The 134,977-nt window shown below is 39.3% G+C and overlaps 4 protein-coding genes and 3 long non-coding RNA genes across 13 annotated transcripts; 3 read left to right on the top strand and 4 right to left on the bottom strand.

Annotated features, from left to right (window-relative positions):
- Positions 1-16,718: 16,718 nt before the first annotated feature.
- On the bottom strand, positions 16,719-30,616 carry MS4A1 (membrane spanning 4-domains A1). 3 transcript variants are annotated; one of them, XM_008524061.2, is made up of 7 exons: positions 30,320-30,616; positions 23,722-23,896; positions 23,169-23,288; positions 22,380-22,436; positions 20,560-20,796; positions 19,693-19,794; positions 16,719-18,571 (listed from the first exon to the last, which is right to left on the bottom strand). In XM_008524061.2, exons 2-7 carry the CDS (start codon positions 23,878-23,880, stop codon positions 18,314-18,316), a joined length of 933 nt encoding a protein of 310 aa, XP_008522283.1. In that variant the 5' UTR covers positions 23,881-23,896; positions 30,320-30,616; the 3' UTR covers positions 16,719-18,313. The 3 variants fall into 3 exon arrangements, with proteins under 3 accessions (XP_008522283.1, XP_008522284.1, XP_008522285.1); XM_008524062.2 differs by having other exon boundaries at positions 19,693-19,755; positions 30,320-30,495; XM_008524063.2 differs by lacking the exon at positions 23,722-23,896 and having other exon boundaries at positions 30,320-30,452.
- LOC139074368 (uncharacterized) lies at positions 30,444-38,578 on the top strand. The gene is made up of 3 exons (XR_011523916.1): positions 30,444-30,650; positions 36,114-36,317; positions 37,716-38,578. It is a non-coding gene; the product is annotated as an uncharacterized lncRNA (long non-coding RNA).
- Positions 36,084-51,688, bottom strand: MS4A5 (membrane spanning 4-domains A5). Its single transcript, XM_008524064.2, has 5 exons — positions 51,397-51,688; positions 47,769-47,897; positions 45,310-45,366; positions 44,156-44,308; positions 36,084-36,230 (listed from the first exon to the last, which is right to left on the bottom strand). The coding sequence occupies exons 1-5, from the start codon at positions 51,547-51,549 to the stop codon at positions 36,126-36,128; spliced, it is 597 nt and encodes a 198-aa protein (XP_008522286.1). The 5' UTR covers positions 51,550-51,688; the 3' UTR covers positions 36,084-36,125.
- A 4,185-nt stretch (positions 51,689-55,873) lies between these two features.
- LOC139074367 (uncharacterized) lies at positions 55,874-68,423 on the top strand. 2 transcript variants are annotated; one of them, XR_011523911.1, is made up of 4 exons: positions 55,874-62,819; positions 66,008-66,149; positions 66,797-66,908; positions 67,797-68,423. It is a non-coding gene; the product is annotated as an uncharacterized lncRNA (long non-coding RNA). The 2 variants fall into 2 exon arrangements; XR_011523912.1 differs by having other exon boundaries at positions 57,334-57,375.
- A 2,479-nt stretch (positions 68,424-70,902) lies between these two features.
- Positions 70,903-95,590, bottom strand: MS4A14 (membrane spanning 4-domains A14). Its single transcript, XM_008524065.2, has 6 exons — positions 95,137-95,590; positions 93,611-93,739; positions 91,139-91,189; positions 88,559-88,708; positions 85,868-85,966; positions 70,903-73,171 (listed from the first exon to the last, which is right to left on the bottom strand). Exons 1-6 carry the CDS (start codon positions 95,272-95,274, stop codon positions 71,093-71,095), a joined length of 2,646 nt encoding a protein of 881 aa, XP_008522287.1. The 5' UTR covers positions 95,275-95,590; the 3' UTR covers positions 70,903-71,092.
- A 2,892-nt stretch (positions 95,591-98,482) lies between these two features.
- MS4A7 (membrane spanning 4-domains A7) lies at positions 98,483-116,948 on the bottom strand. 4 transcript variants are annotated; one of them, XM_070564027.1, is made up of 7 exons: positions 116,718-116,883; positions 111,952-112,111; positions 107,701-107,835; positions 107,021-107,077; positions 105,029-105,235; positions 102,279-102,380; positions 98,483-99,466 (listed from the first exon to the last, which is right to left on the bottom strand). In XM_070564027.1, the coding sequence occupies exons 2-7, from the start codon at positions 112,096-112,098 to the stop codon at positions 99,407-99,409; spliced, it is 708 nt and encodes a 235-aa protein (XP_070420128.1). In that variant the 5' UTR covers positions 112,099-112,111; positions 116,718-116,883; the 3' UTR covers positions 98,483-99,406. The 4 variants fall into 4 exon arrangements, with proteins under 4 accessions (XP_070420128.1, XP_070420129.1, XP_008522288.1 ...); XM_070564028.1 differs by having other exon boundaries at positions 116,767-116,862; XM_008524066.2 differs by lacking the exon at positions 98,483-99,466 and adding an exon at positions 99,969-101,494 and having other exon boundaries at positions 116,718-116,948.
- A 3,340-nt stretch (positions 116,949-120,288) lies between these two features.
- On the top strand, positions 120,289-129,401 carry LOC139074366 (uncharacterized). The gene is made up of 4 exons (XR_011523909.1): positions 120,289-120,951; positions 126,587-126,929; positions 128,338-128,411; positions 129,261-129,401. It is a non-coding gene; the product is annotated as an uncharacterized lncRNA (long non-coding RNA).
- Positions 129,402-134,977: the final 5,576 nt, after the last annotated feature.

The following is a 134,977-nucleotide window of genomic DNA, read 5'->3' as shown; positions in this document are numbered from 1 at the left end:
AACAGGGAGTTCATTAGTCAGAATTGAGAGTTCTGAAACAGGGGCTCTCAGGGTCTTTAAGTGTTCTAGAGAATGCGTTCCATACCCACTGAGAGAAAGTAGCTGAGAGAAAGTTATATCAGCGGTATCCTGCGGGGTTGAAATTATAAGGTTTATGACTGAAAGGACCCCCAGGGAAAGCATGGGAATTATATCAGTAGATAATGAATTTCTAACTGAACAAGGGGTATTTAATAATAGTTGCTATTATTATTATGATAATGTGACTAACAATTACTAAAAACTTATACTTTGACATGCTAGTTCTAAGCCTTTTTCATAGATTAACTTTCTAAATGGAGCCACAGAGAGGTTGAGTAACTTGCCCAGGGTCACAGAGCTAGTAAATGCTGAAGACTAAGGCCCCACTGTACCACTTTTACATATATTGTAACACCTAACTTTCAAAGCTTAATTAGGAAATTGGGCTGCTTTCTGACTAGAGTAGTTTCTGTAGCAAAGCAAGCATCAACCCTTTAAGCATGCAAATAGTTTCCTTTCAACATTTTTTGGTGGAATTCTCTCAGTGGGTTCCCTACCTTATTAAACAGGGTAACTACATCATAATCCAAATTTCTTTTCTGTGATCACATTCCTTTGTTTCATAGAAGGAAAATAAGATGCTTATGCATGAATTGCTGTTTTATTTTGTTAATATTAATTCTTGAATTTAAGACTCACATGCTTTTTTTAGAGTTACTTCCCTTTTACCAACAAGACGATACCCCTGCTGCCTCTCTATGAATTTTCAGCAGGATTTCAATTATTATCGTGTCATTTACATCAACTATACTAATTTCTTGGTAACTCAAAGTACTTCCTTGCTCTATTTCTCTAAAAAGTGGACAGTGTTGCATTTAACTTTTCTTGCAGAATCGCTGTTGCAAATACATAGCCCCTCTTATTGGCTTTATGTTGTCACTGAATTATCATTTTAGAAGTACCTTAATCCATGCCTACTTGATTTCTCACTACCAGATCCATCACTACAATTTAAATACAATGAACATACTTCTCTAGTTAGCTTTTCTAATAAGTAAATCATTATTTTAGAAAGTTTCAGGTCTGGGGAAATCAGCCTAATTATGGAGCTGGATTCCTAAGAAATGAATCAACAGTACAGATATCGGGTAAGATCTAGAGAGGTGTGGTCCACAAGCTTCGTTTCTGCAGGTGTGAGGCCACAGCATGGTTCTGCATGTGAGGTCGAGTCACAGGAGCTCTGGCCTAACCCTCTAGCTCATGCTTCACAAAATATCTGTGAAGAAAGACTATTTAAAAAAATTTCCAATCCATTGTGGACCAACACTTTTGTAAGATAAAAATGACTTACTGGGAAAAATGAAAGCAAAAAGACAATAATTCAAGCCAAATTGTTTTGTTAGAATCAGTAGGCTTAAAATTATGTTCTAATAAATATAATCTAAACAACCATAACATGGGAAAGTGGAAAACAATCACAAATCTGAAAACATTGTTTGATCAAGGCAGTTAATATAATCATGTTACACATAACTTTTTGTTCTTTCACAATTGTAGCTGAACAAAAAGTTACAAAGGAAACAGAGTTCCTTTGTTAAAAGTCTACACTCATGCTTGGAAGCAACATTTGTGTATGTGCCTATTTAAAGTTCCACATTTGAATGAGCTTGTTCCTTGTTTATCAATTTGTTTACTCTAAATTGGATTGATAGCAGTGCTATTTGCAGAGGATAATGCATTTGTAAACTATTTCTACGTTTTGTTTCAATAATATACAGAGTAGAGAGAAATTAATCTCAAAGGGGTTTGTTGACATGAACAAGAGAGAGTTTAAAATGACTTCAGCAACTATAGGATATTGATTTTAAAATTTTATCTAAAATAAGATGTGATGATATATTTTCAAAATACATCTTCAGTGCATCGGTAGTCAGTTCCAACAATTTATCCTGTAAAGTTATAGAATAACTTTTTTCTTTTGATTACAAAAATGGATTCTGGAAAGATTAATTTTTAATTTATGGATCTTCTTTGATGGAATATAAAATTCGTAAGGTGATTGGCAATAACTTTTTGCAGATGTGTGATATCAAAATCATCAAGCATTTCCTTGCTAGTTAGTGTTAAATTGGGCCACATGCCATCACTATCTGTAAATATTCTGTTTTTCTAACCTTCTAGCATTTTTTTTTAAAGATTTTATTTTTTCCTTTTTCTCCCCAAAGCCCCCCGGTACATAGTTGTATATTCTTCGTTGTCGGTCCTTCTACTTGTGGCATGTGGGACGCTGCCTCAGCGTGGTTTGATGAGCAGTGCCATGTCCGCACCCAGGATTCGAACCAATGAAACACTGGGCCGCCTGCAAAACTTAACCGCTCGGCCACGGGCCCAGCCCCTAACCTTCTAGCATTTTTTTCGTAAAAATGCAGTAAAACATTCTGCAGGCCTTGTTTGCATGGAATTATTATGATCATCCAAATGTTGAAGATATCAAGCAAATAAGCGAGTCTGGTCACAATACCACCTTTGGAAAGTTGAGACCAAGCTGGCTTCTTACCTTGAAACACAAACAGTTCACTTCCTGTTTCATATATACTCAACAGAACTTTTCTCATTAAATAATAAGTTACAAAAATGCTTACCTTTCTTAAATTTTCACATTTTTTGGGAGTTACAGTTGACACACCAACCTCAACATATCACATGTATTGTGGACTGTAGGGCATGACCAACATGAAGCTCAAACCACAGGCAACTTGCTCACAAGTTTGACAATGGCCAGAATGGTCCATAACTCTATTCAGTGAAGTGAAAATCACTAAATGCTTTACTCTTGTTTTTTTTTTTTTTTTTTTTGATGCACATGATCATACTGTCTTTTTTTTTTAAATTGAGTTATTGATAGGTTACAATCTTGTGAAATTTCAATTGTACATTAATGTTTGTCAGTCATGTTGTAGGTGCACCACTTCACCCTTTGTGCCCACCCCCCACCCCACCTTTCCCCTGGTATCCACTAAACTGTTCTTAGTCCATAATTTTAAATCCTCATATGAGTGGAGTCATACACAGATTATCTTTCTCTCGCTGGCTTATTTCACTTAACATAATTCTCTCAAGGTCCATCCATGTTATTGCAAATGGAATGATTTTGTTCTGTTTTGCAGCTGAGTAGTATTCCGTTGTATATATGTACCACATCTTCTTTATCCATTCGTGTGTTGCTGGACACTTAGGTTGCTTCCACGTCTTGGCTATTGTAAATAATGCTGCAATAAACATTGGGGTGCATAGGACTTTTTGGATTGCTGACTTCAAGCTCTTTGGATAAATACCCAGTAGTGGGATGGCTGGATCGTATGGTAGTTCTATTTTTAATTTTTTGAGGAATCTCCATACTGTTTTCCATAGTGGCTGCACCAGTTTGCATTCCCACCAGCAGTGTATGAGGGTTCCTTTTTCTCCGCAACCTCTCCAACATTTGTTGCTATTAGTTTTAGATATTTTTGTCATTCTAACGGGTGTAAGGTGATATCTTAGTGTAGTTTTGATTTGCATTTCCATGATGATCAGCGATGATGAGCATCTTTTCATGTGCCTATTGGCCATCAGTATATCTTCTTTGGAGAAATGTCTGTTCATGTCTCCAGCCCATTTTTTGATTGGGTTGTTTGATGTTTTGTTGTTGAGTTGCGAGAGTTCTTTATATACTATGGATATTAAGCCTTTGTCAGATATATGACTTGCTAATATTTTTTCCCAGTTAGTGGGTTGTTTTTTTGTTTCAATCCTGTTTTCATTTGCCTTGAAGAAGCTCTTTAATCTGATGAAGTCCCATTTGTTTATTCTTTCTATTGTTTCCCTTCTCTGAGAAAGCATGGTGTCCGAAAAGATCCTTTTAATACTGATGTCAAAGAGTGTACTGCCTACGTTTTCTTCCAGAAGCCTTATGGTTTCAGGTCTCACCTTTAGGTCTTTAATCCATTTTGAGTTTATTTTGGTGAATGGTGAAAAAGAATGGTCAATTTTCATTCTTTTACATGTGGCTTTCCAGTTTTCCCAGCACCATTTGTTGAAAAGACTTTCTTTTCTCCATTGTATGCCCTCAGCTCCTTTGTCAAAGATAAGCTGTCCATGGATGTGTGGTTTTATTTCTGGGCTTTCAATTCTGTTCCATTGATCTGTGCACCTGTTTTTGTACCAGTACCATGCTGTTTTGATTACTGTAGCTTTGTAGTATGTTTTGAAGTCAGGGATTGTGATGCCTCCCATTTTGTTCTTTTTTCTCAGGATTGCTTTAGCAATTCGGGGTCTTTTGTTGCCCCATATGAATTTTAGGATTCTTTGTTCTAATTCTGTAAAGAATGTCATTGGGATTCTGATTGGGATGGCGTTGAATCTGTAGATTGCTTTAGGTAGAACAGAGATTTTAACTATGTTTATTCTTCCAATCCATGTACATGGAATGTCTTTCCATCTCCTTATGTCGTTATCCAATTCTCTCAGAAAGGCCTTGTAATTTTCATTATATAGGTCCTTCGCTTCCTTAGTTAAGTTTACCCCAAGGTATTTTATTCTTTTTGTTGCAATTGTGAATGGTATTGTATTCTTGAGTTCTTTTTCTGTTGGTTCATTACTGGAATATAGAAATGCTACTGATGTATGCAAATTGATTTTATACCCTGCAACTTTGCTGTAGTTGTTGATTACTTCTAACAGTTTTCCAATGGATGCTTTGGGGTTTTCTATATATAAGATCATGTCGTCTGCAAACAGCGAGAGTTTCACTTCTTCCCTCCCTATTTGGATTCCTTTTATTCCTTTTTCTTGCCTGATTGCTCTGGCCAGGACCTCCAGCACTATGTTAAATAAGAGTGGTGATAGAGGGCATCCTTGTCTCGTTCCTGTTTTCAGGGGGATGGGGTTCAGTTTTTGCCCATTGAGTATGATGTTGGCTATGGGTTTGTTGTATATGGCCTTTATTATGTTGAGGTAGTTTCCTTCTATGCCCATTTTGTTCAGAGTTTTTATCATAAATGGCTGTTGGATCTTGTCAAATGCCTTCTCTGCATCTATTGAGATGATCATGTGGTTTTTATTCCCCAGTTTGTTGATGTGGTGTATCACGTTGATTGATTTGCAGATGTTGAACCATCCCTGTGTCCCTGGTATGAATCCCACCTGATCCTGATGTATGATTCTTTTGATGAATTGCTGAATTCTGGTTGCCAAAATTTCGTTTAGAATTTTTGCATCTATGTTCATCAGTGATATTGGCCTGTAGTTCTCTTTCTTCGTAGTGTCCTTATCAGGTTTTGGTATCAGCGTGATGTTGGCCTCATAGAATGTGTTAGGAAGTGTTCCATCTTCCCTAATTTTTTGGAATAGCTTGAAAAGGATAGGTATTAAATCCTCTCTGAAAGTTTGGTAGAATTCCCCAGGAAAGCCATCTGGTCCTGGGGTTTTATTCTTTGGGATGTTTTTGATTGCTGTTTCAATCTCTTTCCTTGTGATTGGTCTGTTCGAATTGTCTGCCTCTTCTTGAGTGAGCTTTGGGAGATTGTAGGAGTCCAAGAATTTATCCATTTCCTCTAAGTTATCCATTCTGTTGGCATATAGTTTTTTGTAGTATTCTCTTATAATCTGTTGTATTTCTGCAGAGTCTGTTGTTATTTCTCCTCGCTCATTTCTGATTTTATTTATTTGAGCTTTCTCCCTTTTTTTCTTTGTAAGTCTGGCTAGTGGTTTGTCAATTTTATTTATCTTCTCAAAAAACCAGCTCTTTGTCTCATTGATCCTTTCTACTGCCTTTTTCATTTCAATAGTATTTATTTCTGCTCTGATTTTTATTTTTTCTCTCCTTCTGCTGATTTTGGGCTTCATTTGTTCTTTTTTCTCTAGTTCAGTTAGGTGTGCTTTAAGGTTGCTTATTTGGGATTTTTCTTGTTTGTTAAGATGTGCCTGTATTGTGATGAATTTTCCTCTTAATACAGCTTTTGCTGTATCCCATATGAGTTGGTATGGCATGCTATCATTTTCATTTGTTTCCAGGTATTTTTTTTTATTTCTTCTTTCACTCTTGTTTTTTGTATTTATATTTTCATGGATTAGTTAAAAAAAAAAAGAGTGTTTCAGCATTGGTCTGTGGTCCACAATTTGAGGAGCACCAGCCTATATCAAGCATTATGGCTCCATGTTTCCCAGACAGGCTCTGTCCTGCTTCTAGAGGTATAGGGAGCCAGATCCAGTTTTCTGGGAATGGGAATAGTGAAGGATAGGTTCCTCAGGGCTCAGTAAAGAAACCAAGGCCCAGTCATATAAACTGGATCAGAATAAAGACAGGAGGAGAAGAGCCAGAATGCTTAGGGCTTCTAGAAAGTCCATGGAAATAAGACAGATTCTAAACCTCAATCACTGTTGGTCAAAGGATGGTAGTATATTCAATATCAGTTTAGGATTGGTTTAGAAATAATGCCACATGCCATTTATTGGGCACCACTTGGCTTTATATTAATCTCCTTTATTTAGTTCTGACAAAAACCCTGTAATAGATTTAACTGTCATTTTATACATGGGGAAACTGAGTTTTAGCATGAAGAGCAGTCTGATTAAGATCATACAATTAGGAAATGGCAGAGGGTCTATGTTCAGGTGTGTCTGAGTTCAAACCCTGCACTGAAGTGGGGCACCTGCAGGAAACTGGGTCTAACTGAGTTTGTAGGTCAGTGTGAGCCAGCCAGGCAGTGGAGTTGACAGAGGCAGAGTGCTCATGAACAATTGCATGGGGCTTCCATGGTGCAAGTTTTCATAAGGCTCGTAACTGTGTGTGTAGTGTCTGGGCCTGAGTAGCAGCCTGGAATGGCAACTGTGGTGCAGAGAAGTAATTGTGACATGATGATGACAGATATCACCACCAGATGTCCTTCATGGTCAATCTTTGCTTCGTGTTTTTTTTTTTTTCCTAATTTCTTTCATGTTTTGGGCAATTACACTTTTACTCTTTTCCTGAAATACAAGGAAATGACCTTGGAATCTTGGAGAAGCAAGAAAACACGTCCCTCTACTTCTCCCTTGACACTGTGCAACCCTAGAAAGTGACAAATGGTTGGGACTCATAACAATGCTTCTACAGTATGGCTATTTGGGTCAAGTATCTTGAACGTAAAGAAAGTATTTATCTTCTGAATGCTGAGGTGAGTAAAAAGTGGTTTTTACATATGACCCAGCCATCCCACTCCTGGGTGGGTATCCAAAGAACTTGAAATCAGCAATTCCAAAAGTCCCATGCACCCCTATGTTCTTTGCAGCCTTGTTTACAATAGCCAGGATGTGGAAGCAACCTAAGTGCCCATCAACTGATGAATGGATAAAGAAGATATGGTGTATCTATATACAATGGAATACTAAGTCATAAAAAAAGGATAAAATCGTCCCATTCACACCAACATGGATGGACCTTGAGGGTGTTATGTTAAGTGAAATAAGCCAGATAGAGAAAGACAATCTCTGCATGAGTCCACTCATATGTGGAAGTTAAACATGTAGACAAAGAGAACAGATTAGTGGCTACCAGGGGAAAGGCGGGTGGGGGGTGAGAACAAAGGGTGAAGGGGTGCACCTACAACATGAATGAAAAACAATAATGTACAACTGAAATTCCACAAGGTTGTAAACTATGATAATCTTGATAAAATAAAAAAAAAACTGAAGGGAAAAAAAGTGGTTTTTACCTTCAAAAAGCTCGTATCCTCATGAGAGAGTCAGTGAATGAAAGTCAATGAAGTAGGCAGTCACTATGAAATCCAATCAGCCCATAAGATAAGAGTTTAAAGTGCTTGGTGGGGAAAGGCTTCACAGGGGGTCATTGTTGAATCTGCCTTAGAGAGGGACACCCTCTGAGATGAGAGGGTCTGTGGGGTCCCCGGGGCTGAGAAGCAATCTTTGGTTTAAAAGTAGCAGCATGAGAATTTAATTTTGGCCAATACGATGGGCCACTAGTGGCCTCTTTATCCCCACTCTGACTCTTCCCCAGGTCTGAGTCACCCCTATTAAAAAGGATGAGCACCCTGGTCCTGTTTGGCAGTCATCTTTCATATTCTCCCCTAGGGTTGCGAGTGGGAGAAATGGAGGCCCACCCCATCCCCATGTTAGGAAACAGAGGTGGGGGAGTGGGGAACAGAGGGCTGGCCAGCCCCTATCACCATCGCCAGATGGACATCCTGTTCACTTCCTCTTCCTCCTACGAGTTCTTGCTTTCTGGAGTAAGAGGTGAAGGAGGCGTGGTGTGGGCCTCATCTCTTGGGGCCCTGAGTTTTCTCCTCCCTGATCCTTCTCTGATTTTACAGGATACCCCCAAACACACCTCAGCTTTGCGTTATTAATGAAAAGTTCTTTTTGTGGGTGCTGTCTGTAATAAAGTGTTCATGTTTTTCAGACAAGAAAAGCAAAAGAGCTCCTGTAGAAAATGATTTTTGCCGAGTGTTAGAAGGTAGACTATTTCAGAGAAGAGCCATCATTTTAATGTAAAGAACGTACAGCTAAACAAGGAACCCACCTCTTGGAAAAGTTCTATTCCAGATGCCTGCCGTCCATCTAAGAGCGAATTTCCAAATCTAAACTACTTTATGCACCATTATTTTATGTAACACTAAGAAAGGGAAATACTGCCACTCAACCTATGACACCATGAGATTTCAAAGATGTTATAACGTGAAAAAAAAGTGAATTATAGAATTGATACAGATGGTGTAACTTTAGATGGAAGACAGGAATTTTCCTCTTTAGTCTTAAGAGAGACAGTAGGAGAAAGGATGAGGAATTTGTGGTTAGGCTGAAGTTTGAGTCCCGGCTCCCCTCTTACTCGCTGTGTGACCTTGGGAAGTGACATTTCTTTAAACTCCATTTCTTCATCTATAAAATGGATTCACACTCACCTCAACTGGGTTGAGATGAGGAATAACTAATTTACTGGATATAGTGTTTCTGCCCTAATGCCTGCCACATGGTGTCTATTTAACAAAAGGGAGTTTCTCTTCCCCTTATTTAAACCAGTATATTTCTTGTATTAAATTAAATCAATTTCCTCTTGTTTCAGTCCTTTGATCTGTAGGCATGGTTCTACACTGAGAGACGCCTTGTAAAGAAGAGTCTTAGTTGGAGCAGAGCACTGCTCTTTCTTACCATCACTGTCTTCTTCCTCTTTGTCGTTGTTCCTGCCCTGCTGGTTGAAATGTAGACTTCAGTGACTCGTCACCTGGACTGCTTTCCATTTAGACGTAAGCAGGATGGGGTCATTTGCCTCTGGGTTTCTCATCCAGTCCTTGGTTTTACCTTCTTTTGTAAGAAGATTACCCTTTTTTCTTCCATCTTACCCTCTGATTGCCCGTAAAATCTCTTGTCTGTCCTCTTATTCTCTACTTGTTTGAATATCCATATATGATCATGGAAAGGGCCATTCTCATTTCTCCTATTGTGAAAAGTAGCTTGGCTCAGCAAGGTTATTCCCCCTATTCAGTGCCTTTCTCTTAGATAATACTATAAAATGTTGTTAAATATTGCCTCTTCATTTTCTTGGGTAACATTCTAATCATATCCTCTTTAACGCATTGTATCTTCTCTGTCACCAACTCTTCTCTTCTTATTAAGTTATCTCTTCAAAGGGATTCACTTTATTTCATTTCTTCAGGAATTATATCATTCACCTTCTTTAAAGGTGTCCCCTCAAAAAAAAAAAAGAATAAAAATAAAGAAAGAAAAGAAGGAAGGAAAGAAGAAAAAGAGAGAGAGGGAGGGAGGAATGGAGACAACTTTATTTCACACTGAGTTTTGTGGTTTGGTATGTCTTACATTTCCACTATGTTTTGAATATTTTATATCATTAATTTAGTAAAAGCATAAACAAAGGTAAATTGCACTTTAGTGGACAGAAGACCGGAATAGAAAATAAAAAGAAGAAATTCAATTAATATGTTACAATGCTATTCCATTTCATTAGCAATAAGAAATTTTCTGCTTAAATGAATAAAAGGGTATGAAAAAGAGAGTGATAATTTATTAAAATTATTCTAAATTTAGTGAACAAGGTACATCTATTTTGTGGGGGAACTATACCTTTTTAACTATAAACTATGTAGAAAAAATTGTCACACATAAAAACAACTAAAATATTGAAATCTCTTTGATTCAATATTTCAGTGACTTCTAATGTAACTCCTTTAATAAAGGAATAAAAGAATAAAACTCCCTGCTCATGTTTTAATAGATAAATGAAAAAGACAGATAGGTAGATAGCTAGGTAGATATATAGTCATTGTCAACTTTACGGTTCACCAACAGGGTAAATGGGTAAAATAATTTTGACATTTCTAGTGGTGGACCATTATACAACCATAAAAATGAAAATATGGAAAGATAAAAATATATACATGAAACGCAATAAATGTTAGATAGAGAAAAGAATATGCCTATTGACTAATATAAAAACAAGTAACCATAAGAAGTGATTTTCAACCATCATCATTCAATAAATCTTGGTTGGGGACCTGCTGTGGGCCACACGCTTTTAGGTGCCAGAGTTTTAGTGGTAAACACAATAGACAGGTCCCGGCTCTCAGGAACTTCTGTTCTACGAAGGAGAAACAAACAAATGATAGAAACATCAGATTGTGACAAGTGAGTGCCAGGCAGAGAATTAAGATGAAGTGTAAAGGAGTGTCTAGAGGACAAGGTGAAATTGGATGGTCGGAAAAGGCCTGTTTGATGAAGTTTTATGTTGTTGTTTTCCCTGTTATTTCTTCAAAAGTTTTGAAATATTTTCTTTACTAGTTACCCAAATTACTTTATCTTAATAATTTGGATCTATAGAAGAAATTTACAATAGTGGTCCTCAAACTGATCCACATTGGAATCACATGAGAGTTTTGAAAAATCCTGATGCCAAAGCTGAGTCCAGATCAATTGTTAGACTCTCCGGGCTGGCACTCAGGCATCAGGAGTCTTAAAAAACTCCCAGGGTGATTTCAACGTCCAGCTATAGCTGAAAATCAGTGGTTTAAAAAATGTCAGACATCTAGCTTCTTTTAATGCTAAAATGCCTGCATGAAACTCAGTTCAGCTTAAATCTACTCCTTTTTTACCCTCCATTCAATGATACCCTTTTAAAAATGTCTTTCTCAGAGCTTTCCTAATAATACAATTTTCAAGAGGGCTCAGGAAAGAGAAAGTGTTTAAAAGAATCTCTTGCCATGCTACATTGACAAACAAAAGGTCTGTAAATCATACATCCTGGACACAGCTCAGCTTGTTATTTTGACAAGCACCTAATTCCAGTGAACACATTTATGTGTCTGCTTCATTTAATAAGTTTGAATAGAGTTCTCTACCATCTTGTGACTTGGATTCTTCCTGTCATAAACTTAGATTCATTGCAGCTGTTTCCTGCAAAATGCAAAAGCATAACAAGTTTCATTTCCTATACAGATAAAAGCACAGAGAGTTGTGGGAAGATCTCTGGCCAGCTCTTTTACTGAAGAAGCTGATGGAAAATGGTGCCAGAGTAATTTACACAATGAGAGCTTTTTCATGCTTAGGACCAGCAACTTCTCTCTTCCTTGAGTTCACCTGGTTTGTGGAGTAATATTGCTCTTGTCATTGATGCTGCAGCCCACAAATTTGTTCCTACTGTATTGGTTGTTGTAATAGAAAATATTTATTTGAAGATCAAGAAGATTGTGAAAGCTGCTCACAATTGTAAGATGTTAGAATGTCGGTAAATTGGAAGTGATACAACTGAACTCTAGCACTTAAGTGAACAGAAGGTCCGAACTTCACAACGTCTACTTGACCACTTACGGGTGTCAGCAGATTAATGCATCTGAATGATATAAACTCCACAGAGGCAGGAATTTTTGTCTATTTTGTTCACTGCTTGTATCCTCATCAGTTCCAATGGTACCATGCACATGGTAGGTGCTCAATAACTATTTGAATTTGTTAAATGAATTTAGCCTTGTTCTAATCTGTGCCTGCAGGTTTTAGACCACCCACCATTCTGGGTAATTCCTTCCTCAGTTTGTCACTCAAACCACTGGATCATCTTTCTCCGTCCTTTTAATGACCAGACATCCCCAAAGTAGAGGCTGCTCTCATGGTTTAAATGTTTTCGTGTTGTATCCATTTTTCAGTGAATTGCAGTCTGTCTTCTCTCCTTAGTACTTTTCTAAAATGCTTTCTCCTAATGCTGCCTGGGACCTCCTAACCACTGAATGCAGTGGCCTCTACTCACTCTACGTTCTTTAGGATTTCTCAGCAACACCGCTCTGCTGCCTCCTTGCCCTTTGAGACACTGTCCTTCCTTAGCTTCCGAGACAGAACACTCTGTTCAGTCCCTCTCCTACTCTCTTCGACACCTGCAATTTCATCTTCACTAGTTTGACTTTCTCTGACAGCTAAATGTGGGCATTCCTTGCAAAGTGCTACCCTCCCCTGGGAATTCATAGCTTACTAGTTTTAGGTGAACACTTCATGCAATTCCATTTCCAATTCCATTCTCTCCTCTGATTTTCAAACTTGCATTTCCAGGTATTTGCAATACGTATCACAATGAATCTTCAATCTACAGTGTAAAATTATAGAACTGGTCCAATCTGAGCTCATAATCCAATCCCCATGTTTCTCCTTTCTCAGCTTCCATGTCTCACCATTAGCATCATCACCATCTGATGCCCTTCCTGCCTTCCTGTTATCCAAACTCAAAGCTGAGAGACGTCTTTGATTTCTTCCTCCTTTTCTTTATATCTAATAAAGCCCTTCACCTCCATTAAGTCCTGTCTACCCCCAAATATCCCTAAAATATACCCCTTTTCTCTAGTGTTTAATTTAGTTCTAGTTTCTTGTTTACTCCTGCTGTCTCACTTATTTTCTAAACTATTAATTGTAATTTCTTACTTCTCTATTCAAACACCTCCAGTGATTCCCTAATGCTTATGGATTAAAGTCCAGGGGCCGTGGGCATTTAAGACCCTGCATAGTGTGGTCCCAGCCTTTACCTACTGCCTTAAGTCTAATTACATCCTGATTTGACTGTTGCCCATCTAGGTTGTTCTGTTATTGCCCCTGAACACAACTGGAAGGTTTCTGCATCCATCCTGTATAGATATTGCTCCCTCTGCCTTGAATATTCTTTTCTTTTTCTCTTACTATACAATTTCTACCTATCCTTAAGATTTAATTCAAATCCCTCCTATTCCATGAGATTTTCTTGTGATACTGTAGCTTTCATTGAGCTCACTCCTATCCTGTAATGTTATTGAGCAATTATTTTGTGCTGGTCACTAGGGCATTTTACTGTTCTTTAGTCCTTCCTGGCTGTCTTATACCACTGGTTATCTCTTTTTAGATTATTTTTATTGGAATATAATTCACACACCATAAAATGTATTCTATATTCTCAAAGTGGTGCTACTGTGGATCACCACTATATAATTCCAGAATATTTTCATCACCCCCAAACGAAACCTGAATTAATTAGCCATCACTCTCCATTCTCTCCCCCTCACCCTCCCAGCCTCTGGAGACCGTGAATCTACTTTCTTTATGGATTTGCCTTCCATAGGCATTTCTTATCAATGGAATCATACAATATATGGCTTCTTGTTTCTGGCTTCTTGTTCTTAACATGATATTTTCAAGGTTCATCCATACTGTGGCAGGTACTAGTACATCATTCCTTTTGATGGCTGAATAATGTTTCATTATATGGATATGCCATATTTTATTTATCTCTTCATCAGTTTATAGACACTTGGGTTGTTTCTACTTTTTGGCTATTGTAAGTAATGCTCCTATGAACATTTGTATGCAGTTTTCTGTGTGATCATACATTTTTAATTCTCTTGGGCATATACCTATTAGTAGGCTACTGGGTTTTATAGTAACTTTACATTTAGCTTTTTGAGGAACTGCCAAATAATTTTTTCAAGCAGCTACACCATTTTATATTGCCACTAGCAATGTATGAGGGTTTCAATTTCCCCAAATCCTCATCAACACTCGTTACTTTCTTTTTGATTCTAGCCATCCCTGTGGGTATGATGTAGTATCTCATTGTGGTTTTGATTTGCATCTCCCTAGTGACTAATGACGTTGAGCATCTTTTCATGTGCTTATCGACAATTTGTATATTTTCCCTGGAGAAACATGTATTCAAATCCTTTGCCAATTTTTAGAATTGGGTTATTTGTCTTTGTATTGTTGAATGTAAACTTTGTTTATACATTCTGTCTACTAGACCCTTATCCAACATGTGATTTGCAATATTTTCTCTCCTTCTGTGGGTTGTGTCTTCACTTTCTTTATAGTACCCTTGGAGGACAAAAGTTTTTAATTTTGATGATGTCCAATTTATTTTTTTCTTTGCTTGCTTGTGGTTTTGGTGTCACTGCTAAGAAACTGTTGTATAATCCAAGGTTACACAGTTTACACTTACACTTTGTTCTAAGAATTTTATAGTTTTAGCTCTTACATTTAGGCTTCTGATCCATTTTGAGTTAATTTTTGTATATAGTGTGAAGTAATTGTCCAATTTTGTGCTTTTGTGTGTGGCTATCCAGTTTTCTCACCACAGTTTATTGAAAAGATTATTCTTTCCCATTGAATTTTCTTGGACCCCTACTGGTTATCTTTTAATACATCTGTTTTTTGTCATCTCCAATTAGGCACTAAGATTTTTGAGGACAGGGGGCTTCTCTTATCTTTAGGTAAATCCCTGTGTACTTAACAGCCTTACCCATGGTAGGTCCCTGATGGATACTTTACTGTCTCTCTCTACAACCAGATAGCAAGCTCTAAGAGGAGGGGACTCTCTTAGTTTTGCTCACCAGTAGGGGATCAATGAATACTTTTGGATGAACGAATTAATGATTTCCCAGTGATTAGTTTGTGTCTTACTTTAGGATTTTGGTTTTCTCTTGCAGCAGAAAGCTTACTAGGTGAGACTAACTTACTTACAGCAAGTCACCAAGGGAAGACGTGAGTGAGGGGCAAATGTGACTCCATAGGATAACCCTAAATTAGCTTTGATTTTGCTGCCATACAGTTCCACTGTATTCATTTTATATTGCTTGGTCCTCTTTAGCCCAGAATACACAACCAGGTTTTGAATTAAAGGAAACCCCTTTAAGGATTGCAGACTCAATTTAGGAAAATTTCTGATTTGAACCCTCTCCATCAGTGTTTTAGTTTGTGTACCAAGGATTTAAATAAATCAGATCCATAAATAAACCCATGCTAAATCAATCTGCAGCTGCTATTTCTGTGTATTCGATCTTTGACTATTCTGTTGTCAAAGTATGATAAAAATTAATTTCTTGGTTCTTAATAGGTGCCATTACTTTCTACTGACAGACTTAGATAAAGCTTGAAGTGTGAAGCCACATTTTAAATAAGGAGAAGAGGAAATATGTGTCTTGCTCGTGGTTTCAGGAGCTTCAAAAGTGATTTGAAAACAAACAAAAAAAATTTGGAAATACCCTAAGTACCCAATTATAGAGAAATGGCGAATTATTCTATACTGATTCAGTGAAGTGCTAAGTTGCAGCTAAAAATAATACTTATGAAAATTGTATATCAATAAGGAAAAATATTTATGGTATAGTGTTAAGTATAAAAAGCAGATTATATTATGCAGTGATTGCAACTGGGTACAATTATGCAAATTACTGTGAACTAGGCCGATCAAGCATCCTGGTTTGTCACTGGCTCTCTGGGTTTTAGCACTGAACGTCCCCCATCTTGGGAAATCCCTCATTCCTGGGCAAACTGGGGGGGGGGGGGTCAGTCACCCTACCATGAACAGACTGCCAAAGGGGTAGTTGGGGAGGAAGGTGTAGCCAGGATTATCATGCTTCTTTAACAGTAGACGTTAGCAGCGTCACATGTTGGAAGGAGTTATGTGAGGTCAGTAAAAATGAATTATTTGAGATCATATAAGTGAATAAAAGAAAATAAAATTCTTAAGAAAACCATGGGTTTGGAGAGGGCTCCTCATATGTATTTCAAAAGTGGAGAAAATAAGATAGAAATAAGATCTTGTCTTTTTTTTTTTTTTTTTTTTGAGGAAGATCAGCCCTGTGCTAACATCCACCACCAATCCTCCTCTTTTTGCTGGGGAAGACTGGCACTGAGCTAACATCTGTGCCCATCTTCCTCTACTTTATATGTGGGATGGCTGCCACAGCATGGCTTGACAAGCAGTGCATAGGTCTACACCCAGGATCCAAACTGGCTAAGCCGGGGCCGCTGAGGTGGAACTTGTGAACTTAACTGCTGTGCCACCTGGCTGGCCCCAGGATCTTGTCTTTTTAAAAAATTTTCTCATTAAAATTTTTTATTGAGTCTACTATTGCCACACTTCTTCCCTTTCCTCTAGTTCAAGGCAGGAGAGCCTGCTACATATTTGAGTCACTTTCTGGAGTGCTGAGAGGGAGAGATACATTATTAATGACCTATTCTACAAAAATGTTCCTTGGGAATGTGTGTCTGTAAGAATATACTGACATGAATCTTCGAGGTCCTACGTTTCACAGTTCAAACCCAGATTGGAGTTATGTGAATATGCGCTTAGGGCTATAGGAACCTCCCTTGGTCTGACATTACATGAGGAAAGAAGACTAAGAAAACACCATGTTGGAAAACAGCCGTTGCAGACAAGAACGCAAATATAGTTTTATTCATTTAAAGCTAATTTTGAGGACTTTACATAGACAGAGAAATGTCCTACCTCCTTTTTTCTAATCTCAGGAAATATCTTCCATTGGTAGTCCCTAACAAAGTAGAATTATCACAGGCAGTAGAAAGTACATTGTCTGTACACCTGCTAGAATCTGGTAGCACTCAACATGTAGAAAAGGCTCAAATGTAATTATTAGATTAAAGTGGCATCTTTGTAGGTTAACATTCTTTCCATGTAGGTACTAGTATCTCTGCCATGAACAGGAATCGAGGCGTAGAGTAGCTGTTGCCTGAGATTTGATGTTGTAACTAATTATTTTCAAGCATGGTCTTCTTTCTAAGAATGTCTATAGCATTCAGTGTTTGCATTATATAGCCTAATAGCTAATTATATATTAATGATGTAAGTAGTTTTCCAAATGTTGTGAATGTCTAACCTGATTTCTGACTCTTTTGTGTCTCTCTCAACACCTGTTTTGTGCTGATCAGAGAGTAGAGGCTCGGTAAAACCTGTTGACTTGGCTCTAGTAGCTTACACAGGCATTGGACAAGCAATATGGTTATTTCGAACATTACTGATTTTCAAACAGTGAGAAGATCTGAGTCTGAAACAAGGCTCTCAAAATTACTAGCTGTGACCATTGAAAAATTTGTTTTATTTATTTACAATTTACTTAACCTCTTTGAATCATTTGTAAAATAGAGATAGGGATTTTTTTTCCTGATCATGGAAGATCGAAGGCAATTATTTGATAAAATACTTTGTGAACTGAAAAATATTCTATAAATACAAGTCTTGATTATTATTTGAGATCTGGGGACTCATTGCGGCATTTTGCTTTCATTCTTTCTTCTCTTGCCTAAAGGTTCAAAGTAGGTAGACAACGCAACCAAGAGCCTAGAGCAGGAGTTGGGGAAAGTTAAGACAGATAAAGACATCTCCATGGATAAGCTGTGCTGTTTGTACAATGAAAGGGTTGAGTGTTGGCCACTCAGAGCTTCCCTGATGGGGTGTGGAGGCTCTAAGAATGTGCCACAGTGTCAGGCCCATGGAAAGATAGATGGAATAGGTTCGTTATTACACCCATTATTATTACTTTTTACTTTCCTGAAGATAATGGTGCAAAAGGGACTCCACCAAAAATTAAGATGTGGAAGGCATTAAAGATAGTTTAGGGATGGCATGAAGCAGTCATTTATCTTTTTCATCAGTACAGAGTCTCCCTGTTGCCGAGGGAAGAAATGAAAAAACTACTACTATTACTATTCCTACAAAGCCTTCTCTAAGGAAAAGGCTCGTGAGAAATCACATTCTGTGGCATTTATTCTGCCTTTTTCAATGTAAAAAAGGTGCCCCAAACAACAAACATGAGGACACAGTCTGCTAAAGTGGCTATAATTGTCTGAACGAGAGAGAGGGAGCTGGCCACTCCACGCAAAGACCAGAGAGAGATGTGGAGGATACAAGCAGAGTGCCTCAAGAAGTGGGCTTAAATGTATCTCTCAGAAGCTATAAACACTAATGCTTAATAAAAGAAAGGAAAGAGAAAACAGAAAAGCTAGTTTAAGGGATGCTATCATTTTCTATTGGTGAGGATTCCTCCTCTTGAGGAGGTTCTGGAAAGTTTGTTTCTGCTGCTGCTGCTGCTTCTTCTTCTTCTTTTTCTTCTTCTTCTTCTTCTTCTTCTTCTTCTTGGACTGGAATAATTTCGATGTCTTCTTCATTCTTTGGTTGGGATGATACTTCAGTCAGCTCAACCACTTCTTCTTTTATTTCAATTGTCTGTTCCTTTTTTTCTTCAGCTGACAAGAGAACTACATTCTAGAACACAAAATTAAACAAGCTTTTCTCAAACTTTACCATTGGCACATTTCTCAACAATCCCTATGAATATTTGTCAAATATCTCCTAGTTTTTATGCTACTCATGTTATTTCCCATATGCCTCCAGATACCAGGATTTATTTCCCATGTGCACAAATTCTTTTCAAATCACTTACCAGAACTCATCTTCAAAGCCAGCAGATACTTGCCAATTTGCCTAGAATCATCATGCAGTATTTGGGAAAGAACACTGCAGTAATAGAGGAATTTAGATTCTAGTTTTGATTTGTCTTTATTGGAAATAATTGGGAAAGTAATTTTCTCTCTAATACTGTTTTCCTCATTGGCAAAACAAAGGACTTAGTGCTGGTTTCTAAATCTAACATTCTATGGTTCTGAAGCAGTTGATAATAGATATATTCCTGAGATATTCATATCTCCCAATTGTGGAGCCTCTGTGAACCTATTGCTTTGGAGGAGGGATTAGATGAAAAGGTGAGATGGGGGTGGAACACTGAGAAACGAAGTGGAAGACCTGGTGGCTTTAATCAGCCTTCAACCTTCAGCCATCCTGCTTTCACACATTAAGAATGGAATCATGAAGTCAAGTTGGATGCCTGAAGTCAAGCAGAACTCGAGGTGAGTAAGAGGATGCACATATTATAAAACTGTGTCCTCTATTTAGCCTTTAGACTTGTTTCAAATTTCAAGACATTTTTCGTCATTACTGGTATTTTACCTTTCCAGAAATATGCCAAGACTGTTTTTTTTTATTTTTTTTAAAGATTTTTTTTTTTTCCTTTTTCTCCCCAAAGCCCCCTAGTACATAGTTGTGTATTCTTCGTTGTGGGTCCTTCTAGTTGTGGCATGTGGGACGCTGCCTCAGCGTGGTTTGATGAGCAGTGCCATGTCCGCGCCCAGGATTCGAACCAACGAAACACTGGGCCGCCTGCAGCGGAGCGCGCGAACTTAACCACTCGGCCACGGGGCCAGCCCCCCAAGACTGTTTTTCATGAAGCTCCCAGTCTCAGAGTCTTATCAGATTACATTCTCCATAAGCGATCTTTTGTAGATGTGATTTTTCTAGAGGGAGGTGTGGACAGAGTGGCTACTACTTACAGCTTTGGGCCTGGAGCACAGTTTTTTCCATTCGTTCTCAACAGTGCCAGCTGCCACAAGTTTCTGGAAGAAGGCAAAGATCAGCATCACTGCAAAAATGCTCTGAAGAACAACAGAAAAATGAGGGTGAAAATGTAATAATGGCTCAAAGAATGTGGTTGATGTTCAGTAAATGACTGTTGGCTAAAATTAAATGATTAAAAGATCAATTCTTCCAGTGAGTAATGACTAACTAAGAATTACTAGTATCTCTATAACCCGAACACTTAGCACAACTCCTGGCACACAACAGTAGTTAATGCTTGCTGCTGATGGAAAGTAAGGAAATAGTAATTAGTTGAAGAATCAATTCTATGTAGGAAAAAGTATGTTGCATCCACCTTTAGGTGGTATGCTATCACAACCAAGAAAGCCTCTCCACATTTGGGAGATGCGTTTTTTTCCTTCAAATTCTACACTAAAAGCTCCTTGAGGCAAAAGATTTTCATAACAACTTAGGTATTTCTTCACTGTTCATCTTAACAATAAAAAATATTAATACCATCAATAGTAATCATAATAATTAATAATATTTAATAATAACTAATGTTCAAGCAAACACTTATGTATCACTTTCTATGTACTGGACACCATTCTAAGTGTTTTGCATTTATTAATTCATTTATCCCTCAAAACAGCCTTATGACAGAAGTACCGTTACCTTCTCCATTTTAAAGTTAAAGAAATTGAGGCAGAGTGAGGTTAAAATTCTCGCCCAAAGCCATATAGGCAACAAGTAGCAGATGCAGACAGTCTAGATCCAGAGTTGATGATCATAATAAAAATGCCATACCTCCTCCCTGAAAAGAAACCCGACTTTCCACTTACCAAGAACACAGACCGTATGCTCTTACAATATTGAATAGACAGAGTGTTTCTCTCAGCAGGGTTTGCCGATTCACAGTTGTATATGTTAACATATGGCTCAGAAGGTTTATCATCTTTCAGACCTTCCCATTTAAAAAAATGGGAAATTGTAATATTAAATATGTCCATGATCAAAAAAATTATTCCAGAAATGGCACCAAAGAGACTCAATGAGTTCATTATCATTTTCCCTTTGACCTGAAACGGAGACATAAAGATTTATTAATTGGGTTTGATTTCCATTTGGAGAATATAAGCTAGGAAGGGATTTCAGACCCCATTTCCCTTACTCACAAAAGTCCTATACCTAAACATGCTAAAGTTCTTCTCTCAGTTATTTTTATTCTCTTTGTTACCATGCAATGTAAACCTGCATCTCCCAGTCCTGTTCCTTTCTCAGGCTTCCCCATCTCATTTTATACCACCACTATCCAATCAGTTGATCAAGAACAAATTCTAGGAGTGATCCCTCACTCTATATCTTGTATCCTTGCACTTCCTTTCACTGCCACTGCCAGCATCCTAGTAGGTGTTCAATAAATATTTGTTGAGTAAATGAAGATAAATGGTATTCAGATTATATCCGTCTGCATGGGAAGTTAGAGAGGAGAAAGAAGGGAGGTCTTCGATCACAATGAGGCAGGATGGCATTATGGGTATAGGAAGGGAAAGAGCAGATAGAACCATCTAGGTCTGTACCATCAAGCAGAAACAGCAGCAAAAACAAAACAACACCTACTCCCTATTGACATAGGTTACAATTAGCCCCAGGGAACCATCTTTCAAAATGCAATTAGAGCTGATGTCTCTGGGTAGCATAGGTAAGATGATGTCAGTGTGAATGTTCTACCTTGCAGGGATGATAAAAGATTGAAACAGGAAAAATATATGTGACGAGTACCATAATGGTATGAGATTCTTGACAATTATTTTAAGACACACATATTTTTATCCCTGGCTTTATGACCTATAGATGGCAAGTCAGTAGGAATGGCTGTATTTGGAGAATAAAACAACTTAATCTTCATGAACAGTGTTTTCCCCCAAAACTGAGTTTGTCAGACCACCCCTAGAAAGGAGCCATCTCAATCCACTCAGGTCCTCACTGATTTTGGAAGTGTCTCAAATTAGTAAGAGCTTAGTAAGTATAAAAAAGTTAGGGGGAAACTTGCTGGTAAGCTCTTGATCCATGGAGAATTGGCAGCTCTTTCTGAGTATGAATGTCTCCCTAGGGGTTATATGAACAGGCCCACTCTAGCTCTGTATAGCCTCTGAAGCCCACTTTCATGTGCACTACTCTATTTCATCCTCTTGGACATTTCATATGGTAGCAAGGGCCGTTATCTCCATTTATAGGTGGAACTCAGAGGTACATAGAGGTAAACTGACTCACTCAAGGTTACAGCTCAAGGTCAACGAGGACTTGAGTCAATCACAGCATTGATTGGACAGTTTTCCTAAATAGTGGTCTGAGAGAAATGACACAGTTTTCAAAGAGATCTATCAGTCTCACATGACCTTTAATATTCATAAGACCAGAAGCCTGCTTTTCATTGATCTGCCTTTAATGCTGTTTCCGTGGACATTTTTTCAGGTAGATCTCATTTCCAAGTTTTTTATGAATAAAAACACAACAGTATTGTAGAGGATCTTTTGCTTTTTAGGGTTGAGAGAGAACTCAATGCTACTGTGATTCCAAAGGTCTTTAAGGGTCCCTGTTTTCAACTGAAAAAATAGATATTTCTCTGATGTTTGGGAAAGAAGAACATACGATTACTTGCCAAGCTCTTCCTGGGGCTTTTCTCCGCTGCTGCCAGGAGTGATCCAGAAATGATATACTGTAAAAAGAGAGGTGATGGGTGAGGAAGGGTGTGGGAGAGATGGGAGAAGCAGCAGAGAAGGAGAGAAGCAGAGAGGGAGATCGCTTTTTAACATTGAGAACTGGTTGTAAAAAAGCCATCCACAATCCATCTCTCCTTGTTCTGAAAATTTCAATCCTGGACTTATCTTTGTCTTAGCAACTATGAAAGTATAATGGCGATGTAAACATCACTGCCCCATACCAGACCCGGATGGGGTCATAAGCTTGGAAACATGGACATGAAACGGCCATCAGGAGTGCTGCTCTGCTGATAAGCAAGAGGATGTTTATTTGGGATGGGACTGATTTCACCACGTGTGATAGTAACTAAACAGAATTGTAGGGAAGATGGACCAGGTGGGAGCAAGCGGGATGTTTCTTTTCCCTCTTGTTTTCTAAAATGCCATGCTGTACAGTCCAAATGTCTTGTGCCCCTCTACCCTTGCCCAAATTGACTTTGGAGAGATCCTGCTTTGAACAGTGTTCCTTCCCTGTGTAGATCCATGTACGGCATCTTTCTCTGAATTCACAGGAAGCATGACCACCCACTCTCAACCATGAGATTCATGCTCAATTTAGTCAACCACTTTCCATGACATTACTTTAACCTGATAACTTATTTCCTACCCACATAGGTTCCTCAACACAGAAATAAGCTGGTATATTTCTGTGGAGCTTTTTAGTGTTTTTAGGCTTATTTTTTACTCACCATAATGCCTCCCCAGAGAGGGTACCACAAAGTTACAGAGATGGGTGCATAGACGTTCTTGTGGATCATCAGAAGGCCACCTAGGGCAATGTGGAAGAGCCCATTCATAATCTGGACAGCCTGGGGAGAGAATAGGGCACTGATGGATGAACTGGAATCATCATCAAGTCAGAAAGCCAAGATAGGACCCTGGCCCCTGACCTGGGACTGTGTAAAATACCCAAAGGAAGTGGTGGAGGTGCCAAGACCTTTGCCTTGTTCGGATCCATTTCCCCACCACCTGGGGCATTTCCTAGGCAGATATGCCTGGGATGCTGGCAATGAACTAAGATGAGAAACCCCTAAATATGCAAACCTCAAAATGAAAAGGAGGCAGAAGATCACCGTGATAACTTCTCTGATACATCCTTGATTTGGCCCACTGTGTCAGACATAAAGGATACCTCAGGTTGGATCAAATACTTTCAGGTTGGATTGAATTTTGTGACATACAGCGGCTGCTTCCATAGGCCAGAAAACCCCTGGGATATGAAATGGAGGGCAACTGACTTACCCCCAAGGCCTTAGATTCCCTCATGAAGAAGCTTTGTGTGGGGCCCACCACTGAAGGCATCCTCCTGGACATTCCTTTTTGAATAGGATGTGTGGCAATAGGGCCTTTCCTAGTCTCTGCTGGGAAAGCCCCACTCATTGAATTTCTGGGTGTTGTCATTTCACTCTCAAAACTCCTAAAAATAAAACAAATAATAAAATGAGGAGAGAGAGGACAGGATTTTTGGCATTCTTGTATCTTGTGCCATGCATCTGAATACTTTTCTCTGTATTCTCTCCATGGGTGTCATTGAGAGTAGACATGGCCTCCTCCTAGTGGCTTTGGCTCTAAGGCCAGGCCCACTGCCATGTTCTGAGACAGGATCCAGAGGGGCCATCTCAGGCGAGAACATATGGGCCCAGGGGTCCCTGCGAGTATTCTTGGCAGCCATGTTTGGGGAATGCTTCATCTTTGTAGAGAACACCATGCTCATGTATCCGCATGTGCTGCTTGTCTCTCATCCCTGGATGCTTTTCTTGTGCTTTAATACTGGAAAATATATTTTGTATTGACTTGTCCTTGTCCCATTGCTTATCTGCTTTTGTCCATTGTGATGGGCGAGAGGCCTCATGACAGATTATTATGAGGACCGTCCTCAGAATCAGGAAAGTCTAATTCTAGTCCTTCTTCTACCTCTAACTCCGTGACCTTGAGTAAATCCCTTCAAGGAGGCTCTCTAAGGTTGTGTATAAGACCACGGCCTCCTGAGTCAAACTGCCCACTTTTGTATCATGATTCTTGTATTCTCTGTGAAACTTTGGGCAAGTTCTTTAAATTCTCTGGGCCTCAAGTTCTTCATTTGTAAAATGGGAATAGTAATATTTCTTGTCTCATAGGGTTGTTATAAGACTTAAATGGGGTGATGGTTTGTGCCTGGCTGGTGTCTTTTCATTCAGGTGTAGCTCAAATGTCAGCTCCTCAGAGAAGCCTTCACTGAACCCTCAACTCACAGCGCATCCTCCAAATTACTCTCTCCCGCAACACCCCATTTATTTGCCTCGTGGCACTTATCGCTGTGGGAAATCACCTTGATTATTTGCCTGCTGGTTTATTGTCTCTCTCCCCACTAGAATGTAAATTCCATCAAAGCAGAGACCTTCTTCTCTCTTGTTCAGTATCTAAAATCATGCCTGAATTTAGTAGTTTAATAAATATTATTGAAGAAATAAATGTATGTAAAGTACCCATATCTGAATAATTATTACCTGTTTTGTTGCTACTCTTTTTTTTTACTCATAGTTCTTTTTTCTTTTTCTTTATTGAGGTCACATTGGTTTATAACATTTCATAAATTTCAGGTGTACATCCTTATATTTTGACCTCTGTATAGACCACATCATGTTCACCACTAAGTGTCTAATTGCCATCCCTCACCGTACAAATGTGCCCCTTAACCCCTTTCACTCTCCCCCTACTTCCCTTCTGGTAACCACCTGTCTGTTCTCTGTATTCATGTGTTTGTTGTTGTTGTTTTGTCTTCTACATATGAGTGAAATCATACATTGTCTTTCTACATCTGACTTATTTTGCTTAGCATAATACCCTCAAGGTCCATGCATGTTGTCACAAATGACAAGTTTCATCTTTTTTATGGCTGAGTAGTATTCCATTGTATATATAGATACCACATCTTCTTTAGCTATTCATCCGTCAGTGGGCACTTAGGTTGGTTCCAGGTCTTGTCTATTGTGAATAATGCTGCAGTGAACATAGGGGTGCATACATCTTGTTGAATTATTGTTTTCCTGTTCCCTGGATAAACACCCAGAGGTGGAATAGTTGGATCATATGGTAGTTTTAGTTTCAACTTTTTTTGAGGAATCACCATACTGTTTGTTGCTATTCTCATTCTTAGTATTATTACCTTTATGAACATTAGTTTCTGTCTTTTCCCATCTGAAAAATGAGAACAATACCCCTTTCACAGACATGCTATGTGAGAAATAAGTTAACAAATGAAAGCAACTAGTACCTAGGAAGAAAGTAGTAAATGCTGTTTATTCTTAGAATTCATGGTTTATTAATTTCTGCAGTTAGTGATTATTACCAAGCTCCTTTCCAGCTCTAACATTTAAAGACTGTCAACGTTCTTCATCTCGTGCTTCCTTTTGGTATTCATGTGTTTATGTCAGTTACTTCCATGAATTCTATTGGGTCTTTCCTGGGCCCTGGAAATCTCTCTGTAGGGACACATCTTTGATCTTGTCTTTATTGACTGTAAGTCATTCATGTAAGGGGCCTTGGAGACCGGGACTGTCTGTCCAGCTCACTTATCTTAGTGAAGTCACGCAGAGCTGGGCACCTGCAGGGATGCTGTAAGACAGGTGCCTGGGAGTCTCCTTGGTCTCACATTTGTACTCACTTCATAGTTACAAAGAGATTTCACATCTGGCATCTCATTGGAGCCTCACAGAATAGACAAGAGATGAATCATTGGCCCTATTTTGTAGAAAAGGTAACAAGGGCACAGAAAAGTTAGGTAACTTATTCAAAGTTACGCAACTTTTAGAGATTTAAGCTGAGGATTTGGGCCTATATAATGAGGTAATCTATGGTACTAGGCTGCTTTGTCCCGTGCGGGGACTAGGAATTCAGCCTTTTACTTACGAAGCTCTCCCTTCTCCTTCAAATAGAGGTGCTATTTGGATGACTGTAAATCAGTTGCAAATGGAGTATCTGTCGGGGCCACAGGCTGAAATGAAGCGGGGAGCTTTGACTGGGTGCTTCCCATTTGATTTTGCCCGAGCTCTAGATTATCAGATGTCGTGTGGTCTTGGGGATCTGCCTTGCACCACAAACTGCCCCACAAGACCACCAACAAAAGGGAATATATTAATACAGCCCACTAAGGAGTTTACAGATGGATTCTGGTCACCAGGCAGAAGTTTTAGAGCTAGTCAGAACCTCAGAAACCATTCTCTTCATCTGACGGATGAAACTGCAGCCCAGGGAAGGGACATGCTTGTTAAAGCCCTCACAGTTAGTGACAGAGCCAAACTAGAAGGTAGTCGCTAGCCTGGTGCTCTTTCTGCTGCACCCCAGGCTAGACCAGATGGTGACAGGTGTTTACTGAGTACCTACTGTGGGCCGGGATATTGCGTACCTAGTTCCAACTCTTCCAACACCTTCCTTAAGTAGGCATTTGGTCATTTGTGCAGACGTAGAAATGGAGGTTCAGGGAGGTTAATTAATTTCCCCATTGTAAGTATGGAGTGAGCTGGGAGTCACCACACTGCTCTCCAGAGGGGTGGTTTTAGTAGAACACTCACTAAAGAGCAAAGGTCTTCAGTAAGCCAGCCAGAAGGAGATGATTGGACTACCCTTGTTTTAATTTCTCCTTCTTCATCAACTGCTTAAGGCTATATCTGTATTGTTGGTGAGATAAACCTTTTACATAAGCAAGTTCTACTCAGGCTGTGTCTGCAATGGCTGATGGCAGTAATGACCATATTTTACTCCTCTGGTAAAATGTCGTCTCGCTTCGGAAACGACATTTCTACAAAGCCTTCAACAAATATTACTGTAAACACGAACACACCTGTTTCTATTCTCTACTTTCAATTTTTTATGGGAGTAATCTCTCTAAAATATTTATTTCAATGCCAGGGCATTGTAGACAGACTGGGCAATGAAAAATTTCATTCTATGGGAATATATAAAACTAGACCACATACTCCTAAGGATATTGTAGATTCCTGCATCTTTACTTATCATTAAAAAAAAATGTTCACAATGACTTAAGCATTGCCCAACAAACAATTATGCTCAAAGACTTTTTGGTACCTTAGTAGGCATACTGACCACATTGGGCAAAATGTGATAGTAATAGGATTTTATTTCCACTAAACTATATTAAAATCAGGACTCACTTTATCAGGCACTGCCCCATTTTATTACAGCAACTTCTGCAAATCTTTTTTTGATTTTTAAAATGTACTACGGTTTCTGTGTCCATCCACTGAAGAAGAGCTCACAGCTTTATGGGTTTTGGGTTGAGTAATGGCTTTTAGGTCCAATAATTCCATCTTTTACTGAGAAGTTCAAAGCTACCTAGCTTTTATTTCCTCACATTCCTCCTTTGCCCTCAAAATGGGTTTTCATTTTTATCCTTTCTGGCCCCCTGCACACTTATCTCTGAGGAGGAGTGTTCTTACTTCCTTTCCCTCTGCTTGTATTCTTCAACCCATCTCCTTCCTCTAAGATGTCAGTCCTTCAAAGAAATTGGTTCTCACCTCTCTATTCGTGGTGGTATGGAGCAGAAAGAGCTAGTCCCAGCTCTGTTACTGGCCGTTTTTGTGATTTATCTATTCAAAGTATTGTTTTGATAACATGAAATAATTTGCAGTTCATAAAGAACTAAATACTCAAAGAACAATAGTTATTACTGGACTTTTTTTTTTTTTTTTTTTGAGGAAGAGTAGCCCTTAGCTAACATCTGCTGCCAATCTTCCTCTTTTTGCTGAGGAAGCCTGGCCCTGAGCTAACATCTGTGCCCATCTTCCTCTACTTTATATGTGGGGCGCCTGCCACAGCATGGCTTGACAAGCAGTGCATAGGTCCGCACCGGAGATCTGAACCCGCAAACCCCAGGTTACCTAAGTGGAACGTGCAAACATAACCCTCGCACCACCAGGCCGGCCCCTAGACCATTTTTTATGATTAAAGTGTGCTGCAGTGTTCCCCAATCCCAAAGCCCCTTCCTTTAATCTAGCGACATCCCAGCCACTGCCCACTCTCCCCTCTCCTTTACCCACAGCTTCTTAAAAGCTGATGGTTCCAGTCTCTTCCTCTACTTCCTGACCACCCACCCACCCACTCAACGCTTCACAACCCATTTCTGCCAGAGTCACTCAACTGAAACTCCTCTCTTCAAGGACCGTGCTGCAGAGTCACTGGCATTTCCCCAGGCCTCATCCCTCAGACTGCTCTATTTTTGTTTCCCCTCTCACCCAATCTGAAAACGGAGCAACGTTTCACTCAGCTCCTTTATCTCCCATATTCCATCACTGGCCAAGTCATCTCATTTCTTTGGAACATACCTCATCTTGCATGTGCACGTTTTTTCTACTTTCAGTGTCACCCCATGAGTTTGACTCTCATTTCCTCTCCTGGTTTAAGCCCAAAAATGGTGCTTTTCTGCCTTGAGTCTTTCTCTTTTCTAATCCATCCTCCATAAGGCTGCTAGGTCAGACTCCCTAAATCACTGACTTAAGTCATGCTCTTCCTGAGTCTGAACTTTCTCTGATCTGTCCTTGCCTTTTGGAGAAACCCTTCACCTGGCTCCTCCTGCCCTTCGCAGGTCAGCTCTACATAACTTCTGAAGCTCGTATCCCACTGTTCCCCACCAGGGCCCTGGTCTGGACATGCCTCCTGCTCTCTTCTCTGAACCCCCTCCGTTGAAATGCTCTTCCTCCCACCTCTTCACTTTCAAACTCCCTGTTAGATATTCACATCACCTGAGGCTGTTCCTGTTCTCCTCACCTGATGGCAGGACTTCTTCAAAGCCCAAGGCTCTTTGCATTCCTTACTTGTCACCAGCTGTTTTCTTTCTATGTCATATTGTAACTACTTCTCTAATGGGCTGTAAATTCCCAAAGGGAATGTTTTACCAGGATTACACAGGGCACCTGTGTTCTACATACTTTGAGCTCAAAAAACATTAAACTGAGCTGCCTCCTCCGGGCAGGTGTACAAATGCTCAGGATGTCAGACCAAAAGGGGACAATTTCACCTCACCTGAGGATCAGTGAGATCATCTTATGGGAAATGATCTCATTTTGTGGGATCATTTTAAGGGAAACAAGGAAAGGGAATCACATTATATACTACTTTCAGGAAACAATTGTAACAGGGTTAAAATTCACCTTTGTTCTCTGTTATTGAAGCCTCCTCGTCTCCAGTGCCCCCTCTCACTCTAGGTTTCTGTGATAGAGTTGAGGCAAGATTTTGTGCTCAATTTGGTGTCCACTAATCCCCACCAGAAAATGTGAGCAGCCTGTGAGTCTTAACAACATCTAGGGGTATTTCCATTTAGTGGGGTGTCTTTGAAAACAAAAGCAGTTAAAGGAAGAGGCATGGAGTTATTTTCACTATAGCCGTGACTGATTATTTCTTATTTGGTACCAGGTGGTTCTAAGAGCTTTGGGATTTGAGCTCATTTAATCTTCCTAGTGCCATGGCTATTACCACTGTCCCCCTTTTATAGATGAGGAAGCTGAGGAACATAGAGGTTTAGTAACTTGTGGAAGGTTATATGGCTTGTGAGTGATGGAGCCCAGCAGCTTAGTAACCATGCTTTAATCTACATGCGGTAATCTGCTACCTTTGTAGAATGACTCACAGTTGATTGGCCAGGGTCATTCCTGAGAGAGAGTGGTTAAGGGGTGGGTGGGCAGCAAGCCTTGGTATCATCCCTCCTCAGATCATCACACTATCAGAAAACCTGACCAGAGAAGCTGTGGAATCACAGCCCAGAATCTCCAGTTTTCAAAACCATCCCATGCCTTATCCATCCATCACTCCCTTTTAGTCATTTAAACAAAGCAAATTGATTCCTTACCTGAGTCTCCAAGGCCTTGGGGCTCAAGGGTTGTTTTGGACGCCTGCTGCTGTGTTCACTTCTGCTGCTTGTTTCTCAAGTACACAGGGGGTGAGTGAGATGGGCCGGGCCTGGGATCTCTGATAGATACCAGGTGACAGGAAATCAGCGGCTTCTGCTGCCTTGGGCTTTGCCCCAATTACTTGGGTTTAAAACACACTCATCAGAGCTGAAGGATATACAAAAAAGTTTCTGCCTTACCAGGAGGTTTCACTTCTTGAAAAAGACCCCAGGGGACTGCCTGGCGTACTTCACACTACCTTAATTAGAAGAATTTTGCAGCCCCCACCCGGTAAGCAGGTGTTGATGGTGGGTCCCCAAGGGCACGTAGGGCTCTAGAAATTCTCCAAAGATGGGCTGTTAGGACTTTTACCTTTTTACTTCACTTTTACGAGAGGGTAGGTGGGAAGGAGGCGTCTATGCAGAGAGACTGAAGGATCATTAAGCCCATCCACCTGGGAGTGTTGTATGTATCAGTCTCCAGATATTGTCCTCATTTGTGCACACTAGGGTTCTAGTGGGACCATGTATATTTTGTGTCAGATTTAGTAGAAATCGCCTTAAAATATACTTTGATGCTGTAGAACACATGCCCAGAAGCTTGAGGTGAGAATTCCATATTTTGGGATATAAATTAAAGTAGCACTTTTACCTACAAACCCACCTTTTCCTACCATCTTTCTCGTTCCCTTGTATCCTCTCTTTTCAGTCTGGTCTGGAGCTGTGTGACCATCAAGTGCAATGTAGATCAAGTGAGCAAATGGAGGAAGCTGGTGGCCAGGGATGTGTAAACACTTGGGAGATGAATCAAAGTTTTGCCCAAAGAGATTATACCTCCTGCCCCCACCATATGAAAGCTTTATGTTCATATTTTGGGTTTTTCCTTACTTTTTAATTTCCTTGTCCATTCCTGTATTTCATCAGAGATCCAGGGCTGTAGTTAGGTAATTATTTGTTTGCCTAATTTATAAAGATTTTATTTTTCCTTTTTCTCACAAATCCCCATTGTACATAGCTGTGTATTTTTTTTTTTAGTTGTGGGTCCTTCTAGTTGTGGCATGTGGGACACTGCCTCAGCATGGCCTGACGAGTGGCGCCATGTCGGCACCCAGGATTCGAACTGGCGAAACCTTGGGCCGCCGAAGCAGAGCTGGTGAACTTAACCACTCAGCCACAGGGCCGGCCCCTGTTTGCCTAATCTAAAGGACTGACATATGGCAGCTCTATTGATGAATCTGAGATTAATTCATATCTTCTCTCTCTCTCTCCCCCTCCCCCCTCACTCTCTCTCTCTCTTCTCTTCTCTTCTCTTCTCTGTTTCTCCCTCTGCCTCTTTTTTCCTTAAGATGGTTTGGAATCATAGGGTTAGAACCAATGGGTAGAAGCAGTTCTGGAGACACTGATTTTGGTGTAATATAAAAAGACGCTGTCTCCCACCACTAGAGCACTTCATTAGTGGAACAGGCTACCATTTGAATAGAGAACTTGCTGCCATCAAGAATGTGCAAGTGAAAACTGTGCAGTCACCTCTCATCGATGCTATAGGGAGGAGAGGAGTGGAAACATAAGCTCCACCAACCATTTAAGATTCTGGTTGTGGGTTTATGAGTATGAGTATGCTAAAGGGCTTGAGTGGTTGGTGACAGGAAGGCCAATTACTTGGGGTCTGAGTTGTGGATGATTGTGAGGCCTGAGGTTTGAGTCCAGGAGGACGGCTGGTTAGAGGTGTGTGTCTTCATTTTAGTGAGTGTGGGAGCAGGGTCAGGACTTGGCAAATGTATGGCATTGTTGAGGCTTGGATTGAAATCGCACAACCTGATTTTTCGTATCCTTTTCTGGCATGTAGGCCCTGTTTTTCCCAAGTCTGTCTGGGGTGGTTTGCTACTCTGATTTTTGTGGCCGGCGCGATCACTTAGGTGGCTCTCTGTGTGATTTCTCCTGAATAAACTTGAATTTGAATGTATATAAATAAATAAACTTTCATTTTGTCTTTGCTGGTTTGGATCAATTGACCTTTCAGCTGTTGAGTGTGTTGAAATCTTACTACAATTTGCATTTGTCAGTAGCACTTTCTTTGTTCTATTATTATTTTTTTCTCTGTAATGTTTGAGGGCATTTTATCAGATCTATTACGTGTTTAAAATTTCTCTCTCTGAATTAAACTTCTTGTCTTTGTCTAGTGGCCTTCTTGCTCCCAAATGATGATCTCTTTCTTCAAGTCTACATAAAAGCTTAGTAACTCAACTTTTAATTACTTAATATTTGCCTGATAGGAATTTTTATTTTTTTATTTCTACTTCCTAGCACTCTGATTTTATTTTTTCTGCTTAAAGCATTTTGCCCCTCTTACAAAAACTACATTCTAGATCATAATTACTTGTGTGTTTGCCCTATACTGCCATTGGTCTATATGTCCCTTGAAAGCAGGGCTGGTTTTTCTGATTGCTGGGTTCTCCACAGTGCTGTGAGAAATAATGGTTCTGCTTTGGTTTTTTTACCCGTCCAGATGGTTATCACAATGCTGTCCAGTATCAGGAAGTAATGTTAGGGTGTGCTCCCAGTTGCTCAGCAAGGCATTGGCACCCAGAATTATCTGGTGTTGGAAGGTGTTGGTTTCACAGAATTGGTAAGGTGATGCGGGGTCCCTCAGAGGTGAAATTAAAGTTGCTATTGCAAATAGAACTTGGTTACAAGCTGGAAAATCCCCATGTTGTCCTTAATAAATAATTAATACTAAGGAAAATATAAATTTGAGTACTTAGCTTTGTAGTTTATGAGGTCTTCTTTCTTTTCTGAGGGACTACCTTACATTCTTTTTTATTTTAAGGAAGCTCACTTTTTTTTTTTTAAAGATTGGTACCTGAGCTAACATCTGTTGCCAATCTTCTCTTTTTTTTTTTTTTTGTTCTCCCCAAAGTCCCCCAGTACATAGTTGTATATTCTAGTTGTGGGTCCTTCTGATTGTGCTGTGTGGGATGGCTCCTCAGCATGGCCTGATGAGCGCTGCCATGTTCGTGCCCAGGATCCAACTGGTGAAACCCTGGGCTGCTGAAGCGGAGCACATGAACTTAACCACTCGGCCACGGGGCCAGCCCTACCTGACATTCTTAACAGTTAGGAAAGTAACATTAGTTGAATACCTACTTATATGCCAAGCACTGTCCAGTTAACACCTTTAATATTAAATCTATTTTATAATTGTGGAAACTAAAGTGCAGGAAATGGGGAAACTGGCCCAAAGTAACATAGTAAGTGATAGAATGTGATGTTTAGGAAGCAGGAAAACCTCAATTATAAGTTTAAAAGAAAACCTACCATTTACTAAGTGATTTTTAAGTTCCAGGCACTGATAGATCAGTTCACGTGTTTTACTTAAGGCTCACGCTAAGCCCATTAGATAGGTCTGATTATTGCATCTTTGGGAATTTAAAGCTCACAAAGGTTAAATCATTTATTCAAGTCACTCAGCTTTAAATGGCAAAACTGACATTTAAACCCACTTTAAAGCCCCTGCCGGGTGACGGGGCCTCAAGTCACTCAGCTATAAATGGCAAAACTGACATTTAAACCTAGGTGTGACTTTAAAGCCCCTGCTGGTAGGTGACAGGTCCTCTCACCCTTAAATAGATCTCAAACCGCACACGTCTGAACCTCACTCAGTCGCCAACTATTTTTTCATCAGAACCTCACTCCACTGGAAATAAATATTTAAAAATAAATAAAACATTTTTCATCAGAACCTCTCTCTCCATCTTCTGCCCCCACACATACACCTATCGGCCTTTCTCCTTCCAGCTTCTGGAAGAAATGAAAGCCTGATAGTTTATTTCTTGGAGTATGCTAAGTTTTCCTATGCCAAAAGAAGCAGAGGATAATGGGATTCGGAGTGAGGAATCTTCATTCAAATCCTGGTTCTAAATCATAGTCACTTTCTGTGACTCCCATATGTGGTCACAGAAAAGTTAAGCAGTTTGAGCTTCAGTTTTCCTATCTGTGGCATAAGCTAGTTATACCCATCTCAGAGGGCAATCAATGAGATGGTAGAAGTAAGATCTCTAAAACTCAGCAAGTATTGTCAGTGGAATGCAATATAATATAAGGCAGCTGTTATCCAAGCAAGGTCTGGGAATCTCCTGGAGTCCTTGAGACCCTTTTAGGGGTCTGTGACCTGAAAACAATTTTCATAATAATACTAAGACCTTATTTCTCCTTTCCATGAGTTTACAGTGCTATTCTGTCCAAGCTACAGAATGTGAGATATCACAAAGATTGAATGCAAGAGCAGTTGAGAGAATCCAGTTGTCTTCCATTAAGCTGGAGACAAACAGTGGTTTCCTAACTTTGCTCTGCATTGGGAAAACCTGGAAATCTTTTAAAAAAATATCAAGGCCAAGCTCTCACCTCATTCTGATTTAAATTGGTGTATGGTGGTATGTGGTGGGCTAGGGAAGGGGACAGGTTTATAAAAGTTTTTCAGGTGATTTGAATGTGTAGTAAAGTTAAGTGGAGATTTGTTTTTCAATGGATATAAAGTTTTTGTTATGCAAGATGACTAAGTTCGAGAGATCTGCCGTAAAAAAGTACTTACAGTTAATATGGTATTGTGCACTTTAGAATATGTTAAGAGGATAGGTCTCATGTTAAGTGTTCTTACCAAAAAACAGAAACAAAACCCCACAAAAGAACACAAGGAAATCTTTGGAGGTGATGGATATGCTTAGTACCTCGGTTATGGTGATGGTATCAGGGGCGTATGCCTAAATTAAGTGTGTGCAATTCTTTTGTATGTAAACTATAACTCGATAAAGCTAATAAAAAGAAAGTTAAGTAACCTAAAAAAAGAAATTTGCAAAAATATATATCAGTGCGACTGTCTGTACTAAGTTTTTTATTTGGAAAATATAGTGGTTTTAATAAAAATGTCATTTATATTAATGTGTAATCAGTCTTCAATAATATTTAAGAGTATAAAGGAGTTCTGAGACCTAAAGTTTAAGGGACCTTGGTATGTTGCTTATGGGAATTAAGACCTTGGGCTCTGGAGCCAGACAGTCTGCTGATATCATGGCTCTGCCAATGCGAAATTTGCGATCTCGGGCACATTACTTACTCTCTCTGTGCTTCAGCTTCTTTGTCTGTAAAATGAGCATAATAATACAATTTACCTCCTAGAAGTTTTGTGAGATTAAATGAGTAACACAAATAAGATTCTTAGCATGGTGTCTGGAACATTGTAGTGGCTTTCATCAATATTTGCCCCCATTGTTGTTCACTATTGTAGTAGTTGTAAGTGGCTAACATTGATGATCTCTCAGGATCGATGTAAAATTTGTGGGCCAAGCCATTATTTCAACCAAGCTATCTTTCCACACGACAATGGAGTAGGAGCCAATAGGTGGTGTCTCTTGGAGAAATCATCAGGGGATGTCATGGACCTGGTCACTCCACCCCTTGGGCTTTGATTCATTTCTCTGTACAGTGGCAACACTGCATTGCTGTCCTTTAGTTCAGTGAATGCATGACTAAGAGAGGAAGTGACACGTAGGTGACCATGTGATTTGGTGAGAGGAGGAGACCACATTGCAGAGAGGCATGATGTGTTTCATCAGCCAAATGTTCCCAGACCCCATTCCCTTGAGTTGCTCCCTTTTGCTTCCAAGAGTTGCCAGCCTTAAGATTCTGTGTTCCTTTTGGCTTTTCCTCACAAGCATAATTCATCTCTCAATAATATTATAACACATCTTTATTCTCACAGAGCTATTTAACATCATGCCTCAGAATCACAACAGTCAAGGTTGCTCTTCGAAATTGAGAAAGACAGAGCAATGAGTAATTCCATAATGCTGAAGGCCATCAACATAGTCAAAATTCCCTGTAACAGAAGAAGAAAAAAAAATGAAGAGTTATACTATTAGCACGATAATGGATTTTCTGATGACAATGAGGTAGCAATGCCCAGGTAAGAAAAGCTCTCCCACATGTCTCAGGTGTAGCTGATGCTTAGGAAGCAAATTAGGAGAGGATCATGAGAATATATAGCTTTTGTGTGTGCATGTGTGTGTGAGGAAGATTGGCCCTGAGCTAACATCTCTGCCAATCTTCCTCTATTTTTTCGTATGTGGGATATCGCCGTAGCATGGCCCAATGAATGGTGTATAGGTCTGTACCCAGGATCCGAACCCGTGAACCCAGGGACCCTGAAGCAGAGCGTGTGAACCAAACCAGTATGGCTCTGGGCCAGCCCCCTGTACGGCTATTTTAGCATAGCACAGCACAGTACAGCACGGCATGGCACAGCACAGCACGTAATGGCACAGCATAGCGTATTATTTTCTTAGAGAATGTCATACAAAAATAATCCACTTTCTAAATTATGTTTAGGAAATACTCCATTTCCTAAATACATAAAATACAAAGAAATAATATTAAAAAAGTAGTCTGTTGAAGGAGAAAGAAAGTTAAGCGTCAGGAAATAGAAGCAAAAATATAAAAGAAAATAAAAAGGAAGAAAAAATTACAGGCCCAGAAAAAGAGGAACATGCAGAAGAAGACACATAGAAAGAAGCATAGGCTAATAGTACCATCTTGTGTTCTTTTTATCACCGCTAAAGACCTTCAGATGTTTTGTATCTTGGCAAGTGAGAGCATAAATCGGGATACGCACTTTGTTTGTAGCCCAGAGGCTGGGCGCACCACTGTTTTGCTGGTGAAGGTTTGGAGAGATTAATATGTTAACATTCTGTTCTACAACCAATTTGTCTACATGCTTTGACTATAGGTTGAAAAACTGTTTATTTTAGAGTCACATGGTTTTTAATGGCATCATCAAATCTCATGGCCTCATTGCCATAATTTGTTTATTCTTTAGTGACAGGAAATAATTTTCTTCTTTTCTTTTCTCTCTTTTTCTTTTTGATCACTCTGAACAATGCTTCAGTAAGCATCCTTATACACATAGCCTTATATGTAGGTGGTTTAATGACTGTGGGGCTAGCTACCTGCGTTAAATTATGCCTATCTTTCATATAAGTAAATGTCTCCTTGCTTTCCAAAATGTTAGTAACATTTCACATTTCTACCCCTGATAGACAAGAGCATCCTTTTCACCATTTCTCTGCCAATGATAATTTTTTATCATTAAAAAGTTTTTAATTTATCATTAAAACTCTTTAATTTTTGCCATTCTAATGATAAACCTTAGTCCATTGTTAATTTAATTGGAATTTCCCTGACTTCTGGTGAATTTGAGCATCACTCTATGAGTATATTTGGCCACTAGATTTGCATTTTTGTATATTCCTTCCTCATAATCTTTGTCTATTTTTTTTATTGTGTTCTTGACCTTTTTTTTTTTCAGGAAGATTGGCCCTGAGCTAACATCTGTGCCCATCCTTCTCTATTTTATATGTGGGACACCTGCCCCAGCATGGCTTGATAAATGGTGCACAGGTCCGTGCCCAGGATCTGAACTGGCGAAACCCAGGCCACTGAAACAGAGTGTGTGAACTTAACTGCTATGCCACCAGGCCGGCCCCAATGTGTTCTTGACTTTTTGTCAGTTATGTTTGCTCTTTTGTATATAAAATCATTAAAACTTTGCTGTTATCTGCTTTAAAAATATTTTTCCAATCCTTTTACCATTCTGGAGTTTATACGAATGTATATATATATATATTTTACCTTTTTACTTTCCAGATCAAGATATACTGTATGTATCCATCACCCCAGTAAGTTCTCTTCTGTGCCGTCCCAGTCACTCCCCCTACTCCATCCACAGGCAACCACTATTCTGATGTCTAACACCATTTATTAAATTTGCCTGTTCCTTTTTGTATTTGAATTCAGTGTTTTAATTTAGGGATTGAAATTTGTCCGTGTCGTTGCATGTATCAGTAGGTTGTTCCATTTTTATTGCTAAAGAGTATTCTGTTGCTTGAATAATCACAGTTTGCTTAGCTACTCTGTTATTGATAGGCACTTGAATTGTTTCTCGTTTTTAACAATTATGAATAAATTTGATATGCACCTTCTTGTATGTATTGCTGAGATATATAATAGGTCTATGCTTAATTTTGTTAAAAACTGCCAAATAGTTTCACAAGATGGTTGAACCATTTACACTCCAGCCAAAAATGTATAAGGATTCCAGTTGCTTCACATTCCTGTCAACACTTGGTTTTGCCAGTCCTTTTAATTAAAGTCATTCTGGTGTGCACGCAGTAGTATCTTGTTGTGATTTTAATTTGCATTTCTCTAGTAACTAATAATGTTGAGCACATTTTTTACATGCTCACTAGCCATTCGTATATCTTTGTGAAGTGCTTGTTCAAGTCTGACTCATTTTTAAAAATCTTTTTATTATTGACTTTTGGGAGTGCTTAATATATTCTGTATATGGGTCCTCTGTTAGATATATGTATTGAGGAGATTTTCTCCCATCTTGTGCCTTGTCTTTTCACTTACTTTTTAAAAAAATTGATATAATTGACATATAACATTGTGTAAGTTTAAGGTGAACAACTTGTTGATATGATACATTTATATTGCAATATGATTACTACTCTACAATGTTCATTAGCTAACACCTTCATTGTCACATAACTGCCATTTTTTTTTGTAGTGAGAACATTTAGGATCTAATCTCTTAGCAACATTTAAGTGTAAGTAATATAGGATTATTAACTATAATAAGAATGCTGTGCATTAGATCTCCAAAATTTATTCATCTTCTAACTGAAAGTTTATGCCTTTGACCAACATCTCCTCAAATCCCCCACCCACTAGCCTCTGGTAACTGCCATTCTACTCTGTTTCTACGAATCTGGCTTTTCTTAGATTCCACGTGTAAGTGATATTGGATAGTATTTGTCTTTCTCCATCTGACTTGTCTCGCTTAGCATAATGTCCTCAAGGTCCATCCGTGTTTTTGCAAATGGCAGGATTTCATTCTTTCTCATGGTTGACTAATATTCCATTGTATATATATACCACATTTTCTTTATCCATTCACCCATCAATGGAAACTTATGTTGTTTCCATGGCTTGACTATTGTAAATAATGCTGTAATGACCATGAAGGTACACATATCTTTTCGAGTTAATGTTTTTGTTTCCTTCACATAAATACCCAGAAGTGGAATTGTTGGATCATATGGTAGTCCTATTTTTTATTTTTTGAGGAACCGCCATACTGTTTTCCATAGCAGTTGCACCAATTTACATTCCCACCAACAGTGTACAAGAGTTCCCTTTTCTCCACATCCTCAACAACCCTTGTTATTTTTTGTCTTTTTGATAATAGCCATTCTAAGAGATGTGAAATGATCTCATTGTGGTTTTAATTTGTGTTTTCCTGATGATTCATGATGTTGAACATCTTTTAATGTACCTGTTGATCACCTGTATGTCTTCTTTAGGAAAATGTCTATTCAGATCCTCTGCCCATTTTTAATTGGATTGGTTTTTTGCATTGAGTTGTGTAAGTTCTTTATACATTTTATATGTTAACTTTTTTCAGATATTTGATTTGCAAAATCTTTTCCCAATCCATAGATTGCCTTTTCATTTTGCTGATGTTTCCTTTCCTGTGCAGAAGGTTTTTAGTTTGGTGTAGTCCCACTTATTTTTGGTTCTGTTGCATTTGCTTTTGATGTCAAATGCAAAAAATCATTGCCATGACCTGTGTCAAGGAGCTTACCACCTATGTTGTCCTCCAGGAGTTTTATGATTTCAAGTTTTAAGTTCAAGTTTTTAATCCATTTTGAGTTGATTTTTGTGTCTGGTGTAAGATGCTGAGCCAGTTTCATTCTGTTGCATGTGGCTGTCAAGTTTTCCCAATACCACTTATTGAAGAGACATTCTAGGTCCATGGATCAGACGACTTAGTATGCTAAGATATCAGTACTCCTCATAACTGGTCTATAGGCTCAATGTAATCCCTATAAAGATCCCAGATGGCTTTTTTCCCCCAGAAATTGTCTGGATGAGCCTAAAATTCATATGGATATGCAAGAACCCATAACAGCCAAAACAATCCTGAAAAAGAACAAATTTGGGGAACTTGAAGTCCCCATTTCCAAAACTTACTACAAAGCTAGAGTAATCAGACAGAGTGGTTCTGGCACCAAGATAGACATATAGATTAATAGAATAGAATTGAGAGTCTAGAATAAATCCTTACATTTATGCTCAATTGATTTTCATCAAGTGTGCCATGGAAATAAAATAGGTTAAAAAATAATCTTTTCAACAAATGGTGCTTGGATAGCATGCAAAATAATGAAGTTGTACCCTTTCCTCACAGCATATACAAAAATTAACTCAAAACGGATCATATAGCTAAATATAAGGCTTGAAACAATAAAACTCTTAGAAGAAAACATAGGAATACATCTTCATGACCTTGAGTTAAGCAGTGGTTTCTTAGATACAACACCAAAAGCACAAGCAAGAAAAGAGAAAATAGATAAACTTGACTTCATCTAAATTAAGAACTTTTGCTTTACAAAGAGTGAACTTTAATGCATGCAAATTAAAAAAAAAAAAACTTTAGATGATCCAGGAACCGCAGAGTGTAAAGCAGACTGTGACAAAATAATCTAATAGTATTACAAATATATGAAATAAGCTCACTGAAGAGGATTAGGGGTGGGGGAAGCTGCTTATTGAAGTTACTTTGAAAGGAATGGAATCTGTAAGAGTAAATGCAAAAGGAACTGTTCATAAGCACTGTTTTCCATGGAGTTATCAGTTAAATATAATGGATATATTTACTATTCATAAGTTGTTTCCCACAGAGGTATCAGTTAACAATTCTGACACTACTGTACGTGTATGAACTGTAATTGAGACACTAAGTAAATGGATGGAGGATGGTGGGTGTCAGACTCCTCCTCACTGTTGGAGGGGAAGGTTTCAGATAACCAATGAGGCAGGCTAAAATGATCCATATAGTAATGGACTAGAGTTGTAGACATCATTATGAAACTCATGCCCAGACTAATGTAGATAGTGATGGATACATAAAGAAGTATTTATAGCTATGTGTATGTACATGGGTTAGGAGACACATATATTTCCTTGCTCTATCAGCTGAGAGGGTCTAAGAAACAGTGGCATTCCAGTAGCAACAAGTACACCTAGTCCCCATTTCTTGGTTTCTAATACCGCTCTCCAACAAAAGGAACTAGGGCTCCTTGGAGAAATGGCCTATCTTAGGCCTAGGGCAGGAGAGATACAAGAGGAATCTGGAGTATCTTGTAGTGCTAGAAAGTGAGGAAATGCAAAGACAGACAAACGACCCCACCTCCACACACACAATATAGGGATATGTCAGAGGATTACAGGAGCCAACTGAAAGAGGTCCCAATGGCTAAAATTGAATAATTTGCACTACAAAATAAATAATGCTTTTAGATTGTAATCCAAAGTATAAAATAAATACCCATAAATTTGTATGATTGAGTCAATAAGTTATAGAGGAAGAATAGGCAAATCTCCCATTTAGAAGAATTTCAAATAATTTACTTACACTCTATCCTGAAGGAGTTGGAGCCTAACTCCCTCTAACTGTTGGTTGTACATAGTGACCTCACTCCGAAGACTAGTATGTACAGAAAGGGGGAAAAACAACTTGATACACAGATGAATTCAGTATATGAAAATTCATCAAGCTACGTACTTATTCTTAAATTTTAAAAAGTTGTAAAAATATGTCAAACACATCAACATTATATCTGTCTTTTCCTGTAGAAGTCCTCATACAAAGGCTTCCAGGAAAAGCTATTGATCATATGAACTAATTCAAAAAATTTTCTTAGGTTTAATTCTCAGTAGTATTTCAAAAAGATGAATATAGAGAAGGGCATATATAAAGGTTCAAGGGATAAAGTTAGTCAAAGGGTGATCTAGGTAGGGATTGGTCAGATTTTGTAAACTAAAACAGCAACCTTATCTTTGAAATACATTTGAAGAATTATATGGGTCAAGATTAGAAAATGTCAAAAGAGTTTGAGCCTAGAAAGTTTATTTTGAACATAAGGATAGACCAACACCCGGAGTCCCCATCATACTTCCTTCCAGTTATTATTTCTCCCAAGGTAACCTGTATTCTAATGGCCTATTTCTTGAAGATAATCTGCCTCTTTTCACTAGTTGCTTTGAAATTTTCTCTGTCTTTTTTTTTCTGCATTTTCTGTGTAATGGGTCTAGGTGTTTGGGATTCAGTTGACTTAGCATATGTGGGCTAATGCTTTTCATTGATCTAAAAATCTATTGTCATTTTCTCTTTCTCATTTTCTGTCTGTCTATAATTCTACCCAAGTTTATGTTAGACTTTTCCACTGTATATTTCATATCTCTTACCCTCTCTTCTGGATCCCCTTTCTCCATGAAATAGGATCCATTCTCATCTATCTAGTGTGCAGTATCAAACACGATACCAAATTCAGTAGGAGTTTTGTGAGACTATTGGGTGTTTCCCCCCCGCCCCCCCGAGAGCCTTTGGTTTTGCTTTAGTCAGGTGCTAGGGCACCAAATACCAAGACCAAATTCATGTCTTGAGCATTCTTGGCTCACCCAGTTTGTGTCTACCAAGGTTAAAACTCCAGTGGGAGTGATGGGTGGAGGAGGTTGTCAGGAAGTCTGTCAGGTCTGTCATGTGGCCACAATTTCTCAAGGACTTCTATCTTTATCTTTTCACTCCGTTCAGTTATTTGTCTCTGCTATTATGGGCCAGAGTACTTTGTATGTCTTTTTGCCCTTAACTGAAGAATGTAGTAGTCTGTCAAGGACCTAGTTCAATGTGGAGAAAATATCTTCTAAGTCTTCCCACTTTGAGTGGATTCTGGGCTTTAGCTTCTATCTCCTTCATTAAACTTAGGCTGGAAATCAGATTCCAAATGGACAACACTGGCAAATGGACTGGAGGTATAAGCAGCTTTGTTGGTCTTCGGCGTTCCATTGAGAGATTTCAGGTTAGGCTTTCATCTAAAAGTTGATCTAGGAATTCCAATTGACTTTTCAGCTCTTCAATGCTTTTAAGGTGTTTTAAAAATTTTTTTAATGTAGCTTTTTCTTTGTTTTCAAAGGAGAGTTGAACCAAATAGCCCAATTCACTACTACCAAAAACAATCTATTTTTTCTCTTCTCCCCTGCCTTCTGTGGTCCTAGTACATCCAATGCTCAATATTTCTTAGATTCTGCCTGACGAAATATTTTGCTTCTATTAGGACTCCTTTTTCCTTAGGTGCTTAGTTTTCAGCTGTCTCAGTGGTTTTTTGACGGGTCTTGTTGACTTTTTTTCTCTTCTTGTAGATTCATGTCTTTACATTTCTTTACACTAATTTTAGTGGTGTTTTGGAAATAGAAATAAATGCCTGTTTTCAATCTACTATGTTTTATTGGAAGTCCAATCTAAATATTAAAAACAAAAACAAAACCACAAAAAGACTCCACTCATGATTCTAATGTAATCTAAGACTATGAGCTACCACCATAATTCTATACCTGTAGTTTTCTTTTAGTATATCACTTTGTCTTTTATATTATGCTCATTAGTGTAGATGTTTTATCTCCTCTACTCATCTATGAATTCCTAAAGGTGGGGGTTATAATGTGTTTATTTTTCTATTCCACAATGCCTGGTATAACGTCCATCAGATGCTGATTTCTGTAAATGTTTGTGAATAAAAGAAAATACATGTGTCCACAACATTATTTGGATGGTGCTGATTGGACACTAATACATCTATATGATTAAACCCATCACTCCTCACCCTAAAAATGGAGCATACTTACAATGAATAGGGTGGTAACAGGTTGACATTGACTCACTTCTTCAGAATAGCCACAAAAGTAGTGTTGATCTAGAATGAAGCCAAATGTGAGGAGAATGATTCCAGCAGTTGCTGCCAGGGCACTAAGAAAATTCATTATTCGGCTCCTTGCCACCTGAAAGAAAATGAGAACATAACACAATGACTCAGGCCCAGCCTGAGTTTGTAGACAAAGCAATGGATGGGGAGACTGGAGAGCAGGGCTGTTGTCAAAGCATTGCAACGCCTCAAAGCATCTGTGTGATCTTATGTGTCGCTTCACCTCTTTGGGCTTCAGGCCCTTATCCACAGGATAAGGGAATCTAGTGAAGTTTTAATAACCCTTCCATACCCCACAATTTGTGCTTAAGTTAACTCTCATTCAATTGGAGGGAGGGATGCACACTGGACAAAAGACGTACTTAGAGGTAGCCACACTGTGTTGCATTTTGATGCTCTAGTAGAAGTCATGACCTATTTACATTTTTGTTTTATGACTCTGTTTAGCTAAACATTGTATTTCTTTGCAATTTTTATTTCTTCCTACAACTACAAAACTAAGGAGATGGCCTTTGCTGAAAATAATTTATTGGCTTATTAATTAATATCTCATATCTTTGATTCCTTAAGAAAAGTAAAAATATTCTACTTATAATTCATCTGCAAGGTAAAAATTTGCATTTGTTAACGCCGTATTATTTATTTTGAGATTCTGTTTATAAGGTTTAATTAGGTTGTCTATACAGTGTGCCTAACATATGAATCAAACTGGTGCCTTTTGAAATGTCGGGCATGTAGTAAGCACCAAAAATACTTAACAGAAAGAATGAATGAATGAGTTCTTGGAATACGGAGACCCACTCTGCCATTTGACTGAGGAACTGGGACAAATCAGTTATCCTATGCCTCAGTGTCTTCATATATAAACTAAGAATTAAACTGGATGACCTAGAAAACTCTCTTTTGGCACTAATGTTGTACGATTCTATGAAAAAAGAAGCAAATGCCATTGATTGGTATCCATACTTGACAGTTTGTGCAATATGGTGGCTTAATGATTTTCCAAATTCATTTCCAAGGCTATAAAGAATTATAATAAAGTTATAAATTTTTTAATAAAGGGGAAATATAACTCACCAGAGTTTCTGTGGGTTTTCTTTCCAATGCAATTAGGAAGGCTCCAGAATTAATGAACTGTTAAAAAGAATAAATGGCTTAGTGATGGACATCTTTAGCTGATATTAAAGTGTGGTCACAGAATAGACCTCTAAATATTCCTTTTACATACCCTCCTTCCTAGTTCACACAATCGTTAGGGCAGTGAGAAGGGTGAGACGCCTTTAATGATTGTCCACAAATGAATAGTGGACAAAATACTGGACTAGAAACTTGCTTTAGCCTTAACTATTTGAACATGAGAATTTTTTTTAACCTTACTGGGTTTGCGTTTTCTCATCCATCTTCCTTTTATAGCTACTGTGGACTCCCTGTTGATATCACAACACAAACGTCAAATCAGTTTACAACCAATAGGATCAGATTCCACCATTCTTATAAGAAACATCTTTCATACCTATTTGCAATCTAGTGTCTTCTCTTGGATGGGAACATAGGTGGAGTTGCAGCTAATATGGTAGAAATTCTGAAAAAATCCCTAGAATTTTCATGGAAGTAAGTCATCTGTGGTAGCATCATTGTCTAGGAGAAATTTCAAATCTGATTTACAGCACATCCACTTTTAAATTTCTAGTCCTATTGCCTGATATTTCCTCAGCCTCATCCCTCCACTCTCACTCTCTGTGCTGAACTCTGACAATTCTCAGAATAAACAATGTTCTCTCATCCCTTGAGCCTTTTACTCATGTTTTTCCCTGGCCAGATATCCCTACCTTTTACACCCAATATCCCCCACCCCTTCCTCCATAGGTATCCTCACCTGATTCATCCTCTAAAACTAGTCAAGCTGTAAATGTCTCTCAGCAGCCTACCCTCCATTGCATAGGTGCCTTTCCTTTGAGGCAGCTTCTGTGTCCTCTGTCACCACTCATCACACCATATGACTGTAATTGTCTGAGTCTCCACTCAACCTGGATCTTGAAATGAGGGATTGCCTTTTCTCAGAATCCCCACACATTGCCCATTCTTTGCACTAAATTAGTTGCCAAAATAATGTTTATTGAATGTGATTAAATGCGATTAAATAGGTGCCTCTGTGCAGCTTGAAGGTACATCTATTTCATTTTTCTAAAGAGTAAATTGATCCTTCATCTCTGCTTATATACACACTTTCTACACCTCTGTGATTATCATTTGTCACGTTTCCTTGAAATGACCTGTTTACATGTTTTCTTTCTTGCTAGACTGAGAGCACTTTGAAGGAAGGGCCCAAAGTATTATTATTTTTGTTTGTTTTTTGCTTTTCCCCCCCAGTTTTATTGAGATACAACTGACATACAGCATTGTATAAATTTAGGATGTACATAATGATTTGACTTAAATATATTGTGAAATGATTATCACAATAAGCTTAGTTAACAGCCATCATCTCATATAGATACACACACAAAAAAAACAAAAACAAAAAAAGGAAAAAGAAGAAAAAATATATTTTTTTCTTGTGATGGGAACTTTTAGGATCTACTCTTGTAAACATTTTTTTATATATCATACAGCAGTATTAACTATAGTCATCACATTGTACGTGCATTCCTAGAACTTATGTATCTTATAATTGGAAGTTTGTGCCTTCTGACAATCTTTATCCAATATTCCCTTCCTCCACTCCCCACCTTTGGTAACCACAATCTGATCTCTTTTTCCATGTGTGGTTTTTTTTTTCAGACTCCACATATAAGTGAGATCATACAGTATTTGTCTTTTTGTGTCTGGCTTATTTAACTTAGCTTAATGCGCTCAAGTTTCATCTATGTTGTCACAAGTGGCAGGATTTCCTTTTTTTTTTTGTAGTGGAATAATATTCCATTGTATATATGTATGTATGTATGTACGTATATATATGTGTATCTCACAACTTTTTTATCCATTTGTCTGTCGATGGACACCTGGGTTGTTGCCATGTCTTGCCTATTGTAAATAATGCTGCTATGAACATGGGGGTAGATATCTCTTTGACATAGTGTCTTCATTTCCTTTGGATATATTCCCAGAAATAGAATTGCTGAATCATATTGTAGTGCTGTTTTTAATTTTTTTAATTAAAAATTTAATTTAAAATTTTGAATTTTCAAACAGCCACCATACTGTTTTCCATAGTGAGAGCCCACATATTATTGACCTTTGGATCCTCATTTTATCTCTATGTATCTGGCTTATAAGAGAGAATAATTAATTTTAAATGAATAAATGGACAAATAACATCAAGACCCCCCAAAATATTCCCAAAGGAACTTCAAGACCCAATGATAGAATATTAGTAACTCTGATGAATTAATGGAGAAATAATTTCAACAAGGTGGATTTTTATTTTAACTTTTCAATGTATATCATACAACTGAATGCAGCTCATTTCATAAGTAAGAATTCCTTAATATCGCTGTTGGCATGGCTTCAAATTGAAGTTGATTGACTATACTCACCAAAAGGGTGCTCCAGAATGGATATCCTGAAACAAATATAAAGGGGAATCTTGGGTACGGGTTTTCAAAGGTGAAAAGGAAAACAACTCCAAAAGAAAAGTTCATCAGTCCAAGCACAATCTGGATAGTCTGTAAAAAGAGGAAAAAGTCATGGTGAGGAAAAGGCAAAATGGTGAGTTCCCTTTCTGAAAAATGTAGAAGATCTCCTTTGGGTTAAAAAGATTTGGCAATTATCCTCTTTTATAGATAAGGGAAGGATAGTAGAAGCCCATGTATGATGTTCCCAGGTATTTTCTTGAAATCTTTTATCTGGTCTTTGGTAATAGGTAAAATGATCTAAATTAATGCTCCTGAAAATGTAGTCCATGGATTGGCAACATTAGGATCATCTGGGAATCAGAAATGCAAATTATCAGACCCTATCCTAAACTTCCTGGATAGAATCTCCAGGTGAGGCTGAGAAGTCTGTGTTGTCATAAACTCTCCAAGCATCAGGGAAACGTAAATGAGAACCACAAAGAGAGATTACCCAATATCTGTTAGAATGGCTATCATCAAATAGACAAGATAGCAAATGGTGGCGAAGATGTGGAGAAAAGAGAACCCAGATGGGAATGTATCACTACGGAAAACAGTATGGAGATTCCTCAAAAAATTAAAAATAGAACTACCATGTGATCCAGCAATCCCAATTCTGTATATATATATCCAAAGGAAATACAATTACTGTCTTGAAGAGCTATCTGTGCTTTCATGTTCATTGCAGCGTTATTCACAATGGGCAAGTCATGGAAACAACCTAAGTGTTCATTGACAGATGAATGAATAAAGAAGATATTTTATATATATATTATATATATAATGAAATATTATTCAGCCATAAAAGAAGGGAATCCTGCAATTTTCAACAACATGAATGAAACTTGATGGCATTTGCTAAATGGAATGAGTCAGACAGAGAAAGACAAATACTGTATGATCTTGTTCATAGTTAGAATCTAAAAACATCACCAGGAGCTGAGGGGTGGGGGAAATGGGAAGATGTTGGTCAAAGGGTACAAATTTCCAGTTATAAGTTCCGGGGATCTAAGGTACAGCATGGTGACATAGTTAACATACTATGTCAAAACTATAACAATACTATATTGTATAACTGAAAGCTGCTATGAGAGTAGAGCTTTAATGTTCTCATCATAACAGCAACAACAAAACAGTAATTATGTGAGGTGAAGGATGTGATAACTAACCTTATTGTGGTAAACATTTTGCAAGATATATGTTTCAAATCATCATATTGTACATCTTAAAGTTACACAATGTTGGATGTCGATTACATCTCAATAAAGCTGGAAAAAAAAACCACTCCAAGTCTTTAGCATATAAATGCTAAAGTTTGAGAAGCACTGAATTCTAAATCGCCATACCAGCCTGGCCTCAAGCAGAAATGGACTGTCAGAAAACCTTTCTGCTGATGACCAGTCCTCTGAGCCTGTGGGGGTATTGCCACATCCTCAGACACAGAGCGCTTCCCATCCTTTGTCTTTATTTTTTTCTCCCCATGCTACATTGTGATGCACTACAACACCAAACAGTGGATTGATTAATGCTAAGGAAGATTGATGAGAACGAGGTGAAGGATGGAAGGTGGACAATGTATGAGTGTTTGTCCTTTGTCCTCTGCCCTCTTTTACACTCAATCCTCCTTCTCGGTCTGAGTAATCTCATTCACTCTCAAACAACTATCACGGGTTAGTGGATCAGCTGTAAACAGTTTCATTTTCTTCAGCTCCAGACCCACATTTTTGGCTCTTGTCAAACATCCCTACTTGAATGTCCCACTACCACCTTATATTCAATATGTCCAAAAACAAGTTTCACTTTTCTCTCTTTAAACCTTGTTCTTTCTGCCTTCTCTGTGCTTTTTTTTTTTAAAGATTGGAACTTGAGCTAACAACTGTTGCCAATCTTCATTTTTTTTCTTTTTCCGCTTTTTCTCCCCAAATCCCCCCCGTACATAGTTGTAATTTTAGTTGTGGGTCCTTCTAGTTGTGGCATGTGGGATGCCGCCTCAGTGTGGCCTGACGAGCAGTGCCATGTGCGCGCCCAGGATCCAAATCAGCGAAACCTTGGGCCGCCAAAGGGCAGCACGCGAACTTAACCACTGGGCCACAGGGCCGGCCCCTCTGTCTGTATTTTGAGCACCATCTTTTTCTTAGGCTTTAAGTCTTAAGATGATCTTCTGTTCTCCTAATGTCGCTTGATCTTCAACAATCAAAAAGTAGCCAAGCTTTCCTCTTCTCCGTACTTGCAAAATCGCAAATATTTGACTTTTTTTTCCTTTCATTTATTCTGTTCTGACCGTACACCCTAAGTCCTTCCAATACGTAGATGCATATGTACAAATATTCCTTGCCTTTCTCCATCTACAGTTGGTAAGTTTCAAAGAAGAAGTTGGGTAATGAGAACCCAGCCCTTTTCTTGAAAGTGAACTCTCACAGGGAGCAAACATTCTCTTCTGTTTCTCAATGCCCTAAATTTTCTAGGGGCAAATACTGCTCTTACAATGGGAAAGCCTGATATTGGGGAGTAAATTCAAGTCAGTAGCTACTACTCACTCATGTAAACTATTAAAATTGTTTTCTAACTGGCCTTCTGCAGAATCTCGTTTTCTTCTTTGTCCAATGACATGCTCCTCATTTTCATCTGAGACCTCATCAGAATGGCCTTTGCTATCTGTATTTCTACCATTATTCTGTTCCTGATTACTTATGTATCCTCTAAAAAGATGGAGGCTTTCTCTACAGCTCTCCTCTTTTCTTTCTGAGCCCTCACTGAAATTGCCTTTAAAAATTCCTTCATGAAGCCGGCCTGGTGGCATAGTGGTTAAATTTGCCTGCTCCACTGCAGTGGCCCAGGGTTCGCAGGTTCAGATCTCAGGCACAGACCTAGCACTACTTGTCAAGCCATGTTGTGGTGCCATCCCACATAAAGTAGAGGAAGATTGGCGTAGATGCTGGTTTGGTGACAGTCTTCCTCAAGCAAAAAGAGGAAGATTGGCAACAGATGTTAGCTCAGGGACAATCTTACACACACATACAAATCCCTTCATGACAGTCTCAGCTTCTTCTAACATGGCCTCAAAACTCTTCTAACTTCTACCCAGTTCCAAAGCTGCGGCTACATTTTTAGGTGTTTGATACAGCAGCACACACTTCTTGGTACCAATTTCTGTCTTAGTAGTTTTGTGCTGCTATAACAAAGTACCATAGACTGGGGGGTCTTATAAACAACAGAAATGTACTTCTCACAATTCTGGAGGCTGAAAGTCTGAGGTCAGGGGCTAGCATGGTCAGTTTCTGGTGAAGACCCTCTTCGGGGTTGCAGACTGCTGACTTTTCTGTTGTATCCTCACATGAAGGAGAGAGAGCTCACTGGCTCTCTGACCACTTTTTATAAGGGCACTAATCCCATTCATGAAGGATCCACCATCATAAACTACCTCCCAAAGGCCCCACCTCCGAATATCACCACATTCAGATTATGGTTTCAAATATGAATTTTGGGAAACACAAACATTAATTCTATAACACACCCTCAGTAGAGTTTACATTGAGGCAAACTCACTTACCCCTAAGACTTTCATTTTTGCAGCAAGTAATTTTGGAAAGGGACTGCTAGACTCATAGGTCGTAGCTGTAAAGTCCGTTGACTGAAATTCAGGAATGGCGATCTCTGGAGGAAATACCAGAAACACAGGATTGCGTGGAGGATTTGAATCCATGATGGTGTAGTTGATATTTTGAAGTGAAAAAATGCTTTAGTTGCTACTCCAGTTTAGACCATGTTCTTCTCCTGTACCAAGGCTGTCTGGAGCACTGGCGTTGTTATACTTTGTCTTGGAATTATGGAACCATAGTGTCACAGAGTCACGGAATCTCAGGACTGGTCGAGATCTCAAGAAGGTTAGCGAGCAAAAGGCCCAGGAGTGGGGGTTGGAGGACCTGACTGACAGTCTGGGTTCAGTCAGGAACTAATTGTGACTTAGGCAAGTCACATTCCCCTCTCTTGGCTTCAGATTTCTTATATGTACATTGATCAGCTTGGACTAGATGATCTATAGACATTTCAATTCCCAAATCAATGAGTATTATGAACACTTATTCTAGTTGTCTATCTTCAGATGGTAGAAGACGAAACCTCTCAGGCCACAGAATTAATTAGCCACTTCTGGAAGTAGACATAGTGTCTATTTAGCCTGTCAAAAGTTTGTTTTTTGCCGCCTGATTTTATTAGCTTTAGCTATGAACAAATCACTCTAAAACTTAGTGGCTCCAAACAACCACCATTTGATCTTGCTCACAATTCTATGAGTTGTGGGTGGTTCTGCTGGTCTGGTCTGGCTCAGCTCTTTTCTGTCAGGTTTTCTCATGCATCTGTGGTCAACTGGTGGAGCGACCAGAGCTAGATGATTTAATATGGTCTCAGTCACATTTCTGGCAGTTGGCAGATTCTTGATTCTCCTCTGATTCACAAATGTTTTTCAAACCTCTGCCAATTCATGTGTGCTGATGTTCCATTGACCTAAGCAAATTGTATATGCAACCCAGACTCGAGGAGTTAAGTAAATAGACTCCATACCTTCATGGGAAGATCCGCACTGTCATATTGCAAGGACGTGGATGAAGGGAGGTGGTGTGTTCATTTATACACTCTACTTTGTCATCTTCTGATGTTCCTAATAAGATCAGATCTTCCTAAATTGAAATCCTGATGTGATAGCCTCTAGGCACTTGCCAGTAAGAACATGTTAAAGGACCACCCCCCTTACAATTTCTCTTCTCTCAATTTATCTGCTCTCATTCAGTTTTCCACTAGAGAATCCTAATGGTGATAATCCTTTACGAAAATCCTCTGATGTTGGGTTAGTGTTCTCTGAGTTAAGCAAACTGGATTCCAATATCCTTTATAATATACCATTTTATCCTATTGCTCATGTTTCAGCTTTCCTCTGGACCTTTTCCAGTTTCACTCTCTCTCTTTTTGTTTTCCTCTAAGCATGATGTCTAGAACAATGTTGTAATAACTATCTGACAAATGGTAGAAAGATAACTTTAACTTTTTGTTATTTTTGAATTCATGCAAGCCAATTCTGGAGATACAGTTGAAGACTCAATCCACAGAGCATAAAAACCTAGAATTAACTCTAAGTCCTTTTATTTGCTAGTTATGGGGTCTTGGCTAAGTGATTTATTAACTTACATGTTTATATTAGGTTGCATATTTATTAAAACATTGCATTTCTTATCCTAAAATGGGAATGAGAATTGTTATCTTGTATGGTTATTGCAAGTAAATTATAAAGCATCTGGCATATAATGGATGCTAAATAAATTGTAATAATAAAAGTAATAGTAATAAGTATTATTTCTATTATTATTACCGTTTTGATCATGGTGGCCAGATGCTTTGTTTGCTTTGTGTTTGCATTATTTCCAAAGTTTATTTCGGTTGGTTCTTTATCAGCTAAATATCCTATGGATTTCTATAAGCTTAGCTATAAGAACCTTGGAAATGTCACACTGAGTTAGTCCAGAGGTTGTTTTACCTCATTTCTCTGCTTCAAAGCGGCTGTGGAACTCCATAGCCTCCTGCTAATAAATCCCCTACGCCCATTGATACATGGATGGTATGCATTTGTACCCTCCTTTTCTTTCTTCCCATATCCTTAGATTTCTTGTTATTTTCTGATCTGGCAAAACCTACTCTTTCCATGAGAATTACTCTAGCCTTAAGATGGTTTGTGGGATAATGTATAATATCCCTGTGTTCCTCAATGTTTCCAAATCAAGGTTTTATTTCAAGCTTCTTGTTGCTAGTCTTCCAGGGAAGTTACCATGCTCCAAGTGACCAGAGTCCTCTGATTCATAGTCCATGGATTAATCCTCTCCTTTTCACAGCTTCTCTTCTGATTCCTTTGCTAGATAGTTCCAAGAAAGAAAGGCTCTCTGTGCTCTCTTATTCTCTTCCTGCAGCTGAAGCTCCATTTTGTTTTTAAGTTTGTCATCTTTCTTTCTTTTGCAAAGATCTCTCCTTTTTTAAAGATCCACGTTGATACTCTGGAGAGTACAATGGTAGCAGTCAACCAGTGTGATCAGATGTCACCTGCTTAGGGCTCCCAAATCCTTTAGTTTTCTCTTGCTCTTTAAGTTAGAAATAATAACGGCTCTAGATCCTACCCTATGAGTGATGATAAAACCCAATGTTCCTCCCAGATATATCTTGCTAGGGGCGAGTGGATATGAGGGAAGAGGAGCATCTAGGGCTTCTCTTTTCCCTAGTGGTCTCAGTCTCTTGTATTCCTGCTTCTACTGAATTCTTAGTTTTCACTGTATGTCTGAGTGTCTATGTATTATGACTGTTTTCCTCATTGCGTTTTTCTTCTGGTTACCATCCTGATTTTCACTCCCCTAACTTAGTGTGAACACAATATTGCATATATAACATACTTTAAAAAGTAATCATAGCAAGCACTTCTACAGTATCTATACAGGCAGGCACTGAGGAGTTCCTGCTGGCTGTATCTTCTGACATAAACTCTCTAATTACTATTCTTTGCCCTATGTATGGATATTACAGCTTCCGTTTGTGACTATCCAGGGTTTGTATTCTCAAAGAAACAAAGATTCCTTGTTTCATGTGGTCAGATGAGCTTTTTATCCCCTCACTCCCCTCCTCATCTTCCAAGGAAAAACAGGGTATGTATTAGTCTGCTAGGCCTACCATAATAAAATACCATAGACTGGGTGATTTAAACAGCATAAATTTATTTCTCATAGTTCTGGAGCCTGGGAAGTCTAAGATCAAGGTGCTGGCTGATTCAGTTCCTGGTGAGGGTTCTCTTCTTGTCTTGTAGATGGCTGCCTCCTTGCCTTGTGCTCACATGGCCTTTCTTGAGAGTGTGCACTTACAGAGAGAGCAGAGCAAGCTCCCTGGTGTTTTTCTTGTAAGTGCACTAATCTCATACTGAGGTGCTCTGCCCTCATGACCTCATCTAAACCTAATTACCTCCCAAAGGCACAATCTCCAGGTAGCATCACATTGGGGTTAGAGTTTTGAATATGAATTTTGGGGAGGCACAATTCAGTCCACAGCAAAGAGATAATTTGTATTATTCAGAATGAAGAGATACTTTGTTGGCATAAAATAGATGCAATTTATGCCATGAGAAGCAGTAATTACTAGTAAGATAATTTGTTTTATAAATGTTTCATTATGGAAAAAAATTGAGTGCTTACTCTGTGTCAGGTATTCTTTCAAATTCTGTACATGCATTAATTATTCGAGCTTCACAACAATCCCATAGTGGGTACTATTCCTATTCATCTTTTATACATGGGGAAACTGAGGCACAAAGATTTTAAGAAACTTTTCTAAAATATTGAAGCTAGTAATGTTGCAAAATTATGAACCAGTTGGTTTAGATTTAGATACTGTGGACTCAGTTTGATGCTTCAGAGCTTTGCCTTGAGGACCTAAAGCTTTCTGCATTGATACATAAAACCTTGTCTCTGACCAGCAACTCCACACCTGGATCCTAGAGGAGGGCAGAGGGATGGAAAATCATCAAGGGAACTTAGGGAAAGAAAGGGGTATGTGTGTGTGTGTTGGTGGGGGGAGCAGAGTGAGAGGTGGGAATTCCCAAATGTCCAAAGTGTACCTTGTGAACTGCTGGAGAATTTAATGGGTGAAAGGAGAGCTGCACCCTCCTCAGGATTCTGTCTGTGTGACCCACCAACAGTCAGTTTAGCTTTTTGGTAAGGCGAAGTACCAACACACCCTCCTAGGCATTATAAGCACAAGTGAGGCGTTATATAAATAGAGACGATTCTTTCCCAAAAAGCATCTCTGCACCACTTTTCTTAATATAACATTTTAGTTTCTTGCTATTGTCAGGTTGCCATGTGTATGCATCTGTATTGCAGCAACTCTCCTTATCTAAGATTTCAACAAAGGGCTTTCCCAGACCTCGGCCCCAATTCAGCCAGCATAATCTAGATGTGATGGTTGATCTCATGTGTCAACCTGACTGGGCCATGGGGTGCCCAGATATTTGGTTAAGCAGTGTTCTGGGGGGGTGTGTGTGTCTGGATGAGATTAATATTTGAAAGTTGACTCAGTAAAGCAGATCGCCCTCCACAATATGGGTGGGTCTCATCCAATCTCTTGAAGACTTGAATAGAACTGAAGTCTGAGCAAGAGAGAATTTGCTGTCTCTGACTGATGATCTTTGAGCTGGAACATAGGTCTTCCGCCTTGAACTCACACTCAGGCCACAACTTATATCACTAGCTCTCCTGGATCTTAGCTTACAGATCTTGAGACTTTCAGCCTCCGTAGTCATGTAAGCCAACTCCTTATAATCAATCTCTCTCTCTCCCTGTATATATAATCCTATTGGTTCTGTTTCTCTGGAGAACCTTAATGAAACCTAATACAGGTGTTATGGAAATTGGTACCTAAAGGAACAGAATTTTAAGGATGTGCTTTCTGAAGTGATTCTGAGGTTTCTGAAATTGGCTCTGTAATCTGATTAGCTTTAAAGATGCTAATGACTATTTCCAGTAGTAAAGAGACCACTGATAGTCCATGGCATGATCTGGCAATAGAGATACGCAGAATATTGGCTACTCCTATCAACCACGTGTAAGAAGCAAGTGTGACATTCAATGATCCCAGCCCCTCCTCTGTGTGACTACTTGCTGCTCTACACACTTTAAAATAATTCACATGTTCTCCTGATTTATGGCCTCCATTTACATATGTCCTCCCCTATAGCTTGATAAATTAAAACTTTGTTCTATGAGTTTCTCTCCAGGAACAGGCTGACCACAGGCAGGAAACACTCCTACAAGATACATCATCAGATAGAAGGAAAGAACAATGAAAGACCCTGGAGTCTGTCATACCTGAAGGCCAACATTTCTAAACCCTCTCCTTACTGCCCATTTTCCATATACAACTACCTCAAGATGCTGTAATTCTTTTTTTTTTTTGTGAGGAAGATTAACCCTGAGCTAACATCTGTGCCAATCTTCCTCCGTTTTATGTGGGATGCCACTACAACATGGCTTGACAAGCTGTGCTAGGTCCACACCCGGGATCCGAACCCGTGAACCCTGGGCCACTAAAGTGGAGCATGCCAACTTAATCACTATGCCACTGGGCCAGCCTCTCTGTAATTATTAAAGATGGATCTTTTGAGATGTTAGTCACCCGTCTTCTAATTATGCCGGCTAATCGAATTAAAGCTGCTTTTCTTGACCCCAAACTCATGATTAACTCAGATCACAGAGAGCAGAGGGAGCCCATTGCTCGGTAACAAATTTCTGGCAACCAAGATGGGATGACGGCCTCTACCCGTGGCTAGTCGATTCAGAGGAGGCTGTTTTGGGACTTTCCCAGCAGCTGCTGGGTGGCTTTTTCTTTTTTACCTTCTGTCTGGGGAATTCCCCTCATGGCTGCTTCGCTTGCCAACTGCCTCTAACGCTTCAGTAATCCAGAAATGAAGGACTGGATCGTGAGCTGATGAGATTGCGTCTGCAGCTAGGTGAGTCATCCCAGAGTGTACTCCCGGGCATTATATTCCTTTTTCCTTGTCTGGGGGCCTTGGTCAGGCCAAGGTCCATCTGGTTTAGGTGCTGTTATTAAGGGATAAAGGAAAGTACAGACTGCCTAGCACATTATCTGGAAGAGCGGTTTCTGGTTTCTCTGTGGTGTGCACTCCTGCGTGTTTTGTTCTCCTGAACGTGTGTGTCATTCCACTAGTCTACATGCCGGTTTTCCTCTGTGTCAGAATCCCACAGTATACTTCCAGTGCTTGTTACATCATCTGTGGTGACGTGAAGTCTGTGACCTTTGCTGTTGAGTGTCAAGCTGGAATTATACACCTCAATGCGGGCACTGCTGTTTGTGTGTTCACTATCTTTATAACCCTTGAGAGGAAGCCATAAGAGCACAGCCTGACTGTCTTTTCCCACTCTTTGTCTGTCTTGTCTGGCACCTTCTTTGCTGTCATTGTGTGGAAGTTAGGTTTGGGCTTAAAGTAAGCTGGACTTGGACTTTCTGAAAAATAGAAGATTTAAAACCTTTCTGTCAGGCACCTGGCCCCCTTCACTGGCATTGGGAAATCAGATCTTTACCCCACCTTAAGCCATTACCTCTTGCCTCTGGCTTATTTAGCTCTCGTGTGATAACTATGTGCTTGGGTGGAGTGGGATTTAGGTAAGTCCCATAGTGATTGGGATGCCCAGAGTGAAGCCCTGCACCCTACTCCTGATCCCTTAATTCTTCGACACAAACTTTATCCCCATGTGCATGGTGCCACTCCATCTGTTCCAAGAAAAATTCTGCTATGGTGCATGCTGGCCAATTGGGCTGAATTTAGTTATGAGCCCATGACAAAGAAAAGTATGACCTTTTATTGTAATGCAGACTGGCCCCAGCATACACGGGGCTCACGAGAAAAGTGGTCCCCAAACAGGTTGCTCAACCATGATACCATGCTGCAGCTAGAATCGTTCTGCAAGAAGAAAGGAAAGGAAGATGAAATCCCCTATGTTCAAGCCTTTATGCTGCTATGTCTAGATCAGGGAAGGGGGACGATGGACAAAGAGTCCCCCGGCTCCTCCCCCTCCTCCCCTTTTCCAGGCCCACTCCTTGCCCAAGGGGAAATGCCCGAGTGATTGCCAGGTCTAAGAGAAGAACTCCCTCCTTCTTCAACCCAGCAAGGGACACAATTCAGTCAGGGGGCCCTTCACTGAGCTGGGCAATTTCCACTGCAAAAACATCCCTTAGGCATAAACGGACAAGGGCAACTGACCAGCTTCATTTGGATGCACTCACCTTTCTCTACCTTGAATCTTTTTAGTTGAAAAAATAATAACCCACCATACTGAGGAGCCCCTCAAAGGATGACTGATTTGTTTTCCTCCATCTTTTTTTCCTATCACCTCACGGGGGCAGATATAAATATTTTTTTAATATACACACGCCTGAATGCCCTGTTCCCCTCCTGGAATGAAACATTCTTTGTAAACTGAGTGCTCAAGTGACTTTTGCTCTAGCCCAGCTAGTGGTGCAAGTGCCACCGGAACAATCCTTATGGTTCCAGATGGCCCTGCTAGGTGTTCCAACACCACCACCGGACCCAGTGCCACCGGAGATTCTCAAGGAAGTAAGACTGAACGACGTGTGGGCAGATAGGAAGCCTGGGAAATCAAAGAATGTCCAGCTAATACGTATATCCTTTAAAACCAAAAGATAAAGCCCAGCCTGAAACAATATCTGCTAAAACAGGAGGCTCAGGAAGGCATTCAGCCAGATCTGCAGAAGTTCCCGGTGGCAGGATTAATCAAATCTTGCCAGTCTTCATATAATGCTCCTATTCTCCAGGTCAGGAAACCCAATTCAGATGAATATTGGTTCATTCAGGAACTTTGTGCCATAAATGAGGTGGTTCAAGACTTGCACCCTATTTTGCCCAGCCCTTACACCTTGCTAACCAGCATTCTGGGTAAATATGGCTGGTTTTCAGGTTTGGAATTAAATGATGCTTTCTTCTGCATACTGCTCATGGAAGAATCGCAACAACTCTTTGTCTTTGAATGATATGACACAGACACTCAGGCCACTCACCAATATTGTTGGACAGTGCACCTCCAGGGCTTCAAAAACTCCCCTATACTATTTATGGAGGGCCTAGCTAAAGACCTGAGCCACTTACAATTACAAGAAGGATTGCTGTTACAGTGTGTGGATGACTTGCTGATGGCAAGCCTCACTTATGAGCAGTGTCTGGCCAACATGATAAAGACCTTAAATCATTTGGCTGAATGTGGGTACAAGATCTCATAAAAGAAAGCACAGATCTACAAACAAAAAGTTACCTACTTAGGATTTACCTTGTCAAAAGGCCAGGGGAACTGCTGCCAGACCGAGAGAAAGCTGTAGGTGCCTAAGCCCTCCCACCACCCAGTGAAAGCTATGAGGATTCTTGGGCATGGTTGGTTTCTGTTGGATCTGGATTCCTAACTATGGTCTCATAGTAAAACCCCTCTATGAAGCTCTAAAAGGGACATACCAGGAGCCACTAGAATGGACAGAGGAATGTCAGGTGGCCTTTGATACCATCAAGACAAAGTTAATTTCAGCCCCAGCCTTGGGACTTCCTAACTTGGGCAAGCCTTTCAGCCTATGCGTACATGAAAGGCAGGGAATAAGCTTGGGTGTTTTAACTCAAAAACTGGGCATGACTCCATGGACAGTGGCTTATTTTTCCAAACAATTGGATCAGACTGTCAAGGAAGCTCAAAAATTCACCCTGGGCCAACCCATCATGGTATATGTGCCACATCAAGGACTCACATTATTAGAACAAAGAGGGGCATACTGGCTCACTTCAGGATGGAGGGGCAAATACCAGGCCATCCTTTTGGACAATTCAAATGTATGGATGCAAGTATCATCCTCCCTAAACCCAGCCCCCTTGCTGCCTAATGAGACATCAGAAGCCTTAAAACATGACTGCTTACAAGTTATGGAGACTGTGTATTCTAGCTGACCTGATTTGTTGGACTGATTTGTTGAAAGAACCAGCCTTGGAACTCTTCATAGGTGGCAGCAGCTTTGTGGAGCAAGGTAAGAGATGCATGGGGTATGTGGTCATAACTTTACAAGAGACCTGAGAGGCTAAATCCCTACCCACCCAGGGACATCAGCTCAAAAGACAGAAATCATCGCCCCCACTCCGGCTTTATATCTAGCTTGAGGGAAAAGAGTAAATATAGACACAGATCCCCATTATGTCTTTACTGTAGTTCATGCTCATGGGACAATCTGGAAAGAAAGGGGGCTCTTAACAGCAGGGGAAAAGGAAATCAGACGTGGTCCTGAAATCCTAGAACTGCTTGATGCTATTAATGAGCCGGCTAAGGTAGCTATCATGCATTGCCCTGGCCACCAGAAGGATAATACCCCTGTTGCCCAAGGAAACAGACTGGCTGACCAAGTGGCCGAATGGGGTGCTAAGAACGGGGCTAATGGGATGTTGCTATGATGGGTCCATACTGCCACAGATAGACCTTACTGCCTACAAGCTGATATATTCTGAAAAGGATAAGAAACAGGCTGAAGAACAGGGATACAACATTGAATGCCCAGGAGGCTGGACAGGGGATGCTCACAGGGTGATTGAAGACTGGCAAATAGACTTTACCCAGATGCCCCAGGCAACTGGGAATTTCAGGTTTTTGTTGGTGTTTGTGGAGACCTTCACCCGGTGAGTAGAAGACTTTCCCACTCATACTGAGAAAGCATCAGAAGTCACTCGCATGTTGCTAAGAAATTATCCCCAGGTTTGGTCTGCCTAATACCTTGCAGAGTGATAACAGACCAGCTTTCGTCTCCCAAATAACTTAACAAGTGTCCAAAAGCTTAGACAGCCCATGGATGCTACACTCAGATTGCTCAATCAATTGGAAAGACAGAGAAAATGAATCACAGCTTAAAGAAGACCATTGCCAAAATCTGTCAGGAAACACAGCTAACTTGGGATGAAGTGCTGCCCCTTCCCCTGCTACGAGTTAGAGTAGCTTCCAGAAGTGGACTTAAATTGAGTCCTTTCAAAATTCTATATGGGAGAACCTTTCAGGCATCTTCCCCTGGGATTGACTCTCTGGATGTTTTAAGAAATGTTGTAATTGGTAATTATGTTAAATCATTAAGCTGTATATTAACTTCTGTCCATGAGTTTGCTTCTCATAGGTCTGCATATCTGTCTGCTGTCCCTCTACATGCCTTCTGACCTGGTGATCATGTTTTGCTGAAAACTTAGAAAGACCAGGGCCCCAAAAACCACTTGTCACCCAAATGGACAGGCTCCTTTGAGATTCTTCTTACCACTCGCTCATCTATAAAACTTGCAGGCGAGAAACCCTAGATACATCACTCCTGGATCAAGGCAGCCCCACAATCACACAAAGATATCCCACCTGTACTGAGGGACAAATTGGTTATGGAACCCCTTGGAGAGTTAAAATATGTCTTTAAAATAAAACTTCAATCTCTTCTATCTAATCCTTCTTCTTACAGTTCTCAAAAAAAGTAACTCTTTTCCACTCTATGGTCCGTCTATGGCATCCTGATTCAGCAGGAAGTAACTAGAAAAATTATGATGCCCTGTCTCCCCCTTGACCATAAGGTTATGGGTTACTATTAATGGGCGGAAATTGTAAGTGAACATAAGTGAGGCCATCTTGTTCCGCTAAATGATCCCAGCCCCTCCTCTGTGTGACTATTCACTGCTGTACACACACTCTAAACTAATTCACCTGCTCTCCTGATTTACAGCCTCCGCTTACTTGTGTACTCCTCTATAGCTTGATAAATTAAAACTTTGTTGTCTGAGTTTCTCTCCAAGCATAGGCTGACCACATGGTGGAAACACACCTGCAAGTTTCCATCACAGCTGACAGAAGAATGGAACAATAAACAACCCTGGAGTCCATCATGCCTGAAGGAAATGCCCTCCTTACTGCCCATTTTCCCTATATAACTACCTCAAGATTATGTAATTCTTGAAGATGAGTTTTTTGAGACATTAATCACCCATCTTCTCATTATGCTGGCTAATTGAATTAAAGCTTCTTTTCTTCATCCCTAACTTGTTATGATTAATTGGCTCCGATTACGGCGAGCAGAGCAAGCCCATTGCTTGGTAACACAAGGAGCTGGGTGACTGTATATGATACTTTCAAACATTTTTGGAAAACTAATGAATGTAGTGAGATTGACTCGTTGCTCCTATTGTCACTGGATGAAGTAGTGACGGAAAATGATGAGTTCAGGGATTGGAATTCCTAGCTCAACTGCCACATAAATGACCTGACAACTTCTGTGTGTGTTCTGAAGGAGACCCTTGTCTTCTACAGCCACAGGCTGAGATTGCTGAAAATCAAATGAAAAATCGCATTCAGGGACTGGATGAATTACGATGTAAGTTAAACTCCCAGCCTCCCAGGGGGTCTGCTGTTAAAGTGGGGGCCTTGATTGGGAAAGAATCAGTTCCTACAAATTGGAATGGGGACATGTTGGAAGATCTTGGTAAAACTGGGGACATTGAGGCCCTAAATTCTGTTGAGTCTTCTTTGCCAGTGGAAGAGACTTCTTTACCCACAATGGGCAGGGCCTCCCCAACCCCAGTGGTAGAAGCCTCTCTAACCCCATCTGAAGGGATTATCTCTACAAGGCCTGAGGAAACTGTAATGGCCTCCCCTGAGGCAGTTTCCATGCAAGACAATGCTGATTCTCTGCAGGACCCACCCCCACTACCCCATTTGCTTCTAGACCTATAATTAGACTCAAGTCTCAGTAAACCCCTAAAGGTGAAGCACATATCATTTTCCTTTTAGTTATTTTTGGGGGTTCATTGAGGTCCTAGGGGTTGCGGATTTATGGTTTTCATCAAAATTGGAAGTAGTTCTTCCAAATAACTCTCTGAATATTTTTTCTGCCGCTTTCTCTCTTCTCCTTTTGGGACTCTGATTACACATATGTTTAGACTACTTGAAATTGTCACACAAGTGACAGATGCTTGGTTCAATCTCCTTCAACACTTTTTCTCTTTCATTTAAAATAATTTTTATTGTCTTCAAGTTTAGAGTAGTTCCTTTCTTCTTCAATGTTTATTCTGTTGTTAGACCGTCTAATACATGTTTTTTAAAACAATTTCAGGTATAATATTTCTCAGATCTAAAATGTCTATTTAGTTTGTTTTTATGGTGTCATTTAAATTTTGTCTCCATTCTTTCCATCTTTTTCTGTAATTCCTTGAGTGTATTTATAAGAGTATTTTAAAGCCTTTTCTGTTAGTTTCAATACCTGGGTCACTTGTAGATTTGTTACTGTTAATGCTTTTCTTTCACTGTGGTTTTCATTTTCATGTTTTTTATGATTTCATAAGAGATATTGTGTATAGAAAACCAGCAGACATTGAAGAATACTGCATTTTTGTTTTTATTTTCCCAGAGAATGACAGCTTTTTCTAAGGCTTGTGGTTAACCTAAAGAGGTGATCATTCCAATTTTACTGAATGTTAAATTGATCTAGGACTGAGCTGCCACTTTATGAAGACTGAGTTCTCCTCTGGCCAACCAACTCCTACCTTCCTTCCTGCCGCTACTGCCTACACTGTCACTGTTGCAGCTGCCTGGAGCTAGTCTTTGTGTTTGAGTCTGCATCTAGGAGAGGAATGGGATACAGTGTTGCCCAACATCATAAGAGTGCATATACTGGGCAGGTTCTTTCTCCTTTGCCATCCCACCTTTGTGTTTTCTCAGCAAATTTAGGGGAGATATGCGATAGAAGTTAATTGTCATATGAAAAACATTGTTGCATTTGCAGGGCATTCCAGATTTCAATTCATCTCACTTGCCTCTGCTGAAGCTAATAGCTTGGTTAACCTTTTCATGACTAGGTAAAGTTTCTTTGCCTTGAGCTGGGCTTCTCTTCTATTCCCCTGCACCCAGACTTAGCATTTGCCCCCGAAAGTTACTGTTGCTGGATGATCCCCTAAGAAAGGCTCTTCTCTCTGGATATCAACTCAGAAACACTTCCTTGTGTCTTTTGCTGCTTGGAAGTCCATAGCTATGTGTGATGTTTGTATTATCCAAACTGTTCTTTGAGAGAAAAGGTCTTCTGTTTTTTTTCGCATCCTAAACTTGAAGCAGAACGAGTTTCTGATTATTTTAACCATGGGTTAAAGGGGGAAATAAAATCATTACCCAGGACATCACCCAGGTAAAAATATACATATATCAGAAATTAAAGAGAAATCATATCCCTGTAAAATATTTAATTAGAAAGATAAGAGGGATCCTGAAATCTAGCGTTTCTTAAGCAATGACACAGCAAGTTTATCCAACAATAAAGCTTATTCAACAAGTTTACCCAGCATCTCACAGATGGCAGACGCTGTCTATGTGCTCCAACCTCTCCAATCTTCCAATAAACTTTTCTCATATTTCCCCCTCTATCTTGTGAGCAGACAATCAGCAATGACTAGATCCGAGGAAATTGGAAATATAGAGGCCAAAATAAAGAGACAACAATCAGACTATGCAGGAGAAAAAAACTTGACCAAAAAAAAAAAAATCCATTAATACACTCCGAAGTATGGAAAGAAATATTACATGTATGAAAAAAGAACAGAACACTATAATATGGAAATATAGAGAACAAATAGTTCTATTGAGAATAAAAATGATAGTCAAAAAGAAAATATCAGTAGAAGGATTGGGATATTAAGTAGAGAAAATTAACTAGAAAGTGGAAGAAAAGAGCAAGATAATAGAAAAGAAAATATCATAGTAATACTAATATTATGGCTACTTCAGGAGATTTAATAGCAGTTACAGAAAGAGAAAAGAGAAAAAACAGAGGGGAGAAAATAATCTAAAAATTTATATTTGAATGCCCAGAAAAATTGATAAAAATAGACCTACTTGAATAAATCTCAGAAGAGTTGGTACAAATGAAACATCCTTTAAGATTCCAAGAGAAAAAAATATTTAGGTCACACTTAAAGGACTAGAAATCAGAATGGCTTTGGACTTTTCAAGAGCAAAACTGAAAATGAGAAGACAATGAAGCCTTGAACATTCAGAAGAAAAAATATTCTAATGTAGAACTTTAAAGCGAAGAAAAACCATCACATTATTGAGGGATATAAATTAAAACATTTTTAAACATGCACAATCACCAAATTTTATCTCTCACATGCTCGTTCTCTAAAGGCTACTGGAAACATGAAAAGATGTTCAAACTCATTTGCTATTAATTGAGGAAAAGGTAAATTAAAGTCACAATGAGATAACACAAACTTATTAGAACAGTTAAAATAGAAAAGTGATAATACCAAATGCTGGTGAGGATGCAGAGAAATTGAATCTCTAATACATTGCTGATAGGAATGTAAAAACGATGAAGCCACTCTGGAAAATACTATGTCAGGCTCTTACAAAACTTTACCTCTCCTTACCATACAACTCAACAATTGCATTCTTGGACATTTACCCTAGAGAAATGAAACTTTATGTTCACTCACAAAATCATACATGAATGTTTCTAACAGCTTCATTTATAATAGAAAAAATATATGAAACAACCCAAATGTCCTTCAATAGGTGGATGGTTAAAATCTGGCACAACCATGCAGTGGAATACTACTCAGCAACGTAAAAGAACGAACTATTGATATACACAGCAACGTAGATGGGCCTCAAGAGAATTCCGCTCTCTGAAAAAAATCTCAAGAGCTCGCATACGGTATGATTCCATTTATGTAACATTCTTGATACGGCAAAACAACAGAGAGGGAGAACAGAATACTCGTTGCCGGGAGGGAGAGAGAGGCTCGGTGGTGGGATGTTAATACGTGCAGGTAGCATGAAGGAATTTTTTGTGGTTATGAAACAGTTCTGTATCTTGATTGTGGTGACGGTTGCAGAAATCTATACATAGGACAAAATTGTATAGAACTAAACACAGCTAAACACATACACACAAATGAATTCAGGATAAAAGAGGACAAAAACTGAATAAGGCCCGTAGTTTAACTGTGATGGAGCCGTGTCAGTTTCTGGCTTTGATATTGTGCTACAGCGATGTAAGATGTCACCATCGGGGGGAGTTGAGTGAAGGGTACATCAGACTATGTTTGCAGCATCAAAGAATCTTGAGTCTATAATTACTCAAAAACGTAAAGTTAAAAAAAAATCTTTACAGAGCATCAAAAGTACAAAATATATACTGAAGTATGAAACAAAGTATACATGTATATTCATGTTTATTTCTATGTTAGAAAATTATCCAGAAACAGTTCTTAGGAACATTAAAATTGATAAATAAATTATGCACATATATGGAGAAAGAGGGAAAGAAACTACTGGAGTGTCCTGTTTTTTCATAACAAGACAGGACAGCAAGAGAAATAAGTGAAATATAAATTAAAGAAGGACCATTAAAAAAACTCCAGGATGACGAAAAAGAAATCCTAGGATGACAGCTGTGTATCAGCAATGAAAGGTGAGTAGGCCGGGCATCTCCAGTAGAAACTCCTTCAAAATGATGAAATCTCTATGATTTGTAATATGAATCAATGTGTTAAGATTTAGAAAACGGGTGAAGGGTTTGGGGTTGAAAAACAAGCAAAAAAAAAAAAAACCCCACAATTCCAGGGAAAAACACAATGTACAGGAGAAAGAAAAAAGATTGAATGGCTCAGCTCTTATGGCATATATAGTCATAAATATATAAATAAGACATATCTCTCTGCCCAAAATTATGAGCTTTATGGGGGGGGGGATGGTAAATGTTCATTTGTCTGATGGTTGGGGGATGGAAAGAGGAAAGAGAGTTAAATCTTGATCTTCCATGGTGAGAAGACAGTGTTGCTCAACTTTTTTTCACATAAAGGCATTTCTAGTGGGGCTGGCCCCGTGGCCGAGTGGTTAAGTTCGCGCGCTCCGCTGCAGGCGGCCCAGTGTTTCCTTAGTTCGAATCCTGGGCGCGGACATGGCACTGCTCATCAGACCACGCTGAGGCAGCGTCCCACATGCCACAACTAGAAGAACCCACAACGAAGAATACACAACTATGTACCGGGGGGGCTTTGGGGAGAAAAAGGAAAAAATAAAATCTTAAAAAAAAAAAAAAAAAAAAAAGAAAATTATATTCGTCTGGTGCATGGCTAAATTAGAGGTGTTTGGAATTCCAAATGAGACTTCTTGCTACCTAAGATATCTTGTATAACTAGTTGATTTTTTAAACCATGTGAATATATAACTATGATTATTGAAACCTTAAAAGATAACTACTTTGGTTGCATGTGAAACAAGGCAAGTTAATGGATTAAAAGGAAAAATAACTCAAAACATATTGAATAATTTTTCTTCTCCTTTTGTCACTCATCAGGGGTGTGACAGGAGGAATTATGACCCTCAAGAAAATCCCACGCCCCAGTTCCCAGGACTGTGAATATGATGAAATGTCACACCCAAGAATATGTTACCTTAGGTGGCAAAAAGAACTTTGCAGGTAATGTTACTAAGTTTACTTTGAAATAGGGCAATCATCCGGGATTATTTGAGTGGGCCCAGGGCAATCACAGGACACCTTAAAAATAAAAGAAGGAGACATTTGAGATGGACTTGACAAACCACTGCTGGGTTGAAGATGGAGGGAACCACATGCAAAGAAGTGCAAGTGGCTTCTAGGAGCAAAGAGCAGCCCCCAGCTGGCAGCCAGCAATGAAACATGGATCTCAAAACCTCCAGCTACAAGGAACTGGATTCTTTCAACAATGAGTGAGCTTAGAAGAGGATCCCAAGCCTCAGAACCACAGACCTGGCCAGTAATCTGATTTTAGCTAAGTGAGACTCTGAGTAAATAATGTAACCAGGCTGTCCAGGACTTCTGACCCACAGAAACAGAAAGATAATAAATTTGCGTTGTTTTAAGCAGCTCCATTTGTGGTAATTTGTTACACAGCAATAGATAATACAAGGGGGTGAAGGTGAGGTTCTTACCATTTTGAGCAAGATTTGAAGTTTTTACCTTAGTGACTCTATTATTCAGAGTGGGCTAACTTCTGTGACAAATAATTCCACGCTTTCCTTGATCTGGTACCAAAAATATCTCTCTTAGGCCACAATACAACTGAATGTTCAGCAATGGATTTAATCTATGCAGTTCTCTACAGGTCTCAGCATCTTCTGGGTCCTGGGTTCTCTGCAACTGGCCAGTACGTGAGGGAAGAGAGACTGTGAGAATAATGCAGGGGATTCTAGGGGTCTAGCCTGGAAATGGTGAGCATCACTTCACCAACATTCACTGGTGATAGTCACTTCTTACCTAGTTGGATGCAGGGGGGCTGGGAAGTGTAATCCAGCTGTGGAATATTTAACCTAGCAAATGAAAGTGCATGTGTGAACAACCAGTTCATTTTCCCACAAGATCTTGGGAACTGTAGGTATAAGATGCATCAGAAAATCAGTTCTCAATTTTCCCAAAAACAAGCCTTAACAGATTCTAAGAAAGATATATCTTGGAATAAGATAGTTTTAAAAAAAATTAGATTGTCTTTAAGTAAATCATAAATGTTCTGGCTCCCTACACCTTTTTGTACTTTGTCTTATAATGGGCTACTTCACATATTTGAGTTCCCTTATTGGCTCCTAAACACATTGGATTTTGTCAACTCTAGACCCAAACTCGTTGATGGGATTAATATCAGAAAGCAGAGATAAGGGCGAGAATGCCTTTGAAAAGCAGAGAGAGAAAAATGAGATTCCTGCAGGTTGGAAAGGTGACTATGGTCCGGGAGGCAGCAGAGGCTTCTGGCTTCCTCCCTAGCATCATTCCCAGTGGGATAGAAAAACCTCAGAGAGGATGGCTTTTTACATTTTTACATTTTCACGTTTTCACATTGTAAGTCTAGACCTAGGCACTGTATTCTTTCAATTTTGGAAAAAAATCTTTTGTTCCAAGTATGGTACAGAAGCATCAAGTTCACAGACACATGGGGGGGTCTAATGTGAAGTGGAACAGTGAGTCTCTCAGTGGTAAGTGGTGTGGACTACTCACCGATGACAGGAATTGCCTCCCCAATGACTTTGCACTACTTAAGACCCCAGGACCCTTGTGATGTGTACGTCAATGTGTATGCCTGTGTATGTTGGATAAATATGGGGCTGAATGGCAAGAATGACTGCATTAGTTGGACTCTCAAAGAATGTGATTAAGAATTGCAAATATATATTTCCTGAAAACCTGAGTTTTTGGCCTGAAAGTTAAACCCATTATACAAGCACCATACAAATGTGTGCTAATCTAGCTGAAGCAAAAGGGGGAAGTATTAGTATTATTCAGAGGAAGTGGCAACCATTTAGGAACTGGAGGCCAACTCAGGTAAAGACCTAGCAAGGTCAAACAACCTTGGGAAGCTCAGGAAGCTAATCCTTACTATAGAGGCAAAGGCAGCAAGGAGCACATAGCCAGTCTCTTCAGCTCTATGCTTCATTATGCTACTACACATAACATCATTCATCTCTTGGTAGAGGGTCCAGGTTCCAATTTATGCTTTTAAAAATAATTTATTGAATTCCTACTAGAAGCAAGTCTTTGTGCAGAATTTTGTGGAAGACACAGATATGACACAGTCTAGGGGTTTTTCACAGGAATATGAGAGAATTACAAGAGTGTATGTGATTTCAAAAAAGAAGGACGTTGGAGAGAGATCCCTGGAAATACTTATTTAAACTTTTTGAAACAGGAAGAGAAAAGCAGAGAAGCCAATAAAGGTGATTAAGATTGCAGAAAGAAAGGATGGTTAACAACTCCAACTGTACTCAAGAGATCATGGAGAAAGAAGACTGAAAAAATGTAATTAGGCTTGGAGGATGGAGGGTAACTGATGACTTCTGATCACACAATTTCCTTTGACCTAGGATGAAATTGTATGTCACAAGGGTTGAGAAATTAGAAGTAGTGGGTGCAGGCATATGGAAGGGAGCGAAATCTTCACTCAGTGTATTACCGTCTATCGTACTTTCTATTATGACACCTGCATCTCTGCCCTCCCCTGACTCCTACTTTTCTGTCTCTAGGTATGTTTCCTTCTCTCTCTGTATACCACATTCTGTACTCATTGCCACATTCTACCTCATTAATAATTGAACAAACTTAGAGTATATATCCTCAACATAGATTTGGAAGAGAGGGGTAAATTAAGTGATTGGAAACAGCAAAAGAGGGGAATAGTAGTATTGATTTTTATTCCTCACTGACTCTTTTGGTTCTTGAACCCTTAGAGAGCCCACATAAACTCCTTTCTGGTTGCCTTACTGAGCCCTTATAATAGACAAAGGAGGAGGCAAGAAATATTAGCACCATAGAAAAGTAGGTCCTTAATTATTAAGCTGTAGAATGAATTGATGATCATAAATTGAAGCACTAACATTGATGACAAAGAGTTTAAATGTAAATTATTCCTTCACCCCCAGAAAGTTCTAATATAGTGTTAATATTTGTTGTCATTTTATTTTAATTAAGGACAAATCCTTTGCGTGTTCTGCATGCCCTTCATTTTCTGGTGAGTGAGTAAGGTTGCAACCAGACTTAAGAACATAGGTTGGAAGAGACTATATTGTTTTTTCCCTAATTTAGTCCCATAACTGTGAGCAATGTGGTATTTGGGTACATTCTGCATGTTAGTCTGAGTCTTCAGATTGCTGTTGATCTTTTGGATAAGATGAGGCAGAAGTTAAAGATGGATCTTCTTTGTATGAAGTTGAGCAAATCGAAACATTTTGTTGCACATCTTTCTCTGAATCTATATTGGACAAAGAGGCGAAATCCGTGTCTTGTACTGAGCTTTGGCAGGAGGAAAAATGAAAATCTGGCTTTCCGTCTTCTGCTTGCAGGTCACTTGGGTTTTGGCACTGACTTTTCATGTCCCCTGGTTTGATGTCTCTTGTTTGCATAGTGTCTATTTGCATATATTCTTCTTGGCTACTTGTGGATTGAAAGTCTTGTTGGTCCTTCTCTTGACACTGATTGTTTTGAAACAGAAAGTCTGGTAATTGCGAATCTAGATGATGTCGAGTTAAGGCATGCAGAGTTTGGGCTTCTTGGAATAGAGCTTTCTGCCTTAGGGATTCTTTCTCTAATAGATCTTGGACTTGCCAGGCTTGGGATCCCCAATTTAGGGAATGCTGCATTTCAAATTGCCATTCTTGTGCTTTCCAATCTTTGTTTCTACAGCCTTGGGATTGTTGGCTTAAAGACTGCCAGCCTTGGGTTTTCCAGTCTGGAGATTGCTTTCTTGGGGATTGCCAGTCTTGGTATTCCTGGATTTCGGATTGCCAATCTTGGCACAGCTGCTTTGGGGATTTCTCCTGTTGGACCTGCTGATCTTCATCTTGCTGGTGTTGGGTTTGTTTCTTGGAGGATTTCTCTTTAACAGCCTGTTGATCTTTATCTTGTCCACTTTTGGTTTGTTCCTTTGGGGATCTCTCCTGTTGGTCTTCACTTTGCACATTTTGAGATTGTTGCTTTAGGGATTGCTCCCCTTGAGCCAGCTGGTCTTCAGCTGGCTGATCTGGGGCTGTCTGTGTGGTTTGCTTAGCATGGACTTGCTTATCTATAGAGTGCCTCTTTAAGGATAGGCAACATATGATGTGCTTGTCTAGGGATTTAGTCTTTGAGGATTGATGATCTTGGGTTTGTAGGTTTAAAGATTTATGCTTTGGAGATTGCATGCCTTTGCCTTGGCAGCCTAAGGAATGCTCCTTTGGGGATTTCTTGCCTTGGAGTTCCTTCACAGGTTTCCATTCTTGGGTCAGTAACATGACTTCTGATTGAATGCTTTGATATGATACTTGTTTAAATTGCTGGTCTTGAGGTTGGATGTTTTGTAGTTGAAGATCTGGGGATTTCTCATTGTGTTGTATACTAGGAGACTGCACAGGATGGAATGCTGGGGCTTTAAATAGCACGGCTTGTGCTGGAAAAACTTGTACTTGGGAAAGCATATCTTGGGGAGGCATGTCTTGACATGGTATATTTTGGGAAAGCATGTCTGGGGATGACGTGTATTGAGATGACATGTCTAGGGATTGTGTATCTTGGGATGGCATGTCCTGGGATTGCTTGTCTTGGGATGGTATGTCTTGGGATGGCATGTCTTCAGATGTCAGGCTATGAGACTGTGTGACATGGGATGTTGGGGCTTCAGATAGCAGGGCTTGTACTGGCAGAGTTTTGGCTGGCAGAGCTTGGGATGGCAAGTCTTGGGTTGGTAACATTTGAAGTTGTTTTACATAATGGGATGGAAAAACTTTGACTGGTAAATCTTGGGCCTGTAGCAATTGGGTTTGCATTTCTGGGGGTCGTATCATAGCAGATTTTAGGTCTTCATCAGTGAATTTTTCAGTGTACACAATATTTTCTGAGGGCCTTTTCTCTAATATGGGAGGCAAAGGTTTCGGCTCAACTTCTTCCTCATATAGTTTTAAAGGTGGAGGGATACTTTTCTGTGGTTCATCTGGCACAAATACAGATGTGTAATTACTATTGCTGCCTCTCCTCTCTAACTGTTGTAAGGCTAAAGGATTGCTTAAGACTTTTAACTTGAAGAAAGTATAGCCTCCAAAGAAAAAAGGTTGTATGTTTGTTACTGAATTCTCACTAGAAGACTCTTCTTGAAGCTCAAATTGTATTACAGCATTTTCTTCTGGGACAGAGAATTCACTCTCTTGAGTAACATCCGAAGGGAAGAAAAACACAATCTGTAAAACCAAGGGGCAGGAGAAGCATTAATATAACAGAATCATCTTTGATGTTCTTTTATTCTTGTATTCTCAAATTATTTTTCATCTCCACCTTAAGACAGTAGATAGGAAATAACATCTACAAGAGGAGTCAGAAAACATACCAGTACTGCCTTTAACATTGGTTTTATTTTGGACAAGTCATCACCTTCAATTATTGACTAGGGGAATTTGATTAAGATTGTCTGAAATATTCTTCCCATATTTAATATTATAAAGCTTCTAAGACATTTTAAATCATCTACTCAATATTCAGGTATTCAAGTTTATAATGATTTATTGATCACCCACTAGATGAACTAGATGCTGGAAATCAAAGATAAGTATATGTGGGTTTTGCCCATAAGGTGTTCCAACTATAGGTAGACCAAGATCTAAATAGATAACAATACAGTTTAGCAAGTGCTATTATAGAAATTGGTGCTTTATGGGAATGTATGACTTAATTCTGAGAGAGCCAGGAAATGCTTCATAGAAGAGGAGATATTTGATCTATTCTTGCTTGACAGCAAAAAGATAGGATGAAGAAAGATAAGAGTCAAAATCCAGGTAGAGGAAAAAGTGGGTGCAAACACACAAGGTTGTTGCATAGTGTGATGCAACTTAGTGTGATGGCAGAAGGTAAGCAATTAGATTTTGTCAGATGGCATGCTAGGTGCTATAAAATGAATGTGGTGTCCTTCCAAATTCATATGTTGAAACCTAATCTCCAATGTGATGGTATTTAGAGGTAGAATCTTTGGGAGGTGATTAGATCACAAGAGTAGAGCCTTCATAAATGGGATTAGTGCCCTTATAAACAGGACCCCAAAGAGCTCCCTTGCCCCTTCCTCCATGTGAGGACACAGTGAGAAGACCTCCATCTCTGAACTCAGCAGACTCTCAATCTGCTAGCACCCTGATCTTGGACGTCTCAGCTTCTAGAATGGTGAGAAATAAATTTTTGATTTTTAAGCCACTCAGTCTTTGGTATAGCAGCCCACAGACTAAGACTGAAATTAACACCAAGAAGTGGGAGTGTTGCTATAACAAATACCTAAAAATGTAGACGTAGATTTAAACTGAGTAATAGGTAGAAGCTGGAAGAGTTTTGAGGCGTGTGTTAGAAAAAACTTTACATTTCTGTGAATGGACCATTAAGGATGATTCTGGTGAGAGCACAGAAAGAAAAAAGGAGAGCTGTAGAGAAAGCCTCAATCTTCTTAGAGAACACCTAAGTAATTCTGAACAAAATGTTGGTAGAAATATGGATGATAAAGGTCATTCTGGTGAGGTCTCAGACAGAAATGAGGAACATGTTATTGGAGAATGGAGGAAAAGTGATCTTGGCTATAAAACTGGCAAAGAACTTGACTGGATTGTGTTTGTGTTCTAGTGTTTTGTGGGAGGTAGAATTTGCAAGAAACGAAATTTAGCTGAAACTACTTCTAAGCAAAGTGTTGAAGCTGACACTTTGAAGCTGTCCTCCTGACAGCTTATGGTAATATGTGAGAAGAGAGAAATGATGTAAAGATGAAATTGCTAAGCAAAGAAGAATCAGGACTTAAAGGTTTGGATAATTCTCAGTCTATCCATGTTGCAAAAGATGAGACTGCGAAGAGTATGACCCAGTGACTGGTTTGATAAGGAGATTGGCATGGATCAGCCATCTCAACAGTAGCCAGAAGATGTTCTCCAAGACAATGGAAGAATGACTCCGATGACCATTCAGAGATCATCAGGGCTGCCACTCCCAGTACAGGCCCAGAATGCAAAGGACCTGGAAGAAGAATGGTTTCAAAGGATGAGACTGACTCTCTGATTGAGGCAGAGCCAGGAGGTCCCCATCCAGTGCCTCAGGGGTAGACCTGCTGCAGACAGCTGCTGCATGAGCACAGGCATGGAAGTGTGACTGTCTTTACCTAGATTTCAAAAGACAGAGCCACCAGACAGAGCCGCGGGCTTGGGACCCCAACCCAGCAGGCATGGGAGCCCTGCCCAGGAAAGTCACAGGGCCCAGGCAGAGAGCTGCTGCAGAGGCAGAGCCCAGGCTAAGAGGGCCTTCCTGTTGAGTTCTGGGGGTGGTGTCACTACTCCAGTGCGCTTGGAAGTTAGAGCATGGAGCCAAAGAGGGTTATTCTTGTGCCTTAAGGTTCAAGTTGTTTACCCTGTTGGGTCTTGGACTTACTTGGGAACTGTCCTTTCTTTCCTATTTCTCCTTTTTGGAATGGGCATGTCTATCCCCTGCCTGTCCCATCATTGTATTTTGGAAGTTTAGTTTCATAACATGTTTGGTTTCAGAGGTTCACAGCTACAGGGAATTTGCCTCAAAATGAATTATACCTTGAGTCTCACCCATCTCTGATTTAGACGAGACTTTGGACTTAAAGTTGATGCTGAAACAAGAATTTTGGGGCTATTGGAATGGAAAGAGTATATTTTTCATGTGAGAAGGACATTAATTGGGGAGGGCAGGGTAGATTGAATGTGTTCCCCCCTAAATTCATATGTTGAAGCTTAATCCTCAATGTGCTTGTATTTGGAGGTGGCTGTCTATGAACCAGGAAGCAGGCTCTCACCAGACCCCGAATTTACTGGTGCCTTGATCTGGGGCTTTCCAGCCTCCAGAACTCTGAGAAATAAATGTTTGTTGTTTAAGCACCCTGAGTCTATGGTATTTTTGTTACAGCAGTCTGAATGGACTAAGATACTAGGTCAGGAAATTTTAGCTTTCCTTTACAGGCAAGTAAAATCTATTAGAGTTTTTTTAAACAGCTAAGTGATAGCATCTGATACAACCTTTAGTCAATGCTTCCTATTCTTCATAGTTTTTTTTGAGTGGAGTTGTCATTACAGACCAATCTGCTGATCTCTGAGGTCATTCATAGAGTCAGAATAGCTGCTTGGCTATTTGAGGAAATGAGCCAAACTCTGAGTGATTAAATGACCTAATTATGGTTACCACTTGATTGATGGCAGGCCTAAAATGAGAATCTGCACATTCTTTTACACTACACATTGTCATTCCCTACTTTTCTAATTTGGTTCTGCATCTGTACATTATCCCTGTTGGAAGGCTATTTATGTGAGGATAAATGGTACTTTAGGGGATTTCTGCATTTTTACTCATCCCCAAACTTTTGTTTCATTTGAATTATAATTTATTCATTCATTAAAAGAGAGGTCTGAAGGCATGAATTATAATTTCTCTAACTTTATCCAATTCTTAAGTGCTATTATTTTAAATTTACTCATCCCTAATGATAACTGAGTGATTACCAGGTGCTAGGCAAGGTTCAAAGTCATCTCAAGTAATCGTTATAACATCCCTATGAGGTTATTATCCTTGTTTTACAACTGAGAGAAGTAAAGGTCGGAGATGTTAAGTAACCTGACCAGTGTCCTAGAGCTCTTACCTTGTGAAGCTAAAATTCATGCATTGCTGTTGAATTCTAGGTCCTGAGTTTTTCTCCCTAATCTGATCTAATCTCTAATCTGTGTTTCCTTATAATAACCACTTCAATTACACCTTACTCTAGGGCTGTTATGACGGAAGGCATATGAAACAATGCTTTCAGGCATAGGAGTTGGCATAGAGAAGTTGCTCAGTAAATATTAAGAGTTCACGTTCCCTTTTCTCTTCTTGAGATCAGGGTGCATATTACAGAGTATCTTTGAATCCTCTGTTGTACTTTGCACGTTGCTGTGCTATTAAAAAGTCCTATCCCTGGAATAAAATTGAATGGTTATTCAGTATGAGTAATTTATTGTTTTAATTTAACTTTTTTAAAGATTTTATTTTTACTTCTTCTCCCCAAAGTCCCCCAGTACATAGTTATATATATTTTCAGTTGTGGGTCCTTCTAATTATGGCATGTGGGATGCCACCTCAGCATGGCTTGATGAGCAGTGCTAGGTCCACTCCCAGGATCCGAATATGTGAAACCCTGTGCTGCCGAAGCAGAACACACGAACTTAACCACTCAGCCATGGGGCCAGCCCCTGAGTAATTTATTTCAATGTTGCTGCTAAAGAGCTTCCCACAGAGTTTTATACTCTTCTGCAGTTGTATCAAGAAAAGAGCAATACACCAGATACTTGGGCTTAGATAATATAATAAAAATGCAAGCATGAGATGAAAAATTACAAAAGTTGATACCAATCCATGATAAAAAAAAAAATACCTTTCTGCAAACTACGATAAATTTAGTCTATGAAAACCCTATAGGTAACATCACATTTAGGGGTAAAATATAAAACTTTTTCACTCTAAGGTCACGAAGGAGGAAAGGTTGGGTATGCCCGGCAATTTTTTTTTAAGCATTGTACTGGAGTCTCTACACAGTGCAATAAGTTGAGAAAAATAAGAAATAAAGTTTGTGAATAAAAATATATTTACTAGTAGGGGCCAGCCTGTTGGTGTAGTGGTTAAATTCATATACTCCACTTCAGTAGTCCAGGGTTTGCCAGTTTGGGTCCTAGGGGTGGACCTACATACCCACTCATCAAACCATGCTATGGTGGCATCCCACTTACAAAATAGAGGAAGATTGGCACAGATGTTAGCTCAGGGCCAGTCTTCCTCACCAAAAAAACCCAGTATTTACTGGTAAAATAATTATCTACCTAGAAAATGACAGGAAATCTGTAAAAAAGATACTAGAATTAATAAGTTTAGTAAGGTCATGTATACCAGTATATAAAAATAAAATGAATTTCTATATGCAGGAGTATACATTTGGAAAATGAAATTTTAAAGTACCATATATAATAGCAAGAAAAAAACATTGACATACTTAGGGATAAATTTAACAAAATATGCACAAGACATGCACACTGAAATCTACAAAATGGAAGGAGATGTAGACTGTTGGCTGCTAAATTGGTAGGTTATATACTCAATTTTAGCCTTCAGTGTGATAGTGACTACCCATGTCCCCCTCCCAGACCCTGACAGGCAGTTGAGGGATAGCAACCCACGTTCCTGGTATGACTTGCTGAAGCCAGGGTGGGCAATAAGGATCTTTGACTTCCAAATATCAAGTTTCTCTGTTCTATTTGAAGATTCCTGCTTATCACTCCTGTGCAGGTACAGAGGCTGGATGTCATTGTTTCAACCCATACTGGCTGAAGCAGCTTCTTGGGGAAGCTATTCCAACTTCTGTTTGTTGTTTTTGTTTTCTGATATTCAAAAAGAACTGTAATATGGAAGAATGTAGAAAACCACTATGCATGCCCCAGGAAAAGATGCAGGCTCAGAAAAGAACTGAGAAGACATTAAGCTTTCATCTCAGGCTGTTCTCTGGCACAGAGATGCTCTACAACAATAAACAAACAAACAAACAAAAAACCCCAGCAAACCCTAATGAAGGAGGAGGATCTGATGTCCAGAGTTAACATGTTATGAGATTCAAATGTTCAATTTTTAACAAAATAAGTCAAAAGGTATACAAAGCAACAGGAAAGGATGGCCCATTCAGTGGAACAAAATAAATGAACAGAAAGTGTACCTGAGGAAGTTCAGACTTTGGATTTACTAGACAAAGACTTTAAAATAAGTATATTAACAGTACTAAAAAAGCTAGAGGAAGACATGGGAAAACAGGAAAATGATGAATGAACTAAGTGAAAGTATCAATAAAGAGATATAAATTATATAGCAGAACCTAAAAGAATTTCTGGAGCTGAAAAGTACAATAAAATATACACTAGAGAGGTTCAAAAGCATTTCTGAATATGCAGAAGAAATAAACAATGAACTTGAAGGTAGGACAATTGAAATTAATGAAACTGAGGAACAGAAAGATAAAAGAATTAAGAAAAGTGAACAGAGCCTAAGGGACCTGTGAGATAACAACAAGTAAACCAACATATGCATTGTGGGGATCCAGAAGGAGAAGAGAGAGAGATGGGACGAAAAAGAATATTTAAAGAAATAATGACTGGGGGCTGACCCAGTGGCATAATGTTTAAGTTCAGCATGCTCTGCTTTGGTGGCCTTGGTTTGTGGGTTCAGATCCTAGATGCAGACCTACACCACTCACCAAGCCATGCTGTGGGAGTGACCCACATACAAAGTAAAGGAAGATGGGCACAGATGTTAGCTCAGGGCCAATCTTCCTCAAACAAAAAGGAGGAGGCTTGGTGACAGATGTTAGCTCAGTGCCAACCTTTCTCACCAAAAAAGAAAGAAAGAATAACTGAAAACTTCCCAAATTTGATGAAAAACATTCATCTATAAATCCAAGAAGCTCAATGAATTCCAAGTAGGGTAAACTTAAAGTGACCCACACCAAGGCACATTATAATCAAAATTTGAAAACTAAAGACATAAAATCTTGAAAACAGCAAGAGAGAAGTACCTCATCACATACAAAGGACCTTCAGTTTGACTATTAGCCAATTTATCATCAGAAATTTTGAAAGCCAGAAGGCAGTGAAGTTATATATTCAAAGGGCTTACAGAAAGTTCTCTATCTGGAAAATCATCAAAAACAAGGAAGAAACTAAAACATTCCAAGAAAAACAAAAGGTGAGAGAGATAGTTATCATTAGACCTGTCCTACAAGAAGTGCTAAAGTGAATCCTTGAAATGAAAGAAGCTAGACAGTAACTTGAAGCTATATGAAGAAATGAAGATCTTCGGTATAGGTAAATACATGGGCAATTATAAAAAGTTAGCTTTTTATTTTCTACATGATTTATAGGACAAATGCATAAAGATAGTTATTAACCTATGTAATTGGGAATTCAATGTATAAAGATTTAACCTGTGACATCAATAACAGAAAGAGGGGGATGGGGCTGTACAGAAGCAGAGCTTTTGTATGCTATTGAACTAAAGTTGGTATAAATTCAAATTCAAATTAGATTGTTATATGTTTAAATGGGTGTTAAATGTAATCCACAGGGTAATTATAAAGAAAATATCTGTAGAATATATGCAAAAGGAAATGAGAATATCAAATGTTTCACTACAGAAAACCAACTAAACACAAAAGAAGGCAGTAATGGAGGAAATGAGACACAAAAAGCTATAAGGCGTATAGAAAACAAAGAGCAAAATGGCTGAAGTAAGTTCATGTCTATTAGCATTTACTTTAAATGTAAATGGATTAAACTCTCCAATAGAAAGATAAAGATTGGCTGAATGGATAAAAACACAACAAAAAAAGAACCCAGAGCTAACATCTGGGCCAATCTTCCTCTATTTTGTATGTGGGATGCTGCCACAGCACAGCTTGACGAGGGGTGCATAGGTCCATGCCCGGGATCTGAACTGGCGAACCCTGGGCAGCTGAAGTGGAGCATGCAAACTTAACTGCTGTACCACTGTGCCGGCCCCTCACTGTGATTTTGATTTGCGTATCCTAGCAATTAGTGATGTTGAGCATCTTTTCATGTATCTATTGCCCAATAGTACATCCTTTTTGGAGAAATGTCTATTATAGTCTTTGTCCATTTTTAATTAGGTTGTTTGTTTTTTGTTGTTGTTGAATTGTAGGAGTTCTTTGTGTATTCTGGATATTAATCCCTTATTAGATTATGATTTTCAAATATTTTCTGCCTTTCTGTAGATTGTTTTTCCCTTTCTTGGCAGTATCCTGTGGTGCACAACAGTTCTCAATTTTGATGAGGTCCAATTAATCTATTCTTTTCTTTTGTTTCTGTGCTTTTAGTGTCCTATCCATGAAATCATTGCCAAATCCAATGTCATGAAGATTTCCATCAGTATTTTCTTCTACGTTTTATAGTTTTAGCTTCTGAGTTTAGATATTTGACTTATTTGAGTTAAATTTCATATACAGTATAAGGGAAGGCTCCAACTTCATCCTTATGCATGTGGTTATCCACTTTTCCAGCACCATTTGTTGGGACTGTCCTTTCCCACCCTGAATGATCTTGGCACCCTTGTTGAAAATCAACTGATCATATATGTAAGGGTGTGTTTCTGGGTTCTGTATTCTGTTCCATTGGTTTATATATCTGCCCTTATGCCAATACCATACTGTCTTAGTTACTGTAGCTTTGTGGTAAGTTTCGATGTTGGGATATGTGATTTCTCCAACAAGGAGAGACAAAGAGGGGCAGTATATAATGACAAAAGGGACATTCCACAAAGAGGACATAACACGTATGAATATACATGCACTTAACACAGGACCACCAAAGAATATAAAGCAACTATCAACAGACCTAAAGGGAGAAATTGACAGCAACACAATAACAGTAGGGGACTTCAACACCCCACTTACATCAATAGATAGGTCATCCAGGCAGAAAGTCAACAAAGAAATAGTGGATTTAAGTGAAACACTTGAGCAGATCGACTTAATAGATATAGAGAAAGCATTCCATCCAAAAGCAGCAGAATACACTTTCTTCTCAAGTGCACATGAATATTCTCAAAGATAGACCATGTGTTGCAGAAGAAGGTAAGCCTCAATAAATTTAAGAAGATTCAAAGCATATCAAGCAGCTTTTCCAACCGTAACACTATGAAACTAGAAATCAACCACAAGAAAAAGCTGGAAATTCACAAATATGTGGAGACTAAGCAACATACTGCTGAGCAGCCATTAGATCAATGAAGACATCAAAGGAGTAATTTAAAAACATCTGGAGATAAATGAAAATGAAAAGACAACATACCAACTCTTATGGGATGCAGCAAAAGTGGTCATAAGAGGAAACTTCACAGCAATACAGGCTCACCTCAACAAACAAGAAAAATCTCAAATAAGTAGTCGTAAACTATGCCTAAAAAAACTAGAAAAAGAACAGCAAAGCCCAAAGTCAGCAGAAAGAGGGAAGTAATAAAAATTAGAGCAGAAATAAATGAAATAGTGACTAAAAAACAGTACAGAGGTTCAACGAAACTAAGAGCTGGTTCTTTGAGAAGATAAATAAAATTGACAGACCTTTGGCCAAACTCACTAAGAAAAAAAAGAGAGAAGGCTCAAATAAATAAAATTAGAAGTGAAAAAGGAGAAATTACCACAGCTACTGCAGAAATACAAAGGATTATAAAAGAATACAGTGAAAAATTATGCCAATAATTTGGATAACCTAGAAGAAATGGATAAATTCTTAGACTCATACAACCTCCCAAAACTGAATCAAGAAGAAATAGAGAATCCAAATAGACCAATCACAAGTAAAGAGATTGAAACAGTAATCAAAAACCTCCCCCAAAACAAAAGTCCAGAACCAGATGGCTTCTCTGGAAAATTCTACCACACATTCAAAGAAGACTTAATACCTATCCTTCTTAAACTCTTCCAAAAAATTGAAGAGGAGGGGTGGCTTCCTAACTCATTCTACAAGGCCAACATTACCCTGATATCAAAACAAGACATGGACAACACAAAAAAGGAAAATTACAGGCCAATATCACTGATGAACATTGATGCAAAAATCCTAGCAAACTGAACAAAATACTAGCAAATCGAATACAACAGTACATTAAAATGATCATACACCACGAACTCAAAAATTAAAGATAGAAATGCCACATGATGTAGCTATCCGACTACCAGGTATTCATCCAAAGAACTTGAAATCAACAATTCAAAGAGTTTTATGCACTCCTATTTTCATTGCAGCATTATTCACAATAGTCAAGACGTGGAAGCAACCCAAGTGTACTTCAACTGATGAATGGATAAAGAAGATGTGGTGTATATACATACAATGAAATACTACTCAGCCATTAAAAAAGACAAAATTGTCCCATTTGCAACATGGATGGACCTTGAGGGTATGATGTGAAGCAAAATAATACAGGCAAAGACAAATACTGCACGATTTCATTCATATGTGGAAGATAAACAAACACATGGATAAAGAGAACAGATTAGTGGTTACCAGAGGGGAAGGGGGCTAGGGGTTGGGTGAAAGGGATGGAGGGACACATATGTAGGGTGATGGATAAAAATTAGACTATTGGTGCTGAGTGCAATGCAGTCTATACAGAAACTGACACCTGTACACCTGAAATTTCACAAAGTTGTAAACCATTATTACCTCAATAAAAAAAAAGGAAGAAAAAAATAACAAATGTTGATGAGGATGTAGAGAAACTGGAACCCTTGTGCACTGCAGGTGGGAATGTAAACTGGTACAGTCACTGTCAAAACAGTTTGGCAGTTTCCCAAAAGGTTAAACATAGAACTACTATCTGACCCAGGAATTACATTTTTAGGTATATATCCAAAAGAATTGAAAGAAGGTACTCGAACAGATATTTGCACACCAGTGTTCATAGAAGCATTATTCACAATAGCCAAAAGGTGCAAAAAATCTTTTATGAATGAATAGTAGCCCATTATGTGTATACGCCGCATTTCATCTAGTTATTCATCTGTTGATGGACAGATGAATGAATCTGGAAAACATTATGTTTAGTCAAATAAGACAAATACAGATGGACGACTATCATATGATTCCACTTTTATGAATTATCTAGAATAGGCAATAAATAGTAGAAAGTAACAATAGAGACAAAGTAGAATAGAGGTTACCAGGGACTGAAAAGAGGAGGAAAGGAGAGTTATTGTTTTATGGTACAGAGTTTGTACTGGCATGATGAAAATGTTTGGGGCATAAATAGCAGTGATGGTTACACGTCATTATGAACATATTTAATGCCAGTGAATTGTACACTTATAATCAGTTAAAATGACAAACAGTGTGTTATATATTTTTTAACACAATAAAAAAGAATTACTCTGAAGCTACAGAAATTAAGACAGTGTAGAACATGTGGAAGGATAGACAAATAGATCAATGGGACAAAATAAAGTGTCCAAAAGAGACCTATAAATAAGAGGTCCCAATGGATTTTCAACAAAGGTGTCAAGGTGATGGGACAATTGCATTTTTGACAAATAGTGTTAGAACAGCTAAATATCTCCATGAGGTGGGGAGAGGGCATGAATTTCTAACCTTATCTCACAACTATACATAAAAGTAAACTCAAAATCTATTATAGACCTAAACATAAAATCTAAAACTATAAAAATTCCACAAGAAAATAGAGAAGAAAATCTCCACAATCTTGATGTAGACACAGCTTTGTTAGAACACAAGAAGGACTAACCATAAAGGAAAATAAATCAAATTTGTTATTTGAAAGGAACTATTAAGAAAATGAAAATGCAAGTCAAGGCTGGGAAAACTATTAGCAATACATATATCTCAAAAAAGAACTTATATTAGGAATCACGTTCTTATAAGTAAATAAGATAAAAAATGCTATAAAAGTTGGCTAACGGTTTGAACAGACATCTCAAAAAAGATATGCAAATGGACAATATACACATTGAGTCTCATTATCATTTATCATCAGGGAAATGCAAATGAAACTACAATGAAATACCACTACATACCCACTAAAATGGCTAAATTATTAATACAACCGACATTCCAAGTGTTGGTGTTTATATTGGAAAAACTGTTACCTCTCATATATTGCTGATGAGAATGCACAATGGTATAGCCACTTTGGAGAACTGTTTGGCATTATCTTATAAAGTTAAATATCCACTTGCCATATGACCTAGCAATCAAATCCTAGATATGACACTCCAAGAGAATTGAAAACATATGCTCAAACAAAGATGTGAACTCAAATGTTCATGGCAAGTAAATGCCCACCAAGAAGAAAATGGATAAACTGTGGTGTACCCTTACATAAAAGTATTGATGCATGCAACAGCATGGATGAATCTCATATACATGTTGCTGAATGAAAGAAGCCAGACACAAAGAGTACTTATTTATGACTCCATGTATATGAAGTTTGAGAAAGTAAAAATTAATCGAAGTGATGAAGACATCAGTTGCAAAGAGATCCCAGGGAACCTTTTGGGATGATATAGGCATTCACTGTATCTTGATTGTGATGGTAGCTAAACAGGTGTATGCAATTTGTCAATTCTCCTTGAATGGTACACTTAAAATGGATGCATTTTATTGTTTGTAAATTATGCTTCTATAAAGTTGATGTAAAAAAGAGCCAAAAAACACCCCACCTAACACAGAGCCTGGAACTGGTATTTGGGATTTAGAGAGCCAGCTCTGGACCCATATTACTTGAGTCACAATCCTGATGTTGGATGATACTAGAGAGATTACTCTTTGTGCCTTACTTCTTTCATATGTAAAATAATGGTGTTTTAATAGTTTTGTTAAGATTGAGTAAGTTGGTCCTAAGTGATTACAACAATGACTGACAGTAAACATTCAGTAAATGTAAGCTCTAAGGATTATTATAAATAATATTAGTATCACTTAAATATTTTTCTCTCTGCTTCCTCTCTGGTGAGGGAATTGTGTCACACACCATTGTGACCCAGTTATAAGCTCCCCATGTTTCAGTAATATGGTTTCCCATTAAGTCTACTCTCTCATATATTTTGGCCAGGAAATATGGAGCGATGTCTGAACAGAGATGACTGTGGATAGCAGATAGGACAAGAAAAAGCAACATAATTGCATAGTTGTCTCAAAGGGTGGAGTGAGCCTTCAATTTTAAACATGTTCCTCCTTGTCCTTCCCAAACTTAGAAGTTTTAGTTCAGTATCTGAGAAGACTGCTCTGTCCACTAATAGGCCAGAGGTCACTTTGGAGTGTCCCAATAGGGATCTGTTCTCATAGCAACTTTGAACGCACCTCATTTGACTTTGTCCAGCACTTGCTCCCAAAAGAGGCGATAGTCACAGAGATACTGAGCTCTGCTATGCTGATGATCAGTAAGACTGACAAAATTCCCTGCAAATAATGAGAATAAATATTTGGCATTTGGAATGAAAGCTGTATCATGTTAAACATATAAACAAAGGACTGCTTACAGTGTATGATCAAGTAAGGAAAAACCCATATATTAGATGTTTCTGCAGCCATCAGCGATTGGCCAGTTTTCACCTCATGTCTTTCTGGTAAGCAAGAATAATGCCTATAGGGACCAGGCAACCATCCCAAATGAGAGAAACAGTTAGGAGGGGAGACAGTAGAGACTAAAGGTATTGCTAGGATGCATTCATTACTCAGTTACAGGCAACAGTTGCCATGAGGGAATGTGGGCGCCAGGATGCCTGGTCTTTTTCTTTCCTAAGGAAGCTGTATATCCATACTATGAATTTGAAATTTTCCAGTTGTTATTCAATTGTGTGAACCAAATAGAACATATCTTCAGGCTGGATATAGCCCACACATTGCCATTTTGCATGCTTTGCTTTCAGATAATGTCTAGACTGAGAAGCAGCGTGGAATACATGGTGTCCAAAAGGCTTAGACTCTGGAGACACAAAGAGCTGGGTGCAATTGGGTCCGACGTTACACTTAACTTTGGGCAAGTGACTGAGTCTATCTGAATCTTGGTTTCCCTGCAACACATCCAAAAGGTTGGATATTCTCCATTTATTGGTAAAGCTGAAATGTATAAAGTGCCTGCTGTAAATTTACTGGCTTCAGCTGTTGAACAAGCTAGACCTGGTCTTGATCTTTGTGGAACTTCTGTCATAGTAAGGGAGGCAGATAGTAACAAGTAATTAGGCAATTATTTACTTAACTAAATTGTGATAAGTGCTATGAAAAAATATGGGGAGCTATGTACTACTCTAATGGGAGATCTGATCAGGTCTGTACTGGAAAAGGTGGAGGTTTGATGAGGAAGGACTTCCTTAAAGAAGTGGTATTTAAACTGAGACTAAAGAATGAGGAGGAGTTAATTGGGTAGACAAAAAAGGGTAGGCACTGGGCTCAGGAACATTTGAAACAAGAAAAAGCTGGTCTATGGTGCTGGGGCGGTGGGTACTTGACACATTAAGGAATTTCAGGAAGTAGCAGGAAAGTGGAGAAAAATAAAGCCCTGGAAAAATGTTGGAAAGGTAGGCAAGATAGGTGCTATAGAGTCTTGAAAGCCTTTTAAGATCTGGTCTTCATTCCGTGTTTAGGAATTGAAGCCATTTTAGGTTTAGGAAGGAAGCCATTGAGTAATGTGCTCAGATATACATATTTAAGTGATCACTCTGGCTTCAGTGTAGACATGGATTGGTCTTTGGGACAGAGGTCAGTTCAAGTGATGTCTCAAGCCCATTGTTCTGGCTTTTTAAAGCTTATTTATGATGTTTAGGTTGCAGCAAGGAATCATGGAGTTATAGAAGGGGGTGGTGGGTCTCAGAACAGATTCTCCATGATTCTGTGGGCAGAAACTAATCCTGCAATACCCATCCATGCAGGGCAGTAAGTTGACAGCAGAGTTTCATTTATCTGGAGATTTAACCCTTTTAGTATACAATTTCTTCCTGGTATATACTAAAGTAATGTACAGTAATGACCTGCTGTCCACCAGGAAAAAGGGTGAGGATTATAATGTTGCATCATATTCTTGGCCCAATTAGGACAGTATTTTATCTCTTATATTGGTTTCTGGCTTTCCCTCGTAATGTTTTATGAGTCTAATTCTAGAATTTATCTCAAAATATATTGTAATGTCCTTAGGCTCATTTTACCAGGTGATTGGGAGAATTAAATAAAATCTCATATCCAGGAATTGACAGCTCTTTTTCCTTTTCTTCTTTATTGAGGGAGACAATTTCCCATGATTGCACTTCACTTCCATCCAAAGAGGTCAAATCTGATTAACATTCTAGGACCAAAGCCTACAAGATGTGGCTGGTAGAAATAGAACGAGACCCCTGGATTTGCTTAGGGACTCAGCATGAAAGGCCTTTTGGAATCATTGACATGCATAAAAATAATGTCACTGAATACTTAAAATTACACTAATAATTATACTTCCTAGTAAAGATACATCTCATCTGCTTTAATGATTAAAACTGCTTTTATATAAATTGATTTATCTTCGAAAATTATTAAAATACATTATTAAATGGCTTAACCACTTTCTCCCACTGTATTTTGTTTTGAGTATTGAGTAAACTTTTTAGCTCATTCTGTACCTTGTTAATGCTGAAAGACAAAACTTAATCCAATCCATGTCAATACCAATAGGAATTACTAAAACCCATTGCCTATTTACACTGTGCCAGGTACTTTTTTAATTTAAGTAATCTTCACAACAACCCAGTGAGGCGGGGATTACTATCTTCATTTAGTGACTGAGGAAAACTGAGGCTCAGAAAAAAACAAAATGTTAGGCCAAAGTCACAAGCTTATAAAGGACAAAACCAGGATTCAAGTCCCGACATTATAGCTCCTGAATTGCAGTATGCTTCTCAACAGTCAGTTCAAATGCTGATACAGCTTCAATGATTGGAATCCAAAGTAATGAATTGATGTATCATGATCATAGTTCAGATAAGATTATACAGATTCATCTCACAGAATAAATCTACTTACATTGAAAAGGATTCTACCTATTACACATAGTCCTTCAACGGAAGGAGTCTGGCAGTAATCATGCTGATGTCTAAAGCTGATAATGGTGAGAATAATGCCAGCAACCGCAACCAAGGAACTGATAACATTCATGGACACGACACCTTGTCCCTGGAAAATAGTTTAAAAAATAACAATGAAATAAATAAAAAGCAAAGCAAACCAAAAATACCTTGTAAGAAAAACTTAGTGCTTTTATCTTTCAGATACCCCTTAGGGATGAAGGGCTCCATCAGGTCAGTAGGCTTGAAAGGCTTGAAAAGTTAAATCCTGATTTATCTACATCAGAAGACAAACCAAATTTTAGAATAAACCAGGAAGCCGAGAAAGAGGACGGGTAGCTAAGGGGTGCTCTACGGTTAATGCTAAAGAAAATGTTCGGTTTCTCCTAATGCACCATCCTTCATAATCTATAAGCAAAATAGTGTGTTAGAAAATATCTTGGCTTTGTAATTAGACCTAATCTTGAGTTGTAGTGAACTAGGACCTTGTACAAGGCAACTAATCTCTTGGAATCTCAATTTCTACCTTTAAAAATGAGAGTAATATCACCCATTTTAGGCCAGTATCCATTTACTCATGTATTTTAATAAATATTTAGTGTGCACCAACTATGTGTCAGGTACTACATTAGATCCTGGGACACAAAGATAAAACAATAGATGAGCTCCTGTCTTCAGGTGACTTACATCCATTCCCCAGGGGCATTCAAACAGTAACCAACCAAATCACTAACATATTTACAGATGGCAACAAATTTGGACTGGGGTTTAAAGGTTTCCTTTCTCAACTCAGGGTTCCAAAATGGAAGGTGTAAGAAGTTCATATTGCCCCATCCAATTCCCTTTACTCATTCCTTTTTATTTTTTTGCATGTATGTCTGACTTCCTTTGAAGGAAAAGGAATGTCTTATTCATACTCTACTCCCAGCACTGCTATTGCTCTTTTAAAGGAAAAACAAACACACAAAAACCCCTCATATCTTAATTTAGTGGATATTTGCTATTTCTTGATTGTAGTATGTCTGTTTTGATGTGAAATGCAATGATGCATTTACACAGCCTGTCCTATCCAGGAGCTTGTGGCTTAGTGTGGCAGGACTTGGAAGTATCCCTATGACTTAATGTTCACCGCAAACACAGGTCTTTACTACAAACAGGCATTTTGGCAGAAAATGCACAGAAGCATACAGATATGCCATCTCTCTCAATTCTCAGTCCTTTGCTCTTTCAAGGCTCTGTTTTGGCTCCCTTAGGACGTTTAGTGGACTAAAATCTCTAAATAAGCCATCCTTCATGTGTATTGTGCTTTGCAGTTTACAAAGAATATGCCCAGCTTTGTTCTCATCTTATTCTCATTACAGTTTTGTGATGTGGGTAGATCACTTGTTATCCTCACATTACAGATAAAGAGGGTCCAGGGATCTAGGGATTGTGAGTAATAATTCCACAGTTGGTGGAAGAGTTGTGATGGAAAGCCACATCTTCAAATGCCTAGTTTAGAGCTCCTGCCACTGTGACATCCTGCCATCTGCACAGCACTCAGTGAGTCAGGGGTAGGTCTGCCTTATCCTTAGTATATTCCTCAGCTCTGAAAGGAAATCGATACAGAGAGAACAGCATTTGGGGCTTTATATGCATTGTCTGCATTTATTTCCACAGGAGAGAGAGATGAGGGCATTCATCCTGTCAGAACTTCCTCAGGTCTAGTAGATATCTCTAGAGGAAATTGGCAGGTGACCATAAAATCAGAGTTAAAATGGCTTTGAAGAAGGCCCACATCTCCAGGGCCTTAAAAGAAAATCAGAGTGGTTAGAAGGGAACACAACACTTAAGTATCTTTTTTATGTAATGTCTTATTAAATTCTCAAAATAACCCTTTGAAGTAGGTACTTTTTCCTTCAGAATGACAGAGCAATGAGTGATAGCCTTGATTTGGTCCTAGAATGATCTGACCTCGATGCCAGGCTCTTTCTGCCAAACCTTGGGCAGGCCCCAAAGAAAAACGTCTGTTGTTATGAGTGGTGGTGGTGGAGGGTGGGGATCCCGGGATTGGTTTTGGTTAGAGTAGGGTTGCTCAACCTTGGCACTATAGGCATTTGGGGCTTGATCATTATTTTTTCTTAAAGGAGACTGTCCTGTGTATGCATTTTAGGATGTTTAGAAGCATCCTTGGCCTCTACCCACTAGATGACAGTAACACCCTCACCCACCCACCCAGTTGTGACAACGAAAAATGTCTTCAGACATTGTTAAATATTCAGGGGGGAGGAATTATTCTCAGTTAAGAACCATTGAGTTAGAGGAATATAGAATGGTTTCCAACAAGCGACTCTTTCAGTTTACTTGACTAGGGAAATAAAAACCAGTGGAATGACGTAAGCCTAATGGTTGCATTAACAAATATGAATAACCTGAACTTCAAATTTGAGGTGTAAAGATTTTCCTGTGAGATCTTTTATTCCTGAACACTTTATACACAAAGATGATACAAAGCAAGTAGAAGATTTTAAATTACATAGAAGTCACAGAAGTGACTTACCAGAAATTTTTCTTTGTTGTTGATTCCTGTGAGGTATCCTGTAATAATAAACTTTGAAGAAGAAAAGAGATAAAAGTCAACAGGAGACGTGTTTGACCACCTTACAAGATAATTTCCTTTGGAGAATATATGGTAATCTATTTGTCTCTGAATCTCCCAAACCATCTAGTCTTTCCACCTGAGCATCTGTGAGAAGAGTAGGCACTGATTATAAGAAGAAATACTGTGCTGTACGTACTCAGCACTGAACAAGACCTCTTAGCCAGGGTCAGCTGGGATAGGCAGGCCCCTCTTTAAGGTCTAAATGGTACCACCCAGATATTTGGCCCAGTTGGGCTCCAAAAAGAGGGATAATCCTGGGCTCTGGACCTGGAAGAGGGAAGGGTGAGTTGTGTTCTGAGCAGACTGAGGGAGACCTTCTCAAGGTAGAAATCTCTAAAGGCTGATACGGGGGCTGGAATCTAGTATAGTTATCTCAGCCAATTCTTCATCTGGAACATAAAGAGCCTAGTACCACCCAAGGAACCCTGGGTACCCCAAGTGGAGCCCCTCACTGTTTTTTAATGTTTTGGGGATGGGAACCTCTCCTGTGGGAATTGGTGTTGGACTTTGAGGGCATCTGCTTCTTGGTGTCCAAGGACCTCAAGGTGACATGCAGTGATCAGAGAGTTACCTTTGATACCTCCCTCCACTTCACTTCCCACACTGGATTCCCATTGGATCAGTTCTACCTCTAAGTCACTCTCAAAACTGTCCATCCATCTCTATCTCCACTGCCACTCATCTAGTTCAGGGCACCATCTTTCCTTCCCTGGGTTCTTGCAGCCTCCTCCCAACTGATTCTCTCAGGTTTGCTGTTATCATCCTTGAATTCATTTCTCACTCAGAAAACACAATTATATTCTAAAGATAAGTCTTCAACTGTCACTAGCCTCTTTAAAGATTATCAGTAGTTTCCTCTTGCTCCTATATTAATGTCCCACATACTCAATATGATCACAAGGGCTGGCACGATCTGATTCCAGCCTAGCTTTTTTACTTCATTTTGTGCCACTATGACAGTCTCATTGGTCTTCTTTCTGTTGCTCTTTCCCACATTAAGCCCTTGGCTCATGTTTTATCTTTGCCAGGGAATGCGTTCTCTCCACTTCACCAATGAACACCTACGTGCAAAGCACTTCCCTGAAGTCCCAGGCCAGGTGAGTCCTCCATTAGACATTCAGATGGCACCTGGAACTCCTCTCTTAGAGTTCCTAGCACAAGTGTACTAAACTACCCATGGAGTTATTTTCACTTTTTCCTTTCTAGCCTCCCTATTAGATGGCAAACCCCATCTAATTCTGAGAAGAGCAATTCACCACTTCTCTCAGAAATGGCCTTGTTTACCAGTATTCTCAGCACCTAGAACACTACTGAAGATATAGTACACGCTCAGTAAATATCTTCTCAGTGGAGAATGGAGTTTTAAAAAGCAGTATGCCAGAACCTCATTAGAATTCTGCATGCAGATCACACAAAGTCACACTGGGAAAATTCTGTTGTGAAATGGGGAAGTGAGGCATTGGTCCGCTAGATTTTCTACAGTGTGGCGTGTATAGTTTGAAAATCACATTCAATATTATTTATATTTGGAAGATGAAAAGACTACCAGTTGTTTTTGAAATGCAGATTATAGAAAAGGAATGGAATATTTATGTTTATCAAGAGAGCAGTGTTTTTAACAGTGACAGTAGTCTCATTTATTCATTAGTTTGTCCACTTGCTCATTGAGTGATTCCTTCCTTCATGCCTACTATGCATTAAGCATGATTCTAGGTTCTGAGAATATAACAGCAGCCAAAACAGACAATATTCTTGCCCTCTTGGGAGTTTGTGTTCTAGTAGGGGAAGGTTTAATGAGTCTACCCTTAAATATTATGGCACAAGATAAAGAACCAAGACTGTGGGAATTCAATGGAAACAACACTCTGCTAAGAATTATATTTATTGTTCTACTATTGACCAGATGAGTGACACTCATAAAATTGTCTCTGGAGATGATAAGGGAGTTGAACCATAATAATCATCTTCAAAATTATCCTTGAGATGTGAGAGTCTGTGATTCTATGAGTGCTAGCTGGGTATGTTTAAATTATCACCTACTCTCAAACTCAGTTTCCTTCTTTGCAAAGGAGAAAGTAGGATGTTTACTCATCTAATATCCAAGACTGGTAGTAAATGACCTACTGTACATACAAGGGCATTGTAAACTTTAAACACCATATACCTAAGAGTAGTTATTACCACTTATAGTTATTACTGTGATGATGATGGTGCAATGACCAAATGGGGACACTTCTCTCGCCGTAGAAGGAACTGGCTATCTGATCTCCTTGGGGATCATATTCACAGAATTCATTATCTGAAGACTTGAGGCAGTTTAAATCAATCCTTATGGTAATTTCTCAAAAGCTCCTAAGTGACAGTACTCACAATAAATGCTCCCCAGAATGGATATCCAGTGAGGAAAACAAGGGGAAATCTCTGGGAGAAATAGAGGTAATTAAATGCAAATATACTTCCAATGCACGCAATGATCAGGGCAAACAGGATCTGGATAGCCTGTGAGAAGAGAAATGGGTACATGAGGTCACAAGTGCCCCAGCTTCTTTGGACTGTCTCAGGTCCCTTGGGCATCCCTCTGTGTTTATGTCACACTTCCCTCCATCTGAATGCCTTTCTCTTCCGTTTACCAACCACTCTCAGACTTTCAAGAGGCCCAGTGTCTCTGTCCTCATTGCAGTTACCTGGGTCCTTCAGGTTCAAATCCTTTACTCTCGGCCTTCACTACTTAACGATGTCCCCTGGTATTACCAATTTATCTTGTATCAGACATATTTGAATATACCTCTGACTCTACCCATGGACTGCTGGCTTCCTGAGGACAGAGACTACAAACTATTCACCTTTACGTTTTTTTTCCATTCTGTAGCATCAGCATCCTATTATCCTCATCTCCTGACACACATACATTTTGCGCATTCAATATAAGCTTTTGGAATTGAGGCTCAGCCCAGTTCTCCAAAAGTTTATGGTGTTCACTGGTCTACAGCATAGAAGCTGGGGTGAGGTTATGTGTCATCTCCTCTCCATCCAGGGGCCTGACTAGAGCTTATGGTAACCCAGTGTGCTCATCAGCCCATTAGAATTCTGCAGGGAGAGGAACACGATGGCGGTCCTGCAGGGTCAGTGGCTCTTCACAGGGCAGCCCTTCTCCTCTATCACTCTGGATTTTTTCTCCAGATCACACCTCTGTGGCACTGCACCTCAAGTAGTGATTTTACTCTTATACTAAGGATGGAGCTGTGTACACAGCTCCCCTATAGGTACGTTTAAGACTGAAATTTTTTGTGTGTGGATATCCACATTGTGGCTCACTGTGGAGCTTTGAATATTATTTTCAAAGAACTCCAATGCCTGTAACAGCACAAAGCGAAAGTTTAACCTCTCTTCTCACGGCTTTTAGCTCCAAGGGAGGTGCCACCACACCCTGAGGTCGCCGCCTCAATAAGAAATTTGGAAAAATTACACCAGTAATTTTCATTTGAACACCAGTGCTAACTCTTCATGAAACAGCCCTAGGATTTCCTCGGGGTTAGGGGAGCTACTAATTACAGTTAAATATTCTATTCCTCAGAGTTAAGTAAGTTCTCAGAAGCATTTCTGAGACATGAGGCAAACTGTGCATGTTTCTAAACAGAACTTTTATTTCTCTTGTTTATCAAAATCTAGGAAAATGGTATTATTGGCTACATATTGGCTTGTCTACTGATGATCCAATTACTTGTACAAGCAAATGACTTAGAAGTACTTACGATTAATCAAAAATACATTGTTGATGAAAGGTGAGGGGAAAAAGGGGATCAACCTACTTCCTGAAAAGCATCTCTGTCGACATACATGAGGAAATAACTTCTATCCTCCCTTCCAAGAAGACTTACAGATGGGAGAGGACTTACCCCCAAGACTTTTGGCTCTCCTTTCAGGAAATCCAGCAGAGAAGTATGAGGTCCATAGGGAAACGCAGTCAATATAGTTTCATTTGGTTGTATAGTGATGATGGGGGTCGATCTTTTGACCTCAGATGGTGACTCCATGGTTCAATGGCAAAACTCTATTGAAAGAACTAGTGAGAGAACATTGCAGCCAAAATCATGGTTTTCCATCAGTCTCACATGGAGTCCTTAGCAATGAGCCCTGAGCGATTACTCTACTCAGTCCTAGAACCATAGAATCACAGTCATTGAGTCATAGAGTCTTAGAATTCTAAAGCATATCCAGCCCCCTGTCTTCCTGGTGAAGGATCCAGTTATCCAGAAGACTTACTTTCTTGTCAGTTTGTCTATAAACAATTGGTAAACACAAAATAAAGAGATGTTATAAATAAACACAAATGCCAGTACCTATGTTTATGAGATGTAAAGGAACTAAAACTTATGAATATCCACAATGTTCCAGGCACCGCAGAAGATGCTTTGTTATAAGATGTATTAACATTCTTCCAACAATTGTACAGTGCTGAAACTGAGCTACAGAGAGGTTAAGTTGCCCAAGGTCACTTGCTAAGAGACAAGGGAAGGAGTCAAACTCCATTTGTCTGTCTCCAAAATCTGTGTTGTTTCTACTCAACCATGCTTCCATCCTCTTTTGAAAAGAGTTGCCCACTTTTCGTTGATGAATTGTCTCACTTGCTGTTTAACCATATTGCTTTGTATTATAACAATCAGTAGTTAAGAAGGTATAGCATCAGATGTAGCGGCCACTTTGACAAGGCATGTTGTATCTTTCAGAAAGACAAGTAAAACTAATTCTACTCAAGGCCTTCTTGGTTTAAACTATACTAATACGATTAAGACAACACAAAGTGCCTTTTGGAATTTTGCTTTCCACGCTCATCCTTTATATTCCTACATCTGTTATGAATTTAACTATTAAATCATAAAAGCAAATGGTTTCACAAAACCAAAAAAATACATGCAAATATATAGTATTTCCTGGTTTGTGGCAACCATGGGTGCCAAGGTTTCTCAACCTTGGCACTGTAGGTGTTTTAGGCCTGACGATTCTTGGCTGTAGGAAGTTGTTCCGTGCATTGTAGGATATCTGGCAACATCTCTGGCCTCTACTTATTAGATGCTAATAGCACATTCTCAGTTGTGACAAAAATTGTCTCCAGACACTGCCAAATGTCCCCGGTGTGGGGGGAGCAAAATCATTCCAAATTGAGAAGCACTGATATATAGAAATAATTGCTGTATCCTCTGTTAATTTTTCCCTGAGATAATGCCTCTTTGTTTTTCACATCGAAACTTCAGAGAAGGTATGTATTTCTCAGTACAACATTTGTCCGCCAATGTTTATTAGGGCAAATTTTAATTTGTGTACCTAAAGTGAAATCCAACATTTTAAACAAAACCAAGTGTGAGACAAGTCTATATTCAAATTCTAAGCTGAATTGATGAACCAGAGAAGTTTTGGAGAGCAGGCAGTGTCAGTAAAAGGGAAGCGTGCCCGGGTTGGTGCCCACAAACTGCAAACAAAGCATCTGTTTGTTACCAACCATTGTGATTATTTGTTGATGGAAGAATTAGAATATTTCAAGCCTTTTATAACCTAACGTTAATTTACTGCTCATATATACATATTTTACTGCCTTTTACTTACATTTTAGGAAATTGGATGGGAGTTTGGGTTAACTAATAGCATATAATTTTTTTTCTGTAAATTGATGCAATTGTCTTCATGCAGAATGCCTGATTTTTAGGGATGAATTACTAAATTACTTTTTACTAAACAGGAGAAGCTTATAATTCTGTCTACCTTGGTTATTTCAAACTGCATCTCCTTTATCATTTCAACTAGGTTATAGTTGGCCTGCCTCCGCCCTTTTCCCCTGCTTCTGACTTTCAAGCTTCTTAAAGATGGACCTTTTAATATTTCAATCTATGGACTCAGAAGGTGGGAAGAAGTCTTTCCATGTGGAGGGAAATGGCAGAATCCTTACGGGGCAACTACAAGCAGGGTGATAGTCTTTGGGTGGAAATGATATTCCCTCTTGCTTTCAACCAGCAGAAAAACACCCTTCCTTGAGTTTGACAAGTAACATTTAACACATAGCATGTGCCATTGCTGCCCTCAATAAAATGAGACATTAACTCCGTCATTAAATTCATCCTTCTTCATGTGCTATGGAATCACGCTTCCAATAGCCTTGGGAGGTAGGTTCTATTAGAATACCCATTTGAAAGATGAGGAAACTGGGGACCACAGTTACTGCTGATAAGCAGTGGAGCTAAGATTTGAACTTGGCTTTTCCTCTTCCATTTTCCATGCAACAATCCAGAGTATATTAGTTTTCCATTGCTATGTAACTACCACAAATTTCGTGGCTTAAAACAACACACATTTATTATCTTACAGTTTTTGTGAATCGGGAGTTGAGGCATGGCCTAGCTAGGTGGCCCTGCTGAAGGTCTCACGTGGCTGCATTGGTGTCAGCCAGGCTGTGTTTTTGTCTGGAGACTCGAGTGGGGAAAACTCACTTTGTAGCACACTCAGGTTGTTAGAATTAATTTCCTTTTGGTTGTATGACTAAGGGCTCTGGGTTTTGCTGGCTGGAGTTGAGAGGGCCCTGGGTTTTGCTGACTGTTAGGTCCTAGAGGACACCTTCAGTGCCTTGCTTCCTCAACATGGCTGCTTGTTTACTTCATCAAGCCAACAAGGAGAATCTTTCACCTGGGTTGGCTGAGATCAGAGGAAGAATTGGCAAGTTCGAGATAAAGATCTGAGTATGTGTGGCTCAGCCACGAATTTTGAGTTACATTTTTGGGGAAGCTGCATTTAAAAAAATATCAGGAACGAGAACTCACAGTCCTAGAATTGTGTGTTAAATATCTGTAATGTCTGCTTGGACTTGGTTAAAACCATTCACTCTTTTTCTTCCCATGAGTTTATTAGAACTTCTTGTTAGTGGTTCTTGCCATTCGTTTCCCAAAGTGAATGTGGGAAAAGAAGGAGTCAAGATTGACTCCAAAATTTCTGACTGAGTAGAAGCTGAGTAGGCTGTGCCATTTGTGAAAGATACCCAGGCTCGGGCCGGATGGGTGGGGGGAGCCGGAGGAAAGTTACAAATGAAAGACGCACTGTTTTTACCACAGCTTCCATCAGTTTGGAATATTCTTCCAGATAATCCTGAATACATTCCAGATAATCTTATATGAAATATTATTCCAGATAATGCTGAATAAATTCTCCAGATATTCTGAAGAACCTTTCTATTAATAGCAAACACAAGCAAGATATAGCTCCTGGATAAAATATAGTTTTATTTCATTCTTCGGCTTCTGGGACAAGGAGGAACCTCCAATGTACTCAATCTCCAGTTTAAAATATTAATACAGACATACACACAAGTTTGAAAACACACAAATAGAAGGTGGAAACCCCAGCAGGGAGTAGTAAGTGAGTGCCCTAATGTAGCTTACAGACTAGTAGGGGTAGACGTACAATTAACAAACAAATAAATAAAATATGTAGTATGTCAGATGGTAGTAAGTGCTATGGAGAAAAAATAAGCAAGTGAAGGGGAAAAAAGTCTCTAATTTTATGTAGGTTGGTGGGTGAAATTTCACTGAGGCTGAGAGATTTGAAGAAGGAGCTGAAAGAAGTGAGGAAGGGAGCAATGCAAATCATTGCAAGAAAAGCATTCCAGATGGAGGGACCTGCCAGTGTGAAATTCCCGAAGAAAGAATATGTCAAGTGACAGCAAAAGGCCACCGTGACTGGAGTAGAGAGAGCATGGGATAAAGTAGTCAAAGAGAAGATCAGAGAGGAAATGACAGTTCAGATCCTGTCAGGACACTTAAGGATGCTGGCTTTCATTTAAATGAAATGGAATGCGTTTGAACAGAGGAATGACATGATATGATTTTAGATTAAAATAAAACTCACTGTCTGTTATGTGGAGAACAGACTGAGTGGTGTGGGGGTTGGTCGCTCATTGCAATAATGCCAGTGGGAAATGATGAACCAGAGTACTTGTGAGATGGTGAGAAGGAATTAGACTGGGGGGCCCGCCCAGTGGCGCAGCGGTTAAGTTCCCATGTTCAGCTTCAGTGGCCTGGGTTTCGCCAGTTCGGATCCTGGAAGCGGACATGACATGGCTTGTCAAGCCATGCTGTGGTAGGTGTCCCACGTATAAAGTAGAGGAGGATGGGCACAGACATTAGCTCAGGGCCGGTCTTCCTCAGCAGAAAGAGGAGGATTGGCAGCAGTCAGCTCAGGGCTAATCTTCCTCAAAAAAAAAGAAAAGAAGTAATTAGACTCGATATGTTTTGAAGTTAAACCTAGCAGGTTTTAATGATAGGTATGTGAAAGAAAGAGAAGAGTCAAGGATGTCTCTGAGGTTTTTGGGAGATAATTTTTTTTCTTAAGTGTTTGACAGTTTTTTGGTGAGCAAGTTTGGCCCTGAGCCAACATCTGTTGCCAATCTTCCTCTTTTTTTTATATTTTTCTCCTCAAAGCCCCAGTACAAACTTGTATATCCTAGCTGTAAGCCATTCTAGTTCTTCTATGTGGGATGCCATCACAGCATGGCTTGATGAGTGGTGCATAGGCCCACGCCCAGGATCCGAACCGGGAAACCCCAGGCCGCTAAAGCAGAGTGAGCGAACTTAACCACTTGACCATGGGGCCAGCCCCTAAGGAAGATGATGTTTTAAAGGAATTTGACAATAGAGAAGAAGTGAAGGATGACTCAATAGTTAGACAGGCGTAAGAAATCAAAAATAGCTTTTTAAAAAACATTTTTATTCAATTATAGAAACAAGAGAACACAAGTAATGTATGCACAGCACCAGCATCCAGATCAAGCAAAGGAACATTTCCAGGAACCCATAGGCCCTCTGGGTCCCCTGCCAATTTCTATCCCAAAAGGTAACCACTATCGTGATTCTAACACTACATGTTAATTTTGCTTGCGTTTAAAGTTCGTTTTATATACATGGAATTATGCAGTATGTGCTTTTTTCTCATGACTTTTTCTTCCCCCTGTACATTATGTTTGTGGGATTTATTGATATGCCTGCGCATAATTGCGGTTTGTCCAGTCACATTGTGGTACAGTACTCCATTGTCTGAATATCGCACAATTTTTATTTTGTCTCTTCCACTGTTTGTAGCCTTTTGGATAGTTTCCTTTTGAGGGCTGTTATGTGTATTACTTCTTTGACCATTTTTGTGTATGTCACTTGGAAAACGTACACATGCATTTCTGTTGCACATTCCCCTCTGGGATATGACCCAAAGCCTAGACCCAGGAAGCAATATTAAGAACCTCTTTATTGGGTTCATCATATTCTTTACTCCAACACAGTAATAAAATTGATATTATTTCCCTGTTTTCTGGTAAGGAAAATTGGCCCTCAGCTAACAACTGTTGCCAATATTCCTCTTTGTTTTCTCCCCAAAGCCCCAGTACATAGTTGTATATCATAGCTGTAAGTCCTTCTAGTTCTTCTTTGTGGGATGCCACCACAGCATGGCTTGCTGAGATGTGTGTAGGTCCGCACCCAGGATCCGAGCCATCAAACCCTGGACTGCCAAAGCGGAGCACGCGAACTTAACCACTACGCCACCTGGCCAGTATTATTTCTATATGTCTAATTTCTTATTTAATCTAGAACTTAGATTGTAAAGAGCATTGTGAATAATTATAATATTTGAATCAAGATAGTTAAGAATAAAGTCATTAAATGAGATAGAATATTAAGCCATATTCGATCGACAGAAATTCAATTCATTCAATTGACAGAAATGGAGCCATATATTTTCAAAGTGTTTTTAATTACAGTGTTTTTGCAATCTCTAATATCTAATATTTAAGCAATATGAGTGTGAAAATAATACAGAAACAGGGCCTGCATAGCCACATAGACTTAGCCAATTCACACTAGCACAAGAGTGCACATTTTCTCTTCTTACTTATGGATAGATGAATCACTTTCTTCTCAGTTTACCTAGAGAAGTTTATGAGGTTTATGGCCTTTTTGGAAGACTGACTAGTAAAATTTTACTGACCTGGGCTTTCGAGAAATTATTTTCAAGAGCAATAAAACTACTCAACAAAAGCTATTTTTTTAAGTTTCTTTCAGTGTCTAAAGTAGCTTAAATTTCAGGAAAATCTAATCACACTGCCATGAGCATTGGGTTTCTCCTCCTTTTTTCTCTAAGGCCAAGAGCTACTCATATCCATGACCTTGAAGAATTCTTTTTGACTTGTTGGATATTATCTTGTGACCACGGCAAGGAAAACGCACTCTAGAAAAGATAAAGTTTGTTAGTAGTTTTTTTTAACTCTGATTTAGGACGCTTTCGTTGCATATTTATAATATATCCCCCCCAAATGTTGTACAGTATTAGCTCTTCCAACTTTACCGTAATATATAATTGCATCAGTATTAGTTCAAACAAGTGCCATTCTCCAATCATGTCACCATTTTCTGATAAGATCATAGTTGCATCATAATTTATTCAATCCTTTAAAATTTTTTTTTTTAACTATGGCTTTTAGAGGAAAGGAAAATGTTTTAAAATTATAATGTCAAGACCTAAGAGGAACTAAGGAAGAATGCAGGAAAGCATGAACAGAACAGAGACATCCTAGTAAAACCTCATCACATGAGCAAGTGCACTGGACCATGGAGAATCTCGAGGGAGGCAGGTGACTATTCACCACAAGAGTGAGATGCAAGTTCTCATTCTCAGTCCATTAGTCTGTATCATTCATTCTCCATATAATTTTGTTGAAGCCTTAGTTCTTTCATAAAGGGTTGTGCCAGGTGATGTCTAAAGCCATCTAGCTTCTTATTAAACAATTCTGTAACTGGTTTGCTGCTCAGGCGGCACCAGCCAATCTCAGATGACCAGAGTGTCATCATGAAGGAGCCCATTAACTGAACTCTCTTCTCACTGCAAAAGTCGCCTTTCATGTGCACTTCATGACCACTAATTGACTCCTCTTTCTGCTACTGGTTAGACCTCGATCATCATACCTCAAATCTTGGGACCCAGCAGATATCATGTGACATGTCAGTGTACTCACCCCAGAGTTCTTGGAGTAGACCAGTTTCCACCAAAGGACAGAAGCATAGGCAGCGAGTAAGAGCTCTAGCACAGTGAAGGTGAGCATCACCACCAGCACACCCTGCAAACCAGGACAGGAATGATCAGTACCATAGGCTAGCTCCTGTGCCTGACTTAGAGGGGTCTGGGGGATGAAGGCTCTAGCAGTGGACAGAATAAGGGACACAGAAAATTGTTAATTCTCTTTGCTGCTTTCTCTTTTGGATCTCTTAACAGAAGGAAAATAGGTAGCAATGGGTCCATCTCAAAACCTTGATATCCCACATTTTGAGTTAAGAATAATCCTTCATTTATCTCTATTTCTTTTATTATTTTCTTTTTTCTTTGGTGCTTTTTATTGTCATGATGATTCTATGTGTGGATTTGTTTTTATTCATCCTTCAACTGTCTCAGTGCATTCCTTCAGACTGAAATTTCATGTCTTTTTTGAATTTGGAAAGATTTTCAGTTATTTCTCTTTGCATACGCCGTCTCTCCCATGCTGTCCTACTGGAACTCAAATTAGAGGTGTGTTGGAGTTTTTCACTTCACTATATCTTCTGTGCCTTTTAACTTCTCATTCATGTTTTCCAAATTTTTATCTTAGTGTGTTGTATTCTGTGTGATTTAATCAGAGCTAAATTTCGTTTCACTCTTTATTTCTTTGGGTATGTTGAATCTGCTATTTAACTGATGTGCTAAATTTTTAATTTCAAAGATTATAATTTTCATATCTAACCATACTGTTTAGTTCTTTCTCGATTCCACTTTTTCTTTTTTCTTGCTGTGATGTTCTTTCATTTTGGTTTCAATTCCTTTTTTATATCTTTAATCATTTAAAATGTTTTCATTATAGCCTTTTTCAAATTATTATAGAATCTCCAATTCTAGGGCAACTAACTGTCATGTTTGTTCCATTTGCTGCTGTTCCTTATTTTTTTTTTCATGTTTTTCAAGATATTTTTGTTCTTAGATAATTTCAATGTGTGGGTGGCGGGGAGGGGAATCTTTGATACGTAGGAGACTCATAAACTGCGTTTATGGACATTTCCTTAGATGGTAGTTTTAGGTTTGATTCTGGTAGAATCTTAGAAGTTTCATGGATCCAGGAACAGATTTTAAGTTAACCCTTTTGAATTTGGATATCACACCTGCCCAAGGCTTGGTGAGATAATTTCATCCTAGAAACCTTTATGGCAGAGTTTCTTGAAGTTTCGTGGGATGTTGGGCAGAGTTTTCCTTGTTTTATTTTCATAAATAGGGTAAATATTCAGTCTCAGCTTCGAACACTTTTGCAGGGCACTCAGGGTGAGCTCGCTGCTTCCTGTGGGCCTAAAGAACCTCAAATCCCATCATGGGCATTAACATTGCATGATCCCAGCCTCTAATACCTGTATTCCTATCCAGCCCTCCCTGATTTTCTGGTCTCAGTTCTTGTTTGGTTATCTGATCTTGGGGTGCTTCTTAGTTTCTGGAACCTAAGATGTCCTTCTTTCTTGATTTTTCCTTCCTTCCACCCTCTCTTCCTTCCTTCTTCCAACCTGAGATATATATTTTGAATTTTTTTAATTTGTTACTTTTGCCCAGGTTATCTTTGTGTTAATAAAGAAAGAGTGGACCTTTGGGGTCCACTTAGTCTGCTATGTTGCAACTTCTCTGATGTTGCAAGCAGTTCCCTTTGGCTCGAGTTATCTGAGAACGGGAGGGAGTTTGATGTGTTGAGATTAGTTTTCATTACATTAAACTCCCAATATCCTAGCGGGGAGGATGCCTCTCCCACTCTCATTGCTTTCCCGGACATCTGCCCTACACCGGGGTCATAGTGACTCCACGGCTTCCTCATGCTGATTTCTAACCAGATGGGTCTCTGTGCTCTTTCACTTCCTCCATCTCTTGGATCAAAGAGGTTACTTTTGATAATCTCTGGGTCACATGGGCAGACTCATAGAAGGCCATGAGTCCAGAAACTTGCCAATGTTCTCTGAGATTCATGAATCAGATTGAGACAAGGGAAAAGAGATATTGCCTTTGTCTCCCAGGCTCCTACTAGGAGGAGTCCCAAAGGAAGAAACCTTTCTCCTTAAAGGGCCAAAGTTTATGGTTTTAAAACTATGAGCTTATAGAGAGGATTGACTAAGCCAGGAATGTCACCATCAACAGATAGTGACCAATGAGTTTGGGGGAAATCTAGCAAGAAAATGCTGCCCAGAGATGACATTTCTGCTAGGAGTGGAATCCATTGGTGGCCATCTCCTATCTCCCTCTCACTGCCTGCAAGCACTGCTGGGCCAAAGTAGAATAATTGTGTGTTTGGGCTTAAGGTTCAAGTTCTGTGCCGACCTTAGTGTAGGATACGTTAATCTCAATCAAATAAAATTCACATAAAGGGGGATATTTCCTGCCTGCATTGAGGAAAAAATATGCCTGCTCAACAGAGGGGGAACTTTGAAAGTTCAACCTATTAAAAATGGAATATTTATTATTTAAGAGAGACTGCTGAAGGGATAGACTACCCACAGCCTTTCTTGATCTCCTTTTTTGACTTTGCACAGCATATCTCCCATATTGTGCAGTCTGCCGACAGGCCTCTTGCAACCATAATTGGTTTTTTTCTGTCTGTCTCTGGGCATTCAGACCAACAGGGCTAGAGACTGCTGAGAAAGCAGAGATTATGCAAAAGGGAGACACCGAGACTTCACATGACAGGATATTCAATCTGAAACTACTTACTATTAGGCTGACGCCAGCCAGGAAACAGTCCTTGACTTCATATGACGAATAATAGTACCTCGAATAAGGCAATGAAGATAGATATTCCTTTCCTGATTCACACTGTTGAGACGCAGTCCTCAGGGCTACCAGGCTGTCAGCGAGGAGGAGGAGGCCTGCTCCAGCGGCCACAGAGCTCACTGCACTGGAGGTCAAGCTGCTCATGGCCTGGAAGAGAAATTCCGCATTGAGATCTCATCAGAGAAGCAGCATGGGACGCTGTTATCCCTCAGTCCATGGGTCTCTTTCTCTAATATCCGTATTTCTTGGGGGCACAGGCTGTGTTTTATTCATCTCTGTATCCCTCCTCACTATCTAGTTTATCGCCTGATGTAATTAGTCAATGTTTGTTGAATGAGAGAATGCATGAAGAATGCCTCCTTGGGGATAAGGGTTCTGGCTTCCTGACTCTCTGCAGCGCTGAAGACACAGATGGTACTGCTTAGGTCCCTGCCAGCAGCTCCCTTGACTTCCTCAACAGCCTTAGAATCATTCTGCTGCTTTAAGGACTTCTAGAATATGGCCTGTGGTTCCTCCTGGGACGATCAATCTATGGCTTCTCGTTCCATAAAGAAGTAGCTTCAGAGAAAAGGCAGAAGCAAACTGGAGAAGTTGGAACATCCACCTGGAGGTGGACCAGGCCTACAAGAACCACATTCACGACACTCTCTGCTGGGTCATAGTCTACACTTTGGGGTAAAAGGCTCTCACAGGATTTGATTTCTCTGCAAAGACACTGATGGAACAGACTCTGTGCCAGGTTCCCGGCGAATGCTCTTTTCTGTTTGAAATCACTGTTGGATACTGTGTGTTGGAGAGGATGATTTCCCTGCCCTCTTCTTCTTTGGCCCAGTAGCTATATGGCTTCAAGTGCTGAGTCCCTGAAGGAAAAGCAGACTGAACAGGCAGTGCCTTTGCCCAGAGCTACCACATGGGCAATGGAGCCCACACATTGTCGTATGTCCCGTATGTGGAGTCCACCTCATGTCAGGTCATCCCAAGTACACTTTTCCCTTTCAGTGTATTCAGGGCAGTTGGGAAGCCACCTCTGAGATTCACATGTTTATCTTCCACATTTGGTAAGTGAGAAACTAAAGCCCAGACAAGGAAGGAACTTTTTCAAGCACACAGATGGGTCAACGAGAGTGCTGGGACAGGAATACACATTTCCTGATTCAAAGTCCGGAACTCTGACCCCATCCAATGCTATGAACTCTTTAAAACCCTGTCCACTGGTTCTGGGGTTTAGACTCCAGCTTCAAGTGTCAGGAGCATATACTGGCCTTGTATACCATCTTATGTGCCCTCACTCATGGCTAACCAGACTGTGTATCTTCCGGTGTCAGGATGTGGCTTTTCCCTAAGTCATCTTTGTGGGTGTGTGGCCGGGGAGAGGGAAAGGTTGCTATGGAGAGGATCAAAGGCCTCAGCTGCTTTTCTCACCCACTCCTTACCTTTGTCAGGAAAGCGCCTACAATCCGATAATTCCTTGTTTTAGAGGGGTTGGAGGACATAGCCACAGGATCTAAGCCCACACACTTCTGCCTCTGACCCTGTCATTTAGGGAAATTGACTCATTATGAGGCAGGTTTTTCTAGAAAAAGGATCTCTAGGCTCTAGCTGGGATGGTCATCTGCCCTATTCAGGGCCAAGATAGCAAGTTATAAAGAGTCCATGGTGTATTTAAAACTTTCTACTGTTTAAACAATTAAGGCAAACCTCCCAAATTGGAATATGGTCCAGGAGCACCATTTTGTGGGGGAAAGAGCACCCGTCTAGATGTCTAGGAATTTGGGTTCTACTCCTGGTTCTGCCAGGAGAGAACTTGGGCTCCCTCACCTGCTCTGAGCCTTATTGCCCTAAACTGTCAAATGGTGATTTTTGAACTAGAAGAATTAGCTGTGATGTTCCTTTTATTCCAACCACCTGAGATTTAACGGTTCTCATACTTACAAACGCCTTAGCTGATTTTTTCCCAGAGATAATTGAGAGGAATCCAGTAACAGCAAACTGCTCAGAAAAGAGAGAAATGATCACTTCAGTTGTCTTGTGGAAATATGGTCACCATGTTACTGTCAATCACTCAATCACTGTGTAATGTGGAACTTTTAGAGATATAACACTGTAGGAATGGTGTGGATCCATATTGATAGTGAGGCCTGATTTTCACCTCCAGGATGCTTACATTAACTTTGAAGACTAGGCAGATGCACAGAGGGTGAAATGAACTTTTCATTCAGTACCTGATGAATGGATTATTTTAAACTAGAGGGAGTCCAATGGCCTCATCAAAGCCCCAAAGAAGGATGTGAAAAATCTTCCACTTTTCCAGAGGTATGCTGTCGGGCCAGGTAAGAAATGCTGTCCTGGTATGCGCACTGTATTACCTTCCCCTCTTGTCTCCTGCCCCAACTGGTCATGCCCTGAGATGCTCACACAGGAGGATGGATTAAGCCCCTCTGCTGTTCTTCCTAAACTGGAGAGACATGAAGTGGGATGATACAGAGAGGAAGTTTGGGGCCTTGGCTTTCTTCTCCTATCTTCCTGCCTCTTGGAACTGAGTCACGCCATGACTTAGCACCCAGTTAGCATTTATAAAGCATATCCCCTCTTGGTGACCCCACTCTACTCACACACAGAGCTCCTCCAAAGGGGTACCCAGACATTAAAATGGTGGAAACTGCTGGGTTGAAGTTAGAAGAGTAGGGAGCAGAAATCAAAATGGCCCCCAAACTTGAAATCGTCACGGAACACAGGATATGGATAGTCTACAAGAGACAAGAAGGAAAATTCTAGAACACACTTTAAACAGATGAAAGTTATGTACATTATGAATTATAAAGAGTCTAAAAATATTATAATTTTTCGTATTAAGGAGTAAAAAAAGTGTTCAGGAAGCCAATAGATATTGTCTGAGAGAAAGTCATGTATATCTAACCTCTTTTCTTTTCAGATAAGTTTATTCAACTAGCAAATCAGGGAGTGATAATATACGCATTTTAACTTTATTTTGAGAAAGATATTTGACAAATTTTTTTGGTTCTAGAAGAAGATGGATAATATTTTTCTGGACAGTAGTCTAATTAGATGGATATAGAAAGTACACTTATCAAGGGAGTATTAAACAAAACCTCAATTTCAATTGAAACAAAATAGAACAGGAAGCCTTCTGTGCTATAATTCATCTTATTATATTCATCATTAGATTTTAATAATAATAATAAATTTAATGACACCAATGACAATAGCAATAGCCTACATTCTTTGAACACTTTTTACGTTCTGGCTATTAATCTCATTATTTGCTGATGAGAAACATGAGGACCCAGGAGTTAAAATAATTTGTACAAACCCATACAAATGACCAACTGGAAGAACTAGGATTTCAGCCCTCTTACTAGAGCCCACACTATTACTCACTGTTTCAAATGCATATGAAAGATTATGCAAACATAGGAGAAATAACTTAAAATCAAGAAAATTCAACATTCCTACAATTAATATTTATTGAATGTTGATTGTATGCCAGGCATCAGGGGAATAAAGCAAATGAAAATTGCTGTCACCGGACATGTATTATGTCCTTTGCAGATAAGTTCCTTGGAAAGTAGAATGAGCTAAGAGTGGAGTAGTAGACAATGAGGCCTGAGAAATAGTAGGGGCACGGTGCAAACTATGTAGGGCTTTGCAGGCTATTTTACCAACTTTGCCTTTCATTCTGAGTAAAAAGGGAAGCCCAGTGGATAATTTTGATCAAAGCAATTACATGATGCAATGTATATTTTCAAAAGATCATTCTATCTGCTTTGCTGAGAATAGATTTTAAGGAAACAGAGCAAGGAGATAAATAGGGAGAGTAGTATAATAATTCACATGTGAGATGATATTGACTTGAAAGAAGACGATAGTAGAAGTAATGAGAAGTAGTTGGATTCTAGATGTATATGAAGATTAAACGTATAGGATTTGCTGACAGTTTGAATAAGGATTACAAAAGAGAGCAATGAAGCTTACCTCCAAGGGTTTTGGCTTGAGCATCGAAATGATGGAATTAACATTGATCTGAGATAGTGAGTACTGTATGAGGAGCAGGTTTGGGGATGAAGACAAGGATTTCAATCTGGCACAGGTTAAGGGAGAGGTGTCTAGTAGATATCCAAGTGAACATGTACATAAGCTGTTGGATATTTGAGTCTTAAGTTTGGAGGAGAGATCCAGGCAAGGGATACAGTCTTTTCTATAAGTGAAGACAACGTTTAAAGCCATATTACTGAATGAGGTCACCATTGTGGAAGATATAGAAAGAGAATGAAATCAAGGACAGAACTATGAGGACTCTAAATGTAGGATCAGAGAAATAAATAGAAACAGTAAAGGAACATAAAAGGAGCAGCCAAGAAGGAAGGAGAAAAACCAGAGTAATATGATGTCCACGAGCGAAGTGAATAAAATGTTTCAAGTAGGAGAGAGTGGCCAATTGCACCAAACACTTCAATTAGCTCAAAAAAATTAACAATGGAGTCTTGGAAATTGAGTTAGTAATGTGGAAGAAAGGGGACAAATGCCACTGCATATGACTCAAGAGAAAATATCATTCAAGAGTAATGGGAGACGTTGACTTCCTACCCTTTAGAGGAACGTGGCTGGGGAGGCAAGTAGTGAATGGGGCATTAGCTGGAGGGTGTGTGAAGTTAAAAGTTTTTGTTTTTGCTTTTATGTTTTCAAGATGGGAGAATTTTCAGTAAGATTCTGGGCTGATGAAATTGATAAAGAATAATTATGCAGGGAAAATTACTGGAACAAGTGATAAGGGATTGGATCTGTTGCACCAAGGGAGAGTTTTCATTAGTTAGAAGATGGACATTTTATTCTTAGCAATGGGGAGGGGAGAAAGAAATACAACTACAGAGGTGGGTAATTGTAGAAATGTACCACATTGCGGACATCCTTTCCAAATTGTCTCAATTTTCTTAGGATTATAGAAAGCAAGGTAATCAAAAGAAAAGGAAGAAGCATTAGAAGTTTGAGGAGAAAGAACATATGAAATAGTTTTCTGGGATAATGGGAAAGTGAATGGATGAAAGAAATATCATGTACTTTTTATGCAGCTTTTACAGTCCATTGGTTAGAATTAAACCAACGTCACAGTTTTTGAGAGTATGCTGTAAGGAGATGAGGACAAGTCTGTTGGGGGTGTTCACAAGAGAGTGAACTATGGGATCTTTGTGAACTAAGGAAGTGAGTGTAAGAGGAAGTAAGGCTCTGTGAAAAAGGTGTATTATCAATCATTCGCAGTGAGGTTAAAGAAAGAGTCAACGTTGAGTCAGAGGGAGTGATCTGGAAAGATTAGAGTTGGTGATTGGAGAATGGATTGCTTGAAATGTAGATAATGCAGGGTTACTTCTATTAGTATTCATAAGGTTGTGTGTACAACTACAGGAATGTTTGTCTATGGAAGGATGGACAAGACACTTGGGGAGAAGAGGTCAAGGAAATGAGAGGTCGTAATAGTGGAAGGATCATAAACATGAATATTAAACTAGCCAAGGCTTATGGTAGAAGCTCTACTGGAGGGAGTGATAGTGATTGAGAAGTCAATATCTTGGTGGGAAAAAGGTGAAGGACCCGGGAGAGTGAAGGAAGTGGGAATGCACTGAAATTTGTCTTTGTTTCTCCAATTTGTGACTATCTACAATTACTTGAGGTAATTATTCTTTTCCAGTGTTCAAAGTATAAATAACATTTCAAAAATATCTTTTTTGGGTAGAAGATTAAATTAGGATTTCTTAAATCATAAATAAAAAGGGCAATTATATCATTTTTTAAAAAAAGGTGGGTGTGAATTACCTAGTAGGATGACATGAGATTCTAAAGTACGAGTATTTTTTGGCATATTTATTTTTTATTTTGAGGAAGATTAGCCCTGAGCTAACATCCACCGCCAATCCTCCTCTTTTTGTTGAGGAAGACTGGCCTTGAGCTAACATCTGTGCCCATCTTCCTCTACTTTATATGTGGGACGCCTGCCACAGCATGGCTTGCCAAGTGATGTGTAGATCCACACTTGGGATCCAAACAAGTGAACTCTGGGCCGCTGAAGTAGAATGTGCAAACTTAACCACTGCACCACGGGGCCGGCCCCAAAGTAGGAATTTTTAGGGATGAGAGGAAAAGATTGATCTAGAATGTCCACGGGAAGCAAAGAAGATAATCACTTCACTTTCACGCCCAGAAGTGGGGGTTGCAATGGAAACAGTGCCCTTGGGAGCTAGATTTCTGTTTGTATAATAAGGAGGGGTTTGAGAAAAAAATGGGGGCATAAAGAGGATTATGTTAACTGACCCTGAATTCTAGAGGGCACACCTGAGCAAGGTCTCCAAAGTTAAGAATAAGTAGGAGTTGGATGTTAGAAGGGGATATTCAGAACCATGTGGGAATTAAAGTCCTAGATAAGAAAGATGATGACCGAGGATGCTTGGATGTCTTACAGTTACTCAGGTCAACAGGGAGAAAATGTATAGTGAGATTAGTCCAGATTGTCTCATCTCAAATGTTTAAGAGATGAGCTCAAAATAAGAAGATCTAATTTAATCATATACAGTAAAATCATATGGTTAAATCCCAAATCTCTACTTTATTAAAGACAAATTACAAGAGACTTTATCGTGTAGATTTCAGGTGGGAAAGACCTAGAGGTTTTAGTTAGTGTACAGAAAGGCCTGAGGAAGATATAGTCTTCCCATGAAGCCCCATTTCATGTCCCAGTTAGCCTGGAGTCAGACAGAAAAGAACTGAACTATCCTCCCAGATCCACTGTAGATCTGTAGTCTGGATACATTGACCATGTTTTGCCCAGTATTCCCTTTATAATGAGATGGACTTACTCCAAGAACTGTGGCTTCTTTTTCCAGACCATTATGCAGGTTATCTTCTTTTTGGTAGGTGTGTTCAAGTTTCTCTTTTTCGGGGCTAATGATGCCCTTTGGAGTGAAGAAGTCAAAGCCTCCCTTGGTCTTAGGTTCTGACAGCATGATGCTCACGATTCTGGAAAAGGCAGAGAGCTCAGTTAGGACTCAAGGTTTGACTTAAAGGTATGAAACTCCCAGGGACTAAACTTTGCAGGAACTTAAGATTTTTCTCCACTGTCCAAGGTGGGACCCGTCCTTTAGGAACAAAACTATATGTGAGGAGCAGTGGAAGAGTTGGAAAGCCAGCATGCTTGATACAGTCCATCCATTGTAGACAGAAAGCATGTCACTGGGAGAAAGCTATAAACGTTTTAAGGAGTCCCACATTTGAGAGGCCAACAATTCACATAGAACTTGCTTTGCAGCCTTGAGTGTATCCAACTCACTCTCCCACCAGCAGACTTGACTTCCAGTTGTTTGCCTTCCTTGCCCCTGCTTCACCTGTGGCACATTCCCACACCACATCTCCCAGTGTTGTACTTTTATGCTATACCTGTTCTGCTCATTCTTCCATCATAGTCTTATTTTCTTTCCATAAAGATGTTGATTAATCCTGTTCCACATCCCTTTCCAGTATAGGGTTTGTCCCACCTAGAATGACCCCCATGCCTATGTTAGCTTAATAATTGTTAATATGAACATTTATTTAACTCCTGATGAATTCCAGACTCTAGGCAACAGAAGCTCTAATCCTTACAATGACTTGGATGTTATTAAATCACTTTATATCTTAGAAACTCAGGACGAATAAGTTCAAGTGATTTTCCTTAAGTGAAATAGTCACACAAAGCACTTAGCCTGGCATATGGAAAGGTTTAATACATGGCAACAAATACAATTATGAGTAGCCTGTATTTGCATAATGAGAAGGTGTCTGAACCAAGTCGATCTGGCTCAGAAGCTTGTGATATTTTTATCAATACCACATCAATCCTCCTTATCTTCCCCTTTCTTCCTTCCTGTCATTGGTAGTTCCAATACAGACTCGAGGAGCAGGTTGTCTGCTGTCTAACAGCTCAGCAGCATTGTTAGGCCTCTGTGGTGTCAGCAACAGAGTTCAACCCCTGGGATGCTCCCCAGATACGTTCTCAGCACAACATTCTCCCTCTTGAATGCCATAGTTTGGATAAAATCTTGTAATAATCTGATGGTGCCACAGTTCTGTTCGCTGACGCTTCAACTCAACGTCTTAATGTTTTAGGAATGGTTTCAGGCTTTCTCAGTGTGTAACATATAAAGACTGAGCCTGGCATCCACAGTCTCATTACAGGTGGGGGAGAATGGGAAAGAGCACTGGGCTAGAAGTCTGATGCCTCAGAGTCCAGTTTCACACCTGAGTGTGTGTCTTGGAGTTCAGTCCTATACTCATATTCTATACTGACCAATTATTACTAAACTCACCATGGACAAGTTATTCTAGCCACTTCATAGGTTTGTGAGGAAGGTTAGATGAGATTATGCAGTAATGAGCTCAACATAGAGCAGGGCATGTGATAAACTCTGAATACATATTGGTTATATCTAAAACTCACTGGAATTCCATCTCTGATATTTATTAGCTGGCCACAGGCAGGTTATTTCCTCTCATTCATCCTCAGTTTAATTACCTATAACATAGGAACAATAATGCTATCATGAAGGATGCTTGTGAGGATTTGAATGAGATGGTGTACATGAGTGCCTTTTGTCATACCTCTGTGATCTTTATCAGGTGTTCCATAACACTCAATAAGAGGTTAGTGACCTCTACCCCATTTCTACTTCTATGCCTTGGTCAAGTTTCTCATGCTCTCTGGACACCAAATACCTTATTTGAAGAGTTATTAAAAAGAAAAGTCTCCTTGTCTAAGGTGCTCATTTTCATTTTGGGGGACTTTGGAATCTGGGCAGAAGTATGGATGATTTGCATGAAGAAGGATGGGAATCGTGCTGACACTGAATCTTTGCAGTAGAGCTGGGGTAAAGATGCCATGGATGGTTCCAGGCCCCTTCTACTAAGCATTCCAGCACATCTTTAGAGCTAGAGAAGTAGAAAAAGCATCAGGTTTGAGCAGATTCTAACTTTCAAAATCAAATAATAGTTTCCAATAAAATGATAATTGCTAACATTTATTGAGCACCCACTATGAGTCTGGCACTTTACTAAGAGCTTTGTGCAGAGTCTCATTTAGTCTACACAACAGCTCTCAGAGATAGGTTTGATTATTACTTGAATTCTGCAGGTAGGAAAGATAAGGCTTAGCGGGGTTAAATAGTTTGCACAAGATTGTATATCTAGCATGTAGTGGAGGCAAGATTTGAACCAGGCAGCCTAATGCTGGAGCTTTTCTATATCCCCTGCAGATTTGAGCATGCCCATTTAGCTACATATGATCCTCAGCCCCTGTGACCTTTCTCCCTTATAGCTGAAATTCATCATGTCCATATTTACCCACAGGAATATTCCTGACCTTAGGGAATGTGCTTGATGGTCTCTCCAGAAATCTTCCCATATTCTGATAACTTGGCTTCTGCCTTGCTCCTTATGGCTTAATAGCCCAAATACATGAAATAGACCCCTTCTTTCTAGTGTCAATAACCAGTCTTTCAAGGTTCGTCCATATTGTCACATATTGCAAGATTTCATTTTTTTTTTTTAAGGCTGGCCTTGGGAACATTGTGCTAAGTGAAATAAGCCGGTCACAGAAGGACAAATACTGTGTGATTCAACTTACGTAAAGCATCTAAAATAGTCACACTCATAGAAGCAAAGACTAGAATAGTAGTTGCCAGGATCTGGGGGAGGAGGAAATGGGGAGTTGCTGTACAAGACGTATACAATTTCAGTTATGCAAGATAAATAAGTTCTAGAGATCTGTGCTACTTTGTGCTTATAGATAACAATACTGTATTGTATGCTTAAAAATCCGTTAAGAGGATAAATCTCATGTTCAGCGTTCTTACCACAATAAAAAAAAATAAAAAATAAAATTGGAAAGAAAGAAAGAAAAAGATTGATGTCCAACCTAAGGATTAAAAGAAAGTCTCTGTAGTTCTTGATTCATTTCTGTATTTTTCAGTTCTCATGCCCAAGAACTACAGGATAAGCTTGACTCTAAGCCTGGAGCTAGGACCTAGAAGCCTAGTTGGTACCCTCTAGCTCACCACACTCTCAGATACCATGTACATTTATTTTCTTATATTATTTTTTAATTGTTTTGTTTAAAAGAGTGCATAACATGGCAAATACAATAAAAAGGGAGTAAGATTTAAAGAAAAAAACAAAAAAGTAGCTTAAATCTCAACTACCATGAAATAACTACTGTTTCATACATATCCTTCACATTCTCCTTTTTCTCCTCTCTCATTTTGTCTCTCTTCTCTTTCTTCACGTATGTTTACACACATTCTTAATTCTACATAAACAGGGTCACTCTGTCCACACCATTTATAAATCTTTTTTTTTTTGGCATTCAACATCATTCTGTGGACATATTTGACACTAATAAATATAGATAATGAAAATCCTAAATCTAAAAGGCAAATGATAAATTCTGACACATGCCACCACAGGGATGAATCTGGAAGACAATATGCTAAATGAAACATGCCAGTCACAGGACAAATAGTGTATGATTGTACTCCTGTGAGGCACCCAGAGTGTACAAATTCATAGAGCAAAAAGTAGAATGATGGTTTCCAGGGTCTGAGAGGAGAAGGGAATGTGGAGTTATTGTTTAATGGGCATGGAGTTTCAGTTTGGGAAGATGAAACATTCTGGAGTTCAGCTGTGGTGACGGTTGCACAAGAATGTGAATGCACTAATGTTACTGAACTGGATACTTGAAAACGGTTAAAATGCTAGATTTTGTGTTATGTGTATTTTACCACAATAAAAAAAGCCAAATCATGTATTCAGATGAATAGGTATTTCAAGATTCATTTAATCAGCCACATATTTGTGGCTATTTAGGTTGTTTCTATGTTTTTACCATTATAAACAATGCTATTGTGAACATCTTAGCACCTTTGTGGGGCCTCACCTATTCAATTGTCTCCTTAGAGTAACATTTAGAAGTGGATTCACTTAGTTTAAGGCTATCCTTAAATTTTGACACATATTGCTACTTTTTAGGAGGAATTCTATAAAACCAAGATTCTTTATGGCTTCACAAGACGTCTCCAGACTGAGCCCATAATCTCCAATCTCCAATATCTGAGAGAAATGTTTGGTCCTTCTACATTCACCAAGTGGAGACAAACTTGGGGTGGCCTGCAACTTTTCAAGACAGTTTTAAAATCCCCACTTTGGAAACGAATCATAGCTTGGAGGATAACTGCTCTAGACACAGCAATTTTCTTTATTACAGAATTAGAATAGAACAATGGGGCCCTAATACAGGATTTGATCTAATTGCACAGTATTTGTTGAGAGCATATTCTGTGCAAGACTCAGGAACATACCAGGAAATGCAGAGGATTGTAGGAAATCATCACCTCAAATCTTGAAAGAAACCTAAGGATCATCTCACCCAATTCTCTCATTCGGAAAGTAAGTAAACTGAGGCCCAGAGAGGGGAATTGACTCACCAATTCATGCAAGTGGCTAGCAGCAGAGACAAGACAAGAATCTGATTCCTGACTGTCTGTTCAAAAGACAGTAATCTCCCCCCAAGATTCATGATCCAAACCAAGATGCCTACCTGTTCTTGCAGCCCAGTCCTGTGTGTTGTGGCTGGTGGGCCAGCTTACCTCTGAGGCGCTCCCGCCCAGAGCTGCCTACTGGCTGTTCCTGTGGGACCGATCTTGCTGCTCTGCTCTCCAACCTCTGAGACTTCCTGTCCCTTTCTTGAGTGGTATTTTATGATTACATAAGATATGAGTTTTACTGCACTTACAGTACCCCTGCTTCCTCTTTCTAAATTTTAAAGTCTGGACAATGTCACGAAATAGATGCAACACATGAGAAAGAGCTTGTGAAGACTAGTGAGTTGCACAGTCCCAGTTAAAATTCATTTCCCCCATTCCTGTAGGTAAGTCAACTAGTTCCTCTCCTATTAGTAGAGTTTTCTCATCTACTAAATGAGGATGGGTAATAATAATTCCACAATAAGGCTGTTGGGAGAATTAAAGAGAAAGGCTGTAAAGAGCTTACAGAAAAAAAGTAAGCACTCAATAACTAGTGATAATGATGTTAATTCTGAATTGGGAGAGTTTATTTATTTTCCCATTTCCCAATCTCTTGGCAAACTGAAAGCACACTATGGGGACCCACTGTCTAATTGTTACTCCTTTTGGGTGCCTCTTCTCTGTCTCTGGCTTTATATCTTCCTAACTTCATGCTCATGGAAGTCCAGGCACATCTTGGGAAAGATGCCAGTGGATTGGAGTCAGAGGCAGAGACATCAGGGCTGCAAACAAGCTCATATTCTGAGACGTATGGGGATATTGGTGCCACTTTCACATTCCTTTTAAAGCTGTTTGGAGAAGAGCGTTTGCTCAGAAAGGCTGAGCAAGGAGGGGTTAGGATGACTCTGAAAAGGGCAGCCTGTCGCAGTATCTGGCAGCATGACATGCTCTGTACTTTCACAATTTCCTGAAGGCTGGCAAAGCTGTCCCCTGAAAAAGGAGCAAATCTAAGCCAAAGTGGTTGAAGAAACTCAAAATACTTGGAGAGAATTTTAGTCTGATCCTTTTCTTCTCCAAATGAGGTGTATCGCTGAAGGAACCTACCACAGACCACACGTCAAGTCTGTGGAAGAAGTAGGACTGGAATCCAAGCATCTTGGCAGCTAGGTCCAGGCTTGCAGCAGAGCAACAGTCTGTCATTTTGTCGTCGTCTTCAGCCCCATGACCAACATCATCTTCATTTAAGAAAATCCTCATGGTCCAGAACTTCCACTGGATCTGTGACCTGCTTTGAAAAAATTGCCAAAGAAGCATCTTGGTCATTTGAGAAGCCTGAGAAGGAATTTGAGAGGAATTTGCAATAACATCTCTTCTGAGTCTGAGAAAGAATTTGTGGGAAAATCAGTTAAATACCTAGTCAGTTTTCTCATATATAAAATGGTGCTAAAAAGGCCTTCAGAGTTTTTGAGAGGATGAAGCCACATACAAATTCAAGTATATGTCATATTTAAAGTGCCCAGCATAGAGTCTGACATATATATATTAACATTCAGAAAAGTGTATTTCTTGTCCAACATCTTCTCCTACATCCTTTATAGAAAAGTGGACTTTATCTCTAGACTGATCTCTGGTCTCTATGTGTAATTTTTCTACATTTAATCTAAATCCACCCTCTTGTGCATTGATTGGGATATCCTCAGCCTCTTTCAAAGGGTCCCGATGCTCTAGACTGGCAAGTGACTCATGCTGCTAAACCTGCTTCAAGGGCACAGTCCAGGGATTTCTCAATTTCCTACTGCCCAACCCCAAGCAGATTGTGGAGCTAGCCAAAGTGGAAGTGCATCTCAGATCTCTACTGACCTTAAACAGAAGTGGCTGAGATTTTTTTCTCCAGAACTAGAGAATGCAGGGTCTGACCGTCTGGGAAAGATTCCCCAGAGCACAGTTCACTGTCCTCTTTGGTGTTTGACTTTGGTTATTGACTCCACGCATGAGTTTTTTCCCCCCTGCTTCATAGAATCTCACATCATGACAGCAGAATGAAAGCTAAGGGATCCTTTTCCGAGTCTCACATTTTACAGGTGGAGAAACTGAAGCCCAAAGGTTACTCAGGGAGTTACTAGTGGCTGATACATGCAATTTTTAATCTCTATGATTTCTTTTCAGTTCTTATTGCACAGTTAATGCTTCTTTATAAGTGCTCTCTGTTGAAATAACAGGAGGTTTCTGTCTCCAGACTGATAACCTAAGTGAAAGAGAGGTTAAGTAACTTACCTCAGGTCACACATCTGGTGGTTGGTGGAGTCTAAATTTGAATCCAGGTAATTAGACTTCAGGAACCGTGCTCTAACTACTCTGCTGTACTATTACTGCTGGAACTTACTATACTGATCCTCTTGACTTGAACAGCTGAACCCAAAACTATTGTGAAACCCTTCCTTTGAAGTGAAGTGTAAGCAAACGGTTATTTGATAGGTCCTTTGATGTCTGAATAAAACACAGCTGTTGGGACTGACCATTCAGTGGTGATGAAAGGAGGAAAAGAATGAGATTGTCTCAGATGTTGATGAGGCTGAGATTCTGTACCTTTGGCGTAACTTGAGGACAGACATAACAGTATGGGGGGGTGGGAAGATGCACAAGGTGGAGTCTCTTTTCACCTCATTCTCAGCAGATCTGCCATGCCTCAAGGAACTTTACAGAAATCCCCTTTCTGAAGAGGTGTAGGGGGACAGTCTTCCTTTAAAAAAATTACATTTGGAAAAATAATGGGCATCACTTTTCATTCAGACATTTTTTGGAGTGCCTCTTCTGTGCCAGGCTGTGATCTAGGGGACATGTTATGGACTAAATTTTTATGTCCCCTAAAACTTATATGTTGAAATCTTAACCACTAATGTGATGGTATTTGGAGGTGGGGTAGGTTTAGATGAGGTCATGAGGGTGGGGTCCTCATGAAGGGATTCATGTCCTTACAAGAAGAGGAAGAGACCAGAGCACTCTCTCTCAGCCCTGTGAGGACACAGCAAGAAGGTGGCCTTCTGCTAACTAGGAAGAGAGCTCTCATCAGACATGAAATCTGCTGGCACCTTGACCTTGGACTTCTCAGCCTCCATAACTGTGAGGAATTAATATCTGTTGTTTAAGCTACCCAGTCTATGGTATTTTGTTATAGCAGCCCAAGCTAACTAAGATAGGGTGCATCAATGAACAAAACAGCCAAAATCATCTGCCTTTGTGTGGCTTACATTACACTAAAATAAAAGAGTAGTTAAGAGAGACTATACAGCCTTAGTAATAAGACTAGTGACAAGATGGTGCAAAGAGAGGAAGAGACCAATAGAACAGAGTTGATGTTAAGAACGTCATTTAAATAGATCTCATGAGGTGAATAGGATTGGACATATGTTGACGGATTTATTGAAAAATTTGTTCTCTGGCCCAGTGTGAGAATCCTGAAGCTGTTTTGGATGTCATTCCCAAGCTGGAAACCACAGGCAATGCTTGGAAGTCCCGTAGTTATGGAAGCACGCCTGACACAAATTGTAAACTCTGTGTATTTGGTGACAGTGGCACGGGAGAAAAAGAAGAGGAAAAGAAACTAGACACGGCAAAGACAAAGAGAACTGCTCTGTATCCAGCTGCGAGACAACACTGCCATTTCAGAAGGCAGCCAGTTGTCATGCACAAGGAACATGAGGAGAAGGACCATGAGAAGGATGACAGAGCCGAGGCAGCTCCAAGGAGGAAATTGATGATCATACAAACATTTTGACAACTGATGGTGCTGAAAGGACAGCTGAAGAGCGGATCAATACCTTGCTTTATTTTTTTATAAGAAAAAAGGAAGAGGGTTTTTAGATTCTTTTGACAAGGAAATTGTTGCAGGAGCAGAAAAACTGGGTATAAAAGCCATGACGGGTTCTCTTGTTTTGACAAGAGTTTGTTTTTTGTTTTTTAAATGATAAGATTAGAGAGGAAATTAAGAAATACCAATGCTATTTTCTACAGTTTGACACAGTAATGACAAAAGGCTCAGGAGTTCCTTCAGGTTTGGAAGTATATAGTAGCAATTCTTCAAGGTCAGACTGTCTTTAACATTCTAAGTATTTTGAAGGAGAAACAGGTCACAGGGCTTTTGGAAGAAGAGGTTATCATCAGCTCTTTGGGAAAGGTATCTAAGAAGTTAGGGCTCAAGAGAACTACTAAACAAATTGCTGTCAAAGTGAACCACTTATAAAATGGCTGGAAGAAGAAGAGGAGGAATAACCTGGAGGTGAAGACGTAGGTGAAGACAGGGATGCTGCAGTGAGTATCAAAGATTGCCAGCATACTTAAGCTGAAACTGGGAGTCTGACCACAGGGATGGTGAAATTATAATACTAATGCTGTTTAAAATGAGGACTCAACTTTTCTCACCAGGTCATGCTGCAGGTTTTTCTGCATTTTCAGATGGAAAGGCAAAGTATATTTACTAAAACTAAAAGGCTTTATTTCATGCTATCCTTTATATAGAAGCGTTTCATGACTTGTGGTCTGAAAATAAGAACAAAGAAGACTGCAGGGAATCTATGCACATTATTGAGCAATTGTGGTTTGTCTGTTTACAGTTCACCTCCGTTTGAAAAATTAGCAGTTAACAATCTGGATCTCATTTATGCAATCATAAAAATAAAGATTTTTTTCATGAAAACTTGGTTGCAGTTTGCATCAGGTGAGGCAAATCTTTGCCATCTGGATTACCAGATCTATCCTCTCTGTTTTCTCAATAATCTTCTTGTAAAAATACGTTAATTTTAACATATCTTATACATACACATTAATATTAAATATATTTAGATAGTATTATTTAGAACATTGCATTTTGCTTCTAAATTATGAGACATTTTATCAAGCATATGACAATGGTTTTTCTATATTGATTTTACCCTCTAATTAGAATGCTGTGAGGAACAAAAATGTTGAATATAGGCACAAAAACTGTAGTATGGTGGCTTTTGCTTTCTTTGTGTCTGTGAATTTTAATTTCCTTAAAAATGCTCATGTTAATCAAGATTACTCATTAATTCCTTGTGTTTAATATAAGACTACTCTCTTAAAGTAAGGCCCTTGTAATTACATTTTAAATTAGTGCTAAAGAACTCAATATTAAAAACTTGTCAGAGAAAAATGACCACTCAAAATTTAATTAACTAGTGAAAGTGGAGTAAAGGCACATACACACAATTTCTAGTACTTGTCTAAATGTAAAAGAGTCCATTCTGATTAAGGCTTTAGTCATTACAATCCAATTTAGTTTAACACGATTGCTTACATTTGCATAATTTAAAATGTTTAGAGTGAAGAGGGATCATTTATCTGACTTAGAAGATATGTAAGGAATCTTAGGAGGCTTCAATTAAATCGATTCCCAATCCTTACTAACATCATTGAACTCTTTAAACATAAAAATACTGACAGGCCCCGGTGGTTTTTTATTCTGTGATAATTTGGGAAGAGGACAGACCACTGTCTTTAAAACTCAATTGAACTAAGCAATCTGTTCCAAGAATTTGCCATAATTAGGAGAGTTAAGTCAATCTGGCACATAGGTTTTTTTTTCAAACCAAGTACTATTAACGCTGTTATAAACTTCTGTTGTTAACATCTGTTAAAAAGGGGCTTAACACAAAAGGATTTCTTAAAACTGGCCTGATACCAATGAGTGTTTCTTTGTTTCTTATCTTCACCAGATCACTATCTACTTCCCTTAACTAAAACGGCATTGTTCCTTTCTGCACACTTTGTTTTTTTCCTCTTTCCTGAGTCCCTAATACCTATTATTATAAATTTGTACAAGCTCTTTGAAGTCTCCAGAAATCAAATAGAACTCCTTTAAATTTGAGAGCCTTTATAATCATGTTCCTTTCCCTCTAGAAGTAGGTAAAAATTCCTTTTCCTTTCCTTACATTTGTTTATTCCTCTGGGTATAACTCTTATACCACTAAGGAGAAAAAAAAGCACAACATTATTCGATTAGTAGTTTTATTTCTTTAATTCTTTGTAGGTCATCTCACTATCCACAGCACAGGAGAGTGTCTCCTACCCACATATCTTCACGAGATCATTCTGGTGACACTGGGTGGATTCTCCGTTCATGTCGAGGAAGATCTGTTTATTTTGAACCAGAAGTTCTGGAAGCATGACAAAGTCACACACATGATTACTCTACATTTTCGTACGTGCAGTGAACAAACGGGAAGCCAATGTCTAGTCGATGGCTAAAGAATCTACCTGGGCTGATGTGAGCAGTATAGACATAGGTAGACACACAGAGACCAGCAGAACCAAAAAGACGTAAAAAATACTGACACAAATATATATGCAAGCAATCCCCACCCCCAACAAAATACAACACAAATAATATTGTTGCCAAAATTTTCGTGTGATTATTCACACAGCTAGTAATTGTACAAGCTAGAAACTGAATCCTGTTCTTCATACTCTAAACCCATTGCATTTTCCATACATGAAAGCTTCACGAAAAACAAACTGGGATGTCCCTATCCCTAGCACAGGCAATTTACTAGCTAAATCTGTGGTCTCTCCAACAATTGCATTTGAAGATAATCATCTACACCTGTGATCCACTTACGTCCAGAGTCACTGTAAGATATTTTGATGCAATTATCGGTAAAAGCATTTATGAGACTCTAAGAATCCAAACTAGTGTAATGCTGTCACTCTTGTCTTCGAGAATGAGCCCATTTTTGAGTTACTGACACATGTTCCATTATTAACTAACCTTGCTTCCCTGAGATATTAATAGTTCTGTAGAGCATAAACAATAAGTGGAAGAGAATAGGTGACATGGACCTCTGTAGTCAACACAACATGTAAGAAACAGCACTGGTCGTGGAATTAGGAACTCTGTATCAAAATCATAACTCTGTAGCCCAGCTTCTCCATCCATTAAATGCTAGGAATGAACAAAACCAGAGGCTTTCTAAAGCCATTCCAACTATAACATTAAACAATGGTGCCTCCAAAAGTGTGGGAAGAGATATAGAGGTAATTCATAGTGAAGAAACATTTTGAACCTCACTTTTCACATTAGGATATCTTGAGGTTTATTGGCTCGCTTGTAAAAACTATTTTTATTCTTTCTAGAAATGCTTATATTAGTCTGTCAGACATTGAATTTAATTCAATGCCAATAATCCCTGAATACCAAAGCTTAGGAAATTAGGCTTATCCAAGAAGTCTGGAGAGGCTGTCTAGAACTAATGAAGAAGATACATGATATCATCAATGTTTTGAACTCCGTCAGTCTTTTTGCTCAGCTATCCATAATGTGGGCTTTCATCCTCATGGGAACTGTATGGTAGCTGGATGCTGCATTATAGGCTTTCCATCCTCCTTCCCTGTAGGAAGAAGAAGAAAGATATGAAGGGGAGGTGAAGCACCTAAATAAGAAATTGACACATTCTCAAGAAACTCTTGCAAAATTCTTCTTAGGTCTCCTCGGCCAGAACCATATCGCATTGCCATTTCTATCCACCATGAAGGCTGGAAAATATTGTCTCTCAGCTGTGCACTGTACCAATCCTGAATAAAGTCACCTCCCTTTTGCAAGAATGATAGGGAGACAGGTTAATGAAGAGGCAACTTATCTATTTATAATTAGTGTTGAATTTGCAAGATAATTTCTATTGAGGTGTGTCTTCATCTTGGGCAGCAGGATTCTTTGCATATTTCATTTGAAGATTTAGCGAAAATATTTGCAAAATTATGAAATGATACATTTAACACTTGATAAGATTTCTTCTAAAGTATTTTCTTAAACCCTAGATAGTAGCAGTGAATGGATATGGAGCCATTTTACCAGCACATTGCAGATGTTATTAAAATGCATTTGGAAGAGTTTTATATTTTATTTTTAAACACACACACACCTATATTAAATTTTAACGGCATTTTAAAGACCAAAATTTGTTCATTAATTTTTTGCTATGATTTTGGATAGCAATTAATTTTGAGTGTAAAAGGTAAATATTGGTAGGAAATTAATCAAAACTGAGTGTTGTGTCTCATTACAACCTTTTCAACCCACTGAAGCTGGTAAATAATTATAAAATTTGAATAGCAGGACTTGTTTTAAACAACTCATTTTTTCCCATGCAGAGGGTTAGTTTTCAGTTTACATAACCAGTATGAAATGTCTTGCTTACCAGTTGGAAAACCCCTGACTTTCCCCACTCAGTGAATACTTAATGAATTTCCTCTCTGGGTTGTTTCCTCACTAGGTACATAAATAAACACATAAACTCGGCTTTATTTATTGATTCATTTTTTGTAAGCTCAAGTGTTATTTATTTTACTCTTTGACGTGTCAAAATTTCAGATAATGGGATTAAAATTTTATGAACCTTCTGATTCAATACACCTGTGATTTGAGATTCTTAATATTGGTTAAATTTTTAAAAGTGACAATTACCTTATTGATATGAAAGTCATCTTCATTTTAAGTAAGTGGTATTCAGAGAAAGTCCCTTCAGCACTTAACCAATAATAATCACATTAATTCTTGTCATTAAAGAATCAACTAGATTTATTGTTAGAGATATTTCTTAATTATTTGTTTTAAAATGTAATGATTTTTTACATTAAATTACATTTATTTGCGGTTACCTTTTACTATCACAAATAATACTCCACAAAAAATGTACAGCGATGACATTTTTTATTTTTAAATTCATTTATTTAAGTAGAAAAAGTGAGTTAATTAAGCAAATAATATTACAACTGGTTTACAGTTATGGTTTTTTAATTATAGAATTTGGGGATAGTGCACTTTTTCTAAGATTGAGCACTTGAAAAAATCCCAATTCTTCTTTAAGGAGCACCACACAGTGTTAAGAAATTTAATAGCTCAATTCCTAAAGCTTGAGTATATGCGATATGGAGAACACAAAAATAATATAGTACTTTTTCTATTTGGGTTTTCAAAATCTTTGTAACTTGTACTTGAATAAGTGGGACTCATAAAACTCGAAGAAACCTACCTCTTTCTTTTCCCACAACTGTCCTTTCCAAACATCCTCAGTGGGGCTAGTTCTCTTCAGCTTCTTATTTAAAATCTAAGGTAAGTTACTGTCAGTGAGTGAGGATTCTCTGATCGTTTCAGTAATTATAATGTTCAGTCTTGTGTAAGAATCAAAACTCAACTGTCATTTATAGTGAAAACTTCTTCCTTCCATCAGTTTGGGTCTGCCTTAGACAGGATGCCTATCATGGGAGGCAGGAAAGTGTGCTGTCTTTTTCTAGCCATCTTCCCTAGCTCACTAAGAGGGATTTCTGATCCTTGCAGAATCAAGGGCAGGAATGAGAAGAGTTGAGGACTAGAAAATGTCTTCCTTGACTGGTACTTTCCCAACTTGATGTCAGGCTGGTAGGGGTTGAGTGTTTTGCGGCTCCATCACTGGGATTCATTGGCTGTGGTTCTCTCAGTATTTTAATGCACTTATTCAGCTGGTTGCTCAGGATTCCTCCTAGGTCCCATCCCTGGGTGTCCATCAGAAAATCTCCAGCCTCATTCTCTTCAAGGTCTGCTTGCTCCCTCCTGATGTCCTTTTGGAGCAAGCTCTAAGACCACCCATGGAATCTCTTCCACATGGTTTACCTGTAGAAGGACAGGTCATCCCAATCCAACCTACTCTTGCGTAGCTATGGCAGACAGACTTCGTATCTGTCTCATGATTCCTGCCTCCTGGTGTTCATGCCCATTTGTTATTGCTTCCCCTTGAGTATAGGCAAGAGCTGTGGCTTGCTTTGAATGAATAGAATATGGCAAGAGTGACAAGTGTATGTGATTATGTGTATGTGATTCCACGATTATATTGCAGAAGACTGTAGCATCTGTCTTACTGGTGTCTCTCTCTCTCTCTCCCTTGCTGGTTTTGAGGGACCAAGCAGCTATGTTGGGGAGCTCCATGTGGCAAGGAACTGCAAGCAGCCTTTAGGAACAGCCTGCTTATAGCCGACAGGCCAGCTAACTCTGGCCAACAGCCTACAAAGACCTCCAGCCAACACCCAGCAGGAAAATGGGGCTCTTTGTCCCATAACTGCAAAGAATTGGATTTTGTCACCAACAGTGGAGACTTGAAAGTGGATCCTTCTTCAGCCAAGCCTCGGATGAGACCAAACCCTGCCAACACCTTGACTGCAGCCTTGTGAGACCATGAAGCAAAGAACCCCATTAAGCCATATCCAGAGTCCTGACCCATTGAAACTGTGAGATAATAAAGGTAAGTTATTTTAAACCTCTAAGGTTGTGGCAATTTGCTATGCAGCAATAGGTAAATACGCTGGCCATCAGAGTCGAAAGCCCCAGCCTTAGGCTTTCGGTTCCTCAGAGCGTGTTAGACTAAAGTCTACCATCTTCCCCAAACTGTGAAGATCTACATTAAGCTCCCCACATGGTCCCATTCTAGCCTCTGTCTCTGAGCTTAGAGACGAGGGGAAAGATCTTCCTTCCTTCTCCGACAGAGGGAGGAAGGAGAAAACCCCACAGAACGTCAACAGTTTTCTTCCAATGGAATTCTCCAATAAAGCTCTCAAGGAATATTCTGTTTCTAGCAAAATTCTCTGGGTTCCAACTTAGTCTTTAAACTTCTTTTATAGGCTAGTTGAGAGAACCGTTTTTGGCTAACTCTCTTGTAATTTCTGCTTGGGTGAATGGCATTTCATTTTGTAAACTGAAAGCAATTGTCAACTCCATGGCAAATCAAGAACAGGGGCAGTCCCTCCAGGTGCAGGCAATAGGGGAAGCATTGTCTGTAGAAACTTTTAAAACAATAGCAGAACTGCCATCTGCCTTTTATCATCCACGTGTAAGCAATTCTAAATATACTGATAATAAAATACTCCTTCCCCGAAAAAAAAATCTTCTGTTGGTCTAGATTCTAATCTAAAAATGACCTGTTCCTTGCCTGTTCCTGTTCCCTCCCACCGCCCTACCCTTGCAATGACACTGTGTTATCTATTGTCTCTTGGCCTCAGATGGAACTGAGCAGTCTCCTGCCCACGTAAGTCCTGTTATGTCCAGATGGACACTTTAACTTCAGATTTTACAATGCCTTCTGAGGCTTAATTAGAAAAAGCTGCCCTTCCTGAGGATCCTTTGCTGTCATCTGCTGGACGATTGTAAAAAGTGCAGAAATTCATGATGGTTGCAAAAGTGAATGTCGTCTCTTAGATCTGTGCTGTGTTCCCCCTGCATGCTCATATGTGGTGGTATTGTGTATGCGTTGAAAGTGCACCCGTCAGAAGGAAGGTGGAACATTTAGCATTATCTAAGGTATGAAGAATTAAGATGTAAAATTTCCACCTTCTAGTGCTTTTCTTTCTGTTTGGTCTAGCAGGACTGGTACCAGAAAGTCACTTGGGTGGACCTGTGTGTGATTGTGTGGTGGTGTGGGGGAAGGGGGAGAATGGGTTCTCTGGAGAAAATAAAGGAAACAGGCTCTGGAAGGGTATACTAGCTTTATTGTCCAGCAAAGCAAGGCAGGGAGAAATAGAAGATGAGGAAAAGGAAATGCATGCGTACTAATGAAATGGCACTGTGCCAAGTCACTGTTCTAAGTGTTTGACATATTTCTTCTCATCCTATTAGCATCTGGTGCTATTATATGTGTAACTCTCCCTATTTTGCAGACAAACAGAGGAAGACACTGAGAAGTGAAGGGACTTGCTCGAGACCAAATATTTTGTGTTTGAGGAAGTAAATGGTGAGGCTTCTTGAGGGAAAGTGCCCAGGCATCTTATCTGCAGGGTTAGACGTGCGTGACTCTCTGAGCCCAGACTGACCCTGAGCTCCAGGGGCAGATAAGTTCCACTTGTGGCAATGCTGAGGTCAGTGACCTTAAGCTCCAGAACAGGACTTGCCCACACAGTAGCCTCTCTGCCGTGGCTTCTGGCGGCTGCAGTGGAAATTGCAATTTTTATTTTCCATGAGTGGATGTGGGGACTTCCTTTGCTTCTGCCCTTAAAAATAAAAATAAGAATAAATCGGGGGCCAGCCCAGTGGCATAGTGGTTAAGTTCACATGCTCTGCTTCGGTGGCCCAGGGTTCACAGGCTTGGATCCTGGGCACGGACCTAGCACCACTTGTCAAGCCACGCTGTGGCGGCATCCCACATAAAATAGAGGAAGATAGGCACATATGTTAGCTCAGAGACAATCTTCCTCAAGCAAAATGAGGAAGACTGGCAACAGATGTTAGCTCAGGGCCAATCTTCCTCACACAAAAAAAAGAGAAGCAAAAGAATAAATGTTCCAAGCCAGCAGCAGCTCTGCCACTAGTGCTAACCTTGGAGGTCACAGTAGAATGTCACCTACTGGTCACTGCATGAGTCAGAGACTTCTTTGTCTCCCAAGTTTACAAAAAACGTTCATGGTACCTAAACGTGGGGTGAGGAGGGAAAGGAATACATGGTGGTGTATAACTATTGGGAAATGGAAACTTGATATGTTTTTATGAGATTTATCTTCCAGTTACTTTCAATTTGTTTGAGAGGAAATCTACTGCTTGGTTAATATAAAGTATCTCTTAGGCTGGAAACTTTCCTTCCCTTCAGTTCTGGAAGCAGGAGCACTCCCGCCCTCAATGATTCATCTTATCTGCATGACATCTCGTTGTGAAAAGAGTACTCAATATTGTTTGAGGGGCTGCATTGAAACACAGAGAGAAGAGAAGAAGAAAGAAGATTAAGCAAAAAGTATATATATTTTTTATACTTATATATTTAAATATAATATATATTTAATATATATAATCATATATAATAAATAATATATTATTTAATATAAATATATAATACATATATACATACATATATATTATATGTTTATATTAAATAATATAGTATATATAATATATTATACATATAATTTATATATTATATATGTAATGTATATAATATATATAATATATTATATTTAAATATAATATTTTTTATATCTATATAGTTCATATATATATCAATTTCACATATATATATATGCCACTCAGGGGCTCTAATGAGCTGTATAGTTGTGTAAAAACGGTACCTTAAACAGTAATTAAACAGATCTGTGCTTCATAGGGTACTTACAGCTCTCTTTTTTGAGACTTTTTTTTCTTGTATTGCTTCTGAAAAGATCAGCTCTCTGCTTTATACAATGGTAGGATGATAAGTGTTTGAGAATAATTTTTAACATTTACATATTAATTGTAAAATTTTGGAAATATAGATAAAATATAAAAATAATAAAACTGATATGTGCATATTTGCCCAAGAGATTCAAGCATTTTCAGGATTTGTCTTCTGTATTTATTTAGATTCACCCTTTCCCCCCTCAGAAATGAAATGTCAGAGGCCTCTCTGAAGCTTCCACCTCCTCCCCTTTTCTCCTTCCCCAGATGTCTCCACAGTTAGGAGGGAACTTCCTTTCTCTGGCTTCACGTTTCCTATGGGGGAACTTCCCATAGAGAAACACACCTTCTCCCTACTCCTTCACCTGCTCCTTTTCAGGGAAGGAGGGATGAACATAATCACAGAGTTTGGAACTAGGCGTTGGGTTTGGACAGCTCAGCTCCTCTGAGTTTCTTCTCTCTTTCTGGAGCCAGTCTGCCCACTGGAAAGCAGTAAGTCTACTCTGCTCTTCCCCTTCTGGGGTGGGAGGTGCCTCATCTTAGGGGAGAGGCCTAGGGTGGCCCAGCTCTGCCAGTGACTGTTTGGGAACATCGATTTAATTGCATTTGGTCTCGAACTGAAGGAATGCTTTCCTTTCAGCTTATCAGGAATAAAGTGATATTTTGGTTTTCATCTGAGTATTAGCTGAGGTGAGAAGAAAGAGGTGTTATTTAGTAGTCCCTCAATTCCCCCAAAATATGTATCCAGAGACTAGAAACTTTAAAAAATAAGTAAAAGCCAGCATTTGGGGAGACTGAGATGTCTGTTGCAGCCTTGATTGGGTGGCTGCAAGTCAACAATCAACTGAGTTCATTCTCGGTTAGAAGTTGATAAAATGGAATTATATCTCTTAGGTGGTTCATATAATACTGGGTGACGAGGTGAACAAGCCTTGTTTGAATGGTGGATGCTTCTGGGACATTGAGAGTCTTGAAGACTCAATGTAGGGAGTACGTTAGGAGAACAAAATGCCCAGGTCACAAACAAGGAAAAGGAAAATAGAATATACTCTAATCAATGAACAACATCAACTTTTCATCAATAGATAAGGGAATGGGCCAATTTAAGAAGCAGATGAATTCTTAGTAGCTCCACTGAGTCTTTCAGAGAGTAGGAAACCTACAGAAGGAAATAGAATATTAGCGTCATGTGTGATTCCTGTAGAAAAAAAATGCTGCAGAGAAAAGAAATATTTCTGCTACTTTGAGGTACCATAGTATTTATGTGTGAAGTGCCACACTGAAGGCCTGTGGATTTAAAAGCGGAGGAAAAGCTAGGTTCTAGAATGGAGCTCTTTGGCAGAGGAAATGGCCGTCTTTAGACTCTTGGGGGTTCTAGCTTCACAGGTATAGATAGAAGCTTTAGTCAGAATTTCTCTGAGAGATTCTTTGCCTGAAATTAGAGTGAGGACAAGGGAAAACCTTCACCTGGGTGCTGGTTTTGTAGGCCTAAGTGATTCCAGCCAAAGGACTGTATTCCCAGAGAGTTCTCATATTCGATGCAGCATGAGGGCGACAGGAACACAGAAACCAGAGAGGAAACAGACATCAAGAGGTTTTGAATAAGCTGAATGAGACATAAGTACCTCCAGAGTGACTTGGTACAGAGAAGCCACCAAAGTTCTAAACTTTGCAAAGTACCTGTGATGGTTAATTTCGTGGGTCAACTTGACTGGGCTAAGGGATGCCCAGAGAGATGGTAAAGCATTCCTGGGTGTATCTGTGAGGGTGTCTCCAGAAGAGATAATGTTTGAATTTGAATCGGCTGACTGGGTAAAGAAGATGGCCCTCCCTGATGAGGTTGGGCATCATTCAATCTGTTGAGGGCCTGAATAGAACAAAAAGGCAGAGGAAGGGTGAATTGGTTTTCCCTGCTTGAGCTGAGACATCCGTCTTATCCTGCTCTCAGACATTGGCACTCTTGACTCTCAAGCCTTTGGACTAGAACTGAATTACACTACCAGCTTTCCAGTTCTCCAGCATGCAGGCAGCAGATCATGGGATTTCTTGGTGTCCATAACCACGTGAGCTAACCGCTATAACAAATCTCTTATATGTACAGTCATGCGTTGCTTAACAACAAGGATACATTCTGAGAAATGCATCGTTAGGCAGTTTTGTTGTGCAGACATCATAGAGTATACTTGCACAAACCTAGGTAGTATAACCTGCTATGCACACAAGCTATGTAGTACTAATCTTATGGGACCACCATTTGTATGTGCGGTCTGTCATTGACCAAAACATCATTATGTCATGCATGACTCTATCTCTATCTCTATCTAATCTCTATATTGTATTGGTTCTTTTTCTCTGGACAACTCTGATTAATACAGCACTGTAATTGCTCAAAGGCTGCTCTCTCAGAGAGACATCAGTGTGCACACACAGGTTTCTTCACCACCCCACCATGAAGACAGCATGAAAAGATACTCAAATTCAATTTTAACTAGTTTTAAATTCACACATCATTGATCTTCAAAAACTGGAATTGATTGGCATCCTTGAGGATGAAAAGCAAGGTTTCTTTTCCTCCATCTACCCTCCTTCCTTCGGATCCTCCTGAGTTACTGCTTGGTATTTGGAAACATGTTATAGTTGTAGGTTAATTATGGGGTTCTGGAAACCTAATTTTCCTTGGGGAAACTGTTCAAGGGGCTTATTTTTGGCTTGTTTTCTATATTTTGTAAATGTGGAGCTGAGAAAAGTTGGAATGCTGCTAAATCCCCGACGTTACACAGAATCTGAGGGAGACATCTCTGGGTGAGTTAGTGAAATAAGAAAATGTGGTAAGGTGACTTTTGGACTTTTTTTTAACATCCAGGGTAAAGGGGTTTAACTGTTCTTTTTTTTTTAGGGTGAGGAAGATTGGTGCTGAGCCAACATCTACTGCCAATCTTACTCTTTTTGCTTGAGGAAGATTGTCATGAGCCAATATCCATGCCAATCTTCCTCTATGTTGCATGTGGGACACTTGCCATAGCATAGCTTAATGAGAAGAGTGTCTGTCCACGCCCAGATCCGAACCCGCAAACCCTGGGCTACTGAAGCGAAGCACACAAATTTAACCACTACGCCACTAGACCAGCCCCAAAGGGGTTTAACTTTTTAAATTTTTCCTTGGGAATTTGATAGTGAAAGAAGGTTTACATCAAACACTGCAGCATAATTCTACTGTTGATAATGTAGAATTAAAAAATTTTCTCTCATCATTTGAATTTATTATGTACCATTTTGGGAGCTATATTGGACAACATGGCCTAACATAATAAAAAATGAGAAGCCAAAGAGAAATTGAAAAATTTTAAATGAATTTTTATATTAAAACCACTTTTTAATTCCTTATTGGAAGATCTGAGAATTTCCCTATGGATTAAGCAATTGCAGGCTTGCCATCCAGGCCTTCAAATTTGTACCAAATGGTAAGGGAGCTCCTAGAAGCTGCATTTTCTCCAGTTCTCATCCTCACTGTGGCTTTGGAAGACAACGGACCAAGGAAATCTTCCTGGAGAATAGAACTGCGAATAAATGAACTGTCTGACCAAGGAGCACGTGTCACCGTTTGGACCAAGCTCCCGTGATATTCTTATGCGGTGTTCATTGGAGGAGAGTTTGACTTGACTTCCTTTTGGGAAAAGCTGAGTGCACATCATGGAGCTGTGATCCTTGGTGGAAGTGTGTATCAGAAGAAAAATGTACTTGCATGAGGAATAGCCAGAGGAGTGAACTGCACCACAAACTTGTTGCTTCTGCGTTCCTCTCCCAACAATCTATGACTTCTGTTTGGGTATCCCGGTAGTTCTGAGGAACAGACTCCACCCCCTTCTCCAGCTCCGGTTCTGGGCTGTCATCCCCCACTCCCACGGCAGTGATCCATTCAGTGCGGACACGTGACCTAACGTGGTTCAGTCAGATTGATTCTCAGTAGTTCTGAAACTTCAGACAAAAACACTGTTCTTCCCAACTATGGGGTAGTATGTGGATGCAAGCCCTGTTCTCGATGTAGACATTTTTGTTAACAGCAGGGAATCAGCCTGAGGATGAAGCCAAAACGCCACAGACAGCAGAGCCAAGAATTTGGGCTGCAGGCTCCGTGACATCATAAACTGCTGCTCTAATCTTGTCTGAACTTTGCCCTGACTCTGTCCTTTTTGGATACGTAAGCCTATAAATTTTGTTTAGTTTTAAGGAAGGTGGTTAAGTTTTAATTGTATTAATTGAAAAGCTCATGACACATTATCATTGTATGCATCATGTTTTCTTATGCAAATATATGCATAGAATGAATTCCTGGCAGTAGAATTTCCAAGCATAAATTGCCCAATTAAAACAGACACACACAAAAATAAGGTTAGAAACTGACATGAAATAGTGTATATTAGGTGGAAACATGTCTCTTATGTCAATATTTGTAAATGTAAAAAACACATTAATAGGAAGATTCTTAGATTAAGTCACAAAACAAAACCCAGTAACATTTTATATATGACACAGTTAAGCCAAATGATTGTGTGAAAAATATGTGTTCTTGGTGAGAGTGACTACTAGCTTAGTTATGATTGGTAGTTTAATTGGAGGTACAACTAGCCTTGCTGCTTAGATACTAAATCTCAAAAAGGAGCCCTTCAAATATTACTTGAATACATCTAGGCCTTCTTGTTCTCCTTGGTGGAGCAAAGAATGCATATAACAGTCTCACCATCTGAGCATTGAGAACAATGCAAATCTTTAAGTCTCTTAAAATGTCAGCAAAATGGTGGGGGAGGGAGGGCATGATTTCATCAGAGCACACGGAATGAAACTTTCTCAAGGCAGTTTCTTACCAGAATCTTATTTACCCATGGCAGCCCTTTCTCCACTGTTTCTTCCCTCTTCTTCACACTGTCTAGCCTCCTCTAGCAACTTTTCTGTTTTCTTGGAAAAATTTCATGAACTTTTTTGTTTTTTGTTTTTTTTGGTGAAGAAGATTGGCCCTGAGCTAATGCCTGTTGCCAATTTTCCTCTTTTTTACTTGAGGAAGATTGGCCCTGAGGTAACATCTGTGCCAGCCTTCCTCTATTTTGTATGTGGGTTGCCACCCCAACATGGCTTGATGAGTGGTGTAGGGCCGTGCCTGAGATC

Source organism: Equus przewalskii, chromosome 11 (assembly GCF_037783145.1).
Source record: "Equus przewalskii isolate Varuska chromosome 11, EquPr2, whole genome shotgun sequence".
In the NCBI taxonomy this organism is placed as follows: Eukaryota; Metazoa; Chordata; class Mammalia; order Perissodactyla; family Equidae; genus Equus; species Equus przewalskii.
The sequence above is the reverse complement of the archived record's forward strand: the minus strand, read 5'-3'. Positions and strand labels throughout refer to the sequence as shown.

What these genes read in the sequence shown, in the direction of transcription:
- MS4A1 (XM_008524061.2), bottom strand. Translation starts at nt 23,880, where the DNA reads ATGACAACACCCAGAAATTCAATGAGTGGGGCTTTCCCAGCAGAGACT. An exon ending in CTCTCTGGGGAGGCATTATG is followed by an intron (nt 22,437 to 23,168) that starts GTGAGTAAAAAA and finishes CTCTTTTTACAG; the next exon opens with TATATCATTTCTGGATCACT. An exon ending in GCATACGGTCTGTGTTCTTG is followed by an intron (nt 19,795 to 20,559) that starts GTAAGTGGAAAG and finishes GTTGTTCTTCAG; the next exon opens with AGCATTTTTGCAGTGATGCT.
- MS4A5 (XM_008524064.2), bottom strand. Translation starts at nt 51,549, where the DNA reads ATGGATTCAAATCCTCCACGCAATCCTGTGTTTCTGGTATTTCCTCCA. An exon ending in CATTCTGGAGCACCCTTTTG is followed by an intron (nt 45,367 to 47,768) that starts GTGAGTATAGTC and finishes TCTTTTTAACAG; the next exon opens with TTCATTAATTCTGGAGCCTT. An exon ending in GAAAACCCACAGAAACTCTG is followed by an intron (nt 44,309 to 45,309) that starts GTGAGTTATATT and finishes ATTTTCTTTCAG; the next exon opens with GTGGCAAGGAGCCGAATAAT.
- MS4A14 (XM_008524065.2), bottom strand. Translation starts at nt 95,274, where the DNA reads ATGGAGTCACCATCTGAGGTCAAAAGATCGACCCCCATCATCACTATA. An exon ending in CATTCTGGGGAGCATTTATT is followed by an intron (nt 91,190 to 93,610) that starts GTGAGTACTGTC and finishes TCTTCTTCAAAG; the next exon opens with TTTATTATTACAGGATACCT. An exon ending in ACAACAAAGAAAAATTTCTG is followed by an intron (nt 88,709 to 91,138) that starts GTAAGTCACTTC and finishes ACTATTTTCCAG; the next exon opens with GGACAAGGTGTCGTGTCCAT.
- MS4A7 (XM_008524066.2), bottom strand. Translation starts at nt 112,098, where the DNA reads ATGCTGTCAGAACCTAAGACCAAGGGAGGCTTTGACTTCTTCACTCCA. An exon ending in AAAAATCAGCTAAGGCGTTT is followed by an intron (nt 105,236 to 107,020) that starts GTAAGTATGAGA and finishes TTTCTCTTCCAG; the next exon opens with GCCATGAGCAGCTTGACCTC. An exon ending in TCTACTCCAAGAACTCTGGG is followed by an intron (nt 101,495 to 102,278) that starts GTGAGTACACTG and finishes TATCTTTTCTAG; the next exon opens with AGTGCGTTTTCCTTGCCGTG.